The 144,179-nt window shown below is 40.8% G+C and overlaps 4 protein-coding genes and 1 pseudogene across 8 annotated transcripts in view; 3 read left to right on the forward strand and 2 right to left on the reverse strand.

Annotated features, from left to right (window-relative positions):
* The first annotated feature begins 1,482 nt into the window (after positions 1-1,482).
* CD99 (CD99 molecule (Xg blood group)) lies at positions 1,483-40,564 on the forward strand. Its single transcript, XM_057411965.1, has 5 exons — positions 1,483-1,583; positions 9,959-10,338; positions 36,365-36,475; positions 37,313-37,369; positions 38,676-40,564. The coding sequence occupies exons 1-5, from the start codon at positions 1,483-1,485 to the stop codon at positions 38,699-38,701; spliced, it is 675 nt and encodes a 224-aa protein (XP_057267948.1). The 3' UTR covers positions 38,702-40,564.
* Positions 40,565-44,174: 3,610 nt separating this feature from the next.
* On the forward strand, positions 44,175-65,517 carry XG (Xg glycoprotein (Xg blood group)). The gene is made up of 9 exons (XM_057411874.1): positions 44,175-44,852; positions 55,611-55,652; positions 55,995-56,051; positions 59,793-59,828; positions 62,284-62,349; positions 63,255-63,311; positions 63,899-63,937; positions 64,214-64,333; positions 65,260-65,517. The coding sequence occupies exons 1-9, from the start codon at positions 44,792-44,794 to the stop codon at positions 65,274-65,276; spliced, it is 495 nt and encodes a 164-aa protein (XP_057267857.1). The 5' UTR covers positions 44,175-44,791; the 3' UTR covers positions 65,277-65,517.
* Positions 65,518-69,243: 3,726 nt separating this feature from the next.
* Positions 69,244-87,822, forward strand: GYG2 (glycogenin 2). Of its 3 annotated transcripts, none has more exons than XM_057411903.1 (9): positions 69,244-69,497; positions 76,143-76,284; positions 78,005-78,179; positions 81,982-82,144; positions 82,696-82,822; positions 83,879-84,101; positions 84,787-84,927; positions 86,412-86,536; positions 87,600-87,822. In XM_057411903.1, coding segments are annotated over exons 1-9 (1,104 nt in total). In that variant the 5' UTR covers positions 69,244-69,490; the 3' UTR covers positions 87,601-87,822. The 3 variants fall into 3 exon arrangements, with proteins under 3 accessions (XP_057267886.1, XP_057267871.1, XP_057267878.1); XM_057411888.1 differs by having other exon boundaries at positions 86,426-86,536; XM_057411895.1 differs by lacking the exon at positions 86,412-86,536.
* A 15,707-nt stretch (positions 87,823-103,529) lies between these two features.
* Positions 103,530-116,204, reverse strand: LOC130600553 (arylsulfatase D-like; annotated as a pseudogene).
* Positions 116,205-130,758: 14,554 nt separating this feature from the next.
* LOC130600510 (arylsulfatase D-like) overlaps positions 130,759-144,179 on the reverse strand; it is a 15,046-nt gene continuing 1,625 nt past the window's right edge. For 2 of the 3 annotated variants that reach the window (XM_057411924.1, XM_057411914.1), the window contains exons 2-11: positions 143,104-143,207; positions 142,422-142,571; positions 141,315-141,436; positions 139,771-139,893; positions 135,512-135,935; positions 134,393-134,529; positions 133,330-133,464; positions 132,551-132,713; positions 132,137-132,258; positions 130,759-131,464 (exon numbers count right to left, since the gene is read on the reverse strand). In XM_057411924.1, the coding sequence (XP_057267907.1) occupies positions 131,094-131,464; positions 132,137-132,258; positions 132,551-132,713; positions 133,330-133,464; positions 134,393-134,529; positions 135,512-135,935; positions 139,771-139,893; positions 141,315-141,436; positions 142,422-142,571; positions 143,104-143,129 (1,773 nt within the window). In that variant the 5' untranslated portion in view covers positions 143,130-143,207 and the 3' untranslated portion in view covers positions 130,759-131,093. Of the gene's footprint in view, positions 131,465-132,136; positions 132,259-132,550; positions 132,714-133,329; positions 133,465-134,392; positions 134,530-135,511; positions 135,936-139,770; positions 139,894-141,314; positions 141,437-142,421; positions 142,572-143,103; positions 143,208-143,388; positions 143,641-144,179 lie in introns of those variants that run through there. The other variant, XM_057411933.1, reaches the window with a different exon arrangement.

Consider the following 144,179-nt stretch of genomic DNA (forward strand, 5'->3'; position numbering starts at 1 on the left):
CAAAATGCCTTCACAAATGGCTGATAAATTCTTGCACTGTTTGTCAGATCTGCCCACCTCTTCCAAAAACCCAGCTAGACCCTCACTGTGTTTATGAACCTGATCAGACACATAATCTGTGCTACGTAACAGAGCTGGAGATACAAAAGACAACAAAACATACAAGAACAATTCTCTCTCATTAAACTTTAGCTTTCTTCCCTGTGGTTTCTATCCTGAGCCTTCCACACAGCACATAACTTGGGGTCAGCTAATACGATAAACACAGAAACTCTTAAATCCTGGTAGTCTTAAAATTCATGCAGGTTTGCCGAGGTGAGCAGCTCCATAGAGGAGCCTTCAGCACCGGAGCGAGGGGAAACCCCACGTCCAGGAGCCTCCGTTCTGAGCGGCGAGAGCCACCGAGGGAGCCTCCAGGCCCCGCCAGACCTTACCCAGCAGCCAGCTGCTCCGCTGAGGCGGGCAGGGACTCACAGGGGGCGGAGCCAGGAGGGACGGCCCCGCCCTGAGCGGGGAAAGCCCGCCCCAGCCAGGGCGGGAACAGAGCGTGGCGCGGCAGTTGGCGCCGGCTGCGCGAGCGGGTAGCGGGCGAGAGGGAGCCTGCACTGGTCTGGTGAGGGGCGGGTGCACAGTGGACAGCGCTGCACTCGGTGCGCCCTTGTGAGGGTCCTCCTGCAGCAAGGGCTGAGGTGCGGGACGCTGTCAGTAGCTGAAAGGTGTCAGGGGAGCTGAGAGGGAGCTGGGATGCTTGCTCCAGGCCCAAACCGTGCAGGGGTCGCAAGCGTCCATCATAGCGCATACAGAAAAGGAGGAGGGCAGTAATCCAGGAAGCTGGGAGCTAGTAACAGAAGAAAAGAACCAACAAAAAAAGGAGTAAGAGGTGATTGTCCTGCTGTAATCTGCGCTGGTGCAGGCTCACCTTGAGTACTGGGTGCAGTTCTAGGCCCCACCATTTAAGAAGAATTTGAAGGGCCTTGAATGCATCCAGGAGGGCAACAAAGCAGGTGACAGGGCTGGAAGGCATGTCCTGTGAGGAGTGCCTGAGAGCACTGGGTTTCTTTAGTTTGGAGATAAGGAGGCTGAGGAGTGACCTCATTGCTCTCCCCAAGGACCCAAGAAGGGGAAATGGAGAGGGAGGTACTGATCTCTTCTAACTGGGATCCTATGACAGGACATGTGCGAATGGTTCAGAGCTTCACCAGGGGCAGTTTAGAGTAGCCATGAGTGTAATGAGTAAATTCCTGTTTGTTAATCAAATCTTGCTTGCTTAGGAGTTGCTTGCTTAGGAGTTACTTGCTTGCTTAAGAGTTACTGGAAAATCACGATGCTTTGACATTTTGCTTGTAGACCACGGGCATCCGTTAAAGTAAACGATGTATGGGGAAGGCGATAAGGAGCCTTCCTCCCCACACCCACCGGGAGACAGAATGAAACCCCGAAGGAGATAGGGAGCCTTTCTCCCCACACCCACCGGGAGGCAGAATGAGACCCCTTATCTACAGGTCATACAGACGCAGAGGACGCCAGGAGGTGACACGTATATCGGATGAAGAGCATAAAACCAGTGACTTTGGGGAAGTGGGGTGCGTGCTGTTGGCGGAGCGGAGACTCCCCCGCCACCCAGCGCTGTTCTGCTTGCTGTCACTCAATAAACCGATTCGATTCATTGGTCTGGCTCTCGTCAATTTATTTGAGCCACATTCTAAAACAATGAGGAAGCATTCCTTTACTTAGAGGGTGACCAAAAGCTGGAACAGGCTTCCTAGAGAGGTGACAAATGCCCTATGCCCATCAGTGTTTCAGAGGCATTTGGACAATGCCTTTAATAGCAAGCTTTAACTTTTGGATAGCCCTAAAGTGGTCGAGCAGCTGGACTTGATCATCAGTGTAGGTCTCTTCCAACTTCCATTTTTTTTCTCCCTACTCCCTTCTTTCCCTAACAGTACATGCTGAGGAAATACTGGACGACATTTCTTCCTAGCCCAGTACTAGTGGAAGGGATTGATTGGGTATCATGTCCCATCACAGGCACTGGCGCTGTCACTTTGTGGAAAGAAATCCTGTGCCTTCTGATGGGGGTGAGAGATGTCGATTGTCTTTGGATCACTTGAGCATCTGAACAGTTTTGCAAAAACCAGGTTTTTGAAACTCTTCTGTGTTCATACAGTTTATTTGGGTTTCCACAGCATAGCAAAATACAACATCTCTGATGTCAGTGAGGCTCAAAGACCAAGACTTCAGCCAGAAGCACGTTGTGCTCCTAAAATAAATGGTTGCAGATCTATTTTATGTGGGCAATACCTGCTCATTTCCTTGTGAGTTCCCCCACTCCCAACCCCACCCCTCCCCCAAATACTGATTTCTAAAAATGCCTGAGTTGTTTCTTTTGGAGAAATGTAACAGAGCACAAGAGCCTGAGAACAACAACGCTCCATCAGGAGTCCATCTGGCCGAGTGCTCTCTCTCTAGTGGTACCCCAGACGTGTCTAAAGGAGAGTATATGAGGAGTGCAGGTCTACTTCTGTCAGGGTTCAGAGGGTGTTCATAGGCTTCAGTGCCTGGGACTGGCCTCCCTTGGGACCTGCACTGCAGATGGCCCCTTAGATCTACATCAGAGCTTGTCATGCAGAACTACAGGCATAATGTATCATAGCTGTTTTGTACCATTCCATTCCCTGCATTCACAATGAGTTGCATAATGATGAGACCGTTATTTACCTGAAATGCCAAGGGGTTTTCAGCACCAAAACCACTTTCAAGGACACAGGTTTACAGGTGGAAAGAGTATTTTGTTTATTTATAAAGTTATTTTATTTAGTTCAGATCATTTTAGTTAATTCTAGTCTCATTTAGTTTAGATTATATTTTCATTTTCTAAATCTTTCAGAGAGGTGCTCTGGTGGTGGCAGAGCAGCGCAAGAACCCAGCCAGAATGGGCCGGTCAAGACCTGACAAGGGGTGGTACTCTATGCTACAGAGGACAGCAGCAGGTCCTGGGGCCACGCTCGGGCCACCCTGGGAGTGCAGAAGGCTGCCTCCCCCCGGATGTGGGGCGCGAGGGCCACCTACGTGGAGCACGAGCCACTGCCTTTGGGACACCATGACCCAAAGGAGCCCCATGAAGGGGCTGTGCTCAGCTGCAGAGGAAGGCAAAAAACTCTGGGGACACTTGCTGGTCTACCCTGGGGAGAAAAAAGCCCTTCCCACCCCCAGCTGCAGGACATGAGCGGCCACCTTCGTGGAGCATGAGCACCAGGTGACACCCAAGCCAGAATGAACTGAGGAGCCCTGACAAGTGGTCATGTTCAGTGCTCAGAGGAAGGCAGAAAAAACCCGGGGACGGGTACCAATCTGCCCCAGGGGAAAATTCCTTCCTGACCCCAGTGCTGGCGATCGGCTACTCCCTGAGCAAGTGAGCAAGACCTGCTCCTGGTCATGGCTCTAAGGGAACACTGGCACTGCCTTTTCTGCCTCCACCTGGAGCCATCTTAGCGGCTTCCAACAGCAGCAAAATGCCACTGGCCTGATGAACCCTGGCAGCAACAACCTTTCCTGTGCCTGGCAGTGGGAGCTCCAAAGCACTGGGTCATCTGTGGATCCTGTTTCTAATGGCTACCGCCCGCTATCTCCCCAGAAGATGAGGACGACGATCTCCTCAAAGACTAAGGCAGGATTTCCATTCATCCAGTGAGCTGGGAGTGTGGCTCCTCCAGGAGCTGGAGCAGCAGAGAACCTCCAGCAGCTCTGTGCAGCTTCAGGCAGTCTTCCCTCCTCAGCCCCTCCAAGTAATTTGATCAGTGCCTCAAGGAATTCCTCTTGGGTGCCTTCAGGCTGCTAGCCCTGTCCTGGTGGCAGTGCCAGGCACTCTGGCAGTGGAACAAGGGAGGATGCTGCCTTACACTGCCCCAGAGCATTGTGATGCTGCGTTGGCGGGTGCTGGCACTATGACACAGGGTTGATGGGGCTCCCGCAGCCCTGCCCACTGCAGCCCTGCTGCTGCCCCTTTGTCCTCCATCCCTTGGAGAAAGGCTTTTGGGGTGCTGGCCTTGAGGCAGTGCCTGTGCCCAGGAGGCTGGAGGGGATGTCCCTGCCTATGTCCCTGCCACACGCTGGGCACCACGGCTGGGTATCCCTGTAAATCAATCTGTGTGTTCAGACTGTATCAATAAAGGCATTTATACCATGCAGCCATTTGAGTGTGGCGATCCCAGAGGTGGAAGAAAGGGAGTTTGATTTCTTCTGCATGAACTCTGCAGAAACGTAGAGAGCATACAGGATTTCCTCACCGTTCCTTACCAATACACCTCTGAAGAGCAGAGACAAACAGAATTTAATATCATCAGGGAATATAACATACAAAATCAGCACTAAGTTATCATCTTAAAATGTAATTATTTTTTTATTAGAAGAAAAAAATAAACAGAATTGGACATCACAGGTTTTTCAAAAGGAACAAACATTTCATTACTGAAAATATCACTTTGCCAGAAACAAAGGAAAGGTATTGCAGATTTTCTTTTCAGTAAGTCAAATATTTACAGTAAAACAGACTTAAAACAGTCAAAGTTTCATGGAAAAATGTGGATATAGGAAAAACAGGTTTCAAAAAATATGTAACCATGAAACCTGAATCTCAGCAGTTAAATTACAAAGAGAGATTTATACAGTTAGTAAAATTGAAACATCACTAGAGGAATCAAGAGCTCCTATCAGCAGAAGACTTATTTTACTTTCTTTGGCTACATCTATACTATAGCATACCTTACAAGCCTTTATTGTTTAAAAAAGCACTTTTCACTGTAATTGATAAACCTATGTGGAGGTCTATAATGTATACTGCTACAACCAGACAGGCTTCAGCATTTGTACTAGACTAGCCATTTCTAGGAAATACTATTATGAAGACATACTGTTACAAACAGCTCTCTAGACAGCAAAAACCTCAACTTACTAGAATTCAGTGAAGATACTGTAGTCTTCTGAAACAGGAATTAAAATAGATTTTTAATTAAAGAAAGTGAATATAAATACTTAACAATAAATAACAGAAATGTGAACACACTGCAGTAACTGTAAAAAACAAAACAAACTTGTTCAACAGAAAAGGAACCATAAAAATACAAAATAATCATGTTTTAAAAAGCAGCACATTTGGTATGCTTTGCCTAAAAATACCACAGAATTAATTCTAACAAAGAAGACCTCTTAAAGTCTTGCTTACATTGACATTGCTATATCTTTCAGAGGAACTACTAAAACATCTTAAGAAAATCGCTGGTTATGTTTAATTAATTCAATATCTTAGATGATGGGCAGCTAGCTATTTAACACCTGATCCTAATAAAAGGATACTTGCTCCAATTCTACTGGTGTGTGCTATTCCAGAAGAAAATGAATTTGACTCCTAAGAGAAAGGGAGAATAGTAGAGAAGAGGTTGCTTAGAAAATTCCATGAAAGTTAGTTCCTCAAGATCTACGTATTAGTTAAGAGAACATATTCAGAAGAGAACTAGCAATGAGTATCTAAAATTATGTATATTAAGATTAATCCATTTAAATAGCCTGTGTGTCACTACCGCAAATCTGTTTGACAGCCTTGTATTCTACTGATGTATGCATAAAAGCATAGCTGAGTCTCCATTACTGAGGAAGAACATGTTAAGCATTGCTGCTGCGGGCTGTATTTGCTTAAAAAAGGTTACACAGGAAATAAAATATCCCTCTTTTTCTGATAAACTGCAATAATGACAAAGAACCACCAACAACTTGTAAGAGAAATAAGTTATGTCATTAATCAAGAAGTTGCGTGTTCTATTATGAAACTAAACTTTGAGTGGCATCCAAGATATACAAAATAAAGCTACTTTTTAAAGAACTGTTCACCTAATGTCTCTTCAAATGTTGATTATCACACCAAAAAAAATGATCTATAAAATCGTATTTCTCTTTATTAGCTGTTATGAAAACCATAATAGACTTTGGACATAGAAAGGTCTTTGGATAGTCTACAGGAAGTGTAGTTAAAGTATGTACAGATGTTATTGGAAGATAGAAAAGAATAAAAATATAAAACTATGTGGAGGGAATCTGAAAAGGAAACAGTATCTAGCTGATAGTTGTAATAGGAGGAATCTCTACAGTAGTAGAAATGGAATGAACTTTAAAGGAGATGGGCTCTCAGTTGCTACAGACCTTGGTGCCTTACTATCTAAGATAGTGCTTTAAGTCACATACACATACTGCAGTATTGCTGCTACTGGAAGGGAGTAAGTACCAACAGAGAAGGCATTTACTGCAGGGAAAGACGAGGATGACTAAGATCACGTAACTGGCCTTTGCAGAGGCTGTTTGGGATCTACACATCTTCTGCAGAAACTCCTTTCTGAAATGATCTTTGCTATTGAACAGGCTGGTTGTAGAGGAATGTAATTTGTTTCCCTAGGAAGAAACCCTTAGGCTACAACGTCTTAATGCGTCTTCTGTCCTGCAAATCAGAGAGCATCACAAAACAGTACACAACATGGGAGCCAGCAGACATTACCCAGCAGATTCTGCAGCATCTGTGGCTCATTTTGAACATACACTTAAAACAGGAAATAATAATGATGCTTTTAAACAAACAAAAAATCCCAAACAAATCTGATGCAGTTTGTATAATCCTTACCCAAGGATCAAATGGGGGTTAATTATGTTTATAATACAAGTTTTATATTTCACCCTTTATAAAAAAAAAATTCACAAATGCACTGACTGACTATACCATATCAGTTTGTTAGTGCCCCTAAAACTTCATTTTGCTGCTAAAATACTATGCTTATAGACAGGAAACTTTGTTGGTGGAACTAGCCCCTTCACCTTCCCACAGCTCAAGTATGAAAACACTGGGAGAACATACGGTTTCATGTGTCTGACTTTTACTTAAAAATGAAAAACATATGTGAACCTTTATGTCCCCACAGAAAGAAGAAACAAAGGTCGGAATACATGCTTCAGTAGATGCCAGAGCAGAAACCAGCACTGAAACCCTGCCCTTCAGTTTGATTTCCAGTTGATTAAAAAAAAATAAGAGATGCTTCTGGCAAAGAGCCTTCCCATACATGCTGATAGATGAGGCCACAACTAAAACACCAACACACCCAACTATGCTGCTTACACATAAGTATTCCTGGTGTCAGAAACATTTACACCTGAAATAAAAAGAGTCATTGTAGAGTATTGCCAAATTCTGGTGGATATGAAAAGCAAAAAAGTCAGTGTAATCTCTAGGGTTATTTTTGTACTTATACCAACTTTTTAACAGTAATCAAATGTGTGTGCACATCAAATAATAGCTTTTCACCACTGCCAATATTGCACACCTCCTTTTTTCCCTAGTGCTGTCTTCACCCATCTGCTTCACCATCCACTGCAGTGGCTGTGGCCGCCTTCTTTCAAAACGTGTTCTCAGGAGACAAGCAGTAGGGTTTTAACTGCCCCATGAAGACTTTGCTTTTAGCAAATAAAAATCTATTTGTCTTCCCTTTGCTTCTTTGAAGATCTGGAGATCTGTGCTGTTTCTGACAAGACTGGGAGTTCATTGGTAAAAGGGGCAAAAAATTATTTTGAGGCCAGAAAAGAGCTACAACGATTTTACTTCACAAGATGAATTGGAAGAAACTGAGAAAAAAGAGCATTTACCTTCATATGTCACAGACAGCTCCAAAGACAGCTCTTTAGCTGTTCACATCACTGAGTTTATTCAACTTTGAACACTTTAATCTGGGTTTACAACTTCCAGCCTTCATTGTGCTGCTGTAGATGTCTTATTTTTTATCTGACCAAACCACAGACTGTGCATGTCTTTTAAAGATCCTGTTCATTAGGAATAAGTCTTAAGGTAACCTTCTCTCCTTCTAAGGCATTTTCAGGTCAGCTATGATTCAGATCAGAATGCTCAAGCTGTTTGCAGAAGCTTCCTAGTAGAGGCTATGGGCAGGACACAGAGTGAAAGACCTAGCAGCGGAATCATTTCAGGCTGAGTGGGTCAAAGACAGATGCTACCAGAAGAAGTGGGCCTCGGATTACTCACACAATCAGATGACCAGCATTGTTACTAAATTATTTTTATTTTTACAGATGAGTTGGCTTTACATGTGTAAGGACAAAGCCTGGGTGTTTTTCTGATCAAAGTTTCACATGTAGAGGAGCTGGTAACCACAAATTATGAAACTCATTTTCACAAGATGTCAGTGAAACATTCAGATCAGATTAGTAAGAATGAAAAAAAAATACCCTGATATTCATAAATCTGAAAAATGTATTAGCTATGAAGTGGTTAGTGCCATCAAACTGTACCCCTGCCTCAAGGATTGAACTAAGTGGAAAAACCACTAGCTCCAGTGCAAAGCAGTCATCTCACTTCTGTTCTAACAGGAAGTTGCTTTTATCTCATCTGAAGATGGTAACTTTGACAAAGACTAATTCTGGAAACAAGAAGCTACAGGGCCCTGATCTGGAGTGGCAATTTCAGTGAGATAGCTAGGCTTTTTCTGTTACTTCTGCAATCCTGAGGAAAGCAAAGACCAAAAAAGTGTTTTGGTATGATGTACTTGTAACAGAGAAGCATGCAGTACTCTGAGGAGTACCAATTCTTGTTCTGTCAAGACAGCAACTTCTTAGATGATGACTAACAATCGCTATAAACAAACACTCTGTTAAAGGATATCCCTTGAGCAACATAAATAATGTCCTGTGTTTGTGCACCTAAATGTAATGACTGGATCTACACTGCTGGCATAACCAATGCATATGTATAGATTCAGTGTTACCTTATAGGGTTGGAGTCCAGAGAAAAGGAAGCAGCTAACAACAATGTAATGTTAACTCCAGTACTTCTTCTGCAAAATTCAGATATTTTAATGGAAAACTTTGTCCTTACTTTAAAATGCAACACAATTTTAAGATTAAGTGTGTTTAAGTCTGTTACTACAGTTAAAGTCTTCATTGCCTCCTGTTAAATTTGAAAAATACGTGATTAGGTGCTGTCAAAGAGAAGAAAGTATTACCATCAATTTATGAACTGGTGACAGTGATTCACTGCCTCCTTGACTTTCCACTTTTCCTACAAATCCTACAAACTAGAGGCATAGACCCCTCAGAGGAAAGTATAGGCTTACAACCAATGAATCCAAGTCACCCACACACCACCAGTTACATTCAGTCACACTCTGTGTGCCAGTGAACTACTTACCATCCAGTCAATCATCAGTGCATACTCACTAAGTGAAAATCAGGATTTAGGAGAGGTGTTTTTGTCATGTGCGTCCCCAGGCAGAGCACAACACAACTGTGTCAACACTCTGACCCACAGCAGCATCACTTCCAGGTGACACACCACCACCCAGGGGACAAGCTGGCCCTCAACCCAAAGTATCCAATACATGACACAAAATGGCCATTGGAAAAGGACTTCTATGAAAACAGGGTCTTTAGTATTTGCCTTCCCACACCAGCAAAATTAGTTAAACTGCTCAGAGGTTTCATCTGTACCTTTCAGTTGTGCGCACAGTGCAGCATTGCTTGCACATATTAAAGCTATTTTAGCTACTTTCTGTCCAATCAAACAAAAAAAACAAAGCTTGCTACGGGCAATATTATTAGGCATCCTGGCATGTTTAGTGTTGGGTAGCTTTTCCTTAGGAAAAGCAGGAAAAGAGAGTGCTGGGTGAAGAGAGCGCAGGGTGTAGCAGCACTCATCTACTATTAAAAGCTGTGGCCAGTGTTCAAGGCCGGAGGCTCATTTCTTCTGGCGAACAGTTCTTTTCGGGGCTCCTTGGTCCCGTGCTTCCCTCCGTCGGCAGGAGCGGCCGGTACTGAGCAGCACACACCCGCACGTCCCAAAGCCGTGCTCCTGCTCCAGCCCGCCGGAGCCGGGACGACTCGACCCGTCCCGCACGTGAAACCCGGCTCTCGGCCTCAGCCCGCTGCGGAACAGGGCTCCAGCCACCGCCCGCCCCCGAGGAGAGCTGCGGGCGCCCCACCACCCCGATGACAGGCTCACACACCGCAGCGCCGTCCCGCCACCGCGGCGGGCAGGAGCGGCTCGCACCCCCCCAACCAGGAGAAGCCCCGAAGGGAAAGGCGGCCACCGCCCTGCTCCTCCTCCCCTGACAGCGCGGCTGCCTGGGCGTGTACCGCGCGGCGCGCCCCGACCGGCTACGGTGCCGCCCTTCGGCCAAGCGGGAGCAGCTGTAGCGGTCAGGGAGCGGGCGGCGTGTGTGAGGCAGGCAGTCATGCAGCGTTGGAGGCTTTTTCCCGTGGTGGTGGTGGCGTTGCTCGGCGTCTTGGTCACTGCCCAAGGTGAGGACGGGCGGGCGCAGGGTAGCGGTCTTGCTGCGGACCCCCCTTCCTCTCCGGTCCTGGGGGGGGGGGGGCTTCTGGCCTGTCTTCTGTTCCCGCGGTATGGGTCGAGCGCTGTCGCTCGGCACAGAGGAGAGCGGCATCGCCGGAGCGGCCCCGGGGACGAGAGGAGCACGGGATGGAGCCGGGCGGGTCCCCAGGCGCTGGCTGCTCGTGTCTGTCCGGGGTAGGGAAACGGTCCGCTCTCCTTCCGGCCTTTTTTTTTTTTGTTCTGTGTGTTTGGTTTGCCTTTTTGCCACTGTTAACTTAACTGGAAAAGTATTCGTGAGTTTTCTGTTTGACTCCGGGACTGGAAACTCTGTCTTGAGTCTCTTCAGTAAATACGTGACACTCGTCCCACTGCGGTCGTTGGGTGCGGCGGGTCCGTGAAGGAGGCTTGAAGGGGGGTCTCGGGGCGGCGGGAGCTCTGCTGGAGCTCGGCTTCCATTTTAGGAAAGAAAGAGGAGTTACAGCAGTTCGAGCGCATCAGGCAGTTAGTTACTCACCACAAAGTGCCGTCACACTATAGACCTTAAAAACAAACTAAATATACTATGGCAAAACAGCAGGGTAAAACACACCAGTATATTTTCTGATAAGCTGCTTATGGCTTCAGCATGTGTCAGAGATGATTTTTCTGAACTCTGATAAAAATGGTAGGTATGTAATAAATAACACGTTAGTATTTGGTATAAGGAAACAGTTTCGGTGGGGGAGAAAAGAAGCAAAGTTCCCAGTACCTGGGGTTCGATTTTTTTTTCCAGGAGGAAGATTCCTAAACTGGAATATGCCATGCAAATTATTTCCTGTTTATATGATTTATTTCTAAGAAACCTTTTTTTTACCTTGTTAATATGAATGCTCAGTACTATGCCTAGGCATTTTCTTTCCAGTGCTTTGTAAAAGCAACACTTAAGTATCCTCTTAACTTTGACTGGAAGCTGTAGAGAATGTATGCAGGATAAGCAGCTTGGCGTCAAGCCCATTTGACTTCAGTTCTTATGCTGTGGCCTTATTGTAGTCTAAACTGGTAGGTTAGCAAAGCTGAGCTCTTGGACAACTAGTACAATTTTACAGAAACCACCTTTAAATCTGACAGATGATTCAGGCTGATGACATTTAGATATCATCTTACTGCTTAAGTGGGAAACGTGATTCTTTTCCCCTGCAAGCAGTCCTCACAATCGTGGACAGCAAGATCTTTGGTGTGATGCTCTTAAGATGTGGAAGTTATCTGGTGTGACTCAAAAGTAGTCTTCCTAAACTTTCTGCCAAGAAGTTTGGAGGTGAATAGAGTCTGTCTGGTTTCTGCTTCACTGGAGGGGAAGTGCCCAGAAACTGCCTTCAGGGCTTTTGTTTTGAATTCTGAGGAAATGATCCTACATTTTTAACAGATTGCTCTGAAAAATTGCTTAGTTTATGTGCATACTATTGACTGCTGATAACACAAGCTAAGTAGGTAGGTTATAATTAGTTTGGACACTTTATCCTTACACAAAATGCATAAGAATTCATGAACTGTTGAGAATGTCAGCCTGGGGAGGGTGGGGCTCTCCAGGGGAATTTCCCATTTCTCGTGGTGCAAGCTTACATTAAAATAAAGGCAAAACCTGCATGACATACTTTTGAGAATGTTGATGTCACTGTTGGCAGGGTGTCTGTAGTCTGAATTTGCAGAACTGCTATGGAAAGTTAAGGGTCTTGCCTTACAAGCAGCTCAGCTGTTGTGTGACAGTTTGGAGGTGACTGGTTTCACTGGGACTGCTCGCTTTCATAAATTGAGCAGATGAGTGTGTGCCTCTGGACTGAGAATTTATTATCAGATCATCCATTTTTAGGCATGTGAAAGCTGCTAGCAGGATTTGAATGTATTATTAAGCAAGGATGAACTTTGTTATTTGAGCTTGCTTAGAAAAAGAGCTTGCAGTTTTAACCTCAGAACTGGTATTAAAGTGTTGTCTCATTTGCCAAGTATGAGCTCTCCAAGTAAGACAGATCTGGAATTTAGATATTGTTGGGGCTGCATCCAGAAGAAGGTTGAATGTAAGTTTTTGTAGCATCAGTTTCTACAGGCAGTCTGACAGCTTGCCCCTGCTGAGGAGTGGGATCTTTCCATTTTTCTCCTGCTTTGGTCCAGTGCCCGCTGGGGCGGGTACTGGGATGATTCAGCTTGGTAAATCAGCAAGTGACTAATCTGATGCATTGAGTTTGATCTGCAGTCTTTGAGTGTTGAACCCAGCACAAAGGAGTGGCAGGGTCGAGCATGGGAGAGTGAAAATGAGGTGGGAGTGGGATGGGGGAAGTGGGGGGGCAGGAAGCTGCCTGCTTCTGTGAGGTTCAGCCATCCTGCATCTGCGAAATCACTGGATAGCCCAGTATCTAATTTTAGGCATCTGGTTTTCAAAATACAACAACAACAAAGAATTAGGCAACAGATCTTCTGTACAATTAATAGGAAGAGCACAGCAGAAGGAAAACTAAACAAAAGAATTCACATAGATGAACAGCAGAGAACTGCTGCATGGAGACACAAGGCTCAAAAGTCTCCCTTTCTACTGGAGAAAGATAAAGGCATAAAAAGCTGTCTTCTGACTGAGGATGTCTAGTTTGGACTGAAAAATATGTTATTTATTCTTTGCAAGGATTGAGTAGAGTTTGCTGATTGAAACACAGTTGTGGTAGTGAGCACCAGGAGGCAAGCAAAATACGTGCTAGAAGCCTAGGTATCTAGGTTGTATGATCCGTAGCCTAGGTTAAGTTACAGGTAGGTGTCTCTTCTTTGTATGACTACTATAATTATAGGGCTATGAGCAAAAGGAAGAAAACACTTGTGCCCCTGACTTATTGCTGAGGCAAGTCAGTGTTGAGAAAAATGACTAGTTGGATGAAAGATGGTGAAAAGAGCATGTGTGTAATCAGGTAGATGGAGCTTTTCAGCTGGAGGCTGATCTCTGCTTTGTGGGCTCTGGAGTTGTTTAGATCTGATTAAAAACAAACAAAAAAACAACAACAACAAAAAACCCAAGCCCACACCAACACCCCCCCCCCCCCCCCCCCCCCCCCCCCCCAACACAGCACAACTTACTTTCAGTTGAACAGTTTTAGTAGCAGTGCTAGTGTGCATACATGTCAGCATGAACTTGGAAGGTGCAACACGTTTCTGCATCTTTCTGTGTACTCTAATTTGAAACGGCTAAGAGGTTGTTTGTTGTTCTTTTTTAATGAGGTGGTATTTATATAAAATGGCCACTGTACTGCTACATCAAAATGACATCACTGCAGCAATCCCTAAACTTTCCCTAGTTACAGTGATTTAACTTGGCAGGAGGTAAGCATGACTCAGCCTACTGCTGTCCAGCCAAGACCAATTTCAGTATTTTCCTGATACTCTGGTGCATGTGGTGGGGTTGCCTGCACTTGAGAAGGGACTCTGCTTTACCTCTTGCTGTCTTGAACCTCACTGCAGTCGACTTGTATTTCATCAGGTGACAGCTGTGTTAGTGAAATGCAGTAATAATAGCAATCTTGATCAGTTAAGATCGTCTTGCCAGGGGCAAGCCTCTTTCTTTTAGCCAAACTGTTTTCCATGCTCTAGCATGGAGACCTACTCTTTGAAGTCTAATAAAATTTGAGAGAATATTATGAGCAAAACAGTCTCAACTCAGGAAACTTTTACTTAAGTTAGTTTACTGCCAGTTAACCTAAACTTCTGCTGATGCATTTGGGCATTGAGAGAAAGAAAATGATCCATCAAACCCCTAAGGTCCTCCCCGTTCCCTGCTTTTAGCTTAAGCCAAGCACACCTACCCAGCCCATCCGGGTTTTTGCTGCAGGTTATGCTCAGCCCATCCCCTGCTCCTTCAGTGATATGACAGGCAGAGCAGGAAGGCTATACACCTCATGGTTTCTTTCTGCTGCTCCTCCTTGCTTCCTCCTGATTTTCCTTTGCTGCTCTTTGCTTCTAAGTGTTCCTGCCCCAGTGAGGGTTGCTTATGGTCCCTCAGGGCTGCCACTGCTCTGGTGTGGGTGTGGCTCTAGTGTCAGTAGCCCACAGCTGCAGTCCTCAAGGGTGCCTTTTCCCTGATGTAGATGGCTCAGCTGCAGTTCCTCAGGAACATACCGTGTTGGCATGGAACCTTTCCTGCCAAGAGCACATTTCCTGCCATGGCCCTTCTGCAAGTCTTTCAGACTCGTGTTTCCTGTACCTGCTGGCTGAAGCTGTTTCTTATTCTTGCTGCTGTTCAAGCAAGAATATTCTGTGCTCCTCTGATCAGTTGAAGGTTTGGTGCACACTGTTCTTATCAGTGCCAATGTGACATGGCAGTAAGTAATACTGGGAAGTTCATGGCCTCTTCCCAGGCAGGGCATCCTGCACCCTCTGCTGCTGAAACCCTGCCTAGTTCATGTCCTGTATATTCCTGAGCAGCGTGTGCCTACAAACTGTTTGGACATATACATCTTGTGTCTCCAAAACACATAGCATAATTTCTAAGATGAAATAAGAGTATTTATCATATGTAGCAGCACATATTTAATTTCATTATCACTTTTCCAAAGGCCACCTACTAGGCATTTTCTGGTCTTCATGTGGTAAGGACTCCTTCTTTAGGAATTTAAATTTTTAGGGATTGCTGCAAGAAGACAGTAACTTTTTTCTCAATTCTGGTGTTCCCAGGGCTGGCTCATACTTTTCCACCCAACTGAACTTGTGGTGAATGGTTTTCTGCAGGGCTGCTATGACGGGTTTGTACTTCTATGTCAACTAGCCCCCCCCCCCCCCCAGCTCTGTAGAGGTGAGATTCCCTTTCCCTGGAGTGCAGTTTGAAGTAAACCATTGTACTGTTGTATCTTTCCAGGTGTCTGGGGTTTAGAGGGCATATGATACACCCACTCTGCTGCACAATTTCCCCCTCATTCTTGGACAGCTGTGGTTTTGAAATGACTGCTGCTGTCTGAGTCTAGCCAAAGCTGCATTCCATCATACCAACAAATACGTTTGTTCCATCTAGGGTGCTGCCTACATTTTCTGTACAAGTAGAAAAGTTCCTAGCAATGCATTTCTAGCTTTGCCACTGTGAGGACACAGCACGTGCTGGTGTTGCTGAAGAGAAGGACACAATTTACTTGCCACGCTTCTTCAGACACACTGGTTCATCGTTCATACTTTCCATGTATGTTATATTATTCCACAGATCACACCGTGGCATCTCATACTGCTTGGTTGGTTGCTTGCGCTATGGCTTCCTGAGGCAAGTCTAAACTGTGTTCTCCGCCTCAGTACATAAGCAGCAGTTCTGTGGACCTGCCTGACTAAAAATAACTCTTTTGTGCTCACACCCTTAATCTATTCTGGCAAGTTGAGCTAACTGGTCATCCTGATTGTTATGTTTCTCAGATTGCCTTTGAATTTCAGATACGCATTAGCACTCTGTTCAAGTAGATGTTTCTCTGAGTAGCTGTTATATTACTTTCTGTTCTTCTTCTGCTGAAAGTGGCTTTCCTCACTGCTGCTGGTTATCATGATTCCAATCTTTGAACCATTTCTGCACCGCTTTAGTGATCACTCAGGAGTCTGAGTATATGCATATGTGGGGCCAGCAGTGCTCCTGAGCATGTTCCAAGGTGACTCTGAAGGCTGTTACTTCTGTGAATTGATGGCAGCTTCTTGTCCCTTTGCAGGTGGTACCTTTCCCTGTGGAGGGCCTCCAAGCTGCTTGGAGCCACATTTGCTGCTGTGATTTTACAGGGTCCACTAGTAAACAAACTGGTTATTTTCAGCATATAACTGATCATATGATGGGGCATTTTATAGCCAGAGGAGTCTTCATATTGTTGATTTGCTGCCCATGGGCCAATCATTCAAATTGGGAAAAATAAAGATTACCTGTTTCCCATTTCTTAGTACAGCTTTGAGAGTTTTTCTGCTAATTAATAAATAAACAAACATTGCAGTGGGAAAATTCTCTAGAGAGATGCTGCTTTAAAGTTTTGTGGATGATGCCATGGCAGATGGTAGGGCTGTTTCCACCCCTTGCAATAGCCAGTTCCGGACATGGCATGCTATTCCAGGTGAACACAATTGGAGTCTTGCTTCTCCATCCAGAGGGATTGAAAAGAGTTTGCAACATCAGCTGTAGCATTTATAATGTTACTGCTGTAGCATTTATAATGTTAATCAGCTGTAACAGGTATATTTTTTTTGCTTCTGGCTCATGCAAGAGCTGCAGCACGCGTGGAACTACAGTTGCTAATGCAGCAGCTGCAGCATTCAAATCTCTGATGTCTGTTTTTAACTGCCATTCTCCAGTATGGAGAACTTCCTTCTGGATGGGCCAAACAGGACTATTGTAAGGTAAATGTGTTTGAGAGCCCCACTCCCCTTGTTTTTCTGGCAATCAGTTGCTAATTTCTTTTTAAATATCACCATCAGTTCAGTACCTTTTCAGCAAATTGTTTGTGTTGCTAATGGAAGAACTACTGGGTCTATCTATGTACATGCAACATTATTGGAGTCAGTAAGAGTCCTGTAGCTGGTTCCCTCCTGTACAAAGTACATTGCCTGTACCAAAAGCCCAGTGCTTCTCAGCCTCATATGTCTGTCTACATTACTCAAGAAAGTAAAGCCCTAGGAGGGCAGGGGTAGTAGGATTGGTGGCAACAGGTAGGGGCTACCAGTCTTGTAGCCTCAAGCTGAGGCTCCCTTCAACTAGAGGAAGACGTGTTTTCCCCAGTTACTCTGGGAATAGCTACTTATTCATCACTGCTGCACAAGGGCAGTAAGGTGCCCTGAGCACCAGTATCTGTTAGGGCATGATGTAGATGGGGCCAGCTGGTGCCTGGCCACCTTACCCAGACAACCCAACAAATTTGGTTATCTGCACCTGCTGCCAGAGTAGCAGCAGACATCCCCCCAGTGCAGTGAATTCAGATTTATGGTCAGAACAGTGGTACAGAGGCTGGGGCAGGAAAAGGCAGTGGTTGAACCGAGCTCCAGCTCTGCCCTGTGCTCAGAACACTGGCAATGCTGCATCTCTGGAGGGCCTTCCGTTTGATTCATACACTCCTTTTCCATTCAGCAGCATCCACAAGTCCCAGCGTCTATGACAGGGGCATGCAGAATTGCTATTCTTTCCAGGCATTTTTTCTCAAGATTTACCATACTGACATTACTGGTATTATTCCTGGCCTTGCTGTTAATCCCACTGCATGCTCCCTCCAGGATGGTACCATAGTAGGCCCTTCCTTGGTCAACAGGGATCCTGCCATGTTATCAGCCCCCCGCTACCTAGATGCTGTGAGTTATTCCCAATAGAGAGAACCAGTGTTAACAGCTTGTGTGTCTTGCTCTTTGCCTATTTGTCTGTATTTTATCAGCTGACGGAGGTGTCTGTGCACCTTGCAAAAATACATTGTGTCAGAAACAGCACTGAGTCAGTGTTTCTGCAGACTTGGGACCAACGCTTCAAAAGATAGTGTTTGGAAGGTTGCTTGCTATCATAAAAACTAGTTTTAGTTTGTGTTTTCATATTAAAAAAAAAAAACAACCACCAAAAGTCTTGCTTTGTTTGTATGCTTGTAAATTCTAGTCTGGGAAAGATTTCGCTACTTGCTGCAGGAAAGCACATTTTTCACTTCATGGGAATAAAAATTACTGCAGCGATATTCATCACAAACTCCTTTTAAACTGGTTTAGTCTCTGAATTTGATGTGACTGGGGAGCCCAGAAGAATAGGATCCAGAAGATTTTCTACAAAGAGCTTCAAAAAGTCGTAAGGCACATTCCTGTGACAGTCCAAGAGCTTAGTTCTTTGTGGCATCAGGCCTGTTTACAATAATTTTTCTATATATATATAACAGGTTGTTTTTTAAAAAATGTAGAACAGTTCCTCTAAAATACATGATTAAAATGTCAAATGCAGGAATCATTCTAACATATTTTGGGGAAAAGATCATTTTGGAGGAAAACATTTACATTTTAAGTCAGGTCTGCTAACACAGCATCGTTGGATGTTTAATAATTGCAGTTGGTTTCTTTCATAGGTATTTCAGTCACCTGTGATGAGTGCACATACTATAAACATGTAAGAAATGGCATCTTTAACTGTACTTCTGAAAGGAAAAGCTTTTGACTGAGACAGCTGGTAACTAACTGCAGATGTTATTTCTGCTCTATTTTCTTGATAGATTGAGTCCTGCAAAACTCCAGTTGAATCTCATTTCTTCAGAATTTTTCATGAGAAATGTTACTGATTTCTTGATGTGTGTAAAGTATCCACAAAGCACATTTCGCTTTGAGCCAAAGAATTTTAATCTTGGTAAAATCAAACTTGTTTTATTTTTTTAGGATAGCAGTTGTACTTTCATCAGATAAATGTTATGACTCAGGATACAAGTTAATCTTTACATGAAATAGAAGTTCTTTTTTGATTAAACACCCATCGATTTCATTGGTAAAAATCCTATTTTATTTATAAAACTGTCTTTATATGCTTTTTTTCCTTAACCACATAAAATATTGCTTCCATCTTTTCTGTTTGTGAAGAAGTCCAATACTCTGAAGGAAAAAGTAAGTGAAAAATTAGTTAAATTGTGATATTTCCAGGACAGCAAATTCTGCAAGTCTGGTTATACTTTGAAATATTGGTAGTATTACTTGTTTTGTTACTGCCAGAAAGAGACTACCTTCTAAATCTTCTGTCTTCCAGTATCTGAAGGAGGCTTATAAGGATGCTGGGGAGGGACTCTTCATTAGGGACTGTAGTGATAGGACAAGGGGTAACGGGTTAAAACTTAAACAGGGGAAGTTTAGATTGGATATAAGGAAGAAGTTCTTTACTGTAAGGGTGGTGAGGCACTGGGATGGGTTGCCCAAGGAACTTGTGAATGCTCTTCATCCCTGGTGGTGTTCAAGGCCAGGTTGGACAAAGCCTTGGGTGATACGGTTTAGTGTGGAGTGTCCCTGCCCATGGCAGGGGGGTTGGAACTAGATGATCTTAAGGTCCTTTCCAACCCTAACTATTCTATGATTCTTCTATCTGGAAAAAAACGGAGTTACACTTGTTTGTTCCCTGTGATTTGGAGGAAAACATGGAATTTTTGTGAAGTGATAGTAGTAGCATGATGTGGTGAATTAAAAATAAGTGGGGCAAATGTGCTGGGTAGCGTACAGTTTTTATTAGAGCTGATGCTATTGTTGGACAAAACAAACCACTCTGGAGTCACGCAAGTTGTTATTAAATTTAGAAACAAGAAGTTTCAGGGTAAGGTTCGGGGGAAGGGTTTGGGGAAGCCTGTGTGGAAAGCTTTTGCATAAGGCTATCTTCTTCTGTATTTCTATCTTTACCTCAATCTACTGTTTCTTCCCTCACCTTCAGCTGTTCATGCCTGTCTGTATTCCCTCTTTGATGCCAGGAATCTCTGCCTGCCTCTATGATTCTTAGTATATCCTGAATGCCAGGCATTTTGCAGCTGAATCCCTAATACAGTAGTTTCTTCACCATTCCCTGCCCTCTCCCTCCCTGAATGTTGCAAATGGTTATACAGGCATCATCTCTGCAGATCAGATCTGCCCCTTCTTGTCTTGGTGAGGTTTGCAATCTGATTTTCAATATCCTCCCCCTTCTCTCAAAAACTTCCAAGCTTTCCTTTTTGGTGTTTTGGGCTCTGTAAAGGCCAGCTCTTTACTTTGCTAACTACGGAGAGATGTTGACTTTTTTCCCCCAAAACCTCAGGGAAGACCTGTGATTGTGCCTGTAGCAAGCTGGTAGCTTCTCTGCATCCAGACCTATTTGACTCTGTCTCCTTCTTCCTCTTTCCCACCCACAGCTTTTTCTACTCCCTTCCCTTGTGTGTTGCCATTGCATCTTTGTCCCTGGCCTCTACTGCCAATCCTGTACCCAAGCACAGTTTCCTTCAGCTTGCAATTCTTATCTGACCTGAGGACAATTTTTCCATCCGCTCCACGCTTTCCTGTGGTGGTGTGCAAAACAAGTAAATTTATACTGCAGATTAAAGTCTGGTATGTGTAATAGCTGCCTGCAAGTGATTACCCTGGAATATAAAATCCAGTTTGTGTTAGAAGGTGATAAAGAATCAGAGTGGAGGTGGTGAAACTATTTCTTAGGGTGGACATGGAGAATTCTTGATAAAAGTTTTTGTCTAAATCTAGCAGAAGTATTTTCACAAGATGCACTTGAACTAGAAATGCTTATGATTTCACTGTGAACTCATTCCAGATGTTTTACTGAGTGCCTAAACACATTGGAACTACGAAGAACATTGCTTTGGTACTGAAGGGAAGATTTATTTACTTCCTCAAGTAACAATAATGAAGGATGGGCATCTGACAAAACCTGTGCCACATTTCTGGCTTGCCGTATGTGGCTGTCAGTTGAATTCCAGCTAATCTATTCAGGTTTTTTATCTGTCCTGTTTGGGTAACTAAAACTAGTCACATTGACTTGGGTGCATGCAGCATCTCTGGGTGCATGGCTGTCCTTCAGAAATATTTTTTTTTAGGTGCTAATTTTGTGTACATGATGCAAAGTTAATTGAAGTATCAAAAATAAGCCTTTTCTTGCAGTGTTCCACATCGCCTGGAGAAGCAGGCTGCTGTCACATCGCACATCCTGTGGCTGAAGCTAGCCTGCACATTTCCAAACCAGTACTGGTGTGGGGCAGTGGACCGTGAGCTGCAAAGTGCTGGCTCACTGAATTGTTATTTAATACCACTCTGTCTCAGTTAATCACTTAATAGTAAATATAAGTAGGAAGAAAAGTGTCACTGGTGCCACTGAAACATGTCAGTGTTTGAAATTTGAGCAGAACAATAGGTTTTGTTACACAGTGAGTTGATTACTGCCAGAACTGATTTGATCTGAGAGCAGTGGATTAAAATACGAGTTGAACCATTGCAAACCACTGTACTGGGTCTGGTTTCCTCTACCACCCCCTTCCCCACAGGAAACCGTCATTGTAAAACCCAAATTCTTCCTCTTTCTTTCAGTAAAAGCTGTAGTAGCTACTTTTAAGTATGCGGATTGAAAAGGCTGAAAAAATCATTTTGGCCATAGCTGAAGAAGCTGTGATGAAGAAGAGTCTAGAAAAGCAAAGTCAATTTTACTGTTCAGTTAATGTTTCTGACTAGATTATGGATTTTGTTTGGATTTTGCTATTAGTGTACAAACCGATAAACTGGTAAGATTTCTGTTGAGGAAGGTAAAAGAAACAGGCCATGAAGTGAGTTGTCAGCTTACAGCTATCAGCAGACATAAAACAATTCTGCTTACTAAGAACCATTGTTTTGGTGTACTGCTGTAAAAAATAAGAGTAGTCTTCACCTAGTGCATAATGCAGTTGTATATCTCAACTGAATTTTATTTTGAAGAAGGAATTTCTAAATGGAAGGCCATGTTTCATTTACTTGTTCATAATAAATTATAATTGAAATTCTTTTTCCTTGATCAAAGTGAGAATTATTTACCGCTCCTAACTGCTGAGGTTTTGGGCTTTTACTTCACTCTTTACCAGATCGCAAATCTTGGTTTCCTAAAGCTTCCTTCTTCCTTGTGCTGACATTTCTTCATCTTGTGCCGAATCTTTCATCTAGTGCAGACCTCCCTAGCCTTTCTGCAGCCGAGCCTCACTGCTGCACTTTCCTATTCGTTCGAGCCCCCTCTGAGACTGCTCTTTCTTCCGTCCCTCCTTGTCCAATCCAAGAGGCTGCCAGAGGCACAGAGTGTGAGCAAATACGGGTACAGACAAACCAAAATGCTGATGTTTCCTGACCATTTGGTGAGTAGGAAAGCCTCCAGTCTATCATCTTACACACATTATTGCTGTGTAAAGTGTTTTACTGACTTGGGATGAGTAGAAAAAACACTCAACTCTTGAAGTCGTGGCTTCAGATCACACAATTGCCCTGAAAACACTCTTTTTTTTCACACAAGCCTGGGCAGAGTGCTGAACTGTACAAATGCACATACAGGTTTTCAGGAGAAAGGGAGGTGAATGTTGTTATTTGAATAGAAGTATAGATAAACTTCTGGTGATAAAATAGTATTAAGTTATGTGTTGTCAGTTTTACTTTCAGGAGAACCAGTGGTTTTATAAAATTACACAATACTGAAGAGTTTGCAGCCTGCTTGGCTAAAACAGTTTTCTTAAATTTGAGACTAATCTCTTGATTAACCACCATTCTAGTCTTTCCAGTGTATGGTGCTGGCTGCAGTTTGGGTTGTTATCCCGCTGTGGTTTAATGGTCATGAAACTGTTCATGAAGGTGAGAACACTGAGTGTTCAATGGGGCTTGAATACATGCCCCTTCCCAACCCCACCTCTGATGTCCGTCTTAGTGCCATGAGTGTGTATATTGCTCCACAGTTCTCAAACTGTAGTTTTGCCTGCTTGTTGTTGTGCCCGCTGTTTTGAAGTACATGCTTCAGAGCAAGAGGTTTCATGGATGTCAGTCAACTGTGGAAAGGTTGGTGCCAAGAACTGCTGAAGCTGTTAGGAGACCTAAGTGCAGAAATCCTTAAGAAGTAGTAAGGTTCCTTGACTTTGGAAGAGAGAAGTGCTGACATACTGATTGACCTTATGAAAATCTGCAACTAGCCCATGCCAACTGAGACTAGCATGCAAAATGAAGAATTGTAAGGGTAAATATTCACGTGCATGAGGTGTCCTAATTAAATTAGGGAACCCTGAATGTGTTTTCACAGAGGGTTCTTGTAGCCTTCAACCTTTCAAGTACAATGTGATTTGACTAGTCACTAATACCCACACTACTGTTTACAATTGTAGTAAAACTTTGCAAAACGCCTATGTTTCTGTAGCATTCTTGCTGCTTGTCTATTGATCCAAATGTTTTTGGAGTTAGTCTTGCTACAGTTACTTATCTATGGTGCCAGTTGATGCTGGGAGGGTTTCAAAGAGGTGTTAGAGAGGCTGGGATGCTGGTATTTACTTGGTTGTACAGGTGTATCTTTTATCCTTAAAAAAGGAATCTTTCGTCCCTTACAGACAGCTGTAAGCTTCCAAGAAATAAAGTCCTTATTTACAGAACCAACCTGTCCTTTCGTTTCTTTTACTTAAGCATAAACAGCACCAAAGTCTTCAGTAAAACTCCACTACCTCATTGCATTGTAGTGTATAATGTGAACTAATCTGTTGACAAAGTTAATACACTTCCATACTGTAAAGACTGATTGATAAAATAGTTAGGGAAGAGACCTTTCATAACAAGAGTAAATGTGAACCTTGAGGTAATAGTGCACCAGGTTTTGGAAATTTAGGCTATGTGAGTAGCAGCTGCAAGGCTTGTCAGCCTTGTAGAAGCTTAAAATCTTATATGTTGAGCAGCTTAAATTTTGAAACTATAGATTGTGAGAAACATTTACATAAAGGATTTGGGTTTCTTAGGCTTATAAAAAAAAAAAACCCAACAAACTACTAACATTTCTCACCCTAAGACAGTTTCAGAAGTGGCTGAATAAAAAAGCAGGTGCACAGTGCCTGCTTGATCTGGGTGAGATCTGAGAACAGGGTTTCTTGAGGATGCCTCAGAGCTCCTGGTCCAACCCTGGCATGGGTTTCTCAAGAGGCAGTGGTGGAGAGCAGAAGTGTCTTGGCCCATTGTGCCTGCTCCAGGAGCCTCCCTGGGAGACTGGCAATTGCACTGGCACCTGAGATGTGGGAAGAGGGGCAGGGGGTCCTCCTTGCCTGTCCCAGGAGCAGAAGGACAGGGCTGCCTTCTGCAGGTGCTCTGTTGATGCAGGAGAAGGCAGTGGCAACAGTGGCCCCAGGGGTGATGTTGACATGAAATAACTTCATGTTTAACGCACACTGATGTCTTTGTGGTTTAGGGCTGCTATGAGGAAAAGTACCAACAACTTGAGACCAGTTATCTAGAGTGTAAATTTCAGCACTTGCAGATGTAAGGACCAGTATGCAGGCTTTAAATAACAAAAAGATAGGCAATAAACTAGACACCTGCAGCCTTCATCAAGGGTATGGTGCATATAAATGCAGACAAGACTCTGCTTCTGTCTGCCAGTTGTATTGTGCCTTAGTCACTGAATTTACGCAAAAGGAAACTTAGTATTTTCTTTCCAGAAAGTACTTTATTGAAACATTCACTAATTTTAGTAATGCATTTATGCTTGGTAAGGCCAAGTACTTAGGTGAAACAGCAGTAAGTATAGTATATGACATTTGCAGTCTCAAAGTGTGGTCAGGCCCTTCTGCAGTTACAGGAAGAAGAAGTGAGTGACAATAAAATGAGTATGTCCAGTATCTTTTCATTTGTTGCCATCTGGATTCAGCAACTTTATTATATTTTGCAAAACCCTTTTTCTCTCTTCCCATTTTCTATCCCAGTGCCCCCAAAACTTAATCTTGTAATTTCTTGAAACAGGTGCTGTCCTGTCACCCAAATGTTGTTCTTACAGCTTTTGTTAGTGTAGCTTATGTTTCCCCTTACAGATACCATGAGACAAAGCAGTGCATTTCAGTTCTTATCTTTAAAAAGAATTGCAGAGAGACAGAGTGATTTATTGTATTTGTAGTTATATGAATTTTGTAACACAAGGAATTTAGCCCAGTGACTAGATTCGGTCACATAACCACAGGGCACTGAGGCTGGAGGAAACCTCTGGAGACCTTTCAGTCCCAACCCCTGTGCCAGTAGGGTCAGCCACTGAAGATTGCCCCGGACAATGGTCAGTGGGGTTTTGAGTATATTGAATATATTGAATGCAATCTGCAAGAAACAACTTTCCCTTGAAGCACAGAAAATACTTCAGCTTTTCCCAAGCTGCTGTTAGTGCTTTGGAAGCTCTTTTAAGCTTAAAGAGTCGCTCTGGAACCTGTGGCTTGCCATTTGACATTGGTTTACCACTGAGGGTTGTCACCAGAAGAGAACCATCAAGCATCTGAACCACTGCTTGGAGGAAAAGTGGTCACATTGGTTATGGATGTGCAGAATTACAAACTGTATGAAAACAAACAGACTGTGGTAGACAGCTCATCACTGGGCAGGTTGAGATTAAGATGCCAAATACTTGCTTTCATCTTCACTACTTGATTTAAAGGACTCACAGGAGTTCTTAGTCCTTCTGTAATTGTTTAGTTTTCTTTTACCCCTTCTCATTTCTGGAAAAACAGCTCAGTATTTGGCAGGATTGTTGCCATCATACTAATTCTCTAGTTTCATGGTTGACTGTTCTTTATGCTTCCTGATGATTTAGAGCTATTCATTCTGTTGTTTCATTCCTATATTAAATCCTCCCAGGAAAAGTCAACTTATTGCAAATGTTCAAGCCCCATTGTTTTTTCCTACTTTCTGTAGCTCAAAAGGGCAACCAAAGTTTTCCAGTGCATGAGAAACTTTTAGACAAGTGAAATTCCCCAAACTGTACTTAAAAATGTGGTTTTTTTTTTCTTTCTGCCACAGTAAATGGCTTGTTTTACTGTTTTCTCTTAAAAAACCCTCATGTGACTGCAATTATTTATTTGGAGGAAGGAACAGTTAGTAATTCAAATATTAAAATAAATTACAGTTAGTCTAAGAACCATTTTCTAGCAGTCACATCAGAAAAAGATTAGGCTACATAAGGATTTGGGCCTATAAGGATGCTGGGGAGGGACTCTTCGTTAAGGACTGTAGTGATAGGACACGGGGTAACGGGTTAAAACTCAAACAGGAGGAAGTTCTTTAAGGGTGGTGAGGCACTGGAATGGGTTACCCAGGGAAGCTGTGAATGCTCCATCCCTGGTGGTGTTCAAGGACAGGTTGGACAAAGCCTTGGGTGATACGGTTTAGTGTGAGGTTTCAATCCCATGACAGAGGGGTTGAAACTAGATGATCTTAAGGTCCTTTCCAACCCTAACTATTCTATGATTCTGTGATTCTACGTAATTGCCTGCTTTTTCCATGCTGTATTTTCAAGATTGATGCAAATAAAGTAACTTTTCAGAGAAGGAGCTTTTGTTTGACTGTACAAAAAATAAATTATATTTATGAGGATAGTCTAATGCACCTTTTTGAAGAGGAAATAAATCTTTATTGGTTGCAGCAGAGGCTCAGCTGACTTTATTCCCATCAGATTACATTAGTGAACGCTCCAGATGTGCAGAAAGCAGACACTCTCCAGATGTAAAAAAAAATTATCATTGTTTTTTGACTGATTTAAAGTTGTATTTTTGTTTAGGGTCATACTTAGGTAGGAAGGAGCTTTGTTTTCTAAGCAGAACTTTGTGCAAAGCTTTTACTTTTCTCTTGCTCAGCAGAGAAACTACACTTGAGAAGCAGCATTGATAGGTAGGTCCTTACAGGAGGAACAGGGTTTGAAACCAAGTGTGGGTTGTCTCTTAATTTCATGAGACTCCAGGCAGGGCTAATTACAAACTGCTGCTTGGCAGTGGGAGTAAACATCCCATCTGCGTTCCCTGATGCAGAGGCAGCTTGCAAACCTCTGCCTCGGCTGAGAGGAAGAATACAGTTTTAAGTGCGTTCTTCCACTTGCAGTGAGGAGTTTTCAGGTTCCAGCTTCTCCAGTTAAGACCTTAGAAAGGCAGAGCGGTATGGCAAGCCAGGTCACCTTTCTCACAGTTTTTTGTTACTACTTGTCTCCTGTTGGTTTTGCCTGCTTAGGACATTTTGGAAAATGATTGTCAGAATGTAAGCTGATCAGTAGAAGTCTTTTATTGGAGATGACTAATGCTGATGGGGCAAAACCTGGATTGAAATAAAGTGCTGGTAAACTTAAAAAGCAATTGTAAGGGATACAATGGCTTTGCTCTGTTTAAAGTGTTTCATGAACAAGTGTGTTTGCCTTCCTGTATTTTCTGTTAGGGCTAGGTGATGATTATTTCTGTTCATGTTTCTAGTCTCCCAAGGGAAAGAAGTACAAGACACAGGAATATAAAATCCAGTTTTCGTGCTGGAAGGAGCATGTGGACAATGGTTTTAGTCATTTGGTATAGTTTTAAGAAGTCCCACAGGCAGTTGGACTCAATGATCTTTATGGGTGCTTTCTAACTCAAGATATTCTATGATTCTGTCATTCAAAGTTAGTTGGCCACTGACAGAATGGCGGGTAACATCCAGCAGCGGGCTGACCACTGTCGTCCGGTCCCTATACCTGTCGCTGGAAGACCAACTGCAGCATGCAGGCTCTATGGCACTCTGTGGTGACCAGGGCATTGGGAAGAGAGAAGAGCACCAGTATTTTTAGAAGAACAAAATCCAAGCAATCTGCTGCTCAAGTCGGAAAGTTACGTTTGTGGTGATGCATCACAAGTCTTCTCTCTTGGTGTGTTGCCATACACATGACTAATGGAGGAACTTTCCAAAGCTCATCTCTTCTTTTGCAGTGGAATGTAACTATGACTTATACATTAGCAGAAAGTATCTGAGAGTGGTAAGGGGTCTTTGCAAAGGACTCCTATTTGCACGGTTACTTGACTCTCTTGGATACTCTCTAGCTCATCAGCTTTCAAAAGCTTACGTGTTTGAAGAGCCTGATGCTGCATGCTTGTAAAACAGAATGGTGGTTTCAGAGTACTGAGTAATTCCAGTCACTACAGAATTATTATTTTTTAAAATTAACTCTCAAGTTTGCTTATTGCTGTCTCAAAGCATGTCCTGTATGAGAAGGGTAGTCAGCAGTCTTCCTAAATTACTTCTTCATGAATATCATGGAGAAGTAAAGGAAAACAATCCCTTACTGCAACATCACTGAATGCATACTTTTTTACGCTGGTTTCCCCCTTTTTAGGGAAACTTCTGCAGCTGGAACCATTCAGAGTTCTCAGACTAAGTTTCATGGTGTCTGTGGGGGACTTTTCACGTAGCCTCTTTCCTGGTCCAGGTAAAACTTCGGCTGCACCAAAGCGTAAAGTTGCATATATGTGCCTCTGTTTTGGTCTGCCACTGCTAAAAAGTAGTAGTACTCTAGAGATATACCTACCAGTGTAACTTTCATTGACTTAGTAATACATCTCTAACTTTGAAACAGGTGTTGGTGGTCCATCCTCTGGTTGCTACTCAGGTAGAGTGTATTGAGGAGCGTGCATCTTCAACAGTCTTCCTGCTGCCTTAGAGTTAGACTAGCAAAATACCTGATCAGATCCTGTCTTAAGCATTCCTCCCTGGAAGGCTGTGGCCTGAGAGATGTATGTACTTGGGAAAACAAACAAACCAGAATTCAGGTTTGAGGAGCGACTATGCAAATACCTGTTTAAATTTCTCTTGAGTGTTTTGACCTTTTTTGTCTGTTAATATGAAGATTTTATAGTGTAGTATAAAAAAAAGTGATAATTTCAGAGTTAACAGATTTGGTTCTTCACAACAGGTAGTTTTACTGAGCGTTTTAAGATTGTATTGCAAGGAGATGTAGGCTTCAGATAAACAGCCTGCAAATATTTTTGCATTCTGTGAAACAGTTTTAACTGAGCTAAGTATCCAAAAGAGCTTGTTTTTCCCCCTGGAGCACAGAACACCAAGTAAAATATCTTCTTGCATTCTGTCCAAGATCCGTACTTAATGACTTTATCTAGGAGGTTCTAAATACACTTTGCTTGTGCACTGCAATAAAGACATGAATTACCCCTCTTTCCATGAATGGGCCTGTCACAGTCCAGGTTGTGCTGCCTCCCTACTTGGCTCTGGGGCAAGGTGGTACTCAGGTCAAATGTTACAGTATGGGAATTGCTGCTTAGATTTCAGAGCTCAGTTTCTGCTGTGGCAGTTCATTTGGCCAGACTGAAGACAAGCTGGAAGGATGCTTTCAGGAAACTGCAAGCTTGCCTTTGATTATATATATTTTTTTTAATTCCAGTTGTTATTCTTTGCTTCCATATTAAAAAACAACAACAACAACAACAAAAGCCCATTAAAAAAAATGTTTCTTGCATTTCCTCTCTGGAGAAAAAAAAAGAAAAAAAAAGGCATTATTAGTGCAGTTATCTGAGAAGAAAGACAGATTTCAATTTTGACCTCAGTTGAGATGAAAGATGTCACCAAGTATATGAACATCCATCATTCTTGGTGCTAGACTTGTGATTTGTCTTTGTCTTAATTTGCCTTGTCATGTAAGCAGAAAAGGAACACTATGCTTGTGGTTTGGTTTTTGAGGTTGTTATTCCTCTCTTCAGACTTTGCAGTAGTGAGTTCTGGTTCCTCTTCTGTAGCTACATTCTTAAGGAAAAGCCAGGCGCATCAATGCTTTATGCATTTATCTTCTGAATTAAGGTAGCTCTGCCTGGAGTTAAGTTTTCCTCTGGCTGTCTTGATGCTCATTAGGTAAAAAAGTCTTGGAGCTTCTTTGGGGCTGGAGTGGTGTTTTTGTATGTCTTTTTTTCTTCAATAGCTGGCATCTACTTTCATGCCTTTTTCCATACTTCCGTGACAGCAGGAATGATAAACTATCAGAAATATCCCAAGCAGTTGTTTTAGCTGTCCATTTACCTGACAGGCCTCTGCTGCTGAGATCACACTACTATATTTATGCTGCAAAACCAGTTTGTATCATGAATATATTGAATTAATGTGTTTGCAGTTGGCTGAGTAAGCAGTAGTACCTCTAGCAACTGACCTAATACAGCAAGAGAGAATGTTCTTTTCCTGAGGGCCAAAAATGAAGCTTAATCTGCCTGCAGTGGAGAGCTCATAGCTGCATTTAGTGGCCTTTTAGGAAATTGATGATTCTGCTCAAGATCATCTGTGCTAAAAACTTCACCACCTTCATATTGTTAGCCTTTGTTAAGGGAAAAGATAAGTCTTACAAACCCATGAAAATTATTTTTAATGCCAAGGTATTAAATTCATTACCTGACCTATACTTTTCACACTGGGCTTTGTGCTCCAAGGCTGCCCTTCACACTCGAGTCTTGTAAGTTCTTGTGAATTGGAGCTGTGCCCTTACTCATTTTGTGGTTCAATGGAAAGAATATGCTGTGGATAGCATTAAAAGCATGCAGTAGCAGTGGCAAGAATAAAGGATTAAGTGCATTATATTGACTGTAGGAATATGTGTTCCGGCCCTCCAGATACTTTCTAAAGAGACAATTTTTAGTACTTTTTTTCCCTGAAGGGATGTGTGGATAGTGGTCTCTTTCTAGAGAAATTGAGAAGAATGTCTGTCTTCAGCCCTGACTCAAAATGTTCTTCTAGTCTGATGCAGGAAGCAGAAAACATTCCTCAAGATAGATCAGAAACATGTTTATGACTGTAATAAGTGTTGGTTTTGAGTGAGAAAAAACTGTTCATACTGTTGCTTTCATCTTCTACAGGCAGTTTGATGACTTCAGCTTAGAAGATGCATTTGGTAATCCCGTGAAGTCTAGTGTGGTTGTACATACTAATTTGAAAGTCTGAATATTTAGATTTAGGGGCACACAGAATTGTGGTATTTCTATTGAAAAAAAAGCAGCTCCCTAATAGTAAAGGTATTTCTGCATTTTTGAGTCTTCTCCTAGTGCTTTCACAAATTCACTTTGTGATTTCACAAGCTTAAAGGCCCTATGAGAATACCTTCTGTTGGCTTTCAATCTGTATATTTTGAGCTTGCTCTGACATGGCCCTTGACGTGTACCATGGTCACCGCAAGCAGCACCTAGTTTGAGAGATAATGTCTGGTAACTGTGTAGTGTTCCTCTGTGGGTCACTGTTGAATAAGCATGCCATTATATTCTTGGTGAAAACATTGTGAGGTGCATTTTGTGTTAAAATAGTCTAAAGTAGTCCAGTTTTTAAATTGCATTTAAAACTTTCCTTCTTTCTTTGTAGAGGATTTCAGTTTGGAACACGCTCTTGAGCCTGGTAAGTATGTTTTTCTGGATACTGCTCAGTACTTGGTACAGTGTCTGTCTGTACTTTATTACCTAAACATAATAATGGCACTAAGTTGATTGAGGCAACAGACGTCAGTACTTGGTACAGTGTCTGTCTGTACTTTATTACCTAAACATAATAATGGCACTAAGTTGATTGAGGTAACAGACCATAGATAAAAATAATTGCAATCTAGGTGTGTTTATTTACCTTAATTTTTAAGGGTCTGGATCACCATACAGAAATGTATGTACTTCTCAGCCAAGTCCTGCTTGTTTCATTGCTGTGTCTTCACTAGATGGCACTAATTGCATAAACTATTACTTATGGAAGTAGTTTTTAAATCTGAAGTAGTCTCTTCCTTTCCAGGAAGTAATTTTAGTAGCACAAGGAAACTTTACAGTATGAGGAAAATTACTCTTTCTAATGTGCTTTAACTCTACAGTGTGGGAAGCAGTAGAGACAGAAGTGTTGTCACTCAGCCAGTAAAAAGGTGTATCCAGTTAGGCAGATAATACACAGCTTTTCAAGTACCATCAGTAGACCTGTTGCAATATAGACAGCTTTCCTAACACAGGGCATATATTTGTAGGACAGTAGCACTGTTTGGTGCTGTGTTTGACTTAGCCTTTTGAAGTTTTGTCTCTTAAAGCTGTCAGTTTTCAACCATTGTCATTTTTGAAAACAGTTGGCTAACTGAGAAACAATTGGCTGAATGAATCAGATGGTTCAGATAAGTGAAGAGGGGAGAATTTTTTATAGGATGGCAGGCCTAAGTTGGGGTCTTAGAACTGTGCTGTACGGGTGCCTGCCGCTTAGAGTATGCAGAGAGCCTAAGAAGACGCAATCTGACTTGTGCCTGGAGCTGGGAGGAGGCAAGACCATGCAATGTCAAGGAGAAGTAGCACACAGAAGAAATGGGCTGCTAGATTGGTTCAGCTGTTGGTGAAAACCCAGTTCTAGAAACGCACTCTTGGTGTGTCATTTGATGTAGGCAACAGTCTGTAGCCAAACCATACAGCAATAATTACTAAGCTCTCTTATCCTATTTTGTGGCAAGCTAAATGAAATGTCATTGTGGAGACTATATTTCTACTGCTTTATGTATATCTTTCTTAAAATTATTGAATTTTTATTTTTACTTAAATGAGGTACCAAGCTCTATTATTGGTTAAAATCTGGTAGTTTTAAAAGAGGAAACAGCCAGGTAATCTGTACCTGGTAGAAAAATATAAAGACGTTTACCATTTGAAATCAGATGTGCAAACTGAAATGCTGCATAACACTTAGTGGGTTCTTCTGTATGTGTTCAGTTATAGCAAGGGTCTGACACACAGGATAATGCAGCAGAAAAATGTTAATTTCATTAAAGTGAAGTGTTTGACATAAAATAACCAAACAAATACAGCATTGGCTAATGAAAAGAAAGGAAAATTACATGGGGAAGATTTGATGCTACTTTTTAGGTCAGATAGTCTTTCAAGGTTACTATATGCTCTGCATTTTGTCTCTTCACGCTAGTAACTTTGTTCACTTTATTCTAATTCCATTTGACTACAGATGAACCCAAGCCAACTCAACCTGCAAATCCTAAGGACACTGGTAAGACTAACCTAACAGGAATTTCTGAACAGTAGAAAAGTATTTGTTAATCTTTCCTAATCCTTTTCAAGGTTACTGCATTGTAGTCTGCTTTTGATACCTTAATAGTTTGGTTTTTTTTTCTCCATTGTGCATAGGTAACCCCGAGCGAGGTCCACATGTACTTCCTAAAGACTCTGGTAAGGCTTCTAGCACAAACTCCTGAATTGTGACATGGTTTTACTATCTCAGTTTAACTTCTAATAATAACTCCTTGTTAACTGGCTGCTGTGTATGTCAGATGTTGCATTGAATAAACACTGAGGATTGAGGAAAACTTGTCGTGCAAATAAGCTTTGCAGCAGTCTTGAAATGCCATAACAAGCCTGTTGAGTCACTTTCCTTTCACTTAAAAGTGAGATGGTATGGGGAGGTGGAAGGATGGGACAGTGTGTGTGCTTGTGGCAATGCTGTTCTTGGCTGCTTGTGGTGGAGCACCTGTATACTGGGTTGAGTCCTTTCACCTTTAGTAATTGAATCTCTACTAGTCGTGCTAAAAAGTAAGTGGGAACTACCTGTGCTCTGTATTCTTAAAGCATCCAAATTAAAGGTTCAGCTCAGAGTTAAAGGGTTATTTTATTTTTTATTTTTAAGGCTCATTTAAGAAATACAGTTCTTTTGTGTTTGAAAGGGAGGCTTAAAATTCAAGTCCTTCCCTTTCTGTTGTGCTTTAGAGGTCTTCTGTCCTTACCTAACTCGGAGCAAAACATAGATAGATGCATCTGTGATGATGCCATTATCCATGAATATGGTGGTAAAGAGCCCTTTCCTGGAACACAAGTGCTGGTTCTTGTCCCCTCCACTGCTTGATTGATTTGCAGCAGCAAGTTGAATTCAAGTCTTGCGTTCTTCAGTACAGTGCTTCTACCACCCAACTAAAATGGCTGCTGATGCAATTCTTTTAGCTTTGCTGCTTGAAACACAATTGCTCTGCATACACTAACGATTCATTTGGCAATAAAGGGAAGGAGAACTCAGGCCTTATGAGGTAGGGTCTATTGGAAGTGGAGAGGGACTGGTTCAGTGTCCTGCAAAAAATCAGAGGAGGAAATTGCATTTGGATCTTACCGTTGCTGTGCAAATACTGCAGCCACTGGATGGTGGCATGTTAAATTTTTTTCTTTCCCCCTCTAACTACTGTGTTGTACACATTCAAAAGACTGGTTGTGACTTAGAAACCCAGATCTGAAGAAACGCTGACAGCTGCAGCCTTGAAAAGAAATGGTTCTTTCCTGTCCATGGTCTTCCTCTGCTCTAATAGGATAGTCAGACTTGGGCTTTTCCAGTTAAGTAGCTTACAGGGCTTCTTGCTTGCTTAGCCTGAATTGTGCAGTATTACCTGCTCTTGGACACTGATTTCTCTCAGTTGTTCAGGAAATCCAGAGGCAACAGTACTGCTATCAAACTGTATAGTGCTGAGCTGAAGGGAGTTGAGATTGAGAGGGCTTTTGACATGTGAACATACTGATGACTATGACACTGAGTCTCAGACCACCATAAATTCAGCTGAATGAACTAGAGAAAACTTCCATGTGCCTTGAGATGTCTTTTAACTGAACTTCAAACATGTAAGATGATACTATTTTTACTTTTTATAGACTTTAAAGATTCAGATCTATATGATGGCAGTTTACCAAAAGGAGGAGGTGGTGATAGCGGCCACAATGGTAAGATTGTAGGTTGTGCTTCATATTGATCCTGTAACTACTTGAGCTTTTGATAAAAGCTTGCTTGCAAGCTGGTTAACATTGTCCAATTTGTAATACCTTTGGTTCTGGTTTCTGAAAGTTAAGAGTATACCTTCCAGTTCAAAAGCAATGTGTTCTGCTTTTGCCAAAACCCCACAGATAATTAAATGGTAGAACTGGTCTAGAGGTAAAACCTTCAATGATTTTTACTGTTATGCTAAGAAATAAGGGGTTTAAAAGTGGGATGTGAATGTGGTACTTATTTCAAAATTCACTGTGAATATAGTTCTTAAAGGAATCCAGGTGTTACTTGCAGATCTTCTGTGAGATATTCTCAGTTTCTTTTAGTTCTTGTGGTTAGGAAGCCCAGGTGTGGGCCAAAAGAGGGTCTGTCTTGTGTTCTCAAGGATTTTTTCTGTCCCACAGGACGAAATGATCCTTAGACTTCCAAGTGATGTAAGGTATATTTACTCTGAGCAGTATAAAACCATTTCATATCTTACCAAACTCTTTCTTCAGTAATCTGCCATGTCTGATTGTTACCATAGAGCTCAGTATACAGATGGTCACTGGGACCAAGCTGCAGTAATGGTCATCGTTAGGATGAGGTTGCTCATCCTAACACATCCCAGTGTGCATTACTGCAACTTTAGTGTCTCCAGATCAGAGTTAGCTTAAGTATCTTGATGTGGTGTTGAGATGTGCCACTGGTTACTGACTTCTTCAGAGAGTTGTCCTAGAGATTACTGATGCTAATTTTTTTGGAAGCTTTCACCTCCCAGGGTTTCTTTGTAAAAACTGGAAGGGGCAGGAAGTGTCTGTTGAGACTTGTGTGGTGTTTTCATTTGCCAAGGTTGCACTTTCAGTGGTATGAGTTGCACGATGGCAAACAAGGGTAGTATTTACAGAAATTCTGTCTTCTTTGCTAAGAGACTTGTAAAGGTGTTTAGTAAATGAGGCTGGGATTTTAGGGGAAGATAGTTGATTCCATGGAAATACAGTTGAATGCTTCCCCAAAATTATATGCTGTTCCTGTCCACTGAGTGTTCTGTGGTGGTGGGCAAGTTGATTAAGCCACATTTCACAGATGTGCTCCGCTCATTTAGTAGAAGCACAGAGTAACCAAGCCTGAAGTTGGCTCGAGCTGTGCTTTGAAAATAGAAAGCCAGAGTTTAGCACTGTTTGGATATAATAGATGGTTTGTAATTTTGCATAATTAATTGACAAAAAGATTGTCAGTGATGCTGTGACTGTTCTTTATACATGTAAAATCTAACCCTTTTTTTTCATTTTCACAGAACGAAAGGGCCCAAGTCCAAATAATGGTGAAGAAGCTGAGGGTAAATGCAGAAATTTATGTGTATGCATGTCTGAAGCTTTTTTCCTGGGGTTTTCTATATTGCTAATATTCTGCTAGAACGATCAGTGCTGGTATTGTGTTTTATCTTAAAATCGTGTGTGACATCTAGGATTCTTACTTTCAAGCTCTTTCATAATTCTTTAAAAGTCTCTATGTTGCAAATGATTCACAGGTGTTAAGGTCTCAGAGATGCTGGTACAGTGATTGCATGCATAGTAGGCTATGAATAGGTAGCTTTTTCAATTAATGGAACTTAAAACAGGCATGCTTAAGTTGCTTAACAATAGGCATTGCTAAGTAATCTATGATTATAAAATTACGATTCACTTTTCAGTATTCACAAACTGTGATTACTATGGTTTAATGTAATAATTTCAGTTTATTGTTTTTTTGGAAGTGTTCACAGGGTTTACTTCGATTCTGAAAATATATACAATATATATGTTTTGGTTTGATTTCTTATAGGTTCTCAGGGAGCAATAGCTGGAATTGTAAGTGCTGTGGTTGCAACTGTAATTGGAGCAGTATCTAGTTTCATTGCTTACCAAAAGAAGAAACTCTGTTTCAAACAAAGCGGTAAGAATTCTAAATTAGATTTGTTTTCTACTGTCTGAAGAGGTACAGTTTTGTATTTAGATGGGAGCTAGAAATTGGTCTTATACATAAGGTAGTTTAATAGCATGGTCAGTTGGTGTTCACAGGGAGTAACCTCTCTTACCGGTCATCTAAAGCAGGGTGTCAGAAGAATGCCTTGCCCAAAATTGAGACTTCCAGAAGCAGACAGACTTTAGGCTCTGCATTTCTTAAAATGAAACTACTTCATGCTAAATAGTAAGCAGGAGAGACTGCAAGAAAACATTTCTTTAAGAAAAAATGAGTGGAGGCTGGGGATTAGAGACTATTTTAATGCTGAAAAAATACTTTGTCGTTTCTAACTCTGTAAATCTTGTCTTTGTGTTTTCACAAGGTACTTGCTTACGTATCAGTTTTCTGACAACTACCTGGGTGTTCATTTCCATATGATTCTTCCTTCTGCAGTCATCTGTTGCTTGCTGTCTGCTTCCTTTCCACCAAAATAAGATATAACTTGGATCAGGGAACTTTGGGAGTACTGTGGGGCAGAAACTTTGGTTTTGTCCATTTTAATCTGTCTGACTGGCTGGTGAAGGGTGATGATAGAGCAATCATCCAGCCAGTCACTGCAGTTTTGTAATTTGGGAAGTTTGGAAACATCTACCATGCATGTTAAAATTAACTAAAATGCAGGCGACACAGAGGCAGCTCAACTGCCATCAGTAGCTCAGTTTCTTGTGTGCTATTTCTTCTCTCAAATTATTTCTATTAATTATTTCTCTTAATCAACAACTTGAAAGATAAGAGAATTTGAATGCTAAACATCTGCTTGTTTCCCAGCAGATGAAGAGAATGTGAATATGGAAAGCCATCGGGGAGCACAATCTGAGCCACCTGGTAAGCTCCTGTAGTGTTATCCGTAACTGCAGATAACTGGCAGGTGCATTACTCATGTGTGTTGCATCTGTTGGAATCGGACACCACCATTTTTGATTGCAAGTCCATATCGAACTCTTCAAGAATGTGTATTAAAAATGTTAATAGTGTTTGGGCAGAGGTGAAACTACATTGGAGGCAAGGAGGACTGAACTTAGTAGCATCTTCTTGTAACTGGAACATTCTTCTGTGGTCTTAATCTAAATCCCATGGAACTAGTTCTGTTTTTTTATAACAAAAAAATAAATAAATGACACCTTATTTCTCTCAGGTAATTCATCAGTTTGCTAAAAAATCCTATCTGGTTCATAATCCTCTTTATGAACGTTTTTTCTTTAAGCTATTAAATATATAAAACTCATGGGGAAGATGTTTTCTTGTGACTGGTTATAGAAGTCAGGACGGGAGTTAAACGGATATCCGCAATTCAGCTAAGCATTAGTGAAGCAAGCAGTGCTGTTGAAAGACCTCTGCCACAGGCAGCTAACATATGATTTGCAGCTCAGAGATGCAAAAATTTGGCTAAGGTTCACCAGAACTCAGATGTGAAACACATCAAATGATGCATACTTTAACTGATAAAGTCAAAGTTGGGATGTTACCATGAATGATTACTCCTGCCTATATATTGATGTCATGTTACATCCCAAATTTCATACCTCTGTTATATTTTGCAAGCAAGCATGAGCATGTTTTGAACCAAGAAACTGGGCGACCATGGTCAGCATGGTGCTACTCCTGATCTGAGTTCTGGGACTTAGCAGTCATTGGCTTTGCTTTTGGTGATAGAGTGTTGATGTACCTACATGGCTTCTAGTTAGAAGCAGTCTTGCATTGAGCCACGTCAGATGGCGTGGCAGAAGAGGTTTGCATTTTTAACATTTTATGTAGGCTTGTCTTTGACTTCCTGAAAATGAAGTGACTCAGCCTAGCACCTATGTTCAGTAACCCACTTTTTCTATCAGTTACGCAGACTGTATTCCATTTAGTTTTTTGCCTCTGCAAAACACTGCATGTTAGGTTATGCTGCAAGTGTAGATAGCTGCACTCTAGCAGGATGTGGTTATTTGAGTAAGAAATCTGGGTTGTAATATCCCTTGGTATGCAGGGTACTGGCTTCACAGCATCAAGCCTCTGCTTACCTGAATTTATCCCCCAGTTTCAAATGCCTGCTCAAAAAATCTGTTGTCCACATACACTGTTACATAGTAATGCATAACTTACAATGACATAGTGTGCTAATCTTGAGTTGTTTCTCACTTTTTAGTTCAGCGCACACTTTTGGAGAACTGAAATAAAGAAAACATGATGAAGAAACATCATTGAAACTGGACAGAGAGCCTGCATTCTGCCTGGGGAAAAAAAAGGAAACAAAAAAAAAAAGCATACCATTAACAGCAGAGCCTGAAGTTGCATGAGAAAATAGTTCTTGTTTGAAACATCTCTGGGAGTTTGCCTTAGACCTGAGCACTTCTGTATGGTTAGCCCTGTGAAGCATTGTTGCACACCAATATATGGCCTTAATGACAGGAGTGTAGAAGTATGTTGTGCCTGTACATTCTTTACTCCTGTGACAAATGGGTGTGTCTAAAGTGCATTCAGTGTTTTTAACTTTTCCATACATCTCCAAAAGAAAAAGAGGCAAGTAGTGTTTTGTTAACGCCATTGCTTTCAGGCAGTGTGCAAATAGTTTTTTTAATATCCTGTACACAGTGAGTGTACCAGCCAAACAACCTGGCATATGTTGTGGGCACCTTGAAAGCAAATGGCTCACTGTGTAGGATAATGAATCTGGGTGTGGGTGCTGCTGATTCAATCCATGTAACTGCCTGGGTCACCCACTAGAGAAGGAAGAGATACTTGTTCTAGAGCATCCAAGAGACAAAGATTCAGTTTTGTTTTTGGTTTTCTGTTGTTGTTGTTGCATCTGTCTGGTACAGATTCAGAACACTCAAACTAGTGCACAGAGACCCTTCATTCTTTCTGGCTCTTCCTGCTTAGCAACTACTGAGCCGATCAGATGTGGAAAAGCCTGATCTGCAAATCAGAACCATAATTGGATTTTGTACATCTGGTGAGATTGGTGTTTGGTAGTTGTCTAAACAGTTATAGATGAAGCATTAGGGGGTGGGGATTGACATCTTCAGGCTTCCATAACCAAAAATTTAACAGAAAATGATGTTGAATTCAGAAGGCTTGTCATACACCCTAAAAAGACAGAAACAGTGCTACAGTTCAAAAGTGCTGAAACGCAAGACTGACCAGAACAACCCAGCCTCACTCCACAAGTATCCATTGAACAACATAAATAGCATATATGTGAAGGATGCTTTTGGACTTGTGAAGGATTGCCATCAGGACCTATGACTGCATCCTCACCTGAAAGCACTAGTGGCCTTTGCTCTCGAAAGCCACAGGAAGGTTTCAAAGATCTGTGGAAACATGGAAAACTGCAACTCATAACAGTTAAAGGACTGAGTCTGGACTAGTAACTAGTTCTGTCTGGAAGGTGTAGTCTGACCAGTTCTGTTGGCTTGCATTCTAATTGTTTCCAATTTTTGTGCAGTTTTACAATATGTGTCTTACTAATGTGCTTCAGCCTCCTGGCCAAAGGGTTCTACAGAAAGATGACATTTCACAGAACATCTTAGAAGTCATGAATTTGGGTATTAAACATGTAAATGTATCTGTGCATTCAAATATGAATGTATGCCAAGAATAATTCATTTAAGAATTTCTTGTACATGTTTCTTAGCTTGCAAGAAAGCTTTACACAGATCTTAGTATTTTGTTATGGAATTAATTTGTAAACCTCTTTTTCCTTACTTCTGCTTTTAGGATAAAAGAACTAAAACCTTTAAGTGTGTGTTTGAGGGTGGAAAAATGATTTTTATATAAACATTTGATCTATGTAAATACAAAGAAATGAAATGTACTGCTTACCTACATGAATAAACAGGTATCTCATATCAATGCCAAGTATAGAGAAAACAGAAATAAGCCAGTGTTCATTAGGGATAAAATGGTGGGCTCACACTAGCTTTCAGCTAACCAGACTCTTGAATCCTTCTTCAGCTTTTGCAAGCCTGAAATTACTTATTAAAACCTCCTATCAACGTTGTGATTTTTCTAAAAATAAATCTATAAAAAAGAAAATGTTTATGTATTTTCTTTTGTAGTAACTCTAGAAATAAAAACTAACCCCCCTCCTTCTGCACGCGCTTCTACACAGTCTGCAGAGCTGTTTCTCTCTTCTTTCTCTGGGTGCAGTTGCTGTTATGCAGCACCTTTTCCCCCTTCTGAAATACATTATCCAAGAGTGCTACTAGCATCACTGATGGGCTCAGTCTTGGCCAGCAGTGTGTCCCTCTTAGAGCCAGCTGATGTTCGCTGTATTGGACACACGGGAAACTTCTGGCAGCTTCTCATGGAAACCACCCGCCTAGCCTCTCCATTACCCAAACATGGCCATGCAAACCCAGTGCAAAAGAAAAGGTTAAAGAGAAAGTTCAGGCTGAAAATTTTTGAGTTTCTGTTTCTTATTTGTGGATAAAATGTTCACTTAGTTATCAGGGTAGTCTTTGGTACACTGCTATTTGCCTTACTACCCATTGAAACTGTGATCTGTGCCTTCCTAACTCAACTGCTCTTGCATAGCTTATCTAACCTTCCTAATTCATTATTTCTCACATTCATTTGGTCAAGAAAAATTATCAATTAACAATTATTCATCACTCTACTGAAGTATTTTTATGGTAACGCCCCACAGATAAGCTGTTGTCCATCACGGCCTTAATAGGCTGTCAGTAGCACTCAGGTCCCAGTTTGGGAATTAAGGTTCCAGATTCCAGTGCAGGTCTAGATCAGGCCATGCAGTGGCATGAAAAAATACTGTCCTTTCTAGGCTGAAAGTACAAGTTCACTCTTGTGAGGTACTTTCACCATTAATCTGAGTTCAAATGGATGGCAACAAAGAGCCCAGTCCTGTCCCTGTAGCACACCCTCTTCAGTTCTGTTTTTTACTCCAGTTTTCCTCCACTGAGGAGCAATTGCCTTCAGTAACAGGAGGAGGGAAAAAAAATCAAAGCAGGATCTTCTAATAGAATATCATGTCACTTTAGTATCTGCTGTGGTGGCAGTTTAGTTCATCCTGAACAGCAGTGAAAAGGACTGCTTGAAAAATGTTTTGATGGTTTTCAAATGTGATGTCCCTGTCAAATACTTATCCAAACTTACCCAAATTAATTCACTGGGCTGTGGAAATGAAAGCAGGCAATTCTTAAGCATAAGATTTTGCAGCTTTTTCCTGTAGCTCCTATTCATGCTCATTCTGATGTCTATGCCAAATTCTAAATGCTAAAGAAAACTATTTAGTGCACTCAGCATTCAGTGTACCTTGCGCTGAATTGTGCTCCCAGTTGTGCATTTTGGGGTTTTTCTTGCTAGTTATTTTAGGCCAACATCTAAACTGTACTATTCTTTGAGTATTCTCCACCTGACAAGATTATGAAACAAACCCTAACCTTTTCATAAACTGAAAAGAATTTCTCCTTGCTCTTTTCTTTTACACAGATATAAAAGACACATTTGAAAGAAGGGGAAGAGATGATTAGGAATAGGAAAAGGACTTGAATGAAGCAGAAGTACAGGGTTTTCAAACCCCTACATTTGGAGTGCTTTAAGAACCACGAGAATAAAATACTAAAAATCATGTTCCTCCACCTGCTTGTGAAAAAACGCTGAAGTTTTAGCTAGCATATAGTAGTTGTATTATTCTGTTGCCAAGAACTTCTATCACTGAGTCACTCATGTATTTGGTTTATATTTAAATTAATGTCTAATATTACTGGATGTTTCAATATTTTAATTAAAATACTTCAATTCTTATGACAGAAGATGAATACTATAGGATATTAGTGGCTTTCCCTAGCAGCTCTAGTGTATAATTTGATTCTTTCATCTCCGATAGACTCATACAGCAGGTCTCTCATGACAAAGAGAGCAATGTCTAACCTGTACCCACAGGAAGGATGGGGCTGCTACTGTGGTGAGTTGTGACTGTCCTTCTCTTTCAGCTTGTCTAATCTAAAAGAGGCCTGATGGGTGCAAAGGACAGACAGACACTCCACCCATTTGCTGTTTTTTAAATACAAGGGCTTTTTTTTTTTTTTTGAAAGAACAAGTAAAACGAATTCAGCAAGTCATCCACCTTGTCAGATAAAAATTAGGCAGAATGTTGTTTTCCCTTTAAATTGAAAAACATGGGTCAGTAGTTCCTTAAAGTGATAAAACTGTAATTTATGCTCAGGTGTAAGGCCTTATATTTGTTTTCAATATATATTGTTTACTTGCTATCTTGGCCAGGCTGTTGCACATCTTTGACAGAGGGAGCTGAGATTAAGAAAGTCCTGTAATGTCCCCAAGAACAGAAGTGGGACAGGCATTCAAGACATCCGGACTCCAATGCTAGGTCCACTTCTTTCTGTGCCACCTTCCCATTGTTTTTCTTTAGTATCTGGCTTCAGAAGAGCTAGACAAGGGGTACATCATCTTCAAACTTAAGAACGTGCCATATCCCAATGAGCTAGTATCAGCAGGCAGGTGAGATAACACATCGTTTCATTTACAAGAACAAATGCTACTGAGCATTTCTGAGTTGCTTGGACTTGCCTGGTTCTAGTACATAGCCTTGGTAACTTTCCTGCTCCCTTCAGGCAAATTCATCACTGATACGAAGATTAGCACATGTGTGCCTGCTTTTGTTATTCTGGGAAAAAACAAACAGTGGGTTTATGGGATTGCTTGTGTCATGTTATAGTTCTTGTTTTAACTGGCTGACAGTCACCTCTTAAACCTAAATGTCCTTAACTTGTCTGAGATTGAGGAATTGGCCCTGACAAGGAGAATGATGGTACGTAATTTGAGCTTTAGAGCTTCTACTGCTAGTGTAAATAGTTAAGCCATGCAATGCAGTAAACCAGGCCTTTATAAACCATTCTGCTGGTTCAGATTTGTTGGGGGGGGGGTGTGGGGGGGGGTGGTGTTCAAATCTGACCTACTTGGACTAGAAGCTTCTTGAAGATCCAGTATCACCAGGTTCTATCAGTCCAGTTTATGTTGTTGCGTCAGTTTTTTGTAGTTGGCATCAAAGCATGAATTCAGCACGTGCACTGTATGTTCTAGGTAACTGAAATGAAGTGCAATTGAGGCCAGCCTGTGCTCCACATCAGACTGAGTCACTCAGCAACATTGCAAGTGTACAGATTGGCCACTCATGGTAGCAGAGTCCTCAGTGTATTTCCAGCCCTAGTCAGAACAGTGTTTTCTGCCCCCCCCCCGCATTTTAACCCCCAGCAAAAGGGAGGACACACACCACTCTCCTCGGTGCTGGGAGCTGGTGTGACAGCGTCAATCCAGTTCAAGAGACAAGTGTCTCTTGACATAGGTATTTGCTAGAGAGAGGCTATGACAAAACTGAATTTAAATCACGTCAGTGATTTTAAACTATGTTCATGGATGGATGGATGATACTTGTTCATTTCCCAAAGCTTTGTGCTCTGACACTCGGCACTGAGATCTCTCTCCATGTAGGATATTTATGTTTAAAAATATATCTAGATCAATGGAAAAATCACGACAAACAATGTTATCTACTGGAGGCAAGCATCTGCCGAGGTGGTGAGCATACCTCGGTAGTGCAGTATCACTTTTTAAAAGTTTATAAAATATAACTTTTTTGTCTTCCTCCTGCAGACAATTCCCAGGTCTCTGCAAAGCAGGTTCTTGGCCTCCATTTCCCCAGCATGGAGACTCGAGTGAGCAGTTAGGACTCTGACAAGATTGCCTTTATGATCAGCTGTTGCTCAGCCAACACCTGAGCAGGGAAGCAGCACTTTGAGGACAGAATCTATCTGAGAGATTTTTCTTCCAACTACACTTCAGAGGAGGCCAGTCTCCTCTCACATGCTGCTTGAGCTCCCGCAGCACCACACCCTGCTTTGAAGGCGAGGATGTCAAACAGGTTGGCTTTCCCTCCGGGAAGGAGGTGGATTCAGAGCACGACGGCTCCCTCCTCATTGGGTGCTGCCGCTGGTTCTCCAGCAATCCACGCTCCCTGCCTGGGTGATAAATAGATTTCTTAGAGGGCGGGGAGCACCTACGGTGCTGCTCACAGCTTGGCCATAGCGGGGTTGTTTGCTTTTGTTGCTTGTCTTGTACTAGAAGAGGTTTTAGGGACTTCTGTGGTGTTTGGGTGTGATGGTGAGAGAACTCTTTGGACAGAGCCGCTGATTCCAAGTGTCTCCCTCAAACCTTGGCGCTGCAGTTGCAACATCTACCATCATTGCTTGGAAAAAAGACAATCAAGGCACTGCATAGAAGACAATGGGGAAACTCAAAAGTATCCTTCTTCTGTGCCTTGGCTTTCTTCTAGTCTATGTAAGAGGTAAGTGACCTTCACCTTGGCTTATTTCTAGGGCATGATTATTAAAATGAAATAAACACAACAAAAACTTAAACCCTAACCCCTAAAAAAAAGTTTGTTTATTTAGAAATGCTTGCTGACATTATTTTTGTTACTCGTTTCACGAGAAGCATTCAAGAGTGTTTAGATAAGTACTTCTGCAGTTTCTAAGGAGATACGTATCTTCTGGATGATTGCTCATAACAGCTGTGCTAGTTGGAGTCTGTTTATTTGTTATAATTTCTTATTTCCTCTGTAGTGTTGCTGCCCTAAAATTACTGACAAGCTTAGAGCTGAGTATCAACTTTTAAAATGAAAGCTGTAAAATGAGAGGTTCCAAGGGAGTTTGAAGTTCCCAAACAGATCCTTAGTCAACTATTTACTTCATGTTTATACAGCTCTTCTTAGTTATTGAAATATGTTAGTTATATTGTAAAAACAAATTCTGATTCAGTTTAAAGGATGCTCATACCTGCATACTGGTGCTCATCCTTTAGTAATTATAAATTAATAATTTATTTACCTTAGCCAACACATTCCTGAATATAGAAACTCCACACACAAGCATACTTTCTTTGTTTCATGCAGGGTTAATGAAGAATTGAATATACTTTGTATATATTTTTGATGAATGAATAGCAGCTGGGAAAATGTAGTCCTTTCACACTGAGTCATTTTTCTATATTCAAATGCAATTTTCTTTTAGCAAAACATTCTGTAAAGCTTTTTTGGCTATCAGACCAAATAGGATCATCCTTGTGTGCATGTGCTACGTAGTGTACTTGTAATCTTTTCTTTTTTGTACATTAGCATTATTTCAGAAACTTGCAGTGCAGTGTTTGACTGCAGCAAGAAGTCATTCGCTAACCGCTAGTTCCAACATAGCTGCTGCTGCTCCTCCTCCCACCACCCCCGATTTAAATGCAGTCCCTGGGAGACCTTGCAGTGATGGGCAGAGAAAAAACTTGCCTTAAATTAGTGCCCAAGTTCCATTTTCACAAATAAGGAATTATTTAGAGGTCTTCAGCAAGTAACGTGGTGGAGAAACAGCAGAGCAGTAGGACTGTGCTGGGCTGCCCTGCAATATGTTGTGAACAGCAGTGACTCACATGGTCTCTCACCACTGGTATGCAGACTTTCTTGTTCTGGAGGATTGTCTTGTGTTGAATATTTCTGTTCAAACAATCTGAGCATGGGCAACCCAATTGCCCTACACTCTAGCATTTTAATTACAAGGATAGTCAGCCTAACCGTTCTTGCCTTCTACATGTGATAATTTAGAGCCAGTTCAGGCACTGCTTTGGGGAAGGAATCATTGCTGAAAGACGTTGTGGGCTTCGGGCAGTCTTGCAACTGTGGAAACTATTTAAGCCACTTTAAAAAGCAAAATGAATTATTATAAGTCTATGGCAACAGTCACTGAATTTTATCATCAAAGAGTATACCCCTCCATGTTTCAGGGGACATTTTCAGGAATCACTTCTCAGTCCCAATTAAGACATGATATGAGGAAGGGCTGGCCGTGCTGGTAAAAAGCTGGTCTAAGTCCTTATGATGGGAATGTCTGTGACATGATTCATCTTTGTATACGCAGTCCTAATTCTTACCTAACCTTTAACTGTTCTAACTTCTAGAATCTACTGTACCACCACAGCTAGAGCACACTGCATCATTTCTCTTACCATCTAGCATTTCTTTTATGTCCTGCTATCTTCAGTTAGTTGGCTAGATGGCCTTGACAGGCACATCTCAACAGAAACGTGACATACCCAAAGACCACATTGCACAAGAAAAGTGAGACCTGATGCAGTTCAGAAACTTACATGCTCGCTGCAGTCTTCCACACTTTTACCTACATTCACTGGCTTTTATTTCCAAGCTTAGGCAGGTTACATGAGATCCCCCATGTAAGCTGAGCTCCTACAGCTAGTTTTCTGAGTGTCTTCTAGACTAATCCAAATGAAAGAAACCTCATAGAAACTTCTTCCACTGAAGTTCATGCTAACACCCCATGTTGGTTACTGCAGCTTGGCCTACATGCAGTGTGGTAAGACGCAGTTTAGGTCCTAGCCCCCCAGTAACTGAGATAATGCAGCTGTCTGACACATACTGTAGCTCCTGTTTGGGCTGTACATCTGTGTGCATACCTGCAGTGGGACAGCTGTGCAAAGGGCTCTCTGCTTCCTACACAGCTGGAAAGCAACTGAGACTCTCCCTCAGACATGACTGCTCAGAAATGCCCTTCAGGTTCCCAATAGAGATAAAACCTATACACCCATGGTCTTCAAGATCAAACAATAGATCACATGTTTAGTCAGTAACAAAGACAGTGCAAAGGTTGATGATGTTTAAGACATATTAAGTTTACTTCATGAGGTATTACATGCTACACAGGTAAAGGGAACAGCATTTATTGCTAACTAGTAAACCATGTACTACTGTCCAGCTGAGGCTTACAAAGATGTTGTAATAACTCAAAATGAATTGTATTCTTGGTTAATTAGCTGGGCACTTTATGGGAGAAAATTACAGACCTGTTTGGATGTGAGACATTATGTGACAGTTTTATGAATAAAGTAGCTTTCACTAGAGTTAAAAGACAGAATAAGATAGATGAAAAACACAGTCCTGTTTTTCTGATACTGCTCCATCAAGCTTCAGTCCTTGCTGTCACCCCATGTGAGGTCCTTTGTGTACGTGCTGAAGCACTCACGGTATCAGAAGGTATATGTCAGACAATGAGTTCTTCTGTTGCTGGGTGCCAAAACTATTTCACTCCCAATACCAGAGCTGCTATCATCTGTAGCAGCAGTAGAACTGTTGCAACACCAGGGCTTGGGAAGAGCTTATAACTGGTGCAGTTACTCACTTTCTCGAGTTCACTTTTCATACACTGCTGCCACATTGCAAGACTGGTAACAGTGCTCAGACTGCCTGTTTTCAGTGTGCATATCTCCATTGTTTGCAGCAGTGATTTGTCAATCCTTTTCCATTGGGTAGTAAGTAAACAAATAAATGCCATAATTCTTTCAATATTAAAAACTAATAAAAATATGCCTTTCTGTGGCATTTTGCCTCGTGGTTAGGAGGAGATACAGATTGTTTTGATTAGTCTTCCTTTGTTTCCACAAGGGGTTGACATGTGTGAATGTTGTGGGAAAATACTATCTAAAATCTCATCTGTAGTACAGTATCTCATAACGCCAAGTAGGCTATCCCAGTTGAAAGAAAGGGCATGCATGGGTTATGAAAATATAACACTCCCACTTCCACTGTCTGAGCTTTGCCTGAAATCAACACATTTTTTAATTCCTGGGGAATTTCTTTTAAAAGCTAAATCACACCGATATATTTTCAAAGGGCAACAATGCTCCAGATCAAATGAAAACAAAGCCCAGAGTAGGCATTGAGATTAGCAGACAAATTAAATCAAAGTCCTTCCTTATGTCCCAGGTCTTACATCTAGTGGTGGAGGAACCAGGGGTACACACTCCACACCAGGAACAGTTCGGAGTTAATGACAACACGATCTCCCAGATCACAATCTATACCACATCAAAACTGTAACTATCAACTCTAACTCTATCAGGTTACCACCAGCAAGGAGCAGAAATTGAGATACAAGATAGGTATTTTTGTTTGCAAAGATCATACAGAACATTTTGCTTCTTGAGCATAATGGTAACAAAAGAAGGCTGGCTCTTTGTTCAGAAATCCAACCCAGATCTGCAGAGCATTCTGCATGCCAAGACTCTTGATCTCTGTTTCCTCTGAAGTCTGTGCCACCAGATCCTCTTCTGAGTCTCCTGCTTTTGAAGTTCAGATACCAGCTGATGCTCAATCACCCTCTGCTCAGGGTCATTCAAAGAGGATTCTTTGTGCACACTGGTGGCATGTGCAAAGGCTTCTTCAGCTCTGTGAAGGGAGCCTGGTTGCTTCTCTCATGTAGTTCAAATGAGATGGGAGGTGGCTCCTAAGACTCCACAGGGACCTGTGGCTGAGCAGAACTGCTTGCTGATGTCCGGCAACTCCTTCCAGCATTATTGTTTTCTAGAAAACATATTCTTGATGGTATGAAAGATAGAAGATGGAGGCCTTGCTTCTTTTTTGTCTTGCGTCTTCAACATACAAGCAAAGAATGTGAAATGCCCCAAACGTCCCGTTTGACTTGGCAGATTACTAACCCCTTTGGAAGAAATGTAAATAATTATGCTGATGGCCTATGCTGACCTCAGGGGGCACAGATTAGTTATACAACAGAATCTCTGAAACAAATTCAACCCAATGTTAAGTTGCAGAATAGCCCTACTGACATCTGTCTACTCATAACCAAAGGTATTTTGCACGTATTTTACCAGTGTAGTTGGGATGATGCAGGGAAGAGGAACAATTGTGAGCAACAGAAATAGCAAAGCCTGGCATCTCCCTGACCTTCTGCATTATCTTCAGCTCCCTCTGTTGTCGCTACCCCACCATCTGGGACAGCTTGGATTAGCCAGCTGGTACTTAGGCAGTGAGTGGTCATTGTGAGAGCAGCTGCTGCTTGTGCCACACAATATAGGGCTTTAGGAGGAACACTCATCTTGGTCTCTCATTTGAACCTATCTCATGTACAGTTCTCATGGAACGTGACCATTGTTAAGCCTGACACTCTCAGACCAAGTGGCTGAAAAGGGGTAGACAGCTTCCTGAACCATGCAGGAACAGGTTGAAGCTCTGGGTGAGCAGCCCATGCCATGGCCTGATCTCTGCTTCCTTGTGACACAAAGCTGAAAACCTGAGGCGCTCAGATGAATGGTGCTGCTTTATGGGAGAGCCCTACTTTTTTGCTCTGCCTGTAGTTTTACAGCATACAACAGCTTCTTCTGCACTCATTCTGAAGCAAAACATAGAAAATTATGTATACTCTATTTTATGTATGCAGGACATATCACATCATAAAGAATGACAGCTACCTTTGAACAGCTATTGTTTGTCCACAGCAAAGCAAACACCACAGAACTAGAAGATTTTCTTTCATGTTGGATGAAACTATGCTGCACAGACCTAAAGCAGTACTGCCACTCCTGCTTTATTAGTGCATCTTATTTGCTGGTGATTATTTAAATGTGTTCTTGTATGAATAAGTGAGGGAGACCTTTTCATTTCCCTTGAATTCAAACTGTAAACAGAAGTGGCCTAACAAAAACCACGAAGCCAATTATCAGGTCCATATGCTGTGGTCTACAGACTGGAACTTGGATGCTAATTACAGATTTTAAAGCAAACTCAGTTTCCATCCTAACATCAATGGTCTGTAATGGCAGTCATTGTTTATGGGATGAAAGGGCCATGATAGAAAGGAAAACTACAGTAGCCTCATCAGGAAATATGGATCATGAGTGTATTACATCAAAGAAATAGTACCTGCTCGAGATTTTGTCCAAAATGTCCACTCTAGGGTATAAGCCTTTATGTTCTCCCACAACTTTTCTTACATGAGTAATTTCCTTTAAACAAACAGAGTTCCTGAATAAAGTTGAACCAATAAATGGGTATGTTCTGAATCACATACCTGGGAGGAAACATTCCATTTTCTCATTACAGGGAAGTATGTCTCATGACTGTATAATAATCAGAAATGATCTCTGCAAAGAATAACTTACCATTTCAGCTAAAAAAAGAACATAAACTGGGTCCCATGAGTGGCTTTGGCAACATATTCTTCCTTTTCAGAAAATTTTTGGTCTCATTTGTGAGTCACTCACTTCTTCCTCAGTCTCTGCCAGCTTCATAATGATTTAAGCTCATTGTATTCACAAAGCAATTCATATTTAATCACACTGAAGGGATATTTTTGGTCTTGTTTTAAAATAATGTAAATTCAATTTATTTTTCCTTTCTATCTAGCTCACATTTCTGAGTTAGTTGCTTCTAATTTATTTGTAACACAGGTAGTCTTAATGCCCTCAAAGCCCATAATTTAATCATGTTAATGAAAAAAGGATTTATCTAACACACATGTGCATATATACATTTAAGATGTATGTCCACACATGTATATACACATAGAAACACATTTTCTCATGGATCTTAGTTTCATTCTTAATACCAGACTATGCATATTAAATGCATCAGAAGTTAATTTCATTTGTCTCATAACCTGACTCTTATTTAGCAATATTCATGATGCCCTATTTAAATGTGGGTCATTTTAATGGCCACAAACTGTGTTCATCTTTATCCAGTGCAGGACTGAGCCTACTTACAGAGATTGTAAAATTGCAGTGTTGCCACAGTAGCCTTTCGTCAGAAAACTTTTGACTACATTTGTAATGGTGAATAGGTGACATCCACCTGCAGAATCTAGCCTTCTTCCTCATAAATACTCCTCAAAAACTGTGGGACCTCAGGCCCTTGTCATCAGTCAGCTACACGGGTAAAGGGTGATGGATCCATTTAACATTTAGGTCACAAATTAAACCATAGACAAAGATGCTGCTGTAGGCATTTTAGTGACTGGGTATGTGGGACGCGTTTTCAGAAAACTAATGTTGTAAAAAGTTTGTGGACATTAAATGCACACATGCCTGAGGACATGACTTTGTAGAGTGCTGCTTTGGTGGGGTGGGACAGCCTCACTTCCATGATGCTTCAGCAGGATGTGTCTCATATTCAAAGAAACTTATTAAAAGCTGGCTTAGGATCTCTGCAACAAAGAGCAACCATAATAGTCTCCATAGTAGAACAATTAGACTAACAAGGATTTTATGTCACTGGGCTTCCACACATGGTATTATACAGCCTTATAGAAAGTATGGGCATTAGTGAAAGCAAACATCCTACCTGGAAAAATCATGCCTGTAAAAAGAAATCTAGCAACTTTGACATTTAAACTACCATGTTTTGATGTTTGGCTTTATGGAGTCTATTTTCCCCTGACTGGCTGCTACAGAGGTCTACTGTTAGCTATGTAGGCCAGGTCTACTACACAGTTTTTTACTGGCGGTTGGGTGGGGATGAGGGAATTACATCCCAAATAAGGCTGGCAGTGCCAGCAGAAATCCTGCTGGTAGTTTAGTTCCTTGTGTTTGAGCAGCTAGTATAAGCATGATTAAAAGAGGTCCTTTTGCCATACAAACTGTGTATTCATCTGGAAGGCTTGCTTTCTTAGTTTAGTGCTTTCTTATTTGTAGATAAGGACTGCTCTGTGATGTCAGGCAGGAGCATATAAACATTATTCAGATTCTCTGCTGTGAATCATGGTGGACCACCCAAGAAAAAACACCACTGCAATAGTTCCATTTCTTTGTAAAAACAGGGATACTCCCAGAAGAAAGGCTGGAAGTGTTGTCAAGAAATAGCATACCAGCCCAAAGCAGTAATAACAGATAACTCTGAGATAATGCCTCCTGCATAGCTAAACTTCTTAATAACTTTATCCAGGTTAAAAAAAAATAAACCAAATAAAAAGAAACCCCAAACCCAAAACAACAAAAAACCCCAACCAACCAAGACTAAACACACACACACACACACACACACACACACACACACAAACCAACAAAAACTGCACACAAAAAAACCCCAAACAAATAAAACCCCCAAAGGAACAAAGCTGTTTTCTCCTCACTGAAATTCCTTTCATTCTCATTTTCATAAGTTTCCAGCTGTTTCTATTATGGAAGCTCATCCAAGGAAAGAAAGGGCCATTTTTGTTTGTGGAAAATTAATTTCTTTCAGTCTGTTTGTTCTGTGAAACAGCTTAACTGATTTATTTCCATTGTCATTCATCTTCACAGTTCCCTGAAGTATCCAGTTCCTATTGAGCTAAATATTCTCTGAGCCTCTAAATGTGTTTTTGTTTGTAGACCCACCATTTTGTGGATGAAATCTGGGCTGTTCAGCTATTTAACCATCTGTTATCCTCCCAAATTACATTCTTTAAATGTCTAGGTGCAATGGTAATGAGCATTTAAAATTCAGCTCCACAAAATCTTACTCCTTGCGGTTGTTTGACGTTATTACCAGAAGAAGCTGGGATGGAAGTCCAAGGAATCTTTTGGTTTATTGGAATATCATTTACCATGGTGCACAGATGTCAACAGACAATTTGCCCATCTGTCAAGGTTTATATTTACACAACCAAACAGATTTCAGTGTAGATTCCTGTCTTACTCCCAGTCAGTCATTCTGTGCTGGTGTCTGGGAGGTTTTATTATTTGGTTTATCATCAGATATGATTAAAAAACCTCAAACCAATCTGAATAATTCCTGCAGATTTTCAGGCTTCTTTTTTTCTATTCTTAAAAATCCTGTAGTTGTCTTCTGTTTCTCCTTTGCAGGCTTAAAACATCACCTCTTGTCTTTTCTCATCTGTTTGATAACAGAGCAGACATGACACACAATAGGAGAGGGAAATGTTGGTATCATACAGAAGGGCAGATATTAGTAACTGTTTCAGTCTGCTATTTTGCTTTGGTTCTCATATAATTGGGAGCATCTGTGTCATCTTGCTTGAATTCCATAGTATCTTTTGATGAGGTTCTTCCTATTTATTTATTTTTTCTTTTCCCTAACTTCAAAGAAATATTTTACCTGGAATTTTTCCAGAGTCTTCCTTCACAAGACAAACTTGTCACATTCTCTTTGCAGCTCTAGGACCTCTGTAGCTGCTTTCCATATCGTTACTTCCTGCATGTCAGGACCTGCCACAAAGGAGCTGGTCTGGCCAACAGCTCCTTAGTGTTACAGAATGATTTCTCATGACTCACTCTGATGAGCAATGGTTTGAGCCCTGCCAGCTGTGCCCTGCAGCAGCAGGGCTCAGGTCAGATAACCTCTGTCAGCGCTCGGGATGCCTATGAAGAATGAAGATTTATCCAGAGGACAAACCCAAAGGACAGTCAAACTTCTCATGTTGCTGGCACTGAAAAAAATGCTTCAGAGAAATATAATTTGACCAGATTAGTAGAGGCAATGCCATGACGTCATCCTGCAAGTAGGGGAATATAGATCAAACTAGCAACGCAGCTAAGGACCCAGTCCAAAGGTTACTGGACTTGGCAAGGTTGGCTGAGCAGCCAGGGCAGGGGAAGGAGAGATTGTTGGATGAGCTGGCACTCTAAGATCAGTTCAATTGTATAAGAGATGAAATGCTACACTGCTAACATTACAGGGAAAGCCTTACTCTGTTATCTGCTTTTCCCTTCCAAGCACAGGCTTGTCATAATGTTTTATAGGGACAGTTTTGCTTTTAAAGTCATTCACTATTCTGCATTCCAGCCTTGTTTTAGCCTTTCTGTAAGACATCAGCTATAATTAAGTTCACAGACTTACATGAAAATCCTCACAGGAATCAAGACATTCCCACTTTATGCTCCCACACTGATTGTTATTTGAAGCTGACACAGTGTTTTGCCACTGACGATTAATCTTCCCAGGGGCTCTCTGACACAGGTGAGAGCTATTAATCAGGAACAGTGATTAGTGCGAAGATGCCATGAAGACAGACAGCACCTGTCAGGGCTGAGCTGAACTCAGAGCGTTGCTGGAGAACCTCTGACAGCCTCTCTCTGTTCCTCAGTTTCCCTTCTTGAGCAATGATGCCTTTCTTGGGGGCTGGAACCCAATGACCTTTAAGGTCCCTTGCAACCCAAGCCATTCTATAACCCTTGCTGTGAAGTGTTCAAGCCTTACCAAGAAAAACACTTTATTGAAGAATTAGGTATTAAGCCACTTAGATGGGATAATAAACAGACCCTGATCAAGAGGCTTACTCGATAGAGCACAGTAAAACATTTCTGCTTAGGGAAGCCATGGCACACTGTGACTTTTTGTGGGTTTGTACAGGCTAATCTTGTATTTGGTGTGCAAACACGAGGATGATGAAATTTCAGCCTGGATGAAAATGAATGGGTATGTACTCTGCAAAGAGATGTTTCAGGAAGGCTGGTTATTAAAGGGAAAGTGGCAGATTGTAGAGAGTGGAAAGTAAAATTCACATGAATAGCTGTGTTTGTTTATTTCAAAATCATATATTTTAGTTTATACATTTTGAATATTTTCCAGTTTCATTTGCCTGCTAACTTCAAATGTCAGGATGCTAGTTGCCCCCCTGTGACATTTAGTGACATCATTGTCACCTAACACAGGACAGGAAGGGCTCTTTTCTCCACTTTCAGTTTTTTTATGGTACAGTAGAAAATAAATTAGGTAAATACATCTTTATAGCTTTTACTTGCTGGCACGTGTTACAGGAAGAGTTATAAGAAAGAATTGATTCATGTTACAAGTGATCACAAGGCAGACTTGCTAGTAAAGCTGAGCTAGTAAAACAATAATGAAGACATTAAAAATTCTCACCTAATGATTCTAGTTTGCAAGTACCGTGCTGAATGCTACTTTCAGCAGTCTCCCAGCAATAGACCTTGTGACCCTGTGCCCTGTAACAGGCAACCTGTGTTCTTCAAAGGCATGTTTGCACAGCCGCTGAACATGGATAACAGAAGAGAACAGCACCTCATTGCACTACCTAAACAAGTAGTTTCTTTGCATTAGATCAGCCCATTTCTCATGGTCGTTCAGGACTACACGGTGCTGGGACAACAACTGACATCTTGCTCTGTGCCTGCTCCTGTTTGGATGGGTTTTTGTTTTGTTTCTTACTGGTGTTCTGGCTTTGTCCAGAGCCCTCAGACCTGAAGGTCATGGAACCTGCCCTCTGACTTAGTCTCTTTCCTTCTGTCACTTTCCTCCTAGGTCAACGTGATTTTGATTTAGCTGATGCTCTTGATCACCCAGGTAGGTAAAACTCCTATTCTTATTTTACCATGGCATTTAGACCCAGTAATATAACTTAAGTCCTTTTCCTTGAAGACTGGAGTATGAAGTAGCTACTACTGAAGTTAAAGATACAAAGAACTGAGAAACGCTAGAGTTCAATGTTTCTTTCATAAAATTGAAAAATTCTTTAAAGCAAACAAACAAGAAAGGCTTTGAAAACATATCCCTTAATTTTTGGCTTCTGCTGTGATACATAAAGGTTTAATGAATGAAGCTGTCTAGATTTGCAGATACCTTCTTTCGTGAAATTGAAAAAGATTAGGCTGTTATTGTTTATTGGTATATCATTGTGTCCCACAGATGACATAATTACCAGGAAGCCTATAGTGATCAGAAGACCGACAAGGCCTGTGCTGAGTAAGTAATGAAGACAAAACTGGTCATAACTTATTTTAGATAGGTAGAAACTGTCTCCCATGAGATTCTTGATCATATCTGCTAAAGTGCCATAGCTGAGATCATTTGTGAATACAAACTGTCTTCTATGTGTAAAGTAAGAGGGTTATTTTGACAATTACCAATTACATCTCTTCCAGTAAGGAAGGACATGCTGCTTCCAGTAAGGCTTTAGAGTGTAACTGGCCAGTGAAGGCATTTTATTTCCTGAAAATCTTCATGCTTTTCCAGCCTGTATTTAACTCCCTGGGCAACTGTTGCCAAACATGGGTAACTGTTCTTCCACTCTTTTCTCCATTGTCTTTTAGCATAAATATTCATGTGCTTGATAATGGACTTGGAAAAGAATCAGAAGGTATCTGGGTATTCTTTCTTCTCCCCATGTATTTGCTTAATATTACCTAGTATTGATCACTACAAAGACCTATGTCGGAAAGGAAAAAAAGTTCTGAACAGTGGAGAGAACCAAAAGGTTTATAGCTGCAGTCCTGAGAATGATGATTTTCAATTAACCTCATTATTGTTAAAAAAAAAACCAACAACAAACTCCAGACAAGAAGAAAACCACACATCCAGTTGTGACGGAATTTAATGATAACAGAGTTTTCATCCAAATTATATTGAAAGAATTTCTGGCTATCAAACAAAATGCCTGAATTGGGAGATGCAGGATAACTTTAGCCCACACAACAGTGTCAGTCTTTTTCTGGATAAAAGTTGCAGTAAGTCTTTAGGTATATGAAAGCAGTTACATTCTCACATGATTCTCTGGCTCACTCTTTGAATAAATGAGCAGCTTTTTGTGAATGTGGCAGCTGCTAAATCCTGTGAAGGTTGCATTTTTCCTTCCCTCTTAGTTTTTCAAAGGAAATCTTTGTTTGGCCTAGGTTAGAAGTGTCAGTTGTAAAATACTACTAAGCCACTGAGCTTACTGTCCTGACTTCCTTCAAAGTCAGTGGAGAGAAATCAGCATGTCTAGGGATGGTCATATCACTCTAAATGCGGATTTGTTCTTATCCTACTACAGACATTTCAAGTAGGTTACTTGAATTGTGCCCTAAAACACTGTCCTCAGTTGTGTTTGCAGGTAAGCTGGAGATGCCAGTATCTACAGTGAAGCTGCCTCAGTCAGGTGAAAAGAATTTGATTTTTAGGGACTTTAAAATCTGTTAGAGGTATGACTATGAGATGATTACCTACCTGAGTCAACTTCACTGATTCTTGGGAATGAAGAACTCCATGTTTTCCAGCCCATGTCAGGATCTCTTTCAGCACTGAAGAGGATTACAGGGAGTGTAAAAACAATTAAAACTATTAAAAAAAAAAAGTGCTAAAAATCAATTATTGGATTTGAGAGTGCAGAAATATAATACAAAAGTATATCTTAGTATCTGCCTAATGCTGCTTCTTAACCTCAGGGTTTCCTCTATGTCTCATTCAGCCAGTATCATTGAGAAATGAGGCTGGCTGAGATGATGATTTTGGCTCAGCTGAAGCAATTTACTGTCGAGGCTGTGTCCTCCAGGCATCACTTCCCACACACCTCTGCCTGAGATGAAGCTCTCCTGTAGGCGCTTGCCATCTAGTGTAACAACATTCAACACAAAATTTAGTAGAAGGTGATGTTTATTTACAAAATCTAAAAAAGCTACCCACTCACATTCTTGCTGCCATTGATTTAATTCAGCCATATGCTCAAACCCACATACGCATGAGCGCCAAGATGTGTGTGCTTAGGTGGTCTGTTGAGTGTCATGTGTAGCATGCTAGCTACTGAATACTTATGCCGTCTCTTTGGTTATTCTAGATCAGAAATCACAGGCTGGTTTATGTACAGATATTTTACACCTCTTAAGAGTCACCAACTAGAGGTCATTTGCTTCATAATCTTGTTTACTTCAGCACTCTGAACCCTAGGCCAGGTTGCTGCCTGGTGTTTTTGCTTATTTGGGGTACACAGACTATATCTATATTGTGGGTGGGTGAAAAGGAGAGGTAGTGGAATAGGTGGTATGCTGCTACCTTTGGCTTTAGAGTGCCCTTCTGCTTTTCCTCTGATGACAAGTCATCTGTGCTGTCATCAGAGCACAGGCCTGGTGGTTTTGACAGACACGACACATTCCTCAATTTTACAGCTGGGAAGGGTGACCTTTATTGTCTGTTCTTTTAACCCTTTGCTCAACTGTTTTTCTGGTCCCTACAGACATGTGCATTTCCATTTGTATTTCATAGCAGCCTGACAATTTCTGAAACAAATCTCTGCATGAACCTTCCAGAGCAGAACCCTACACTTTATCTAACTTCTTCATCTTGACAATAAATTGAACCCAGTTTGCAGTTTATTGCTTCTTATTGTTAGCATTTGACAGGTAAAGGTATTTTTGAAATGCAACTTTCTGCTGGCCACATATAGACAGCAGCAATACCTGACAAGAAAAAGCCCAGTCATGTAGTATGAATTTGATTATTTTCCTGCCAGATTTCCTGGTGACATCAAAACATTTAGAAGTTGTTGCATAACTGAGACTAGATACTGTTCAAAATCAGCTTCCCACTCCCTCTGGATATAAAGAACACAAGAAGGCAGAGTTCTGCTTGGTGTTGTATTTGGATGGATTTTACTGGGTTTTGGGAGTTCCGGCACAATTATAATGGAAAAAAAAACCCCAGTTGAGTGTCTATCTAATTTTCTGAGGCAAGAAGCATCGGTATAAAAATTTACGTAGATTTTGCCATCTCTTTTCTTCTGATTCATTCTACCACTCCACATTTATAATGAGAAGGAAAGGGATTCTTGGAGTTATGACATTCATCTAACATATTTCTGCCTATCACTCAGTGACCTTTCAGAGCTCACCGTCATTCCATACACACCCTACCATGTCACCCACATAGTCGTACCCACACCAGCATGTTGAAATGGAGTTCCTCTTGTTTATGCATCTCCAGCTCATAAACAAACTGTTCACTGAATGGAAGTTCCATCCCAGGTACAGTGGAACACACGTACAGTGCTGGGGGAATAGTCATAGCCTGTTTGTTCACTGAGTAACATGCACATGCCAACATCGAAATATATGTGAAAACCTTTATAGCTCAGCCAAAGAAAAGCAGTCTCCCAGCCAAACTATCACATAAGATTGCTTGAAGCAAAACTTTTTATGTCACCACGACCCTTACAAAAATTAGTTGATTCAATCTCGCTCCCCAAGTAGGTTTATTACTTCCCAGTGTTCGTTCTGAAATGAATAGTCAGTTTTTGCAGTTCTACAAATCGGACTTAAGCCAAACATGCATACACAAATTTTAACAACAGACATCATTGTTAATACTTAAGTATATTTAAAAAAGATATTTTAATATTTTAACATGGCAAATTTCATTTATGCATTTGCAGACATATTAAAGAGTTATTGATCTTACTTCCATTATGATATTTATTCTGAGCTTATTTAAAGCAGGCAAAAATCTTTTGTATTTTGAGTAGAAAATATTGTTTCATTTTTCAGTTACTGTGTGGACAAATATTAAATTCTATAAGAGTTTTCAAGAAAAGTGTAATGCCTTATTTGCATTTGTGGGTCTGACCTGAAAAAGTTGCTTTTCATTCAGTTGTACATTTTCTACTAAAACTGACATTTCACTTCCTTCAAGAATGGTGTGTAACGCACTTCTCTACATCTTCCTCCTTTTCATTTTTAGACAACGATCTGCACTTAGGAGATGCTCTTGGTGGGGGTGAGTATTGTCTTCTTTTCTCAATATAATGAAGGCTTTTTTCTATAGTCTTTTTCAGAAGTCTGCCTGATTTGTGAAAAGAAATTTAGTGATTGGAGGCAGAACTGTGGTAGTGTGAGTCATTACAACTCCTGTACATGCAGGCCCTTTTGGCAGAGGCCATCACGCAGAGTGGGGCCAGCAGGATGGGCTGTGTTTGGTTGCTAGCAATGGGACCTTGCAGGCTGGCTACCTGTGTGTGCTGAAGTCAGCTCTGGTTTACTTTACCATGCCAGGCTGCCACAGTCATGGCTGGGGAGAGGATGTGCTGCCCATTCAGCTGTGCAGCACCGTTCAGGGTGGTGGCCTCTGACAGCAGGTAGAAGAAATCAGGTGATGGCAGTCATTCCTTCGGCTGCCAAAAATGAGTCTAAGGTCAGCAATCAGAGGTAACAGTGGATAGAGGGAGGCATGAGCTTGTTGTAGCTCTGCTGATCACAAATCAGAAATGCAGGAAGGAATGTATTAGAGATGAGCGTTGATGGCACAATACAGCTAAAGCTTGAAGCACTCAAGCTGTTGTAACACGCTGCCACTTCCAAGTGTTTCTATAACATCCAGACCTGATGTAGGAAGAATTCATGGTGCTGTGCTGAGCTGTGTAGGTATGGGAAATCCTTGACTTGGGGAATTTTTGCATTCCACTTGAATCAAGGCTACCCAAAAGAATTACTTCTCAGCACAGATCCTCTGAATTATGATTCCAGTTGCAGTGGTTTGGTTTACTCATGTTTCAGTCTTAGAGAATCATACTATTTACACTATTCTTTCCCATTTCCATGGTTTTCAAATTTCCAGGTTCTCCTGGGGCTTTTCATACCTGTGTTTGAATGACATATTAGCCTGCACTTCATAAAGCTGAATCTAATTTTCTTTCTAATTCTTATGTTTATATTGTCATTTCTTCCTGCCTGTACTAATTGTTCCATTCCTGCAAGTTTTTAATGAGTGCTGTTATAAGAGGGTGGGTGTTGATTCAATTGTTAATGAATATCTTAAGTATCTTTACTAAAACCCACCTTTTAATTCAGAGAATGGCAATTGATATTTTCCTTTATTTCTATTTATTTGCTCCATTTTCAGTTCAGCTTCTTAATTGATATTCATACAGAGTATAATAGGATTAATGACATCTACCTCACTATCAATAGTTCTGATATAAAATATCAGATATAAAATATATCTTCTTATAATTAGAGAAGACTGAATAAGTGCTGCAGCACCATAAAAATAATGAATAATGGGATCAGTAGTTTTCTGCTTTTGTGCACTGGTGAGTCTTGGTTTGTTACACAGAGACCTGGAAGAGAACAAGTCTCTTCTTCTTTTGAATATAGTTAATTGGGCATAGTCTGATTCAGCAAAGCTTTAAGACTCTACCTAAAATCTATTGACTGCAGCAGGATGAACTCACACGAAGTTAAGCATGTATCTAAATAATTTACTGAATCAGAATCTAAATAGTACTCCCAAACAGAAGCATTGCATTTAGCAGCTGGGCAAGAAGAAAACATGATAAAAGGGCATGTGGCATGTATTGAAGGAGAAAGAAAGATTCAAGGAGAGGAAGGGAAACTGGTATTTATTTCTGTGACCTAGTTTTAATTTATTCGGAGCTAAATTCACTGTCTGGCTCTGAGAACAGTTTAATATGTGACTGAACTGGCTGAGGAAAGGACAGCAAAAAGGACCCAGTATGGATACACAGAGTAACAGCCCTGGATGTTAACTTTGTCAGGTTTAGACCTGAGCCAGCTCTTGCTACACCATCACTTTTAGTCCAGTCTGGAAACTGCTATTAGTTATCAGATCTCTCTCTCTATCCGATGCATCTCTTTATAATACCTTTTGTAAAAATTAAGGCCAAATACCAGCACAAAGTCCTAAGCAACAAAGCTCAAGTCTGAGTTCATTTTGCACTGTTCAAGAGTAGAAAATTCATCGTGCGCTAGATAAATTCAGAATACGTTAGATGAAACTAATCTGCAAATCTTATTGATACCTGCTGATACAGAGATAACCTGTTGTCTCCTGCCCAGCTTGGAACACCAGCTTCTCTGTCAGCTCTGCTAACTGCACCCCTGACACCTACAATAACACACTGTGCTTCCCAGATGTCAGCATTAAACAATGCTAGCACTTACCAGAAACACAGGAAATACTCTCCTTCAATAGTTTTATGAATTCTTGTGTCATTTTAATTTTGCAAATGCTCTGTTTTCACTTTCTAACCAGTTATAGTAGCCACCTATTTGTTGATATGTTGCTTGAGACTTCTTAACTGGTTTCAAGATCCTTTTGTTAACTCACAGGAGGACAAATTAAAAATAGGCATAAAATCTCAGGTTATCATGCTCTTTATTTACAGCTTTCTGTTTTGCCTCTCCAACCATCTAACAATATTAATTATCAGTAGGTGACATCTCAAGAAAACCTTTATACCCACCTCTTCCACCACGACCAGGGAGCCATGGTATTTCTGGTAAGAATATTTTCTTCTAAGAAATCCTAGCACAATGAGCTATTCTGAGTAAATATTTTGAATAGTTTACTTTCTTATTTCTTTGTTAATAATTTTTATCACCACTTCCCTCCATCTGCCTTTTGTTGTCACTGTTCCTGACACAGTGTTTGGAAAGTTTTCCCGAGTTTTAGTGTTGGTACCATAAAGCTTTAGTGGTCTGCCCAAAATGTGGGACACTGACTCCTAAGCGGCATGAGACTAACACTCATCTTGCTTGCCTTTTTGGTTTGGATATGTCTACACTGAGCCACGCTAAGGTTCAAATTTGACATCTAGCCACAGGGCATTGGTAAGCCTACGTTCAAATCTATACTGAGATATGCATCTGAGATGGCCGTGGGACTGGGGAGGTGGATGTAAGCCTGTATTGCTTTCGAGTGTGGTCCCAGACACACACTTAATTGAAGTGGAAGTGGGAGACCTATCCCAGCTACCACCATGTATCCCATAATTACTTCTGGTATGATTGTAGTTGTGAACTATGATCAGGCCCTTCTGGAGTCCTTATGCAGGTCTTCCTGGAAAGGTTCCACTGGCTTCCTGCTCCAGGAACTGCTGAGATCTGAGATGTCCATATTGTACAAGGATTTGTGCCTCTGACAGCCCAAGCCCACACATCCCACAGGTGCCAATACAGATGCAGAAAGGCAGAGCAGCAACAGTTTTAGTACTCCAGCGTTCAGGTGAATTTGAATAGGTGACCATTCAGTGGAAGACCCTTGATCCACCCATCATGTCAAAGCTGGAATTTCAAAAGTCCCTCAGCCGTCCCCAGAACACTGCAAAAGGACCAGACAAGGGAGCAGAAGGGGTTACCAGAGTTCAGACATTTTGCAATAGAAATCCTAATCTTTATCTTGCAGGAGGTTTTGATGACTCAGATCTCCTTGATGGGAAGCCTTTACCACCACACATAACAGGTAGTATTTGCTAATTCTTCTTGCAGCTTCTCCCTAATACTTGTAACTCAGAACTGGCCACTTTCGCTTTAGCAATAGTCTGTCACTGAAGGTGTAGGACAAGACACTGCTGTTTTTATTTAGACTGATTGTCCTTCTCCACAAGCCATGACTTTGAGTCTGAACTCTAGCTTATATTCCTAAACATTTTGTAGCTTTCTGGCATATGCCAGAACCCTGCAGGATTTATCCCTTTGAATTCAGCTAGGACAGTCCACAAGCAAGGATCTTCTGCTGAGAACTGCAAGCAGATGAACGGTGCCTATGATCTTATGCTAAATCAGCCTGTGAAATCAGCTTGATGTAGGCTGTTAAGTATTATCCTGTTTTTAGAGGATAATAGTCTCCAAAAATTGTCAGGGGGATGGATGGTTATTCCTTCAGCCAGTGCAGCTGCAGTTAGGACTGGAAAGGGAGCTCCTCTCTCAAAGTCCTGATGAGCTGCCCCCTTTCACCTCCTGTATGAAATGACACTTCACTGAGTAAAGACTTTGTTGTCAAAACAAGATAAAGCACATTTCTTGATGAAATTTCACCCTCTATTCCAGGAGAAGAGGAGCACAATTTCAATCATGGAGGAAACACGGGTATAGTAAATAATGTATTCTTTAATTTTTTTATATCATCATAAAATGTTAGTCTTATAAAAGTAATACATACACTACATTAGGCTTTAAGACACTTTTTTCACACCATCTGTAATGTAACATGATTTCTAATATTCTACTTAATTCTATTTAATGAATTTCTAATGTTTCACCAAACAATTCTCATAGTTTGGCAAAAGCATACCTTAGTAGAGAATACACGTAAGTGAAACCATTTTGATGTCTCTGAAAAAGAACTCTTTACTTTTTCTACAGATTCAGGATTAATAGCTGGAGTTACATCTCCTATAATTTCTGCTTTTGTAATACTGGTTGTTGGATCCATAGCAGCCTACTCTGCTTACAAGAACAAGAAACTTTGTTTCAAACCACAGGGTAAGACCAAATCAGTTTCCCGCTTTCCATGATGATTTAGTGGTGGGGTAGATGTGAATTTTACAGACAATTTCAGTGGGAGCAGAAAAAGCTCAGGGCTGAGGGCATTTGAAAATCTCATCCTAAAAACCCTCTGTGGTAAGAGAGAGTGGTAATTTTAATGTTCTTCATCAAGGACAAGTATAGGAAGCCATAATGTGGTCAGAAATTGGATGTAAGTCTCTTTATGAAGAAAATTACATGATGTGAAGTATCTGCCACCACAGAGGTAACTGACTATTGTGGCTCTGTTTGCGCCTCACCTGGGGCACCCCATGTACCTTCTGGCTGGGGCCCCCATTTCAGCTTTGGCCTGGTGGGCATCCTGCCCTTGCCATAGAGGTCAATTCAAACCTTTAATTCACCTTATTTGTTCTATAATGGGACTAACAATTATGACATGAGTGAGACACAGGAGGTGTGTACAGCTTCACAGGCATTACTGAGAGATATGGAATCCCCATGTGATTCAGAAAGACTCAGCCTGGAGATGCCATGGTGGGCTCTGTGCAGCCACTGCTTCCTAGGTGCTGGGGTAAAGCTTGGGAAGGGGAGATCCAGCCAGAGCATGGCCTGAGATGCCCTGGGATAGATTGGTCAGTACTGTGAAGGCTATCATCACAAACAGATGTTTGTGCCATCAGGGTCCCAACAGTTTCTTATTTTCCTTTGTCTGAATGGCCGTGGTTTAAGTAAAGCGTCAGGTCAGTAATCCCATGTAACTCTGGAAATGTGAAGTTAGAAAAAATGGGGAGGGCTGTCTATACATATCTGGAGATATGAGGTTCCTGCCTGTTGTCTTACCAGAACTGAGGCAAATAAAGCCCAAAAACCTGGCAAAGAGCATCCATCATGGACACATTGAATGTTCAATCTTCATCTTTCAGGTGGGGCTACAGTCTAAATCACTGGAAGAAGAATTGCCCTCTGATCACAGTCTCCTTTGATGGGTGACATCTGACCCACAGATCTGACAGTGTTTTTCTACTTTCTCACACTGACAAAAGGAAATCTTCCTCTAATGAACATTTTGTTGAGACCCTGCAGTCCTGCTCCCTTTCATCTGACGTCCCTCTTGCACCCTGAGCTTTATGTCATCAAAGACATGATTAAAACATCCAGGGATTCTATTGAGCTCTCCAACCTGCATTGATTCAGAAGTTATTTCAAGCAACAAAGAAATCAAATTTAATATAAGCTAAAGATGGAAATATTTTGGTTTGTGAGCATTTGAGTCACTGAACAGGGTTTTTTTTTTCCTGATATTTAAAATTACCCAAAATACTTAATACTTCAGATAGAATAGGAATAAGGAAATTGACATTTCCATTAATACATGTTGGGTTTCATTAGTATATTTAGTATATAGATGCCCACTCTGCCCCCTATCTGGAAGTGTTCAAGGACAGGTTGGATGGGGCTTTGAGCAACCTGGTTTAGTGGAAGGTGTCCCTGCCCATGGCAGGGGGTTGTAACTAGATGAACTTTAAGGTCCCTTCCAATCCAAACCATTTTATCATTCATCTGATTCTAGGATATTTCTGTATTTTCTATAATGTTTAAGTAAAACTGGAAGTTGTGTAAAGGATTAAAAATTTGAGTGCCTTTCCTTTATGTTTATGTCTGAATTCTAGCAAAGTGAAAAGGGTTACAGGTGGAAAATTAAGTCTTAATTTTAAAATATTGCATGAAAAGAACATGTAAATTGATAAACCACTGTTAAAAGAATAAAAAATGAGAGGAACACTTGTTGATTTTATTTATTTATTAATTTATTTATTACTGAAATGATGTTTAGATTCTCTCAGGAGCTGGAATCTGATGTAAATTTTGTTTCTCTTCTTGAAAACTTAGGCCTTGCTCTAAGAGCCTTCAAAAGCATTAATCTGCCATGGTTTGTTTGTTTGTTTTTTTAAGAAAGAACCATATTATTCATAATATATGTAAAGGAGAAATAGGTACAAAGTTTTCTGAATCGTTTAGAATGAGTCTGTGACACTTTGTTCCATAAAATCTATGTCACACCAATTTTTAAACTTCATACATATATGCAAGTATGGTTGAGATAGTTTTGCCACAAGGCTGTTTCATCTTTTTCCCTTGTTCTTGATCAGCCTCGCCATGTTAACAAATGTCCTTATGTAGACAAATCTATCAACAAAAACTAACACTTTTCCAGTCTCTGTGCCTTAATTTCAGTAACTGATTCAAAATACTAGCAAATGAATGACATACAGATGAAAGCTGGACAAACTAGTAGTTCACCAATGTAATTCTGCAATACGGGCATTTTAGAAAACTCTTCAAAGCACAGAGGGACTCCATGTGTTTTTATCTCCATTTTATATGTGTAGGATGCTTTTTCTGACAGAAATTCCATTTAGATGGAGGTAAGCATGATTTTGTGTTTATTAAATTATTGAAAGACATCATCTGAAAAATTACTCTTCTCATAAAGTCAAATACCGTCTTATTTAAAGTATATATGAAACGGATATATAGCAGTTACTGAGGATATTACCATAATCTTAATTTGATCCTGAAGGTAAGAAATTCTAATATACAACAGTTTAAATATGGAAGCATTTTGACAACACAAAAACCAAACGAGGAACTTTGTGGCTATCACTTTCAACTTGTGAATGAGAACATCTTTTTAATGGGGTTTTCATGGACACTTGATATTCCTTTAAAAGTACTAATTTTGAATGTTGAAAGTTAAAACAGATCGACGTCTATTTTGCTGGGTGGACATAAAGTTTTGATTAATGAAAAGTTAGTGTTGCCACGTCAGTTGTTTAACAATGAAAGTATTTTCTTCTTTCTCTTGAGAATTCTCAATAAACACATACTGTGTTTTATCTAAGATTATCTGAGTTTTGTTTGTTTCATTACTTTCTGGACATATGCCAGCTGATACCTTTTACATACAAATTCACCTATGTCCTTCATAGGGGAAAGAAAAAAATGCTTCAAATTAAGGAATTGGGGGGGGGGGGGGGGGGGGGAATGGAGGGTGAGGAGAAAACAGCTGAAATTATTCTTTTTTTTAGATTATTTTTCCCTGCAGGAGCAGTGTCCAGAGAAGGATCTGGGTGCATTACCAACATTTTTGCATTTGAAATATTATAATTTATTTACATTTGTTTACAGTACTTTCAGAGGAATTTCTTACTTGTGTTAATAGTATTAACAAAAAAGCAGATTTTGTTATAGAGAATTTGAGCAAACCCCATGAACATGAGTTGGTCAATCCTGCCCACCCAAGGGTTTAAGTCTCTGAAGCTCTTTGGTTTAATTACATCAACACACAGTCAATCAGTATACAAGTGTGCAGGCACACTTTTCAGTGTTAATTCCCCTTTTAACTAGGATGATGATGATAATAATAAAAATTTTATACTAATTTTACTAATTACCATTACTATTATTTCAGCTAATTGGGGTGGGGGGGGGTATGTAGGGAAGTTCTAATGCATTTAAATTGTGAGGGGAAGGAAGGAATATAAACTGGTTGTCAGACCATCAGAAGAACTGTAGCTTGTATTATTGGTTCTGACATTCTAAAACTGTTCTATATCATAAAAGGTTGTCTGGCGTACAAGTGAAACAGAAAATCATCTAAATGTAGACATTGCTTTTATTACCAAGGAAATGCTTTTGGTGTTTATGAAGTCCCCCAACCGAAACAGATCTGACAGTAAAATTATCCACAACAGAGATCTTGACACTCATAAGTGCAGTTTAGTTGACCTGTCTATATAAACAGATGATGAACACACTTCCCAAAGTTTTTGTTTTTGTGGGATAAGTAAAGCTTGATTTCCTATGCATTTAGGTCCTTCCTTCCTCAAACACCTTGCCACTACCAAAGCAATGACATCCTCTTCTTCAGTAGACCTTTAGGATGCCTCCAGTGTGTGAGAGAATAAATATTACACCTTGGAGTGGCAACACTGATGGCAAGTTGTTGCAAGTAATGGTTTAAATAGTTGAGTAGGATGTGCATTTTCTTTGGTGGCACACTGCCTTACATCGCAGCCCTCTGCTAAGTAGTTACTGATGTCCACAGAACAGTTGGATGCAGAAATGCCCTGGCTGAACCACATTAGCCTAAACTTACCTTGCAGAGAGGTTGTGTGTCTAAATTACATGTAATAGTTACCTCAAAACCACGTTGTGCAAGTATCTATGCATTTACGTGTGTATTTCTGAAAATATATATATTGCCCTCTGAACTGAACAATGTCTCTGAAAACATGTTTACTTCTCTGGGTGACAAGTTATCGGACTGTGTATGTAGCCTCAGGCTTATGATGGCTCCGAAGAAGCTAAGGGGCAGATTCCCTTAACTCAGGGTGAACCCCATGTGTCTGGGTTACCATAGGTCAGGCTGGACTCATCCTAGTCATGCGCCGAGATTTTTTTTCTACGCTCTGCCATTCTCACCAGTGACGGCATTGGTGTTTTTTTCCTTAAAGGGCTGCACGGTAGAGTATCCCCCAGCTTCTCTCTGGGGAATGGAAGGGGAAGGGGAAAAGCAGAAGAGGAAGGGGAAAAGTAAAGAGAAAGGAAGCCCCCCTCAGCCCCCGCCGTGACGGCAGCACCCCGGGCAGCCACCGCCAGCGCAGGGCGGGAGAGGTGGGCGCTGCAGCGCAGCAGCCAATGGGGCGAGACATCTGCGCCTCACGGCTAGGAGGCGCCGCGATGCCTCATCCTCCCGTAGGGCTGTGAGGGTGCAGGGTCGGGGTCAGTCACGGAGCAGCAGCAGGTGCTGGGTGTGTGGTGGTTGCCGGGGCCTCAGAAGCGGGGCGCTGCGGGAGCGCACCACGGCGCAGCGGGCGAGGGGGGCACGGCCCTTTGCAGTAAAGTCAGTTCCTGGGGGTCGAGATGGGTCGGTGGGTCGTGCCAACCCTCCCAAGCGGTCTCTGCCGCTAATGTCGTTTGTGGGCCGCTGCGCAGGAGCCCCTGCGGATGTAGTTCACGTACCACCGTCTTCAGCAGGAAAGAGGCTAATCCCATCGCGCCACTTAGCGGGCCTGCCGCCAGCAGGTGAGGCGGTGGAGGTGGTGCCGCCGCGGGCTGCGCCCCTGTCCGGTTGCCCGCGCCGGCCGCAGGATGTCCGGTGAGTACCGCGGGCCCTGCCGCCGGGCTCTTGTCCCACGGGCTGCCCTCGCGTGTCCCCACACCGCTCCGCTGTGGTCAGCCGTGCTTGCGGCGTGGGGCTGCACAGGCCGGTTCCTCCCGTGGCCTGCGGTGAGGGCGGGAGGGGGTCTCCGCTGTTTGGTTATCGCAGACCGCTTTGCTGTAATTAGCACTCGCAGCTTAGGATTTAAACCGTCTGGCTGGTGGGATGGAAGAGCTGAACTCATTTATGTATCCTGCTTGTAGGTACAGGCTGGCCTGCCCAGGCCTCTGTGTGCTCTCCTGGGGCGTCTGCAGGGTGACAGATCAGGGTGGGCCCCCTCGGCCTGAGGCATGCTCAGAAAAGTCCTTCTCACAGCCCATTCTATGTTCCAGTGGTACTGATTTTATTCAGATGTCCTTGAAGCCATGAGGGACTGGTTTAGAGCTCTAAACCATTTGGAGGTTATCACAGACACCTACCTGGGGCATTTGGCCTTGCGGATCCCGAGTTTGAATCTGTGTACGTGGCGCCTCAACACCGTGGGAAGAGACTGGAAACATCTAACTTGAAACGTATCAAGTCCTCTGAGCTGTCCCTGGATTGCTTAGGCAATTTTAACTATTTGTTTTCAAATTGGGACGTTACTGTTTTGGGACTAGCTTTGGGTGCTGATTTGTTACACTTATTTGCATGTTATAATACTGTTGCATTTGGGTTTTCAGAAGGATCATTCACTCTCTGTTGAAACTGCAGGGTCTTGAAGGAGAATGTAACAGTTCTTATCTGAAATATACATAGCAAAAGCTCCAGAAATTGAGAAATAAGTCCTCTTTCTGTAGCCTTCCAAGATAATAGTTGTAATCCTGTCTAGTAAAATTCAGCATTGCTTTAATAAAGGATAAGAAAGAATCTGGCTTTGGATCAGGCAGAACTTTGTTAGACCAAGAGAAATATTGCATGCCATCAAATGTGAATTTCTATTCTATAAGAAAAAGGTCTGTGTAAAGTGTTGCTGTACCACCTTCATCTATAACGTAAATGTTTCTACTCTTGGACCCAGGCCAATAGGTAGAAACATTTCTACTTCTAGGGGAAGCATGGGGATTAAAATTGTCATTTGTTTACTAGGGCAAGAACTGCCTCTTTGCTGTGAACTTGTACAATGTTTTTTGATGGTGGTCTGACACAGGTTATTGTCTGGCATCGTTATTAATTTTACGTATTTATACTGCTCTTAAGGTTGTGGGTGGCAGCTGGAGTAAAGCTTTCTGTGCCAAGTGCTTCAGTTATGGTTGTGCTGGGCCAGAGGTGAGAAGGCCTGTAGCTTTCTTTATCTTTGCCGTAGTCTAACACATCTTCACTGAGATGTGCTTCTGGGCGAGGATACAGAGACCTATGTGTGGGAAGGAGAGTAACAAACTTGCTAGAGAACATGCAGTGAGTTGGGGCTGTGTTATGTCATTGTCACTCGGGATTTCAGAAAAGCACTTTGGGCTTGGCAGGCAGAGGTCCAGACTGCAGCCTGCCTGTACTGCAAGTTGTGTCTGAAGTAGAAGCAGGGAGGTGACAAAAGAGCAGCAGATAGTACCAAGGAGGAATTTAAGCAAGCAGTTGTGCAACACTTGCATGAATGGCAGTACATACTGGGGACCTAACCAGCCTCTTGGAGGATTATAGCTGTTGATTTATGTACTCTTATGCATAAGAGGGCAATGTGTTATTTAGAATATACTTGCAGGAAAGTCAAAGCATATGACTCTCTGGTCTCCTACTGCAATTTCAGAGTGGACAACTTGGTGTTTTTGAGTCATTACTCCAGGAGCCATAGCTAGAGCACATTTATACTTTCTCTATCAGAAGAAAGACCAAAATATGTTTTAAAAGCTATGTCTAGTGAATTATGGAAATAAACCCTACCCCACTGAAACATGTCTTGAAGCTGGCAGGTGCACAGGTGCATGTGGTTCATTCAGTGATTGTTACTATGAGTCAGTGCTGATTTTCAGTGGGTACCTAGTGTTTATTCATTCCCTCTCTCATTTCTTTGAACATCAAAGCGAGCACCACCCTGTCTGCTTGCTGGTGCAGATTCTAAGTAAGGCTTTTGGCTGCCCTGGAATTGTTTTTCAGGCCTGTTAAAGAATTTTGTCTCTGGCAGTGTCAGAGGTACTCTTATGAGTAAGTATCATAAGAAGTTGGTGATCCTTGGCTAAAGCATCCTGTTAAAAAGTTTGATGTAAGATCTCCCTGACTGTATTGATTTGTATTACTTTTACTGTCTTGTCTTTGTTGCTATCTGTAGCTGCAGAGTGGGTGCTAAGATAATTCACCTTACTTGCTTGAAAACCCTTGGTTTGTTCCAAGCAACTATTGCTAGGTATTAAAATTGAGGAGCCACTGCTGAGAATAATGATTTCTGAATTTGCATCTTGATGTGCTGTGTGGCATTCCAAACAAGAGAATTGAGCAGATTTATAAATTCATACAACATGGGTTTAATGTGATTCTAATCATACACTTAGTTTTCTTGTAATTCACTAAGCATTAATGGTATTAGCCATAGGATTCCACAGCTTGAAAACAATTTGCTTGAAAACTTAATATTGTTCACACTAGGTATTTTCTGTGAAAAATCCAATTGTCATTCAGCACATGGAATTGAAAGTTATGCATAATGGTGTGCTTGACACTTACAGAAAAAAAAAAACAAACAAGCAAACAACCCTCAAAATCCAGCTGCAATGAATTTTAATTTCCTACACCTTTGTCTTTCAAACTTGAAAGATCAAATATTCTTTTACAGCTTAGTCAGTGAGTGAAACCCTATATAGATTAGATTCAACACAGTATTGCCCTTGATTTCAGTTAAATTGGAATTTTCAGATTAAACAGGGTACTTTCACAACTGTATCTGAAAACCTGATCCTTAGTTGTAAGTTATAAAAATAAAACATTTACTTACAGGGTCAGTGTTCCAAAGAACATTATAGAATCATAGAATTATAGAATAGTTAGGGTTAGAAAGGACCTTAAGATTGTCAAGTTCCAACCCCCCCCCCCCCCACCATGGGCAGGAACACTTCACACTAAACCATGTCACCCAAGGCTCTCTCCAGCTGTTGAACACTGCCAGGGATGGAGTATTCACAACTTCCCTGGGCAACCCATTCCAGTGTCTCACCACCCTCACAGTAAAGAACTTCTTCCTTATACCTAACCTAAACTTCCCCTGTTGTAAATTTGAACCCATTACCCCTTGTCTTATCATTACAGTCCCTAATGAATAGTCCCTCACCAGCGTTCTTATAAGCCCCTTCAGATACTGGAAGGCTGCTATGAGGTCTCCACGCAGCCTTCTCTCTCCAGGCTGAGCAGCCCCAACTTTCTCAGCCTGTCTTCATATGGGAGGTGCTTCAGCCCCTTGATCATCCTCGTGGCCCTCCTCTGGACTTGTTCCAACAGTTCCATGTCCTTTTTATGTTGAGGACACCAGAACTGCACACAATGCTCCAAGTGAGGTCTCATGAGAGCAGAGTAGAGAGGCAGGATCACCTCCTTCAACCTGCTGGTCATGTTCCTTTTGATGTAGCCCAGGATACAGCTGGCTTTCTGAGCTGTGGGCGCACACTGAAGCTGGCTCATGTTCATTTTCTCATTGAGTAACACCCCCAAGTCCTTCTCCACAGGGCTGCTCTGAATCTCTTCTCCACCCAACCTGTAGCTATGCCTGGGATTGCTCCGACCCAGGTGTAGACCTTGCATGTGGCATGGTTAAACATCATAAATGAGGCAAGTCCAATTTTCTTCCTTGAAAATGGGGATTAGATGAAAGAACAATTAATGATAGAATCTTTTTTTCTTTTTTTTTTTTTTTAAATCTCCCTAAGGATTCTTAGCAGATCAGTGATGCCCCTGTATGTTTTTAAAATGACTAGGATGTGCCTCTGTCTTTGCACCAGGAATATTTTAATGTTGCATGGTTGCATTCCATAGTTTAATTATCTCTGTAATGATTCATTCTATTAGGAAGGCCATAATATGTATCCCACATCTGATTCTCAAACTAGACAATTGGCTTCTTTTCTGTGTGAGGTGTTAGCCAGAGTTTCTTAGGAGCTGTATTTTTCGGCAATTTGCTTCCTTGTGGTTCTGACCACAGCCTTTGCCCCAGCAGTACAGGGCATGAAAGTATATGTAGGATGTGGTAATTCACCGTACCAGCTCACTGAACTATTTAATGAGTAGCTTGTGTATTTTTATGTGTATTACTTAGGTAAAGATTTAGCTTCTCTAGCTAAAAAGAATATGCAAAAGCAATAAGAAGATTATATGTTCAGTTTTGTGGCTGTTATTTAAAACAGTATTTTAAGATTTAAACTCCCACTCATTTCACAGTTTGCTTTTTGTATTAACCCACCTCCCACATTCCTCTCAGTGGCTGTTTTATTACCTTTATTTGGCTGAAGATGCTTGTTGCCAAAAGTGCTTTGCTGACTCTTTGTGTCTTTTGAGAATAATTTTTTTTGCTAAAGTAGCTTTCAGTGGTTTTGTTTTGCATTGGCTTTTATGTATGCTTAGATTATTTGCTTAACCTTTTGGAAAACTGCAGTAGAAGTGGTTTACTTGCACAACTGTCCTTTTAAAACACTCCATGTAAGCAGCTCCTTATTCATTATTTCTGGAACACCCATAACTTGCTTGAGCCATTATGGTAACAGGAGATTTGAAAGCTCCCTTTTTCATTTGCTTCTTCTGGAAATTGTGATTAAAAATGTTGCAGGAGTTTGCTTAGCTGAGGGATCATAGAATCACAGACTGGTTTGGGTTCAAAGGGATCTCAAAGATCATCCAGTTCCAGTCCCCTGCCATGGGCAGGGACAGCTTCCACTAGACCAGGTTGCTCAAAGCCCCATCCAGCCTGGCCTTGAACATTGTCAGGGATGGGGCATCCACAGCTTCTCTGGGCAGCCTGTGCTAGGGCCTCACCACCCTCACAGTAAAGCTATTTTTTTCCTACTGTGTAATCCAAAACTCCCCTCTCTCAGTTTAAAGCCATTCCTTCTTGTCCTGTTGCTACATGACCTTCTAAAAATTTCCACTCCGGCGTCCTTATGGGCCCTTTTTAGGTACTGGAAGACTGTTACAAGGTCTCTCTTGAGCCTTCTCTTCTCCAGGCTGAACACCCCCACCTCTCTCAGCCTGCAAACTATTTTACGGGGTAAAAGGGACCTGCGAACTGGTTTAAATTTGGATGGATGATTCATTCTTTTTGGCCAACACTAGTGGAATTTTCATGAGGTGCAGGAATCTGCTACAGTGTCAGCAAATGCATGTGCCTGATTTGAATTAAGGTCTGGCTGGAGATGAATGGGAAGTAAGGCAAAAAAGGGTGAAGAAGACAGCATACCAGTGGGTCTGTGCTTTGCTCTGGATTTGGAGGACATGTTAGTACCCTAGAGCTTGTCAGCAGCACTCACCATCCTTCACTGCATACCTTGATGTTAAGTGAGAGGTTTGAACATGTTCATTTTGTCAGCATCTGGCTGAGGCAGCCATGAGGTCATTTGCTGGGTTCTCTGCAACTAGTTCTGTGAGATTCTTTCCTAGTGTCTCTCACAGAGCCTGGAAACTGTATGACAGGGTGTTTATGTTGTTGTTATTGTTTGGTTCCTTTAATTTATTTGTCCCTTAAGATGATGGTGGATTTAAACAAGTATTTATTGAAGGTCTGTAGAGCTCAGTGGAATTCCCCTCATCTGTGTGACCAGCTCATCTTGTTCTGGTTAATTTTGCAGCCTAGAATGCTGAAGTCTTCCTTCTGCTCCGAGGAGGCTGTTCACTTTGCTGAATCATAGGTTCTGGCTCTCCCCAGAACCCCAATAGCAGTGGTTCTGTCAGAGGTCAGAGCTGAAGCTGAAGCCCCTGGTGATACTGCCACATGCCTAGTATCTCTGCAATATACATTATGTCTCCTGTCGTGCCAGCTTGCAGCTTGCTTTTTTTTATATTGCAACATTTTTTCCCGTGTGTTCCTTGACAACAAGGAACACTTCTGATTTTCTTAGAGCTACTTGAGGTAGGGATTGTTAGCTTCTAGGTACATTTGAGCCAGCGCCAGTTACTCCAGTACAAAGAGGACAGAGCAAAGAATAATGCCTGTTGTGTTGATTTAGTGACATTATGGAAAGAAAGATGTTTCTGGCTATACTTAACACGCAGTTGTTTCCTTAGCTTTTGGTACTATATAAACAGGAACATTCTCCTTATCAGTTGTATTACACTGTGTTAGTTAAACGTAAAATCTAAATATTCACAGTTTGGCTTTTTTGACTGTCACTGTATTTAGGCAATAAGACTCGGGTAATTATTTGTTTAAGGTTAGTCCAAAAACTTCATAACTGTTATTATGTAAATGAGGCAAACAAAACATAATAAAATTCAGAGACATACATTCTGCACTCATATTCACTGGGCTTTCTACTCAGTTGTGTCTTCTGGGGGAGTTTAGGAGGGAAAAGAGCTTATCACAGGAACTGCAGCTTGTTATAAGCTGCAGCCTGTGGGTTAGATGGAGGAGGAAGGAGCCTGCCAAAAGAGATGATCTAAAGTTGTAAAGTGACTCTTTTGAATATTTGCTTACAGTAACGGATCAAGCCTTTGTGACCCTTGCTACCAATGATGTGTATTGTCAAGGTGCTCTGGTTCTTGGACAGTCACTGAGGAACCATAGAACATCTAGAAAATTGGCAGTACTAGTTACACCAGAGGTTTCCAGTGGGTTGAGGTAAGTATTCATGTATTTTTCGAGGTTGATGTTATGAAAGAATAAATAACAGCATAGAAGATTTTAATAGGCTTCCTGTGGATTTCACAGCATTATGCCTTGAAGTTCCCCCTTGGCTAGTGATTTCTGAGAGGAGATCCAAATAATGTCCATGGTAAGATTGTAATCCTAATAAGAATTCACTTGCAGAATGAGAGCTTGTGGCTGGAAGTTATCTTAAGCCCACAACATAACATAAGCTGAAAGTTTAGGAGCTACAGTTTTCGTGTTTTGCTTTGACACAAAATAAAGGTGCTACTATTCCCCCTGCCCCCCCCCCCCCCCCCCAGTGTTTCTCTTTTAGAAAGAGCAATACATAACCACCCATGACATCAGAACTCCAAAAACCCCATAGGATCTCAGTTTTAGATGACTAATCTTCTTAAAATATTGATGCATGGCTATCATGATGAGAAATATATATATTTTCAACTTCTTTTTAATCACTTTCCAATTTGGGATGTGATTTTATGGACACTACGGAATTGCTTATACATAAATCTCAATGGATCTGTTGAACTCAAGCTCTGTTATTTGGAGGACTGTATTGCTTGTTAAAAGAAACATGATATGCCATAGCTGCTTAAACTCAATTCTGCTGTGGCTTAAGAAGCGTGCAAGTTCCTGATTTTTATATGCCATGTGAAAGTATTTGCAATTGATCTGGCTCAAGAAAGGGATTTTCCCATTTTTGCTGTGATTAAGTGTGAAGGAATATGTTTCTGCAGGCTTTTTGAAGTATGGATTTTGTCAGAACACTGGAACATTCCTGGGGGAGTACTGTGTACATTTGACACCTGGGTGGATATCAAGACCATCAGGTTCTTTTCTCCCCATTCAGTGGAGAGAAAAACCTTTATAATATATTTTTAATCAAGAATAGCTTTTTTTTAAAAAAAGCACATCACGGAACTATGCTTCTAAAAATCTGTACCTGCTCTTTCCCAGTTAACTACTGTCCTTTGCAGATCAGTCAGACGAGCTAATGACTCTGCAACCTAGACAATCAGCACAGGCTTTTATTTTTCTGTGTTTATATGACATGCAGGAACTTTAATGTTAAAAGCATAATGTAAACAAATAAGCTGAGTTTAAAAAAGTGTCTTTTGTGTCTTGAAGGAAAATTACCTACTTTGGTGTCCCCTATAAAATTCCCATGAAAAGATATGCATAGAAAAAAGATGTGTTCCTAGAAGTCTCATTTTAAAGGATGTGTAGTAGTAAACAAGCATATACTGCCTGTTTTAAGAGATACAGTTTTGAAGCTGAGTATACTTGGGCATAACAGGTGTAAATGTCTGTGCTGGCAGTCTGTGCCACATCCTGTGCAATGTGCAGGGAACACAGTAGAGTGCTGTTACTTCAAGTCAATTGTGCAGGATTGAAGCTGCTTTAATTTTCATTGGTGTTTCTCTAGAAGATTTGGTAACTAAAATAAAGACTGGTTTCTTCTCCATATAGCACTTGTCACTTTTGAGTTGTCAGAGCTGTGCTTACAACTCAAAAGTAGAATGGTAGTAGAATGGTTTATGGCCTGATAAATTCCTATCACTTCAGCAGGCTGTTAACAAGAGCTTTTCACATCCTAACCAATCAATCTATTGTTATAATAAATGTAGTGCTGTGTATCACTGTTCTCATGCCTGAAGTCAGCTCATCTCTCTACTGCTTGCTCTGGTAGATCTGTCCTCCGCAACGTATTTGACGAAGTAATCGAGGTGAATGTGCTTGATAGTGCTGATTCAGTCCATTTGGCTCTGATGCAGAGGCCAGAACTGGGTGTAACCTTCACTAAGCTTCACTGTTGGACTCTTACTCATTATAGCAAATGTGTCTTCATGGATGCAGACACTTTGGTGAGTAGAGCGGGAGCTGTGGAAATGTTTGTGTCTGTCTCAAAGAACTGCTCTTGAGTGTGGGATACTTCCTTGTCAAGCAGCTTGCTGTCCCATGAAGTGACCAGATTTGCTGGTGGTCCCAAGGTCGCAGGAGCTCCAGCTGGCATGTTTTGGCAAAGTACACAGTTTTTCTGGCTGCATAGCAATTAATCCTGGTTTGAGAGTAGCCTCAGGACTGTCCTCAAAAGGCATCACAAAATAATTCTGTGCAAGTGGGCTTCTTACAGATGTTTATAATAGATCACTCTCATGCATATTTGCTTGAATTTTGGTTAGGAAGGGAGGCCAGTTTTAAAAAGAAAAAAAAACCAACCCAGAAATGTTGGTAACTTCCAAAATATATTTTTAAATTACTTTTCAGAAGTAGAGAGCTAAAAATGGCCATAGTTTGGGCAAGTACAGTCACGTCAGCCTTCACTTCGGAAGACTGTGATGCATTTTAATTTAATAAGCTTGTATTTAATAAGCTTGTATTTAAATTAGCAACCAAATTAAGTTATTCTTCTCATGGGCTGAGAGAGGGAGGCCTATGATTTCCTGCTTTAGGTTAAAGTTAAAGGAGGAAAGCATAGTTCCTCCATAGTCACAGGCCATGGTCATCGTGGGGGATTTTAACTTCCCTGATGTTTGCTGGAAGGACCACTCAGCAACCCAGCCACAGTCCAGGAGGTTCCTCCAGTGTATGGATGATAACTTCCTCCTGCAAATGGTGGATGAGCCGACCAGGAGAGGAGCGCTGCTGGATCTCATCCTCACTAACAAGGAGGATCTGGTCGAAGCAGTAAGGGTTGAGGGCTGCCTTGGTTGCAGCGACCACGAGATGGTGGAGTTCAGGATCTTGTGTGGTAGGACCAGTAGAATAGCAAGTAGAATTGCAACCCTGGACTTTAGCAGGGCAAACTTTGGCCTTTTCAAGCAATTGCTAGGGGAAATCCCATGGGCAAGGCTGCTTGAAGGTAAAGGGGCCCAAGATAGTTGGTTGACATTCAAGGATTGCTTTTTCCGAGCTTAAGATCGGAGCATCCCAACATGTAGGAAGTCAAAGAAGAGGGCCAGGAGACCTGCGTGGCTAAATAGGGAATTGCTGGGTATGCTCAAGTGGAAGAGGAGAGTTTACAGGTCATGGAAGGAGGGGCTGGCCACTTGGGAGGAATATAAGGCTGCTGCTAGAGGATGTAGGAAGGCAGCTAGGATGACTAAGGCCTCCTTAGAATTAAACCTGGCGAGAGGGGTCAAGGACAGCAAAAAGAGCTTTTTCAAATACATGGCAGATAAAACTAACACCAGAGGCAATGTAGGCCCACTGATGAATGGGATGGGTGCCCTGGTGACAGAAGATACAGAGATGGCAGAGTTACTGAATGCCTTCTTTGTCTCTGTCTACTCTGCTGCAGGCAGTCCTGAAGAGCCCTGTACCCCTGAGACCTTAGATGAAGTCAGGTCAACGGAGCGGTTTGCCTTAGTCGATGAGGAATGGGTTAGAGACCAGTTGAGCAATCTGGACATCCATAAATCCATGGGTCCAGATGGGATGCACCCGCGGGTGCTGAGGGAACTGGCAGAAGTCATTGCTAGACCACTCTCCCTCATCTTTACCAAGTCTTGGGAAACGGGAGAGGTGCCTGAGGACTGGAGGAAAGCAAATGTCACTCCAGTCTTCAAAAAGGGCAAGGAGGAGGACCTGGGTAACTATAGACCGGTCAGCCTCACCTCCATCCCTGGGAAAGTGATGGAACACCTTATCCTTGGTGCCATCTTAAGGCATATCAAGGATAAGAGGGTTATGAGGGGCAGTCAACATGGCTTCACCAAGGGGAAATCATGCTTGACCAATCTCATAGCCTTTTATGAGGAAATAACAGTGGATGGATGATGGCAGAGCGGTGGATGTGGTCTACCTTGACTTCAGCAAAGCATTAGACACAGTCTCCCCCAGCATCCTCACAGCTAAATTGAGGAAGTGTGGTCTGGATGATCAGGTAGTGAGGTGGACTGTGAACTGGCTGAAGGAGAGAAGCCAGAGAGTTGTAGTCTACGGGGCTGAGTCTAGTTGGAGGCCTGTAACTAGTGGAGTGCCTCAAGGGTCAGTACTGGGACCAGTATTATTTAATATATTCATCAATGATTTAGATGAGGGAATTGTGTGTACTATCAGCAAGTTTGCTGATGACACTAAGCTGGGAGGAGTGGCTGACACGCCAGAAGGCTGTGCTGCCATCCAGCGAGACCTGGACAGGCTGGAGAGTTGGGCAGGGAGTAACTTGATGAAATATAACAAGGGAAGGTGTAGAGTCCTGCATCTGGGCAGGAACAACCCCAGGTTCCAGTATAGGTTGGGAAACGACCTGTTAGCAGTGTAGGGGAGAGGGACCTGGGGGTCCTAGTGGACTACAGGGTGACCATGAGCCAACACTGTGCCCTTGTGGCCAAGAAGGCCAATGGCATCCTGGGGTGTATTAGAAGGGGGGTGGTTAGTAGGTCGAGAGAGGTCCTCCTTGCCCTCTACTCTGCCCTGGTGAGACCGCATCTGGAATATTGTGTCCAGTTCTGGGCCCCTCAGTTCAAGAAGGACAGGGACCTGCTGGAGAGAGTCCAGCACAGGGCAACGAAGATGATTAAGGGAGTGGAGCATCTCCCTTATGAGGAAAGACTGAGGGAGCTGGGTCTCTATAGTTTGGAGAAGAGGAGACTGAGGGGTGACCTTATTAGTGTATATAAATATATAAAGGGGGAGTGTCACGAGGATGGAGCCAGGCTCTACTCAGTGGCAAACAATGATAGGACAAGGGGTAATGGGTACAACCTGGAACACAAGAGGTTCCACTTAAACTTGAGAAGAAACTACTTCTCGGTGAGGGTGACGGAACACTGGAACAGGCTGCCCAGGGAGGTTGTGGAGTCTCCTTCCCTGGAGACATTCAAAACCCGCCTGGACACATTCCTGTGTAACATTATCTAGGTGTTCCTGCTCCGGCAGGGGGATTGGACTAGATGATCTTTCGAGGTCCCTTCCAATCTCTAGCATACTGTGATACTGTGATAGTTGTTTTCAAATTCAATGAAGTAATCTTTCTCTTAGAAAGCATTTCTTCCCCTGCTTTCCACAGTGGCTCAGGCTTTCAGCAGCTGACCAGCTGTCTTCCCATCAACTTTAAAAGTGATCTGGGCCTTCACCTGCTTTGATTTTTCCCACTGCCTTGTGAAGCTTAAAAAACAAATCAAAGCAAACCTCTGAGCTTAGCTTAAGTTAGAAAACTGGTAACAAGAGACAGTTTTTCTTGTACCTCTTCAGTCAGTCTGTTGCTAACTCATATTACTTGGATTCCCAGCTTTCATTTGGCTCTGCTGTAGTTACTGAGAATAATGGACTATGGGAAGATGTGCTAAGAAAGAAGAAAATTGGGTGTTTTTGTGGTACATTTTAATATTTAAAGGGACCTTCTGGAGGGTCTCTGAGGTTTAAGAAATAATTTCACAGGCTTTGTGCTTTTATCAGTGTCGTGGTTTAAGCTATCGTGACTGCTACTGCTGAACCCAGGACGCAGAAAAATCATGGAGAACCACAATTAGTGTTGCCTTATTATATTAAAAGTAGAGGTTCTGATGCCTAGCATATTTTGTGTTGTCATTGGTTTCTATGCTCTGCAAGCTATATACTTGGTCAAACTGGCAATTCACTCCATCGGTACTGGTTTAGCAACTCATGTTCCAGACAAACCTTTGCTCTAACAGTTTTTTCTCTCATCCTACTGCCTCTAAGGTGCTTTGCAATGTTGATGAATTGTTTGATCGAGAAGAGTTTTCAGCAGCTCCTGACTCTGGCTGGCCTGACTGCTTTAATAGTGGTGTATTTGTGTTCCGACCTTCTCTGAAAACTTACAACCTACTGCTCCAGTTTGCAGCTGAACACGGCAGCTTTGATGGTAAGGGGCAGGGCATAAGGTTGAAGTGCAAGACAGACTCCTCAGTAAGCTGTTTTTCCATAGCTTGTGTGCTCTCAGGCAGAATAGAGGAAGGCAGGAGTTCTTCAGGCTTTATGAATTGTGCCCCCGTAAAAGTTTAAGGTGCAGACCTTTGCCCCTTACAGTATACTTAAGACCCATTGACTTCTTGTGGACTGTGCTTCCCAGAAAAGGGCAATGAAGGAACATTGTACCTTAGTCTTGCTCAGTAAGTTTTTGCTGTCTGGTTTAGGAGAGAGGAATACAGCTGATCTTCAGTCTTCTGCTCTGAGGAAGACCAAACCCCTTTCCTACTTCTTTCTTCGTATCTTACAATAGGACTTCGTTTACCCTGAACTTGCATCGGAGTGGATCAGGTATTATTCACTTGTACCTGCTCACATGGCCATAATTTCAAGTCCAAGTTACAGTGCCATGAACACACCAGTCTCACTCCCATCCTTGGATTGAAATTTTCATGTAAATTTGAGTGTATGAATAATTGTAGTAATACTGGTTTGTATATTTTGTAGGGGGTGATCAAGGCTTGTTGAATAGCTTCTTCAGCAACTGGGCAACAGCAGATATTGGCAAACACTTACCTTTCCTCTACAACTTAAGCAGCAGTGCTGTATACACCTATGGTCCTGCTTTCAATCAGTAAGTAGTAACACTTCTGACTGACTGTAAACCTCTGCAGTCTGCTAACAAACATGCTATTATAAGAGACAATAATAAAGGCCTATTCTGTTGATTATAAATTACAGTAATCATAGAATCATAGAATGGTTAGGGTTGGAAAAGACCTCAAGATCATCATGTTCAAGCCCCCCTGCCATGGGCAGGGACACCTCGCGCTAAATCATATCACCCAAGGCCTCGTCCAGCCTGGTCTTGAGCACTGCCAGGGATGGAGCATTCACAACCTCCCTGGACAAATGCAAGAAGAGTGTCTGGCATCTGGACACAGAGTCCCACTGTCTCACATGTCTTTTTTCAGAGAAGCTTTTGTGATGTTTGAACAGATGTAGATTACTTTAGCATTAGGTTCCGACACCTTTACTTTGAAAGTTGTTCCCTTCTTTTCCCAATCAGTTCTATGGGAAAGAGTCAATGTGGCTCTTTTTTTTTTTTTTGTGTGTTTTTTTGTTCGTTTTTTTTTTTTAATTTTTTTTTTTTATAAACCATTTCTTAAGATCTTCTATGAAACAAAAATTGTGCTAGTAATTATATGATTTCTAACAGTGAAGCTGGAAGTTTTTCTGGCAGAAGGCAAGTTGGCTTTAGGGTGTCGTGAATTACTATTCCAGTTGCACAAAACACTCTTGCTGGAAGGTGAACTTAGGGTGATGCATTTAGTGATGTATTAGTATGGGTTCACTAATAACCAATTTTGTTGATTCAGTGTTTAAAGTTTTATGTATTTATTTGTGAACAGCGTGTGCAGGAGGACTGTCAGTTTCCTTTGTGATCTTTTCTGCTAGAATCAGCACCTGGAAGCAAATGGCAATGCAGTTTTTTTTCTGTATGCTAAACAAGATCCCTGAGACTAATAAAAAACTATGAATACATATACTCATATTGAATTTGTTGCTGTTGCAAAATGTCAAAATTACCTCACCAGTGAGAGTAAGCATGTTTCTTTAGCAGTTTATATAGGCTACCCCCCCAAAAAAAAAACCTTAATGTATAGATCTGTGTGTTTAATCTCTACAGTTTTGGTAGAGATGCCAAAGTTGTTCATTTCCTGGGAGCAAGAAAGCCCTGGAACCACAAATACGACCTTCAAACAAAGAAAGTTATGCAGGATGGCACCACTGATGGATCTTTACATCAACTGTCATTTCTCTCCCTCTGGTGGAATATATACAGTGCCAGTATACTGCCTTTGTTAGAAAAACTTCAAAAGATGGAAGAATCAGAATCTGAGGAATGCAAGGTAACTGATGAGACGGTAGTGGGAATATACTGAAATGACCAAAAAAAAAAAGAAATTATGTGTTTGCTGGAGGAAGGAATTACATGGTGTGGTGGGTTGACCCTGGCTGGACACCAGGTGCCCACCAAAGCTGCTCTATCACTCACCTCCTGAACTGCTCAGGGGAGAGAAAATATAACAAAAAGCTCATGGGTCAAGATAAGGACAGGGACAGATCAGTCATCAGTCACCATTATGGGCAAAACAGACTTGGCTTGGAGAAATTAATTAATTACAACTCAAATTGGAGTAAGGTAATGAGAAATAAAACCCGAATCTTAAAATACCTCCTCTCCACCTCTTCCTTTTTACTGTGCTTCACTCCCAATTTTATCTCCCTACTTTTGATCTCATCTATTAATATGCTTTATTTCTTTACTGCACAATTTCTTAAAAATTATTTCAGCTATGGTAACACGAAGGTGGGAATACCTATTAGATTTATCTCCTGGTGATGCTGGCATACTCATGAGTTCAAAAATGTAAATTGCAACATGCTTTGAATCTTGGACCGCAAATATTTTTGCATTTATTAACTTATTCCACTAATACTGCAGTTCCTCTAAGGAAGCGAAACTGTTTTAAATAAGGTATTGCTTTCTTGCAAAATTGTATTTCAGTGCTGAGATGTTCTTATTTTTGTTAGCACACTTTCAATGGAGTTGAAATTACTCTGAAAAAGGTCAGCCCTTGTGTGGCAAATTCACTGCAAATGCCTGTGCTTCCAGAGCAGATACGTGAAGTAAACCCTGTGGTGTGCTCACCTGAGGAGCTAGCTTTCAAAGCTGTAAGTATGTTGTATATTACTATGCACAGTAACAAAGTAAAAGATACACTAAAATGATATTTTTAAATTATGCGTCTGATGTGGGAGATTTTATTTTCTTTACGTTAGCTGGAGGTACTGAAGTTTTTTGCTAGCATCAGGAATAGTCTAAAGAGTATTTCTTAATCTTTAGTGACACATACATGATATGTTGGGAGGTTGAATGAGTTTTCATTGAATTTTTATGAAGAAGCTAGGTATTAAAAGTTATTAGGTAATTAACAAAATGTGATTTTTGTGATTTGGGCAACAGGGAGTCTCTTAAAATAATTCACTGATGAACACTACAGGGGTCCTAGTTCTTTTGTCACAATTCTTGTATTCGGGTGTTTCTGGTGCACTGACTCTCCTTATTTTATGCAGGAATTAAGCTGGACAAAATAGCACAATGTTTCTGCAGGTGTAAGTCATTACCTGTTGTATGACAAACCATGCTGCAGCAAAGTATAATTGGGAGAATATAAAATTAATGTTCCAATGTCATCTGCTGTTGTAACTTGTGGACTATCTTCTAGTGAGATGAAGACAGTTTGGTGCTTCAACCTTTTAGACTATAGTTACTCCATAAAGTAAAACTGTAATCTTTCCCTTCTTTTCTACCCTGAGTGCAGAGAGGCTGAAGGAAAATTGCAAACTTTCCAGCTTTATAACTTAAGAATGATTTATTTGCAAAGGGTAGGTTACCTTGTGTGCCTCACATGCTCAAACCAAATAGGGACACATTTTCAAGTTGGTTTTTTTTTGGGGGGGGTAAAACCCTCCAAAATATTTACTTCAGGTAGTTTAATTCAAGTGTAAACATCTTTTAATTACTAGGAATGGTTTATCAGAAGATAGTATTAATTAGAAATTAATATTCTGATTCTCTTACTGAGGAACACCATCATTCCACTTTTTGTTGCTTCGCTTCAGCTTTAGTCTTCTGGGCTTGTTTTGGTGGAAGAGACTGGGGTCTGTGTACTCTTTCATGTCTTGAAATCTGGCAAAGGCAAATATTTTTGGCAGTGTTTTTTGGACAATCTCTTTTGCCTCTGTTTTGGAATGCATTGTACTGTTCTTATTCTGTGCATATAAAAACCTCATGAGTTATAGAGCGATTATACTAAAATGAGATTTTTTTGGCCTTGTGAGTGGAGGCATCTATTACAAGCTAGCTTTCCAGGCTGTCGCTGGAGAATGACAGCCACTTTGAACCTATTTTAGAATGAGATGAGATGCCCTCTGGAGGTACTTATCCTAGATTGATTCTAGTAGGAGCTTGGTTTCAATGCCATTTTGATAGCTAAATCTGAGCAAGATGAATTTTGTCTTTGGTGATAACATGTTTCATTCCTTTTCTTCTCATTCACCGCTTTCCCCTACCCCAAGACTAAAATTGATTTGTATTGTATGAGTTCTTATTATAAGGAAACTATGAAAAAAATATTATCCTAATAAAACCTCAGTGGCTGTATTTTAGCAACCTGTATGTGAAGTTGAACAAAGCGGTTTTAACGTCCATCCCTCTGAGCCTGACAGACCTTCAGAACAACTTGTCTTTCGTCCTGCGTTTCAGGAAACCTCAGGACTGGTATAAGTAGCTTTCTGCACTGTACATCTGTAGATAATTGCATGCAATTAACAATAACATGCAATTGATGCTGCCAACATCGTTTTGGGAAATCTCAACTAATTGTGATGCAATCTGCAAATAAATTCTTTAAGCTTTTTTAGATATGCAATTCTTTAATTGCTTCCAATACTGGAACATGATCCCTTTCTATTTTTCTTTAAAAAACTTCTGGTTTTCTTTAAAAAACTTCTGGTTTTCTTTAAAAAACTTCTGGTTTTCTTTAAAAAACTTCTGGTTTTCTTTAAAAAACTTCTGGTTTTCTTTAAAAAACTTCTAGTTTTTAAATGTATATTTTCCTGTGCTAGCCCCCAAGTAATAAATGCATGGTGTTATGCATGTAGCTCTCCAATACTAATATAAGCAAAGCTGTTTGGGATCTTTTTGTTCTGTTTTGGTTTGGTTTTTTACCCGCTGAAGTGATCTTTCCAAGCAAATGAAAAATAAGGATACAGCGAGTCAGGCATGGGGCCTAAGCTGCTAGGCTGTCCTTTGTGATCTTGCACGACATGTATCTTTGGTCAGTGTGACACCAGTGCCAGACTTGCTAGGGGTGACAGGGTGTCAGGGACTTGTATCTAGTACAGTACATAGCGCAACCAACATCTGCTAAACAATACTTATCTCACTGGAGATCAGATAAAATACATGACTAAAAATTCTAGGAACTTATGTTCACATGAAAGACAAAATTTGCACAGATAGATGGTTAACTTCATTGTAGGAGACACTCTAAATAAGCTATATTTGTAACATTCTTATTATGTTGTTGCTGAGTATGCCAAGGTCTGACTTAAGACAAGTAAAGTAAATGCTTGGTATGTTCGAAGATGCTATGGCAAGTAGTAAAAGCATGGGAAAATGAGATCACATTATCAAACTAGGAATTAATGTTTGAATACTGTTTGTTTTATTGTTTTAACTGGGAGTGTACAAAACAGAAGTTTGACATTTTAAGGTTTAACTTCATAGAACTGAAAAGACATCAACCAATTGACTTTTTCTACTGTTCTTCTTCCCACAGAACAAAGTCGCACATTCCATTTCAGAGCTGTCTATTCACTTCAAACCACAAGAACCAATTCCAGAAGATGAACGGAAGAAATGGGAGGAAGGTCGAATAGACTATATGGGGAAAGATGCTTTTGAACATATCAAAAAGAAATTGGATTCATTTTTACATTAAGATGGAGTGTACTGTAATGGCCATCACAATCCATGTTTCTTTCTTAAATGCAATCCTTGAATACATGGCTATTTTCATAGTTCATTTGACACCAGATTTAGAGGTAGATGTGGATCCTCATATATTCTGGCGTAAGATTAACAGATACAGACTCTTTTTTTAACTCTTAAGTGTGCCTCATCTTTATTGTTACGTGTGTGTCATTGTCATTGTTCTCTTGCAGTGCCTTCTGAAGTATGATGAACAGTACCATCTGACCTTGAGCTCTCACATTTATCATTCTTCCCTGGTCCTCCCCATAGCATTCTGCAAAAGCAGTCATGAGTGTGAAATGTTGGAAGTTGAGATTATTTCCCAAATTGAGATTATTTCAAAAGTACTTTTAGAAGATACTATAAAACTATTCTAATGAAAGCTTTGTTCTTGAAACCAAGTTGACACTTTCAAGGGCAGCCATAGCGTAGCCTTCAGCATGAAAAAGTGAGGAGATGAAATCCTGACCTCATGGGGTCTGCAGCAAAACTTTTTAATTTAAGTATATTTAGGATTAGAGGAAATTCAGACTTCATCTGAGATCTCTAGTAGATGTTCTTCCTATTTACAGGAAACTGTTCAGCTTCATCATCAATGTGACCTATCTTAAGATATACTGGTAATGTGTGTTAACCTTTTATATTGTTACTATAGGATACCATTGTTTTTTTTTTTTATAAATATTGTTAGTTTTACTTGCGAATTCAGTGTTGTGTAGTCAGAGGAAGAACTGCTGACACTATGGTGTAAACCTTCTGGCATTTTATGTCAGTTAATTTACAGTACTTCAAACTGCAGCTGACAAGGGCATTCTTCTCCTTTAGCATGGTTGCCCCTTATTACAGGCAATTTGAGTGCCACTGAAAGCACAATTGACACCCATTTTAGTAAACAGGTCCTTTAATCAGATCTTTTAAACAATAGCTGTGTGTAGGAACTAATAAATCTGAGTGTAGTTCCAGAAAAATTTACTCATGAGACTCTATTGTATTAAGGACACTCACGGGAGATTGCTTGGTGGATTTGGGTATTGAATTTGACTAAGATTTGCAAGTGTGTCGTAACAAACAAGGAAAAAAAAACACTTTGAAAGAAAGGAGCTTGACAGACCTGCCAATGTAATAACAGATTTGACACAGTTATTCGTAACGCCACTCAATATTAGATTAAGAATAATGTCTTCAGTGCTGATGCAGGGCTCAAAACACATTTCAGTCTTAATATATCACCAGTTTTGGTGTACAGGTAAACCTAATGAAATAACTTTGGAAATCTGTTCAAAAAACAATGATGTAATGTTATGCATCAGAGGGATTGCCATAGATGCTAATGGAGAAATGGGAAGGGTAGGAGGGAAGGAATTTTTGTTTCTTTTTTCTCCATCAAAAAAGGGGTGGGGGAAAGAACTTGCACAAATTAGGAAAGGAAGATGTCCCTTAAAGGAAGAAAAATGATCTTTGAGTATTTTAGAATTACTTCAAAATAGTGGATTTGCTTTTACTTTTGTGGGATATTTCTGATTTTTATCTAGTTCTTTCTCATTTGTTCTAAGCACTCTTAAAGTGGGGCATCTCTTTGGTGCGTCTGCTGAATTCAAGCTTCTAGTTCAAGTGAGATGTTTAGGGTCTCTGGAGTCAAAGAGAGAGATGTCCAGAAGATGATTCTTCTCAATTTCTCCATTGATCATACAGGGACTCTCAGCATCCCACCTCTCCTAGGTAGGTAACCTTTGTGTGATAACACAAGTAGGTGTTACACCTCTTGTGTGTGGCCCAGTGCAGCACCATGTGGAGATTATAGCAGCTGCAGGTACTCCTGCTCATGTAGCATTTCATCTGCCAAGTATCCCTGTTCCTTAGTGAATTTGTGCACTTCTGAGAAAGTTCTGTTGTATAAGCATTATTGCTATTATAATCCAAACAGTTTGAAGACTGTGTAAAACTGTAGTCAACAATATGAACTCGTGCGTCATGCAGCTGTACTTTCTACAGTAACTATGAGATCTTACAGGACACATTAATTAGATTATGGGAGAAAAATAATCGTAGCTGAAATGTTTGAAAATAGGCCTATGAATGTAGTAAAAGGAGCTGTCATGGAATACATTTGAAAATGTTAATATATAAAATGGTACTGTGAGTGAATTATACAATGTTCTGTAAAGAATTGTAGTACACTAATGTCATGGAAATAAATAGAAATGGAAAGGACATATGAAGTTGTGTTTATCAAATGGTGCTGTGTTACAGGTTGTTTATTGATGCTGGGAAGTAGTATTTGTGACTAGTTACTTTAATGTTTTTTTATTTCATTTTATTAAATTGCTTCTGAGACATTATCAGTACCTGCTGAGCAGAATTAAAAGGTGTGAGTTATAATTACTTATACAGACATATAATTATAAGCTTTAGGATCTCTTGAATTAGCACAACAGTAGTTGGTTTACTGTATTTCATGGAAAAGTATAGTGTGGTTAAGAACTCTGCCTGAGCTTTTGTGTACTGTCTTCACTCAAAATCTGCTGAACTAGTTATAAATAATGTCGTGTCGGAGTGTATTCTAGCATAGTACTGTTATCACCAGGGTGTGAGAAGGGAGAATCATCATAGAGTCACAGAGTGGTTCGGGTTGAAAGGGGCCTTAAAGATCATCCAGTTCCAGTCCCCTGCCATGGGCAGGGACGCCTTTCACTAGACCAGGTTGCTCAAAGCCCTGTCCAGCCTGGCCTTGAACACTGCCAGGGATGGGGCATCCACAGTTTCTCTGGGCAACCTGGGCCAGTGCCTCACCAGCCTCATAATGAAGAATTTCTTCTTAATATCTAATCCAAATCTATCCCCTTTCAGTTTAAAACCATTCCGCTTGTTCTGTCACTACCTGCACTTGTAAAACGTTCATTTCCAGATTTCCTGTAGGCCCCCCTTAGGTACTGGGAGGCTGCTATAAGATTTCCCCAGAGCCTTCTCTTTGCCAGGTTGAACAATCTTAGCTCTTCCAATGAATACAGAATTTTCAAGTGCTGTGCTTTGGGCAGCATTCCTCACTTTTCTGGACATTCTGAAATCTTGGGTTCACAAGCATATCTGGGGGGGTGTTATGGGCTGTCTGTTGCCATGAACCACAGGTTGGCAAGCTTCACCTAGAATTTCTTCCCCGTTGAAGTGTGGTATAGCCCCAGGTATTTTTAGGGTAAAGAAAGTTAAGAAATGTAGGCTTTTTGTGGCACCATTCCTCCCTAAACAAAATGTATTTCACTTTGGCAATTTGGAAGACACTGTACGATAATAACCTGAATGAAATGTGAAAGGGGAAAAATGACATGTTAAAATGAGCACCACTGCAGATCTCTTACCAGCTGGTCTGTGCATGTGTGTGACAGTTTTGTCAGTGTTGTTTAAGCCTTAGCAACCTGAAAAGTAGCTGTAAGGATTTTGAGAGGCCCAACTCTGACCTACTGCTGTGAGGCAGACTGTATTTAAACAGGACAGCTTGTGCTTAAAACATGCTGATTCTTCTCCTGTCATGTGCTTAGAGTTATTCACAGCTAGATTTAGAGGGTAATTTTATTTGCCATACAACAGTTTTACTGGGAGCTCTTTGTGTATAAAGAGGAGATAGTGTGGGTGTGCCACAGCAAAAATTCTTGGAAAATTTTAGACGTGGGTTAATGCAATTTCCTGGCCTACAGGAAAAGGAGATTGTTCTTGAAATATCACTTTACTTACTGCCTGGTGTCCTGGGGGGACCTGTCCAACTGGGTTGTTCTGAAGAAAGAAATTGTCGTTGTCTCTCTTGTTCAGTGAGCTCATAGCAGCTGTTTTGTAAGGCTGAAGACATTCAAGGCCAGATTGGATGTGGCTCGGACAACCTGATCTAGTTGGATATGTATGTCCCTGCTCATTGCAACCCAAACTATTCTGATTCTCTGTTAGTTAATGCTGGTCATTGAAGTAATCTGTATTTTCAGTATATTCGTTGCAAGATGCTTCAGCTGAAATTCTGCTCATCTTGTTGGCTGGCTCATAAGTAATAGTTTCTTTGATGCAGACAGTTAAAAGGGATGACACTCAAACAATACATTGCATCCTGGTATAAACTTCCAACTTGTAATAACAGCATACCATCATTATAGCAAAGGTAGTTAAAACAAAAATACTCCCTACAAACAAACAAACAAACCACAACAAAACAAAACCAATGATATATAATTGACTTGAAACATTATAAAACCTAATTGTTAGAAGACTGACAGTGATATACGATGAATAAAGGGGTAAAGGGAGGGGAAAAAGCTTTGCAAGCATTCTTCCTGAATTTTACTCTGATAGTTGTCAGAACCCTTTCAACTTCAATAAACTGGAGGGGAAAAAAAACCCTAAAATTCACAAGTTGGAGACTGCGTCTCCTGGATTATTTTGACACTCTTCCCACTTCAGGATGGTGTGACATTAATTGTCTTGGAAAAGTGTTTGTTCCCTTTTATGGTACTGTACGTGGTTCTGAACCATAACAAACACAAGTTCTTTGCCTTTAGATGTGTACTATCATAAACAGGTGATTTATTTTAGAGAAATAAAACTTTCAAAGCCGCCTTATAGTATTAAGTACTTGGAACAAAACTGCTTGTAGTGTGTGTGTGTGGGGGGGTACCTCTTTTATGATTTGTTTTGTTTAAAGACTTTTTTTTTTTTTAACCTCCATAAATTCTTTTTGTTTCCAAATCTTTTACTTACAGCTTTTGGAGAAATGGCAGAACAGAAGCCAGGGCTGTTTGGAACCTATAGAAACCCCTTTATTTCAGAAACATTGGGTGGGAGGGAGTTAATATTTTTTCTTGTTTTCAAAAAAATCTTAGTAATGCAGTAATTCAAAGACAAACCATTTTTTAATAAATTTGGTTCTTACAGCTGTTCAGATGCAATGTTACAACCAAACATTCTACAAAAATTCTGCCGTATTTTATTCAGTTTAACACTACGTATATGTGTGTGTGTGTATTTTAACCTACAGACTGGTAGTGAGCAAAAGTTTTTTTGTATTTACTCCTCCTTTTTGGTCATTTCACATACATACTTCTCAAATATATGCAGGAGTCCTCGGGAATTTCAAGCTGGATAAGCTTCAAGTTCAATTGTTTTTCTCAGTTTCTGTTACACAATTATTTTGTATCCTCAAATGATCTGATGATCCATGTGCTGCCATTCTCTTTGATCCTAGCAGGCAGCAAAGTGACGTGTCTGATATTTAAACATGGTGAAGTGAGGTCTGTTAGAATTGTATTGTCACGCTACTGTGAGACTTGACTTTTTTGAGTCAGAGAAATACAGCAATTCCAAATGTCATTTAGTAATGATCACACTATTTAGGTGCAAGTCAGCTTCATACAACATGGGTGTCAAACATACATACAGTTCAGCCACAGGTCTCTCAGTAAAAACAAACTTTATTTGTTACAGAGTAGTGCTTCCCTCTCTGTAGAGGGAACCATGTTTTAACCATATATAGGCACATTCTCCTATGGTTAACACTGCTTGACGGTTGCCTCAGGTTTTCCCAAGAAGCCATTTTATGCCGTGCTTGCTCCCTTCTACAAAGGGAGAAAGGACAGAATATAATTTAGTTTTTATTCTTACATTCATGTATTTTGCAGAAAACTCACAGATGATTTTTCAAGCAACCCTAGGTACCTGACTTAAGAGTTTATTTATTTCAGTATTATTCAAATGCTAACAGTTTTTTACCTATTGATGCATTTTACGTGGAATTGTGCAGCAGGACAACTGTTCAGTGTGATGCTGGGTTCACCTGCTTTATCAGGAATATACATTTCTGGCAGATGAGTATTATAGATTGTGCCGAGCTTGCATGTTCTGATTAGACTGTACATGGAAAGAGATCTGCAATCATCCAGGGCTAGGATCTGCAGGAAATGAGTAAATTAATTTCCCTCCTTTCTGTGCTTACTGCTGCACCTTTTGCTGCATCTTCTCAAAATTTGCACCTTTTAATACACATTTAGCTTCAGACTTTGAAAGGCATTTAGAACTGAAAGTAGTCTTTCTTCCTGTCCCCTGTGTTTTTTGAAGTGATGTTGTACATCCTATTTGTTGATTTCCCATTACTTTGCTTTCCTCCCTGCAGATTCCCTCCATGTGCACTGTCTGCCCTCCTCCTCTTCCTGTCTCTGGGGAGAGCCCATTTTCCTACGCCTTGTTGAGATCTTTAACGGTTACTTGACAAAAGCCAGTCACTCCTATGCTGCCAAGCCTATTTCCTCCCCCTCCTGCCTGAAAGCCCATCTGGCTTTCCACAGATGCCAGACAAGATTAAATACTCTGTGCCTGGATATCAGGAAGGCAGCACATACATTCACCTGAGTACTTAGTGTCTGGCTCTATATGGCAGTTTAATAAATTTACCTTTCAGAAGAGTGAGATGTTGCTCAAATATTTAATGTTTATTTTTATATAGGGTAATTTTTTTCCTGTGAGGTGAAGGGCAAGCTTGCAAGATGGACATGGTATAAGCCAATCCAATTGCACTTAGCTCATGTTGCTAAATCTTACCCTAAATTTAAAATTGGGTTGAAAGCATTTTCACTGTGCTTGGAGATGTAGTGGAGGGGTTTTGCTGATGGATGGGGCTTCCTAGTCTGTCAATGAGAGCTTGGAACTGTGCTTCCATGCTGCCTAGGTGCTTGAACACCTTCCCTTTCCCTGGTAAATGCTCTGATGGTGGCCTAGTTTAGGACTGGACATGTTCTTGGGTATAAATGGGGTGGGTGTGGTGGGTAAGTGGGGTAAACTGAGGAAAAGCTTATCCTCATGCTTAACTGATAGTGTTAGATGTTACTGAACTGACTGGCTTGACTCTAGAGAACAGCTTTTGGCTTTGTTCCCCAATGAGCAATATGATTTGTTCTCCAGCTCTGAATAGGTCAAACTTTCTTTAAAATGTGTGGTCTTTTATGCTCTTTTCTTTCTGCATGAAACCAGCGAAATATGGCTGCTCTGCTTTCAGTCCATGTCAGCCACAGAAACGTCAAATCTGGCAAGTTCTTATCAATGCTGATGTGGTTTTAAATGCTGTCAAGCAGTAAGAACAAATGTATTTTTGGATGCTTCTGTCATGTCTGACACTGATCTGTCCTATCGGTTCATAATTTCCACATAACTTGCTTGGTGACCTTTCAGAGGAATGGTGAAACAGGAAACAACTTGAAGAAATGCCTAGACAGCTTTCTGGAGACTTGCATTTGATGCTGCATCATTGTCACAACCTGTGCTGTTTAGAGCAGAATAACAGGGATTTACCACACTGGTAACATACCAATCGAGGTGGTAAAAGTCAGGAGCTTTCCTGAAAACACTGCAAAAGGTGCATAGTCCAGGTATACACATCCGTTTTTCCTGAGGCTGGGGAAAAGGGCTGGGATCTGCTGTTGCAACTCAAGAGATGATAGAGCAGTGTGCTGCTCTGGGATTATGAGCTGCTATGGCTTCCTTATCCTTATCTCCTGTTTCTAAAGGAGGCAAATGAAACGTAGGCAAACTTGGTACTGAACAGAGCTGCACTAGTGTGGTTCTTCAGGGCACCTATCTTCAGGGAAACAAGTCACCTGAAGTGCTTGCTGTGCTGCTCTTACCATCCCTTGTTACTTTCAAAATCCTGGTGACCTTTAGCTGTGTGGGAGGAGTGAATACATGGTGTTCAAGAAGACATAAAAGCTTGACTTAAGAGTCTCAGGCTTGATTTAAGGTCTCTCACAACCTACTTGTTTTATTTATTTATTTAAAGCAGAAAATGTAGGAACCTCCACTTAAAAACTGGATTTGATACAAAACTTCTGCAAAAGCATGGTTAGGATTATATTATATATATTAATATGGTTAGGATTATATATATTAATATAAATTAATCCTGAAAGATTAATTTATGCAACTGAGGGCAGCAAGACAGGATTAGAGAGATGAATTCCCTCCCTTTCCCTAATGACTGTATAGAGTACTGACACTTGTTTGGCTTGGAGAAGATGACCTGTACACTGAAGTGATTAATGTGTGCAGTGATTTTTTTAACACCTCCTACTGAAAACAAAGTGCTGTCTCATGAAACAATGGGGCATAATAGCACTCTCATGAAATCAGGAGCATTGTCACTCAAGTGGGACATGTGGAGCATGAATTGGTCTCACAGATCATGGAATTTGGGACCCTTCTTGTCAGGGCAGCTGAGTGATGATTTTCAATGCTCTTCAAGTGAGATGACCTAACAACATGGAAAAGGTATGTCAGCAGGGATTGCTGTGCTTTAGCATTTCAGAATAGCTAGATACTTTGCTGCTTAGCCTGAAATGATAACTTTAGCTACCTGTGTTTTAACACATACTTGCTAGTTCAGTATTTCCTGGGAATTATTTTATGATAGATAAATCAATGTACAAATGAGTCAAAAAATTGCTGTAAATAAGCAGCCCAATGTGGTTTAGTGTATTTCCAAATTAAGCGTGCAGTTGTGCTTTTAGATACAGGACAGTTTTTTCATTAAGGTAAGGCCTGAATAGAGATCCCCTCCTGGGCTTAGTCCTGTTGCCTTAACAAGTATATTACCTGTAAAAACAGTGGCAATTAAAGTTTGCTTTCTTATAATTCATAATTTACTTGAATTGAAAATCAGTAATGCAAGACATTTTGTTTCATTTGTTTGGGTATAAGATCTAGAATTATGCACTTGAGGGATAGATTATACAGGTCACCCAGAGGTGGAATACGTTCAGAGCAGTTTTATTTTTTTTTAAACTACAGGCTTATTGAATTTTTGTGGGTAAGAGAAAAGGATGGACAATAAGCATCAATAATGTCCTTTTGGTTATTCCAGTGTAATCTGACTCATATTTCTCTATGATTGCAGTCATGTGAATGTGAAAACTATCAGCTTTTTTCAGCTGTCTGTACTTTGATTTTCAGTATTAAAGTCTTCCATCTGCGTTGGTGTTTTCTTCCTTATATCTAATCTAAATATCCCCTCTTTCAGTTTAAAGACATTCCCCCTTGTCCTATCCCTACAGGCCCTTGTAAAAGGTCCCTTTCCAGCTTATTTATTGGCCCTGTTCAAGTACTCTAATACATAGGAATTTGCGATTGATGGTCAGAAAAACTAAGGTAAGTAGTCATTCTTTTTCCATAAATATTTGGGCTGAATTCCTTATAACTTACGGCTGTAATTTGGAGCAACGAGTATAAAGTGAGGAGAATGGTTCCGATTCTGAAAAATTTCAACATTTTCTTATCACAGCTGCAAATAATTACTGGAGTTGCAGAGCACCAGGTCCTTGTTAGTTCATTCTGAAGGATGTAGTGATGTTGATTGTAATTAACCTGTGTTGGGGAGCTGAGTAGGCAGCTGGGTTACAGAAAGAGGAAAAAACCCCAACGAAGATGGCAGAAATTAGCACTGATGAAAGCCGCAGGGGTTTCACTCATGTCCAAGAGGCAAAGAGGAATATGCAATTTGCCACTGAAGTAGCTCAGACACAATTTGAAGGATGCATGTGAATTTCAGGGCAACACGTTTATAAATGTCTAAGGGAAAGGAAACCTGCTTCTTCAATCCAAACATCCCTCAAACCCATCTGGTAACAATCAATCAGTTTAACGAGCAGAAAGAAATGGACTGTCACTAATAAGCCTTACTGTTCTGTCATACAGGAAAGGACTTTAACACACAGACAAAAGATTCTTCTGGCTTCAGTAAAGGGCTTAATTGATGGGTACTGCCAGGGTGATATCAAGTGACAATGGCTTCATATCTAGCCTGTCCAATAGAAGTAAATAGACAATAAATATGCAATAGGAACATGGTATACTTGTAAATGAGCTAAAAGAGACTAAAATGTCTGGCAGCCCAATCAGAAGTAATGGCAGTGGGAGCAAAGAATCAGCTTTTCTGGCTTGGCTGACAGCTGGGCTGCATGGTAATATTTGATTATCCAGTCTTTCATATGCAGAACATGGTCTTGTTTTCAACACCCTTGTCATGAGCACTTGTGGTTCAATGGGGAAAAACTGCTGAAGGGCATACACAGGATATCTTAGCCATGCACGTGGCTTCATAGGAACACAAAATATACCTTGCACCTGCATATTGCATTGTCTGTGTTACTGGTACTGTGGCCTATTGGAAACTGATCTATAGAGTAGAATAGTTATTGATGGCTTCTATGTCATCCATGCTGTGTTTGTCTGAGGGCTAACTGGGGTTTTGCTGAGGGCTAAGTCTTGTCTGGTCCCATCTGTACAATATTTTTAGTGATTAGAGCATATTAGGTATGATACTTGAGACTATATTACAGGTTAGTCTCATCTAAAGTTATGATCTCCAAGCCCATTCCACAATGCAACCCAAAGCACAATGAGTGGATATACTTGAGGGATATGCTTCAAAAGTACAATTCTGGTCTGAGCTAAAATTGTCACCTATACATACCTTATATAGCCTAAGAAACCCAGAAATTAACAGGTGTTTTTAACCTGAAAATCATTTCTTCAGCTTCATCTCTTACTGGAGTATGCATTTAGCCTTTCACTAGGAAATCATAGAACAGTCCAGGTAGATGACATCAACTGCTCTACCCCTGCCCATCAGTTCTGTAGCCCCATCATAGAAGGCCACCAAATCTGTCAGGCAGGATTTCCCCTTAGTGAAGCCATGCTGGCTGTCACCAAGCACCTTGTTGATTTTCATGTGCCTTAGCATGCCTTCCAGGAGAATCTGCTCCAAGGTTTTGCCAGGCACAGAGGTGAGACTGACTGGTCTGTAATTCCCTGTGTCATCTATTTTCCCCTTCTTGAAAATGGGGGTTATATTTCCTCTTTTCCAGTCATCAGGAACTTCACTTGACTGCTATGATTTTCAAATATGATGGGCAGTGGCTTAGCAACTTCATTCTCCATCTCCTTCAGGATCTGTGGATGGATTTCATCAGGTCCCATGGACCTGTGCATGTTCAGGTTTTTTAAGATGGTCTTGAACCTGATCCTCTACTACAGTGGGCTGAAGGTCTTCATTCTCACAGTCCCTGCATCTGCCTTCCAAGACTTGGGTGGTGTGGTCAGAGCATTTACCAGTGAAGACCCGAGGCAAACAAGTAATTGAGAACCTCAGCCTTCTCCAAATCCAGGGTAGCCAGCTCTCCTGATAGCTTCTGGAGATCTCCTGGCACATTTCCTTCTAGTTGGGACACAACACTCCTGAGCTTGCAGCAGGTGATTCTTGAATATCACCCAGCAGGCTTGATCCTCCCTGCTCTCTAGAGCTTTATCCCATTGAACCTTACTAAGCAGGCTCCTGAAGAGGCTGGTCTGCTGACCAGCTCCACTAGCCTCCAGTAGACCTGGCCTCCCAGATTAAGTCCCATGTTCTAAATACCCAAACTCCTGACTAGGGCACTACTGTTCTATTTATTAACCTGGCCAATCCAGCTGGTCTTCATTTTCTGTATGTGCTATGGTGGACATTTGTGACCCCCACACAGCATGGGCCTGGAGCAAGCAGCCCAGCTCTCTCTCAGCTCCCCTGACACCTTTCAGCTACTGACAACGTCCCGCACCTCAGCCCTTGCTGCAGGAGGACCCTCACCAGGGCGCACCGAGTGCAGCCCTGCCCATTGCGCACCCTCCCCTCACCAGACCAGTGCAGGCACTCTCTACACCCCGAGCTCTGCACTGCAGCCTCCCCTCTCATCAGCTCTGTCTGGTGCCGACACTGATCGCCCGCATCTCTGGTGGCAGCTTCCTGTCAGTCTCAAAATCACTGCTCTGTCAAGTACTGGATACATAGGGAGAGATATTCAAGACCGTGGCTCAGGTTTCTGCTATTATGGATTCCATGGGCAACAGCACCATGCTCCCTGGGGTACAGGCCATGTCCTGCTCTGCTGCTGAGTGTTAGCTCAAACCTCTGGCCCGGTGCTCTGGCTGCGGTTCAGGCAGCCGCTAGCGGTCACAGTGCTTTGGAAATGAAACCACTGCACGCAGAGAGGGGGCCCGGCCAGAGCTCCTGGTGCTGTGAGCCCAGCTGCGTCGGGAGCTGCCCAGAGCACAGCTCTCAGCCTGCGGAAACTGGGCGCTGCACTTCAGCTGTGAGTGGCTTTTCGTGCAGTGTACGTGGAAGCGAAAGGCGAGGCAGCGACCTGCGCCGGAGAACCTGGGAGGTTTGATTCCATGTTACCTTGTACACGCTCCTCTGCCAAAGCGCTCGCTGACGGTCCGACGGGCTCCGCGGCGGCTGCTGTGGATGTTGGCGGTGCAGCGCTGCCCCGTGGCGGCGCGTTCTGTTGTCGGCTCTGCAGCGCTCGGCTCCAATGCTGGCTACTGCGGCAGCGCTCAGCAGGGAAGGACGGCGCCCGTCCCTTCTGCAGCGGCTTTTAGGGTATTTTAGTCAAGTAAAGGTGCTTCATGAAAAAAAGAGACCATGACAGATAACCCCTAACCAAAACTGATTGCTGAGAATGTCATATTATGGCTCACTCTACAGAATGGGAAGAGGAATAGGCATAGCCTGCTCCACTGGCTTCTGCATTTCTCCAGCTGTGAGAATGAAAAAAACCTGCGTACAGTATCACCATGAATTCATCAACTTACTGTCACATCATCACATACTGTCACATCATTCAGTCACAGAAGATGAAATTAATCTCAACTAACTTTAAGTTAATGTATGTTTCTAAGTAAAAAAAATGGGTGGGTTTCATGTCTGATGTGGTCAGTTTTGGCTGCCGTTTCAGTGAGTGACGAGAAACAGGGTGACTGATCTAGCCTGGATGTGCTAAGCAGAAGGAGGTGAACCACACCCTGTAAACATCTGCATCTCTTCAGTGACTCTAAAACAACAAGCTCAGACCCAGGCAGCTGCATTTGGTCACACAAATGTCATCCTCCGGTGTGAGCAGGAAGGAGGACTCAGCTAACCAGGCACCAGCCTGTTCTCTTTTACACTGTAATGAAGGGCGACATGAGCAAAGTCTGGGTGCTTGTTGAAAGCTCAGGAAAGTGTTACAGCTGCAGCCAGCTTGTCTAATGCCATGGCTGAAAAAGAATTGAAACAAATAACATAGGACTATAGAAAACAAACTACTGATCCAGATAAAGACCTTATGTGCGTAGTTTCTTTTTCTTCAAATCTTGTGCTAAAGCTGATCCTAAATGCTTCCACAGAAAAAGCAATAGAAGCACTGCAATAACAGGGAGATGCCTCAAGCTATGCTACCCAGGAAGCAAAGCCCTTCATCTCAGGTAAGGCAGGATAGCTAACAACAGAACCATTCTGCATCTTGAAGAACTGGGAGACTGAAGCAGTAAACTTACGCCAGATACATGTACACATGCTTTTACATGACATTCTATTGGAAATTAGAGGTCATTGCCTCATCTCTGATCTGCAGGAGGGGGATGTTTATACTCACTATCCTTTTGGTGCCACTGCACTGCATGCAGAAACACACCACAGCAGTGAAACATGAATTTGTGTCTGGAGCGCTGAATTGTCCCTTCAGCAAAGGCACAAGGTGTCGATTACCGTGACAGAGAGGATGGACTCTCCAAATTGCTTCAGAATCTCAGCCTGCAGCTGGAGTGTGAGAATACTCACTCTCCACATGTACTGCATTAGGATTTCAAGTCTCATTTCTAAACCAAGCTACTGTTTAGCTAATAAGCCCTAAGATTTTTAATTGTATGGATGGGTGGAGACCAGTGATTAGCAGTTACTAACAGTTTTTGCAATTACAGCTAGTTCACACATCCTGCCTGGGGAGATAAGTCACCATTACTGTAATTTTCCTGGAAGTAAGCGATAATCATACCAAAGGCATGGTTCACAGCTTTCAATTTTGCTCCCTGAAATGGAAGTCACTGAAGTCACCGATAGCTCTGGGAGCTCAAGGCTTTGGGGAAGGGAGTCAAAAAGTAAAATCCACTGGCTAACAGTTACACACCACCAGCACTTTATGCTTTTTGCTCGAATGGCTTAGCCCCCCATGCTTTCTCATTTTCTGTAGAGGAGTCTAACACAGATGCTACAAATTGTTTACTATTGAGGAAGCTACTTCTCAGGTACTGGCAGCCAAATGCAGGCCACATGCCATTTGCTCCACCTTCCGTCTCATGAAGAGCCAGGCATCTAGTCTTGGAAAGGGCTTTGAGTATGCTGCAGCAACGAAGACTTCCCACTGCAATTTCTATTGAAATTGGATTACCTCAAGACAAAGATTTATTTGTTTTAGCTTGATTTCTTTTCCATCCCTCTGGTCTTCTAAATTTGCTTCTCCATTGGCCCTCTTAAAATTCAAAATACTCATTGTTTCAAATAGTATTTCAAAGTGAGAACCATTAAATGATTACAGATATGAAACAATGTAGCTAAACCACAAGATTCCAAGGTGAGGGTCCAGTTAGAAAACAAAAAATTGTAAAATATTGCAGCCCAGGCACCTATAAGACCTTTGCTCTGTTATTCCTCCTGTCAGGGGCAGAAATGACAAGTCATTGCTGGAAAGCATTGTAGGGAGTGGCAAACAAAACTTGAAGCTGCATTATTAGCTCAGCTAATAGATCACCAGCTTAATGATAGCTTATACTAGCTTATTGCTTTGCTAAATAGCACCCGACTTTGCTATGGAAGAGGTGTGTTCATAGTTACAGCCAAGAGGCAGAGCTTGGTTTGAAAGGCTGACAAGGTGGCATGACAGATTATAAACAGGGCAAGTCCAGCTGCTTGTGCATTAATCCTCATGCTATGTAAGATAATGGTATCTCATGCTTTGTTACTCATCAGCAGCTGTTACCATTATTCATATACATGGCTTATTTAATCCTCTTGTTTTTAATATCCTGTTAGCAACTGCAGCAGTGAGTTATACAGATATTTATGAATTACACTGGAGTTTTTAATCTAGTGGGGCATCCCCTGTTCTGCTGTATGTGGACGTAAATAGGAATGCTTTTCTGTAATTAATCTCTAAACTGATATTGTATCTCCTCTTGTCTCTAAGCAGGCATGATTTCTTTGTTGTCCTCTCACTCCGAAACCTCTGTATAATCACATTCACCTTTCTTCTCCGAACTCTCCTGTTCCTGATATACTTGTGTTAGGATAGTCAGTGAATCCCCTAGGTTAGGTTCTGAGCTATTCAAGTGAGCTCATTGGCCTTTTTGCATGTGCTACTGGTAAGCAAGCTTCATATCCAGAACTGAAGGCTAATATAACATTTAGGACTGTTCCCAGATGGGATCCCAGATGTATCACACATTGCTTGTATGGCTTATTAAGTAATTTAGAACTAGACAATGTGCATTTTGATGCTGAGCAAGGTCAAGGCACCCAAATCTTCTGTAGGGAAATAACTAATGGGAGCAGTTTTCATGCTTTCTTACACAGTAAGTGCCAAGCTGCCAAAGCTGTCAGAGTGGCTTTTCAAGGTTTAGTAGTCTTAAAGGCAATGTGGAACTAAAAGGGGGTACAAGTGTACTACTGGAGTCCAAGGAAAAAAGATGAACCGGGGGGGAATATAACAGAATCTGTTCTCTGCGGATTGGTGAATAGGGCAAGATCTGTTGCTTAAACTGCAGCAAGGAAATCCAAGGTAGGATTGGATAAAAACTTCACTTGCAGAGACAATGAAAACTGGATTATCTGGGAAATCATTAAAGGTGTTTAAAGAATAGGTTAGAAAATATAGCTGTCAGGAGTAGCTTTGGTCAAAGTGATGTCTCTGGGGACTGAAAGATGAATCACTGATGTCCTGAATTTGCCTCAACCCTGCAATCCAAGATTATCATCCCAGCACATAGTTTAGTAAATATGGTCTGTCTGGATGTATCTTATTCTATCATTTTCTTAAGAGGAAGTCTTATGCATGCACACACTACCAAAATTACCTTTATAGATCCCATCCCACCCACCCAACTGAGAATTTCCTCTGTGAGCCTCCAGGAATCCTCCATGATCAGAGTCAAAATGAAGAAATGTGGTATTCTTCAAGCCTTCTTTGTCAATAACATCCAGAAGTCTGGCTATAAACAAAGCAAAACATCAAAATTATATCCAGAAATGCAGTCAGACTTTTCTTAGGTGTTGACTCAAACTTCAGGAAGACCAAGTCTTTCTATTAACCTGAATGAGTTATGTTATGAGATACCACAAGCAATGCAAAGTATAATCCTACATTAGAGAAATAATAAGAGCCCAATGGAAAACTGCTAAAAGTGTCCAAAATTTGTTCATGATGTCTAGAAACCCAGAAAAATAAAACCCCAAAACAACTGTAAAATAATATAAACGAATGATCCTTTTATTCAAAGTACTCAGAATACTGTCAGCTTTATGCTGTAAATTCCCTGAGTCAAGGATTGTATCTGTTGTGTAGCCTCAAGCATCCTGAAAGTAGTGCACACTTAAGTAGTGCTTAATAGTGGTGCCTAGATTCCTAATCATCCAAAACTGCTGTGTCACACCAGGAACTGAAAAGAGACTCTGAGATGAGGCTGCACACTACCAACCAAAATCTTCTCTTGATGCCAGTGACAAAAACTTCAGACTGCAGTTCAAACCTAACTTCATAAGGAATGCTTCAGTACTGATAACATCAAATGATATACAGAATGTGATTTATCTTTGATTGCTTGTCCTCGTCAGCTTCTGCATCAAACATATTCACCAAGAACAGCTTCCATAGCTCCCTCTTGTTGAAGCAAAAAGGAACAACAAAGTGAGGCTTAGGTTTAAAAACCTAATTGGCACTCAGAGCCTGGATTTAGACTGCAGTGAGTCTTCATGATGTACTGACTTCACGCAGTTTATCAAGTGAAACTCCATAGCTTTTTAACTTGATCTTTTGACCAAGAAAGAATTCTGGCTTATGCTTCAAAGATTATTATTTGATAAAAATGAACAAGCACACAAATCAGCCACTGTATAATGTAATATCATCAGAACCACTTTGATCTTCTGAGACTAGACAGAGCTGGATGAATGTCATACATTTTGATTAACAGCATGATCAAGCACGTTTGATTGTTTGACTGCATTCAACGCTACAGCACAGGTGTGTGTCCATTAAAGAAAAAGAACAGATCCTCTGAAGGAAATTTGAGCCTTCATCTTAAAGAAACCAAAAAAACAACCAACACCCCCCCCCCCCCCCAAAACAAAAAACAAAAAACAAAAAACAAACCCAAAGCAAAGAGGTGTGGTGGTGGTCTGGCATCCTCTGGAGCTAACTGTGTGTACAAGGCAAAAAGCGAATTCTGTGACAACCCCTTTACATTCTTTTTCACATTCAAATGAATGAAGGATTTTCTTCAAGATGGCCACTTACCCACCATCTAGTTCATCTGCTCTACATTATCTCCATTTAGGCCATGCTGGCTTCTTCCCTGAAACTTCTCTGTGGTAATGAGAGGGTTTTGAACATGTAAAAGAAAAACAACAAGAAGAAGTTTTTTTATGTTTGGTTGTGAAATGAAAGAAAATAGTAATTTCTCTGCTAACTCACTCAACTCAAAGTATAACAGTGATATTGTAGTGACTATCACAATAAAAATTATTTTTGTGGTCTAAATCAAAAATTTTTGATTTTGACATCTGTGCAGTTTTGAGGTTTTGGGAGACAAAGTGGATTAAAACACCCCTCAAAGATGTTGATTCTGTATCAAGACCAAGATAGTAATGGGCCTTTTCTCTTTCTTGTTCCAAATTAGACATGTGTAGAACATTAAATAACTGGGAAAGTTCATAGCCAAAAGTGACAGACTCTCAGAAGCAAGGAGAACAGTACTTGCCAGCATCCAGACAGGTAGCTCAGCACATGCCAGCTGCCTAACCTAGTGGTGTATGACTCAGTCATGATATTATTTCTAAAAATCCTTAAAAAGGCAATACAATTTTTTGTTACCTTTCAATGAATGAAACTGCTTCCTTCAGCATATTAAAACTATTTTTTTTTTCTCTAGGTTTATCAGTTGTTCAGTGATATCGTGGTTTCTCGTCAGGGTGCAGTTCCAGTACTTAGTGAAACCATAGCTGGAGAACTGGGAGATGAAATACAGAACACCACAGATGGCCAGACATACGATTATTTTCCATTTTACTGAGAATAAATTGGTGAGTTTTCCAATCAAAAGAGTAAGCACTGAAAGGATGATCACCTGAGTATAAAGCCAATATGTATCTTGAAAACTTGGCCAGTTCATGGTCACCTGTGTCTTGACGCTTATTCAGAAGGGTGGGAGGTATGCCATAAAAATTAATCAAAGCCGTGATTTAAAGGGTGATGGCAGTGATCACAGTGGGATTTGCAGTTCTGACCCATATGCCACTTCCCTGAAAATATAAAACAAAGATCTTCAATCCAGCATCATTATTCTTGGGTGTGTCTGCCTGTACGCCTAATGGGTTGGCTGCACTCCTTGCTTAAGGTGCAGCCAAGGGAGGACCTGGTCTGGAATGGGGACAAACTCAGGGAACAATTGTGCATTGGCAATTTGTCTGCCTAGAACAGCTGTTTTTCCTCACTTATCTGGTAAAATTCCTCACAGGGCAGTGGTCCAGCTCAGAGGCTTCCCTGAATAAGAAGTTCTAATAATTGATGCTTATTATTTTTCACATTAATGGGTCACCTGATGGGAGAAACCCTTGTGCCAAAACAAGCAGCTAAGCACAAAAATATGAAATAATTTATGCACAAATTCTATCTGACCTTCACAATCAAGGAACAGATTCCGAGAAGAAGGTGTACATATTGGCTCTGTGTGTCTATATTCATCCTGAAATAGTAACAAAAGTAGGCCATTCCAATTACCCAGTACAATTGGACATATCAGAGTATGTCATACGCTGATGATCAACCTTAATGAAGTCATATTACAGAGCAGTGTCATTATCCTGACATTGAAGGCTGGATAGGCTTAGGGACTGTTACCTAGATAAATAACTTCTGAGAACTGCTAACCAGTTCTACACTTATGTATTTGAATGTAGTTTACAGCATAAGCAATAGAAGACTGCAGTGAGCTAGGGAAAGTTCACCACTTTGCACAAGCTGTTGTGAAGTCAGCATATCACAAAGGCTGACTTCAGTTTAGGAGCTAAATAACACCTCAGTGTGCCGCAGCCAAGTAGAGGTGTGAAAATCATGGTAATTACAATTAAGCGCATGACATCATTTACATCAAAGAGTTTAAAAATGACAAGTGATTGAAAGACCCAGCCTTTAATTGCTGTTCAGACAAATTTAGCAAAGAGTGAATAGAATTGTTCTTCTTGGACTTGTATTCTGACCAGATTCCCACTGAAGTCAATGCAATTCTTTCAGCTGTTCCTTGTCAGAGTCTCATTTTCAGAAGTAAACTACTTTTAGAGCTAAACTGTGACAACAAACAGGATGTATCAATAAGCAGAAAATGTAGCCACCAGATATATTTAAGACCAATGTGGTATCTGGGTACCAGACAACATGTTTCTACCATAATGGATCAGTGAACATCTCTGTTGTTCCTAAACCAATGTGTACTGGGCAAAAAAGATTCTTTCCTTTGCATTTGTTCGTGTTTGGAGTGTACATCTACATATTCCATATATCTCCATGTTGGATTTTTCAGATATGCTGTGCTGACACTGGGGCTTGCGGATGGTGTTATGAAAACCCTGCTGATTTTGAAAGTTATGCATACAAGAAATTCCACTTCAAATGATCCTAGACATTTTGGCAAAGAAAAATATTTACAGCAGCAGCTTCATTTGAATAGCAAACAATAGAAAGGCAGCAAATTGCTATGTCTCTTTCCTACAAGTGCTGTAGAATAACCTTGCTGGTGCAGTATCCTGCTAAAAGCAATTTCATTTGTTGGGAGCCCTCCAGAACACCCCTTACCAAAAGAGAGCCCACCGGTCAGTGCAGGATGCCGTGCCTAGGGAAGAATAGCAGTCTTTAAAATAAAAGAAGCAAGATTTCAGATTTTCACTCTTCTCAGATTGTTTGTGCTAATGCATAGGCTTCAGTTACCTAAGCATAGAGCCTTTTTATAAGCCATTTAGTATGCCCCCAGATTGATTCTGATTGACCCCCAGAACGATGTTTCCTCCAAGCCCTACATAGCAGATGCCTCAGCTATGCTAGTGTGTCTACAAATGACACTAAGATGGCTGTGTTTGGACATTAGGCATTACAATTGAAGTTCTATCAAAACCTGAAGTGCTATCAAAGATCGAGACCATCTTAAGAGCCTGAATGTGCGCAAGTCCATGGGACCTGATGAAATCTATCCGCGGGTCCTGAAAGAGATGGAGAATGAAGTTGCTAAGCCACTGCCCGCCCATCATATTTGAAAAATCGTGGCAGTCAGGTGAAGTTCCAAACAACTGGAAAAAGGGAAATATAACCCCCATTTTCAAGAAGGGGAAAATGGATGACCCAGAGAATTACAGACCAGTCAGCCTCACCTCTGTGCCTGGCAAAATCTTGGAGCAGATTCTCCTGGAAGGCATGCTAAGGCACATGAAAATCAACAAGGTGCTTGGTGACAGCCAGCATGGCTTCACTAAGGGGAAATCCTGCCTGACCAAGCTGGTGGCCCCCTACGATGGGGCTACAGAGCTAATGGATAGGGCAGAGCAGTTGTCATCTACCTGGACTTGTGTAAAGCGTTCGACACTGTCCCACACGACATCCTTGTCTCTAAATTGGAGAGACATCAATTTGATGGATGGACCACTCGGTGGATAAAAAAATGGCTGGATGCCTGCACGCAAAAGGCTGTGGTCAATGGCTCAATGGCCGGCTGGAGACTTGTGTACAGTTCTGGTGTCCTCAACATAAAAAGGACATGGAACTGTTGGAACAAGTCCAGAGGAGGGCCACGAGGATGATGAGGGGACTGGAGCACCTCCCGTAGGAAGATAGGCTGAGAAAGTTTGGGCTGTTCATCCTGGAGAAGAGAAGGCTGTGTGGAGACCTCATAGCAGCGTTCTGGTATCTGAAGGGGGCCTATAGGGATGCTGGGGATGGACTATTCATTAGGGACTGTAGTGACAGGACAAGGGGTAATGGGTTAAAACTTAAACAGGGGAAGTTTAGATTGGATATAAGGAGGAAATTCTTTCGTGTTTGTTAGGGTGGTGAGGCACTGGAATGGGTTGCCCAGGGAAGTTGTGAATGCTCCATCCCTGGCGGTGTTCAAGACCAGGTTGGACGAAGCCTTGGGTGAGATGGTTTAGTGTGAGGTCTCCCTGCCCGTGGCAGGGGGGTTGGAACTAGATGATCTTAAGGTCCTTTCCCACCCTAACTATTCTATGATTCTATGATTCTGTATGGATACTGGGGAGGGACTCTTCATTAGGGACTGTAGTGACAGGACAAGAGATAATGGGTTAAAACTGAAACAGGAGAAGTTTAGATTGGATATAAGGAAGCTTCAAGTTCTTTACTGCAAGGGTGGTGAGGCACTGGAATGGGTTGCCCAAGGAAGTTGTGAATATTCCATCCCTGATGGTGTTCAAGGTCAGGTTGGACAGAGACTTGTGTGACATGGTTTACTGCGAGGTCCTGCTGCCTGTGGCAGGGGGGTTGGAACTAGATGATCTTAAGGTCCTTTCCAACCCTAACTGTTCTGTGATTCTATAAAACACAACATTAAAGGAAAAGAAAAGGGGTGAAAAATATAAGAAGCTTAAATAGAATAAAAGACTTACAGAGTCAGTGGTACCCACTTCTGAAGTGTACAGTTCATGATTACATTTCTCCTTTAGTAAGTCAAAAATCACACCAGAAGAGCTACGCTAATTATTTCTGCCATATGTGGTGGCTAAAGTTTTCTGTCAGGAATTTACACGGCTGAAGTAAAACTGTTTTAAACTGTAATTGTGGAGAACTCTTCCATGGTCTGACACACTTCGCTATGAAAATTTTGCCAGGATACTAAAGATATTACACTTAATATAATCTTAATACCACTGAACATACAGTGTTGACACAATTTTGTTTCTTTGTGCTTCTACCTCTGTGTGCTTTTCACTGTTTAGATTTTCACCCATTTTTCTGTTGTCATCTAGCCACATTGAGTGTGCTTTATGTGGGGATTTTCTCACAGAAATCTATCACTAAATCAGGTCATCTTTAGTTTTGCCCATCATTGAGATCCCAAATCCTTAGATTAACTGATTCTTAAAGTGGTTTATTCAAAGGGTTTTTTAATAGCAACAATGGCTAGACAAACTGCAGTGATCCATTAGAGAGAGGCCCAACCTGATCTGATAGGGTATCTGCCAGTCAGGAAAGCTGCTTTGCTTGGAGTACAGACAGCAGCTATAGCAATGTGCTGAGAAAGTCTCACTCTGACCTTTGTCAAGCCATCAGTATTAGGGATCTTAAAGAGAAAAATCCCATCTCTGATAAAAATGTATCACACAGAAGTTTGTAGTATCCCACTCCTAGTTTTGTCAAGGACCTCACCATCAAATTTACAAAGCTCTCTGTTTATCTGCAAAAGCTCTATTGCATATTTTTTGAGATACCTTGAGTACTTAGAAATTATTTTTCCATGGATGCATGTGTTGTTATAATAAAATGAGTGGGCGGGTTGGCAGGGGAAGGCATTTCAGGTCTATCCCATATCTAAAGCTCATGCAACATGGTGAAAAATGATCCATTAATAGATGCAGTACAACACAATTTCCAAGAGTATAATAGGTTAAATGCAGGATATACATATATATGTATATAGATGCACAATCATTCTATCAACTAATCTATATACAGATTGTTGACTGCACTGGAGATAAATATATCACATAAACTGAGCTGTCATTTCATAAACAAGCCTACTGGAATTGTTAGATGATATTAAATCCTAGTCTCAGTCCTTCATATCTCAACCCTGGAGTTGTGGAAACTATAAATTATATGCCTGACAAGTGCAGTGTACAGACATTTGCAAAGTTCTGACTGGATATGCTAAAGATTAGAAATTCAAGAATGCTGCTCAAGCATGCTGAGTAATAACAACTATTACTCCAGCAGGAATTACTGTATAACATTTATTTTGTACATGATTTGAAAAGAGATTGATCTATCTAAACTAATCCATTATTCATAGAACCATAGAATAGTTAGGTTTGGAAAGGACCTTAAGATCATCTAGTTCCAACCATTATTAATGTATTTTCTAATACTAAGTGTCATCAGATTTGTTTCACTGAAATTCACCAGGAAGGGATAATTTATTTTTTGAAACACATTCTTACCTCATTGTATCATTGCCATCACAACCGACATCTCCAATACCAAGATGATTATCCAGTATCAGTAAAAAACTGGGCTTTGAATTTGATACATAGGTTCTTGGAAACAAGTATAAAATTAACCAAGTGTTTAGGCAATTCCTGAAATCGAAATTAAAGAGACAGTTTTACAAAAACATTTGTAAGCTTTATAGTAGTCTTTAAGCTATTAAAGTCTTATGGGGACTCAGTATAGATGCAAACAGCTATGAAATACTGCCAGCAGATGGAGCTCCTGAATACTTACAGAAGATCTTGAGTCTTCTAAAACCAGCATTACCTATTTATTAGTTTATTTGAATTTGCACAGGAAGTTTGTGTGCTACACAGAGCATCTGGAAAGTGCTCCTTCAGCCATGGGACCATCTGCAAAATCAAGGTTTCAGCAACGGGATTAAACTTAGTTTTCTTCCTAGAAGACCCTGAGAATATTTCAGCACTTCTCAGTTGCTGAATGTGTTTGTAAGAGGCAGCTTACAAATGTTCACCTTAAGTAAAATACAAATGAAATATGTAATGAAATGGCTACTAGCGGCTTACTAGGTACCTCAATGTGATAAATGCATAGTAAATGTACCATACTATGTATTATAAACAGGCGCAGCTACAGGTCGGGCAAAAAAGAGATTCAGAGCAGCCCTGCGGAGAAGGACTTGGGGGTGTTGGTCAATGAAAAAACGTACATGAGCCAGCTTCAGTGTGCGCTCACAGCCCAGAAAGCCAGCCATATCCTGAGCTGCATCATAAGCAGCGTGATCAGCAGATCAAAGGAGGTGATCCTGCCCCTCTACTCTGCTCTTGTGAGACCTCACTTGGAGTCTTGTGTACAGTTCTGGTGTTCTCAACATAAAAAGGACATGAAACTGTTGGAACAAGTGGAGAGGAGGGCCACAAGGATGATGAGGGGACTGGAGCACCTCCCATAGGAAGATAGGCTGAGAAAGTTGGGGCTGTTCATCCTGGAGAAGGCTGCGTGGAGACCTCATAGCAGCGTTCTGGTATCTGAAGGGGGCCTATAGGGATGCTGGGGATGGACTATTCATTAGGGACTGTAGTGACAGGACAAGAGGTAATGGGTTAAAACTTAAACAGGGGAAGTTTAGATTGGATATAAGGAGGAAATTCTTTCGTGTTTGTTAGGGTGGTGAGGCACTGGAATGGGTTGCCCAGGGAAGTTGTGAATGCTCCATCCCTGGCGGTGTTCAAGACCAGGTTGGACGAAGCCTTGGGTGAGATGGTTTAGTGTGAGGTCTCCCTGCCCGTGGCAGGGGGGTTGGAACTAGATGATCTTAAGGTCCTTTCCCACCCTAAATGTTCTATGATTCTATATATACTCTTAAACTTCTATCATGTCCTATAGAAATAGGGTAAAAAGCCTTGAAATACCACTAGGTATGTCAAGTGCTTTCAAATTTCAATTCCTTCAAATAGGATTTGAGTTAGAAATAGCTAATCCTGTATTAGCTGCTCTTGGATTCTCGATGAGTTCATGAGGATAAGGTGATGGGGAAGAGAGATTAATTTGCATTTTCTCAAGCACAACCCTAAAAGACAACAAATGTCTTTTCTTACCATTGTTTGCCCTGGTAAACTTTCTGGTTTCCCCTTGTATGAAACAGGTACACAGATGGCCACGTACATTCTGTTGAGATAAAAATTAAAAAGTAAAAATCAGAGTCCAGTAGCTGTGGTGATCTTGTCTGTGAGGTTGCTCATTACCTGCCCTGCATTACCGTAATCATATTGCAAATGCCTGTGGCTGGCTAGAACAGAGAAGGGCATAACTGCTGGGCCTTGATTACATAGTCCTTACATTCCTAAACATGTTTGCAGAGCCTGTTGAACTGACGCTACAAGGCAGAAAGGGCTCTTGTGAGGACAAGCAGGGCCAGATAACACAACAAGCAGTTTTGCAAGTTCTGGCCTGTTCCCTGCTGCCAATGTCTCCAGGGGGACTTGTGGACATTTTTGAAAGAAGGCTAAATGTCTGTGGCTTTAAACAAGTGTTAAAGGTGCCAGTTACTCAATACGTGCACAGAACTCTTGACGTTTACCGAAAGGAAGGTTTTTACCATTTTGCAAACAAGAGAATGATAAGTAAAAATAAGATCTCATTTTTACTTAACCACAAATTATCTTTCATAGAATACCACTTTGGGAGGGACCTCACAGATCATCTGGGCCAACTTTTCTAAGCAAAAATGGCCTAGACTAGATGTCCCTATCCAGCCAAATCTTGAAAGCGTCCAAGATTGGAAACTCCATCACAACCCTGGGGAGATTATTCCAGTGGCTGATTCTTATTGTGGAATATTTTCCTCTTGGACAGATTCTGATTGGACACAAGAGTAACTTGTGCCCGTTACCCTTCATCTTTTCCATGTGAAAAGGTCCAGGAAAAGAATCTAACCCTTATTGTGAGCTTAGAAAATACCAAAGCTACCTCAGAAAAAGCCATCCTGGAAACTAATACTGGCAGTATAATTCTTTGGGAAGAGACTGTAACAACCTTAGGTTTGGATGACATCTAGTACTTTCAAATTTTATGAGTGGAAGCAATTTCTTTGCTGAAATAGAGAGCAAACCTAGTCACTTTGGACAAAGAATGGCTTGTGAAATGCACTCCTTTTCCTCATGAATGGCCACAGACTAAGAGATAACGTGGCACTGGAATCATGCAAACAATCATGCAGAAGTACATAGTAAACTGGTTCCATCAGGGACTGGCATATGCTCATCTTTGTGCTGTACACTGAAATAAATTAGAGATGACATTTATTCCTTCACTGTGAAAAGAGATAAGCACCTGAACTATCCCATCCATGTGAAATGCCCACTTTTCCACGCCTTTTCATTTCAAACCAGCACAAGAACAAAGATGCTGTTTGCTCTATTAAGGAATAGATTGAAACTAATAACAATATTTACTTGCTGTAACAACTAAAAGCACGTTTATAAACTCTTCTAAACAGAGAACTGAAAAGGTCCATCTTGACTTGTTGTTTCGTTTGTTTTTATTTCCCCTCCAAAATCAGCATGTTCTCCAGTGGAAAAATACAGCATGCTCTGAGAGAACGTCTTTCTGCCTTTTTGGTACATATAAACGTTACCGCTACCTTTCAATGTCAGAGAAATTCCAAACTGGCCAGAGTATATTCCTGCCCTATGTGTTTCAAAGGATGAGACATAGGACTAAAAAATTGCAGATGTTGTTATTCCTCACGGAAAAATAGCATTAAAAGAGTCAGAACATGGGGTCCATGGATGAGTTTTCCAAATAACATCTAGGTGCTTGTTTGCCTATGGCTGAGACAATATGGTCTAAAAAAAACAAGAATAGAAAAAATAAAAAAAATTGATTCTACTATTTTCGATAAGGTTGGTCATGCTTCCCCTTTCTGTTGGCAAGATCCTGAAGGGCACTACTGAGAGCTCCTCATTCTCCCTGCCAACTGGCTGAGTTAGAGATTAATGGGGAAGCAGCAAAATCCCTCTTAGCCAATGCATCAGCTGTTTGAAGCAAGATCTTACTGCTAATGCAGACAAGGCCAGAAGCCTAACGTCATGCTTTGAAAAGCAGGCTATATAAGTGTGAAACAAAGGACTCACTACTAGGATCTCAAATTTTGATCAGTATGGTAGCAGTACCTCAGAATCACAGCCTGACAGCAGTTCCCCTGAAGCCTCAGTGAACCATAGCTTGTGGTTCCATAAGACAGAGCTAAGGTGATGATCAGGCAAGTGAATGAAGGCATTAACCTGTGAGAAGGAAGAAGGAGAAATGGTTCTGGTCCTTACCTGTAATGGGAATGTCTTTACACTGCTTTAACAATGGAGACAGAGCTCTGCTTTCCCAGCAACCGGTAAGCAGCATTGCATTTGATGGACTTCAGGTGCATGATTAAGCCAAAACTATTGCAATGAAACTGTTCTCAGCCTACACTGAGCAGCTGAGCCATCACAGACTTTGGAAGCTGTAGTGGAGCAAAGGAGCCAGACTGATCCGGACATTTGATAAGCTTTCCAAACTGGTACAACAGCTCTGCTGCCTTCCACATTCTCTCCACACATTCATGCAGCAGACCCAGCCTGTCACAGCAGGCACTTTGATATTTAGACAGAGAATTTGTCCAACACCTCAGGAAAGCTATGAATTTCTAACCAGGAATGCATAGTGGTGGTATTAAAAGATACTTGGATTTTAATACCATTGGCTGTGCTTCCTGGTTTAATGCAAGTTATTTTAGGAGCTTTCTACTGAGGAAGTAGAAGTACAAACGGACTTGTTTAAAAAAATGCCCTCAAACATCAATATGGACATTCTTCTGTTAGAGGCCGATTCCTTTTAGAAAGAAGAGTTTGGCAAAACCTCACTAGGATGTGATGAATCCACTACTGGGCCCCTAGGGCTTGTGCAGGTTCCTTAACTGTTAAATGAATAAAACCAACTTAATTCATAAATCTAATTTGAGCTTCTAGATATCAGCAGAGTTTCTTACAGAAATCCCTTCTGTATGCTAGTAAGACAAAATAAATGACCATCAAGACTAACAGAAAAGGCCAACCCCTTTTAACAATGTGCAAAACTAACCCTCATCTCAATTATTCTTGTTCTGAAATCCCTTTTGCTCCTTGGCATGCTGAGCAGTCCTAATCCTCTAAGAAGTGCATGGGAGGAAGCAGGCTGGGACTTGCTCCTTTTCCTCTCACTCTCCCTCCTCCCTCCCATCCCTCCTCTTTCATCTGCAACACAGACTCCATCTGGGATCCTTGCCAGCAAACTGGAACTGCTGCACAGATTCTACATGAATTCCAGGCAGAGTACAAAGTGTTTATTTTTGAAATACTGGCAGAACATGGCTACTGCCTGTGCTAGCTTCCCTATCCAGTTAATTCTGGGCAGATTTGTGTCTCTATCTGCTCTATTTCAATGCCTCAGAAGAGATACTATAAATAACAATTATAACAAGAGGTGCTCTAAGTAATGACAATAATAGCCCTGTCAGTTTGTTTCTCACTCTGCTTTTCCAGCCTTCCAGAGAGGATAACAGGACTAGCTTGTCCTCCCCCTTCTGTCATGTTGGCTTTTCTTCTTTGTTACATTTTCAGGCAGAGTAGACCTACCTGTACTGAAGATATCTAGACAGCATTTTCTTTGCCCACCCCCAAGAACTGAAAGTTTAGTGCGTCCTTCCCCCCTCTTTCAGAACTTAACTCTTACAATAACTCCAAAGGTCTTGTGCAATTACTTGGGGGAGATCTCACCTATTTACTGTCATTTCAGTTCTCCAAGTTACTGGAATACAGTGAATGCTGAATTTAACATTGTGTTCTAGAAAACTCAGTAGGAGTCAGTAAGGTGGAAAGATGAAGCAGCTTAAACTATCAGACTCATTCAATACAGTGACAGGGAAAAGCAGGGTTGTTGGAAGTTCTTTATTCATTGACCTCCTTGAACTTACACCTATATTAACTTATTTTTACAAGATAAAATTTGTCATATTGGGCTACTTCTACCTATACCTATTTTACCGCAGTACTTGTTTTGTATGTCTGCTTACCAACTTGTTATGCTTTGTGGGGCAAAGATATTGGTCTTGAAAAGAAAAATAAAAAAATTCTCAAATCACAGCATGCTTGACCCAGTACAGAGGTAACAGCTGTGATTACTTTGTTGTCTTCAGCAGAACTAAGTTTTAAACAGGACTTTTCTGTTGTTTCCCTCCTCCGCCTTTTCTTAATTTATTTTTCTTTCCGTTTCACTGTTACAAAGAGAGCTTTGTAACAGAGTGGCAGAAATGAGGTCATTTTTATCTGTGCATTTTAAGCCCTGCAGTATTTCCTCCTCTGCAGCTAACCAGTTTTTCACTGTGCCTGAGCATAGGAAGCTTCTGTTTACTCCCTGCTGCATACAAACAAATTCTCTGCCAGCGAAAACTTACTTTTTGAGTAATTGTGTGTTATATAGTACCACTTTTTATCTGTTTTTTTTTTTTTTTCACAGATATGAGAGTACTAAAAGCACTACTGGCATCTATGTAGTCCCTTCTACCTTTGGCAAGCTTTCTGAGTGAACTTACAGTAGTGAAGAATGTATATTGAAAGAAACAGAAATTTGTGAAATTGCTTCTATGTCACCCTTATGAAAAAGCACTAAGAGTTAAGAAGAAAAGCATTAATCAACAAAGCTGGCTGACCGAGCAAGAAGATATTTCCAGGGGTATTTGGCAGGGGGAGGGAAATAACACAAAACAAACTAAAACAGCCTTTTTCCATTTACTAAAATCAAACCTCTAAAGTTCTATGAGCATGCTTATAATAAACTTTGGCTTCATCTACTCCTACACAAATACAGCTGTTAATACTGTTCAAAGCCCTAAAATCTTTGCTATTTCACTGCAAACCTCAGTGCAAAGTAACATCTCCTTAGAAAGCCTGGCTAGGATGACATTGCTGCAGGATTTTTGGTTTGCCTTTTTTGTTTGTTTGGTTTTTTTTTTTTTAACTAGTATGAGCAACATCCCTTTTTACAAGTGACTTTTTCCAATATGACTCTCAAATGAACCTTGTTTTTCCAGAACTGGCATTGAAATAGTGCCAATTATTAATCCAAACCATTTTTATTGGCATCTCACATGCAATAAAATTGCTTTCACCAAATTAGCATGCACCAGGACCACCTTCCGAGAAGAAAAGCCTTTCTAACTGTTGCAGAGGTATTCTGCACATCAACATGTTGTACTTCACGCTGTCTGTGATACTTATTAGTACTCAGCTAAAGCTAAAGGTGCAGGTCTGTTCAAAAAGCTGTTCACAACTTGAAGATGATCCCTTACTAGATCAGATGTGCTCTGTGTTGCTCAGCATCTCCACAATATTTCTGCAGAGATAACAGAGCAGTACAGGAAGCAGTAATGACTGAAACTACTATACTGAGATAGTCTATAGGGGCACAATTACAAACATCTATAGTTCTATGTAGAAGTCTTGTATTTCTTACTGCTGCCTGCTCAGCGGAAGGCTAAATCTGCCTTTGGAGGTTTTTTCCTTGATAGCTGTTTAGAAGCGTAAAATGCATCCCATAAAAGTAGTCAAAACCATGACTGAGAGGATGGTGACAGTGATCATTGAAGATTCACTGTTTATACCTTGAAGCCATTTTTCTTAAGGTTTTAAAGCATAAAAAAAAAAAAAGAGAACATTAAGGTGGACAACTCAAATAGAGCCTAAGCTAGTGTTGTTCATACCTGTTTGGTAATTAGGTAAGTCAATCCATTTTTCAAGATTATCCACACATTTCCATACACACAAAGATGCTGGGTGAAACCAGTGTTTGGTCAGGTGAATGTCATACCATAATGGGCGATCCCTGAATGATTCTGGAATGAACAGAGAAATATTCAAGATGCTTAGCTACTGAGGTGGAAAGGGTCACATAAGGATGGGTTTTCATTTGCTTTCACTGAGGATCAGGGAATTAAAGTGCCATAACTCATTGGCTTCTTTAACAGATTCCTTTCCAAACTTTCAATTCACAACTTCATTTTAACATAGAGAAGATAACTGTAAGAGCCCCTAAATTTTTAGCCAATGTTAACAAACATCTTGATCGCCAGACTCAGCAAGATGATTTCTCAAGCATGCCTCTACTCCATATAAAATGGAGAAAAGGATATAAACCAACATTTCACTTTATCCCTGGCCAAAACAGAGCAAGTAGACAGAAGATGTTGTCTGCTTAGAAAATATGCTGAATCAAAGCATGCTGAGGTTTGCTGGGTTATGTGATTGCTGAGTAATTACAGACTAGGCCAAGAAGACTACAGTTCATTAGCTCATGATTCAATGAAGCCACATCTATTTCCAGCACTTGGAGATGACAATGCATTTGGTACAGCCAGCCCGAAACCCTCTGGCTTTAAGGGACACAGTGCTTACCCTACCTACCAATTTACTTGAAGAGATCCATCGCGGAGTGTCTGATACTTAACAGTAATAAAAGCAAATGGAAGGGAAGAGATTTTCCATGTTGATTTTTTAAGTATTTGGCAAAAGAATGATGAATCTTGAAACTGCTGAGGTCTGATCAAAGCCACAGCAGGAAAGTGCTCTGGGACAGTGTTTCCCTGACACCTTTGCATTTTGGCTTCATCTGAAGAAATAACCACCATATATCCTTGGGACCTAACAGCCTCATCTATGAGATGCTTGTGCTTTGTGGGTACAAACTTTGTTCTTTTCCTTCTCCATTCTCTTTCGTTCCTCTGCCTTTTGCTACCTAAAGAGAAATGGAATACTGAAGACGTTTTTTTTTGGAATAATTCCTACATTAGAAAACTCTCACAGTGGACCAACATTTGAAAAATCTTAGGCCAAGCAAAATAAATACCCATTATAAACATGAGACAGTTTTTAATTCTTCCTGTTCTCGGTGCTCTTTACTAATATTACCATTGCCTTAAAACTCTTTAGACTGCAGTATTTTTACTCATCTTAAAAGGGATTTTTCCTTTTCATCCCGCGTTTCCGCCTCCTGCTGCCCCCCACCTTTTGAGAGGATTTGTATCAGTGACGAACGGACCATTTTGAGTGATCACATGAGCTGGTTACATGAATTCCCTTCAAGGTCACACTAAAACATTTTCCCTTACCTATGAGCCCAGTCGTATAGACTTGTTGCAGCAGCCTGGCAAATGTTGTCTTATTAGGAGGGAGCCTTCTTGACCCAGTATTCCACTGCAGTGCTTGGTACCTATTGCTGGACACCATCCCTGAGAAACAGCTCTGGTCATTCCTCGGGGCCTTTCACTCTCTGCTGGCAGAGACTGGGCTGCTCCTGCCAAACTCTACATCAGTAGCCCAACCTGAAGCCAGCAGAGTTCCACACAAGACGTAAAGCCAAACATATCTTGCAGGCACTCCACATTATCCAACAGCGTACATTAAGTACTTCAGGTAGTCAAGAGTCAAAACAACTACTACTTGGCACCAGTTTTACCATCAAACTGGGAGAAAAAAATAAAAATAATCAGTGGTGACAGCATATAGTAGGTTTTATTTTCTGCCTTTCTGAGTAACTGTGATAATTAAGTCTCTCTGTTCTCTATCCAACACAAACAAAACCAGTTGCATCTCCCTGCCTCAGGGATGTTGCATGAAGTTAGGTGAGAGACAGTCCACCCAACATGCAGACTGATTTTGCATTTAGAATTCAAATTAGACATCTAATTTTCCTTTATAGATATTCATCTTTCACTAGGTGCTATAAAGTCCTCCCTAAGGCATTCTGGACAAGTGAGGAATGGATCTAGTGGAGTTTTGTGACTTTCTGAAGTGTGTCAGCAATAAACTTACCCGTTTCTCTTGGGAGCCCTGTTTCAACCCTTTACCTCTAACCATCACCATCAAGAGGGATTCCACCAGTTTGCCCCAGGCTGTGTTGCAGTGAGGAACTGACAGGCATTACTGCTGCTGGCATTTCTCCATACCTATTTATTTTCATCATTTAGATCTCCCACATCCAATCAAGTAAGCCCAAAGTTCTGTCAGCTGGCACAGAGCTTTGTGGTGGAACCTTGAGTTAGAAGCACTGTGGGTAATTTTCGTCTCTGTACTTGGATAATTTTTATCTGTATACTTGGATTACTCATTTTAAGGAAAGAAGAATATTCTGTTGCCAGTGTTCCACCTCTCAAGAGTTACAGGGCATTATACTGGTCCTTCCAGAGGAATACATTCAGTTAGAGATGCATCAGGAAGGCCTCTAAAGGACCCTGGAAATAAGCAGACCCTGACAACCTGCGTCATTCACTTGGGCATTCTTTCCAAGTTGGGGACAAGAGTAGTGCTTTCCACCCCTGTCACATCAAAAAGAAAAAAAAAAAAAAACAAACAACCAACAAACAACCAAACCAAAAAGAAAACAAGAGAATGATGAAATCTACTTTTACTCATGTCTGCAGCCCCATCCTAGCACTTTGTTTTCCCATAGTGCTAAACGCTGGATATTTGCTGATCCCTGTGGTAATCCTGCTTGTGGATTAAGATAGGGTCAAGGACAAATTTCTCCTCAGGTAATGTACTGCTTACAGTTTCAAGTCTATATCCTAAGCTGCTATCTAACAATACTTTATATTATAAAATAACCATTTTTAAAGCTCAAAGTGATCATCTTTCAGGAATACATGAAGGAAGAATGCATGAGTTTAGCTACTAAACACTGATAATTCTTGAAAGCAATAGGGCTGAAAGAAGTAGGACATAAAACATGCAGATACATAGATATAAAAATTTTCAGGATTACTTAGAAAGCTATTCTATTTCTGGAAATTGTAATGTTGAAGGCATAGAAAGAGACTTCTACCTGAGAGACAGATCTTATTGTTTAAATACATGAAGACATTAAATAAGTATGTAGTTGAGATAGTCCTAAAAATCATTTGGCAGCTATTATCACTAAGTGATTTTTGCAACATCTGCTTAATGCATCATGTAAGTGCAAAACATTAGGAAATTATAGGTCACTGTATACAATATATGTCACTTTTATTTACAAGACTTTTTGTTTCGTAAATAAATAGCTTTGACAAGCTATTTACAAGGTCTTGTAGCTTTATTGACAATGACATTCAGAGGACAGGTTAGAAACCACTGGCACAAGCATTCAACTGTTGAAAAAAGTCTTACTAAACTATAAAATTTGGTGCCTGTACTTGCCTTAGAATTATTCAAGGTGATATTATTGTACTCAGTGCACATCTAGGGAAAAGCAACATTATGAGATTATAGCATACTTCTGTTCAAGAAATCTGCTCTTTCTAGATTTCACTGGTAAGTTACACCTGTGTAAGAGCCTGGTGCCTTAGACTACTTTTCTAAGAGTTTGTACAAAGGGAGCAACAACTTTAGAATGGTGTGGGGCTCACAGTCAGGGAGGGATAAAAAAAAAAAGCAGGGGGAAAAGAGCAATGATGACATGATTTTTAATGGAGTCATATAAATGATTCAAGAATGAGAAAAGTTGCTTTGAGAGAACAAGAGCTTAATCAAAAGACAGTAAAAGATTAATTATCTCATAAATTCATCTGGAGAAAATACAAGTCTTGGGAAAGGTCATTGATTTTGCTGAGATAGAGCCACTATTTAGAAAATGAAGTCAGACAAACAGAGCATGTATTTTCTGCAAGGTGATATATTGTTCAATTATCATTCTAAGCAGAGCATAATACAATCATGACTGCATACCTTAAGTGAAAGAAAGAAAAGTATTGTAAAGAAACACAAGTTGTGGGACTCCACAGAGTAATAGCCGAAATTTAACAGTTCACAGTAAACACGATCAGAGCAACAGTCTGTTATAAACTATGTAGTACCTTGTCCAGGACACACTTCATAAGACACCTTTTTCTAATCTACCTAAAGGAGCTCAATTAAAGCTAATTTTACGATTCTCACCTAAGGAGTTGAAATAACTTGAAAAGCCCTTGACTTGAAGAAGATGCTTCTCAGCAAAACATTTCTATTTCAAGATTGCTTTTCATTCTCACACTAATAACCTTTCTCACTATATAAATTCTGGTTCATATAATCCCAAAGTTACCTTAAAATACTACTACTATGGATTGATTAGTCTTTGCACAGACGAAGGGGGCTCTGAATACATGTCACAGTACGAAGTTACTCTCAACAGGACTCTTCCCCAGGCAAAGAATCACTGCAAGCAACTGTAGATTCCCTAGCATCTACTAGAGCTGATGATTTTCAAGACAAAAAGGAAGTACAGTCTTGCACTTTATCACCACTGAAGAGTTCTCAAGTTTTATTATTAGCTAAAAATATTACTTCATTTACAACCAGAAGTACACATCATCAGTTATTCAACCTAGTACCTCCACATAAAACATCATAGGACTGTTATAATAGTTCAGTCAAACTATTTCTACAAAATGAGTCCAAACCCTCAAGACCCATACAGAGTAAAAACAGACCAGCACAATACTGTGTGGACTATTCACCTTAGTTAAACAATTTTGGTTGCCAGTAGATCTTATTCTCTCTTGGAGCTGATACTACACAAGTGCCCTACCACTTCTTTCACCAACTTCACCAAACATTAACTAAGGCTTAATTGACTTACAATACAATTCATTCAGCCTGCCAAGAATGCCACAAAGCCTTCAGCTGCCTCAGCAGTTACTTGAAGAGATTTAGCAAAATAAGCTTTTGCTTGGTTTATTGAGTGACTGAATTAGGCAGGCCTAGCTCAAATGGATTTGTAACAAATCCAGGCAGCGCTATATAGCTTTATCTAGCCAGTTGCCTTATGCAGACCCTGGTTTGGGTTTGTTTGTTGTTTTGTTTTTTTTTTTCCAGTTTTGCTTCACAGAAAGCAAGCTGCAAGCCTGAAACTGCTAGATAATTAGCCACTTTTCCTACTGCAGCTTGGCTCCAGGCAGTTCCCCATCCCCCAGATATTTCACTTGTTGAATATATTCCCAGATTTGAGTCTATTCTTCTTAAAGTCCTGCAAAGAAAAATAGAAGGCAAACCTCCACTTCAAAAACACCTGCCCATGACCAAAACACTTGTTGATGCCAGACATATTCCATGTTTTATCCTTATTGCTGGAAGATTGGCAACATCACTCCTTACAGTGGGAATCCTTCAGAGTTGGAAGGAACTTCTCATTCTTAAAAATGCTAAGAAAGGTACCACTCTAACAAAAAAGATTTGGAATAAGCTCTTGTCAGTTAAGCTAAAAGTCAGTAACCAGACACAAGAAAAGAATTTACTTTCATGCTTTCTTTGCTCAGCTTCAGGTACCAAAAAAAAAATTATTTGCACACTGATACAAAAACAACCCCCAAACCATTTACCACTTGCATTTAAATAGTGAATTATAAGTATTAGGACAAGCGTTTTCAAGCAGAGATACAGAGGACTGTTGCTGTTTACCTGTGATCCAAGAATAAACACTCAATTTCAACCTTCTATAAAAATATACTATATAACAGGCTAATCATATCAAGCATTATATTAAAATGCAATTAAACCCACAAACTTTGGCTTCCATTATGGTTCTTTAAAAAGCACACACAACACATGACATGCAACAGACAATTCCACCTTGTTGTCTTTTTTCTCCCTCTCTCCCATAGCTTCTAGGCATTAACACGTTCAGGAGAGGAGAAACAAGTAGGGAATACAAGGAAGAAAAAGCTTCCAGCTGGCTTGAACACAGTCATTTCCTCAATGCTTGCAGCTGGTGAGCAAAAAACAGGTGCTGTTCATCAACCAGAAAACAAGGGATGTCCTTGCAAGAAAGGTAGAAGCCAAAAATCAGGAGATGCTCTGTGGTTTGTCTTTTTTCCTTTCTGTTCTGCACTCTCAGGCAATCAGCTGCAACAGTGGTCACTGGGAGAGCATAGTCCTTACTGTCCTGGATAGTATCAGTACTTGTTATCTGCTACTATGATTACAGCATTGTATTACTACTTCTTGCTGAGCAATGTCAGTAATCAAAACTTTAACGAAAAGCAACCAAAATTTTGTAATTTATTATGGCGATCCTGTTCTGGCCTTGCTGCTGTGCAGCACAGCACCCTGCCTTCAGAGCAACAGCAGAATGGTGTGGTCTGGCCCTAGGCTTTAAATTGTCTCATGCATTTTGACATCATGATTAGCAGTCCCTGATCTAAATGATCTAATTGTGCCTTCTGGCTTCAAACTACACCTCCTGGAACACACTGCTTTCCTTACAGCCAGGGCAAGAGGAATGCACAATTTGGAGACAGAAACAGGGCTGACAAATGAGATTAAAAGGATAGCAACTAGGAGCACTGTTGCTAAAGAAACAGAAGATCAGATGGAAGTAATCTGGAGGTAAATCATGCTTAGTGCACAGATTGTAAAACTGCAGTATCTCCAGCAATAATAATGATGAAAGCGAAACACCTGCCATTCACTACCGACACTCAAAAACCTGGAGTTTTGTTTGAAATACTAAAGAGGGAAAGAATACACAGATTGTTGATTACTGCACCCACCCCTTCCCCCATACACACACTGTAACCCTGCTCACACGTTGTTTCTGCTATTTATGATCTGGTGGATCCACTCACTGGAAGGCAGAGGCTGGGTGCCTCTCAGCCAGGGGTGAGCAAAAGCAGGTGCCAGCAAGAGCAGAGGCAGAGGCAGAGGCTGCCCAAGGAAAGCACAGCTCTGTGGGACAAAGTTCAGTGTTTCTGTCCAGCTTCCTGGGAAGGGTGCTGGATGCTGCCAGGATAGGCACTACCCCCACCAGCAGTACAGCCCTGGGTACTGGTGTTTAGTGCAAGGAATGAGGCATTAAACCCCTGCTCCAGAGATGTGTCAGCTTTGTCTACAGGAAGAAAGAAAAAGTCCTCTCTGAAGGAAAAATAGAGGCCACCTTTACAGATAAAAAACCCAAACCAACCCAATCTTTTACTTAGTCCATGCTCACCCACTGCAGCAGCTTTGTTCTCACTTTGCTCCTCATCCCAGGCTTCTTGATATTTGCTTGTAAAGAGAGGTGTTCAAAACCCTGTCTCGTACATTTGTATCAGAGTAATTGGCAGGTGTCACTCCCTTTTAAAAATCTGCTTTTTCGGTTTGTTTCTTTATAAGCAATTGCATTTTCCCTATATATTTTGACCTATGTACTAGTTAGCTGAAGATACGCTTATTTGACAGTTTAATCATCATCATCCAGTCCATGTAGTGTGTGCTATCTCTCTGCTTCTCAAGAAATTTCTCAGTGATAAAGAGAGGTTTGTGGACATACAGACAGAGTTAAAAGGTAAAGAATGCCTGCACTGTTTTCCAAAAAAAAAATAAAAAATCAGATGAAACCATAACTTTGTTTACATACCTATAATTTCATTTGACTTTTTCAAGGAGAGGCTTATCAATCATACAGACACTAGACTAACAAATCAGTCTCTGCTCTTCCACAGATCTGTGTTGGATCAGCTACTATTACAGATGTGGTGATAGCATTTCTTGATGTGTGACTGGGAAACAAACGGGAAAAGCTTAAAACTTCATAGCCAAATGTGAGTTGCACAGCAGGTAAGATCCCCTGGCTTCTGATGCCTCAGTGAAGTTGTTAGTGACATTTGTCATTGTGGAACCTGCCCTAAGCAATACTGCCAGAAGTGGGAAGACTAGAAATTATGATGAGGCACTCCTGCTGGGTAGTGCAGGGTAGAGCAGGGTAGAGAGTAGAAAAAGCCTTTCTGTAGTTCATACATGGGTCAATAGCTCACATAAAGTACAATCAGATGTGACTAATTTGTTAGGCCCATGACTGAAGTGAATATGAAATACTTGCCATAGGTTGTGCTGTTCTGGAAGGCCAGCCTGCTCCTGTCTTTGGCTTCAATCATTTAAAAAGTTTAGGTCTTCTGAGCAAAAAGAATAATTATTTAAGAATAGTCTAGACAATTTTTTTTTACAAAATGTGACAACTTTAAAAAAATTTCAGTGCTTGAAAAGAGCTAGTGAACATAGAAAATTCAGGCCTACCTTAGCTTTTGGAATGAAGGCATAATATTATCACTAATATAGAGTCAGACTTACTTTTGAAATCTTGGCTTAAAACATAGCGTTTATTTCTCAGACATGCAAACATCTGGGGCAAATGCCCCAGAAACAAAAGTACATTTGCAGGGAAATATACTTTTAACTTTCAGTAGGTGATGTTACCTTCCTCAGAATGAGAAATGAAGTCCTTTCCATCACCACTGGTTCTACGGTAACTCCTGTTCCTGTGTCTTACAAATGGATAATGAGAAGTAAAGAACAAGCAGACCAAACCTATCAAGGCATATGGCAGTTTTCCAGCTGACTGAAATCAAGCCAGAAATGACATTTGAAGAAAAGAGTGTAATTAGGCCAGTCATCTGATTATAAAGCCAGAGTTTCACACTGAAGGTTCTTAGCAATGCTGGAGACTAAGTTGTCTGACACCTATTTACTAAGCTAAAAGGTAGTCCATAAATATAACCAGGCAATAAACCCCACATTTATTTTCATTTCAGTCTTTTTGTTTGTTTGTATTCTTAGAGGCTGCACACCAGCAGAGACTACTGCCATCTTCAACATATAAGCTATCTGTCCTTCACTTGCTGTGACTAACTGCGCCACCAAGACAGCAATTAATTCACTCTCTATTCATGACTTATCACTGGGTCTCCTGCAGAGAGAGAGCAGAAGCCTGTCACAAGGGACATGGGGATTTTCCTAGAGCTGGAACAAGAGCAAGAGCTTCAGACACTTATCGGCAATTCCTTGAAATCTAGCCAGATGCAGGGCCTGGCCCCAGTTTCATGAAGAGTTTCAGAAGGAAATAAATGAGGAAAGGAGAGGCAACACTGACCAGACTGGGGGCACACAGTCTCTCAGTTAGTTCTCAGATACGGCGGTGGAATGCACATTTGTTGCAATGAGGAAAAGATTTCCATCTGGATAAATGTGAGGCTCTCAGGGCAGTGTTCCCATCACTGCAGTAACATGCAGCACCCTGCAGAGCTTTCAATGAACTATTTTTGTTTGGCTGAAGAAAGCTTCTCAAAAGCTGTTTATCCAAACTATCATAAGTAGAGTAAAGCTGGGAGTTATGCAGTCTAAAAGGCCATTGTAGCACTTATAACACAGGGCAAAATCTCACAGGCATTCTCTGTCTTTCAAGGCTACTTAGTCAACATTTTACAGTCCCAATGTAAGTGGTTCACCTAGAGTATAAATTAATGTTTTTTTTTCATCCTTCTTTTCATGTGGCTATTTAATTCTGGCACCATTTTTGTTGATGTGTTTTGCAAAGCTTCAAAGGCTCTTTGCTCCAAGGACTCGCAATACTGGATTATTAATATCAGAACTAGTGCTCCTGAAAATGAAGGTAACCCTGAGTAGCATAGAGCTTGGGAGCAGTAGTATTCACTGATAGTATTTCTATCTAATGAAAATGCGTTTGTTTATATAAGACATAAGATGCCCATTGTGTCAAGATGGATGGTTTGGCTCAGTGAAACTAAGTGTTGCGTATGTGATGACCTAATTTGTAAATTCCTGAGGCTAGCAGAAATCATATGACCTATTTCACATATATGAAGAGTCTGTTAAGCTTAATTTACTGTGGAGTGAACAGAGCACTTAACTTGTTATCTCCCTTTTTTCTTTTTAATATTAACTGTATTACTTATGACCTGGATTACTTTCTACTACCTGATTAGCTCACAGTCAAGAGCTCAAATGCTCCACCTGAAGTTAAGCATTGTAAATATTAACTGATAGATCTTTCCATTTGCAAAATAAATTTGGATGCTCCCTTGACATGGCAAAAAACTGGTAGACCAGCAGTGAGAAGCCAGAACTCTCAGTGCCATAACACCACCACGATAAATGGAAAGGGGGATAGCCTGAAGGTGAGCAATTACTCCGAAAAAAAAAGGCTTTCAAATAAATTGATGGCAAGAAGAGGTTAAAAACTGCAAAAAGAGAAACCAGTCCCACGGTATTAATAGAATGTACAGGAAACTGTACATTCTTTGTAAGTGAATATGACTACGCCAAATACCTACCTTAATCATACACTTCCTGTTCAACTGGAAAACAGTCTAACAGACTCCTAACAGTGGCAAATGTTATAGATGTTAATTATACTTACTGTCGAGGAGACTATTCTGATGGACTATTTGTTTTTTACCTAAAAAAAATGCCATTTTGAGTCTATTAAAACTGCTTGTATACCTACATCACATTCCTCAGACTACACAATACATGTGAATACTGATACATGATACAGGGAGACAATAACTGGCTGGGCCAGTGTCCTCTGTGTGTGTCTGTGTCTTTGGGATACATGTTCAGCTTCACCACTGGTTGAACCAGCAAAGGGAAAAGCAGCAGCAGTGTCCCCAGCCTGAACAGAGAGCCCAGGTTTCCACACACCCAGCTGGGCTCCAGCAGCTGGGCAGGAGGGTGCTGGGCTGGGGTGACTGGAGGAAGTGGCTATGCTCCTAACGTCACTTAGTATAGACAAATGTAAGGTTATATTTCCCAATATTTCCCAAAGGAAAAGGAAATTAAACATATTTAAAAAGGTTGATTTTCTGCTGCAGCTGCACAGGAAAGCAGGATACTATCATCTGCTGACTACCCAAAAGAAAGACAGTATGGTTTTGTCAAGGCAACCTTTATTATTGTCCACGATGGTTCCACACGTAATGTCCTGAATGTTTGTTGGTTCCATGGCACTTTGCATGTCAGCAGGGCCTGATGGCTGGGCTTTCATGGGCAAACACCTCTGCCCATGACAAATTCTGGCTCAGATGTCTTCCTCTATTCTCAAGCTCCAAATGAATATCCAGTGCTATGAAGTATTTCAGTGCAAGAAGACTGGTTCAATCATATGAACAGGTATTTCCACATATTTTTAAAGGTGTTAAAAAATTGATGGGATGTAAAATCAAAGATACTAAACTGGCTTGAGAACGGCAGTGAGATTTTGGAAAATGACTGAGAAAATTGGAAAATTCCAGTCTGATTACAGTAATTTCTGGTAAAGAAAACACTGCACATTGAATATGAAAAACCTTTAAATCTAGCTAAAGAAAGTATCAGTGAAATCGAATACATTCAAATGAGAAATAAAGTACACACTGCTAACAATGGAGGAAATAAAACAGCAATCCAGTGCATATGAATTGATGGATTCAGTTAATCTCTTGAAGTTTTCACAGTAAGACTCAGTCCTTTTCTCATCAATAGCACTGATGGAGCATTTTGGTGAAGCAGTCTGTGAAATGCATGAAGTCACAGCATAAAAGAAAACCTTGCTTTTAAGCTGTAGGGCTTTGTTTACCTGCAGATTTCCTGGTGGCTGAATTGTGGAAAATGGGAGGAAAGAAAAGCAAGATAAAACAAATACATATCAAAGGAGATTAACAAGATAAAAGGGTACTAGCAGAATAGAAAAATAGTAAAAAATGTGAAACGAAGTGAATAGGCAAATTATATTGCCAGATGCCTTTTTCATAGTAAATTAGAGTTTGTTTTCATAACTAATATTGGGCATCTTTCTAAGAGTTTTTCTGAATCTGCTACTTGTTAGCAGGAATCAATTATAACAGATACTGGCAGCAATGTGCTCAAGTGGCTCAACTTGTCAGCGTGGCAATTCTGTGGCTCTCAATGACACTATGCCCTTGCCAGTGCTGCTGTGGGAGCTGGGTGCAATGGGACCTTTGGAAAGGGTCGTTTCCCTTTTGTGTTGTCCATTGAAAGAGGCTGACTCCAATCAGAGGAGTCCCATCCTTCCCAGAAATTGCAGACAGATGTTATCAAGCTTGTCATGTTTCCATGCTTTATTCCTCACTCAGGTAATTTCTTCTGACTCAGAAGCCTCACACTAAGCAGCTGCCATTATAACTGCTGCTGGAGGGACTAGATACAAAGAAAGAAGAAAGCTACTTTTGAAGCAGATTCTGTGAGGAACTGTGGGCAAAATTATATTTTAATTGTTTTGGAAGCCCTAGTCTGCAAATATTTATTATAGGGGCATCTTGTGCATGGCAGTAAGAAAATTAAGGGAGACCTTAGTCCAGGAACAATAAAACAAAGCAAAGCTTCTAAGTATATATTAATGAATAATAAAACCAAAGTTATATCATTACTTGTACAGCTCTAATCTTGGTCTGCTTCAGTCCATTTGAACTATTCAGTTAGTTGTCAGCAGATGCAAGTTAAAACACCTCTTCAGATAATTCTTTCTTTATCCCACTCTGAGAGTGTTCAGACTAAAACCAACTTTGACAAATACTGTGCCATTCGATGGAACAATTCTCATATAAAGGCTTTGTTAAAACAAACAACTAACCCACCAATCAACACCCGTAAAGAAAACACTCTGGATTTAAAACACTTTTGAGGAAGTAACTGCTCTTTCTTTTATAGGTTGGTGGGTTTATTGTCACCTTCCTTATCACACCAGCAGAATGGGAATGTCCCACAGCATGGCTGAAGCCACGGCTTCCACACGACATTGTACACGGAGAGCTGCTCTGGGACAGGAGTCAGTGTCCTGCGATGCTCTTCTATGGCTCTTCCAATCTTCTTTATTACAGTGTCAAAGAGGGGCTCAGTGTCAGCTGACAGAGGTTTGGCTTCAGAAGGGTCTTGTGAGAGATCAAACAGCAACGGAGGGTCATGATGGGTCACACCTTCCCCAAAACACGGACAAAATCCCCTATCATAACAAGCCCCAGCCCCGAGAGGATGAAAGATGGGAGTCACATAGTGAGCCTTCCAGATGGCTCCACCTGTCAAGAAAAAAAGAAGACTTGCAATGATACTGGTGGTTATCACAAGGTATTAGAAGAGTGAATGTTTTTCTAGAGCTCATTTCTGGTTGTACTTCAGCTCTATACTTATTAATTGATATAATATTGCAATAGAGTTCATTTCTGGTTGCACTTTGGCTCTACACTTATTAGTTGATATAATATTGCAATTTCAGTTACAGTTAAGTGCAGCAAAAATAAAGCAATATTGTAAAATGATTTTTGACATTTTGAAATTTCTCCAAAATTTTGAGCAAGTATCAGTTAAAAAGCTTTGTTTTTTATGAAGACATGTAAAAAAAGCTTTGGAGTTTTCATGGCTTGCTTCCTTGTTAAGTGAGCAGAAGGACAAAGGGCTGAGTCAAGGACTTCTCCATAAGACAAATAGGGCATGGGCTCCCCAGGCCTTGCATTCATATGGGGGGGTGGATGAGACCCACCTGAGCTCCAATAGCCTGCCTAGCATGTCCTGTGCCTTGAAGCCATGATCAAACTCTTTGTGCCATACAATGCAGACAATGCTTAGTAAGTTCTTTACAACTTTACACCTGGAACTACTCAGAAAGCTGTGATCCCAGAAAAAAACATGTTAGACAAATGTGCCCTCCCATAAACAGAACCTAATTCTTGGAAAAGAAGTTCTGTACTCACTGTCCTTCTGATGCCACCTTGCAGCATGTAAGTGAATGCCACAGTAATGAAACAGGAACTCATGCTCTGAGTGCTCAACCATTCCTCGCAGTAAAGGCATCAGATCCCGGCCGTCAATTACCCTAACAGAAAAAATGGAGACCATCAGACTGATGTAAGCTGTACAGGACTGTGTTCTTTCAGCATATCTCTTGCTGGAACTGGGAACTCTGAATGAGGAAAATGCTTGTAGAAGATTGCAGGTAGATGGTGAATCTCAAATGCAGAGAAGAGGTGACTGGGCTCTGGTGACATTTATGAGTCTAGAAAAGGAGCAGCAGTGGAAAACAAAAATGTCAGACTCTTAGAATGTGTTTCCAAACTCAATTTTCCATTGTTATGGAGTGAAGGAAGAATAAAGCCATGGGTTTATACCTGTCTTGTGGTAGTACTCCTCCAGCCAGATTAACTACTGTAGGATAAATATCCATAAGGCTTGTAGGTTCATCGATAACTTTGCCTGCAGGTAAAACTCCTGGCCACCTAAATATCCCTGGGACACGGATTCCTCCTTCCCAGCCTCCCATAGCTTTTCCACCTTTTATTAGAAAAAGAAAAAAGTTAAAACCATTTATTTTAAAATAAAGAGAAATGTTACTGTGTTATCATAAGTTAATGTTACCTTTATGAGCTTTCCTTTTCTTCTTACCACTAAGCTACTTTTCTTCAGCATCAGTGGAAGTGTGTTCACTATATGAGACCCCTTCAGTGACCTCACACACTCTTTTCTATTGTTTTACATAGTGCCCCTTCAGAGCTCATTGTGAACAAATTTTTCAGGCACAAAGTCATTTCCAAGCCTAGTTCTCGTCTTTCTTTTACAATCCTATAACACACCTGTTGTAGCTAAAGCAAAGGTTCAGATGTAAGATACAACTAATATTTAGTGAGAAGTTACACAGCCTTAATAAAAATTAACTTGTGATCAGTTGCCTCCGGAGGAAATGACAGTTTGAGAATTCATGCTTATAAAGAACACCTGCACAGGCTAGAATTGCCCACATTTTTAAATGCCTAATTAGAATGAGACAGATTTGCTTCACAATGATAAAACACTATTACTCCTTGAGCGTACAGTCTTACCTAAGCTTTAGGGGTGTCCTGAATACTTTACTAGTTGTCGCAGGGTTGTCAGCAAACCTGACAGCTCTTACCTCTGTATATTCCATTCCAGCCACCCAGTTGTCTTTGGCCTTCTTGTCTTTCCAGCCACCCACCATGATCAGAGGCAAAGTAAACTAGTGTAGTATTTTTCAAGCCTTCCTTGTCAATAACATCTAGAACCTGGCCTGTAAACACAGGAACATGTAAGTATTAAAATGTAAAAATATCACTTACACTGAATAAATTTTAGCCTCTGAATTGTAAACATTCATCAATGTAATTTTTCATCTATGTAGGGATGGTCACTGTTTAAAAGAAGAGCAATGAGAAATGAGGAAAAAATGTCATGTAAATTATGATGTCTAGGCCACAGTCAGTATTTGTATGAAATTACTGGATGGATGTAATCCAGTTCTTTCCATATGTGTACCTGATTCTTATACCTTTTGCAAATGTGGCTACTTTTCCTCTGCCATGACTGGGTGATAAATAATTCTCCTTCCCCTTCATTAACCAGGCTGAAAAATAACATGAATCTAATTTCTGGGGGCATGCCAATTAATATTTGGGAACATTTCTGGATTTATGAATGGGGCTAAAAAATATTCACTGTGCTCCTGAATGCAGCAGTCACAGAGAAATAGCAAGGTGGTTTGCACATAGATTTAATTCACTTGACAGTTTCATCACGTTATGATGTGTCCTACTTAGAAACAGGTAAGACATAAGAGGCTGAAATTCCCTGATCTTTAATAATCACAGAAAACTAAATAATTCTTATTTATCTAGTAAGAAAAGCAAGAATGCTTTTTGACAGGAGCCAAGGGGACATGGCTGTAAATATGGGGATATGGTTAAAACTGGTAAACACTAGACTGAAAAAACTGAATGAACAGAAAGACTCATTTGGTCCAAAACTGGAGAAAATAAAAAGCCAACTCTGTGAGCCAACAGCGCTCATACAAGATTGACAGATGTTCATGAAAACTTTAGGACTTTTTTCCTATTTGTTTTTAATCTCTTCCTCATTCTTTTAATAACAATATTTTTATTATATATTCAGACCAAGGTATTAGGTAGTTGAAGACATCATTATTTGGTATGGTGACTTACCCACCATCCAGTCCATTTCCTCTACATTGTCTCCATATAAACCATGGCTGCTCCTCCCAAGAAACTTCTCTGTGGTGATGAGCGGGGTGTGCGAATGTAAAAAGGAAAGAAAAAGGAGGAATGGCTTGTGCTTATTTCTAAAAAACAGAAATCAATTCAATCAACACTTTGTTATTTGTGTAATCAAGTAACTGGCAGCTCATCAGTGGGTTTGCCAGGCAAACCACCACTTCCAGAAGAACATGAGCTAAGGAGATTAGAATTTCTAATGAAACTGTACATATATACATAACTTTGCTGATAATAATATCTCCATATACTGGGTGAGAATAAAAGATTTTGTTTCATAAATAATTTTGACATTTACTTGTATTTCATCAAATTTTTAAAAATTAAAGCCCTTTGTTATTAGGGAGGAAGGTTCGCAATACATACAGAGGTCAATCGTAATGGAAAATGGTATTATGATTTGCATATATACACATTTCAAAAATCACTTCGGAAACATTTGACTTTGTAAGAAATTAAACCACAATGATTAAGATCTGGCTGTTAAAATAATGTTTAGCTGATATAAAATGACCGTTTTTTTTCCCTGAATCATAGCCAAAAAATTCCAGATTGAAGCTCCACTTTCTGCCATTGCAAACCTCAACTGTGCTACTGAAACAAAGGGAGTAAGTTCATCTCCTGCCAGCTGGTCCCTACAAAGCAGTCCATATGATAAGGCTACTTCACAGCTCTAATTCTCCTTCCCCAACCCACACATGTATTTCTGCCATCAGCTCTTATCACTTCAAGCTGCAATGTTGGTCTCATTGACAGAAATACATATTTACTCAATATAGCCTAGAAATATTCAATCCAACCCCTGGAAATTTGGAAATGTTATCAGCTTTAGTGAAGCTGTGAATAACAGACATCCTTAAAGCATAGTTTTTTTTTTTGTTTGTTTGTTTAATAGCATTATATCATTATAACATTACTAATAATTAATAGGCACAATAGTACTTATTATATAATATTACAAAATTATAAAAGACTTCACATGGGAAAGTGCCATTTAACAGCTGACATGCAAGAACCAGAAAAATTGTGATCAGTGGAAACATACTTTACCTTTCAATGAATGAAATGGACTCTTTCAAGATATGGGATGTTGTCCTGTCTGTCACCATTGGCTGCTCAGTAACTTCATGGTTTCTCATCATAATGCAGTTCCAGTATCGTACAAATCCATAACTGGAGAACCAGCATATGAAGAACAGGAGACTAAACCCAGCAAGGCAGGTGAGCATTTTCCAGCTGACTGAAATCAAGCCCGTCAGTCTTCCCAGAGCAGCGGTGAGTATAGCTAGGCCAATCATCTCAGTGGAAAACCAGAGCTTCCTTCTAAAGGCTCTGTCCATCTCTGGTGTTTCTGTTGGTTGGCAGTCACTTATTAGTGTAAAAGGCATACCATAAAAGTAGTCAAACCCGTGTTTTAAAGGATGATGACAATGGTCAGTGCGGGATTCACAGTTAACGCCTTGATGCCACTTCCCTGAAAATATAGGTTATTGAAATGTAAAGAGATAATATTAAAAAATGTGCTTTTCCTCATACAATACATTTCTGAAAAAAAAAATAAAATTCCCTACCTGTGATAACTTCTTCATCCTACACATATACACTCTGTAGTAATATAATGGGATACATGTTATGACTGATGAAAGTGAACTCCTACAGATTGTAAATTGGTGCTCTATATACATATTCATGCCCTCTAGCTAGCATAAAAGCCTGGACTATAAAGGGAATCATAAACTGGGGAAAATCCAGGTATTCAGAACCGAGCACAAATGTATGGCCTTCCTGGAGATTTGTCAGGTATGTAATAGGAGGAAGAAGTCCTTTGGTAAGCACAGGACAAAATAACATTGCTCTATTATTAATGTACTATGCAGGCTTGTTTCTGGAAAGTTTTGAATAACTTAATGTCAGGACTATGGCAACAATCAGCAATGTGTTGGTGGCAGACTAATAAGGGAAGCTAGGGATAGTATATTCAAGCAACTGGCAGGTCAGCAGTGGGATTGCCAGGCAAATCACCAGTTTCAGAAGACCATGAGCTCAGGAGATAAGGATTTCTTATGAAACTGTACTTATGTACATAGACTTTGTTTATAATAGTATCTCCATACATTAGGTAAGAATAAAATATTTGTTTTGTGAATATTTCTGTCATTTACTTGTATTTCCTTACATTTTTAAAAGTTAAAGCCACCTTCTTTTAAATCCTGAAGTCTTCATATATCAAAAGGAGCATCTCCTGACCTTTTGAGATACAGTTTGTTCTTTATTATGAACATATGTCTGCTATTATGATGAATGGCATATAAAAACCATGCTTTTGCTTCACCTCCTGTCTATTCTAATAGACTGGTTAAGCACTTATATGGAGACGTAACAAATTGGCTCATCTGACTTAAACACTGAGGCTTGTGAATATCTGAATCAGGTGACCAAATCTACCTCTTATCAGAGAGATGAGTTTAATTGCATTTTATGATCTCTGATGTAAAGTGGGTCTTGAATACCAGATCTATAGACAAAAATGAACATTTGGAATTTTACTTGAAAACTGATTTGCAACTAATTAATATTGTGGACTAAGGAACTGTGCACTTACAGAAGGATATTAACCTAAACAAACCATTCACACACACACAGTATGCTAGAGATTGGAAGGGACCTCGAAAGATCATCTAGTCCAATCCCCTTGCCAGAGCAGGAACACCTACATAATGTTATACAGGAATGTGTCCAGATGGATTTTGAATGTCTCCAGGGAAGGAGACTCCACAACCTCCCTGGGCAGCCTGTTCCAGTGTTCTGTCACCCTCACTGAGAAGAAGTTTCTTCTCAAGTTTAAGTGGAACCTCCTGTGTTCCAGTTTGTACCCATTACCCCTTGTCCTATCATTGTTTGCCACTGAGTAGAGCCTGGCTCCATCCTCGTGACACTCCCCCTTTATATATTTATAGACACTAATAAGGTCACCCCTCAGTCTCCTCTTCTCCAAACTATAGAGACGCAGCTCCCTCAGTCTTTCCTCATAAGGGAGATGCTCCACTCCCTTAATCATCTTCGTTGCCCTGCGCTGGACTCTCTCCAGCAGGTCCCTGTCCTTCTTGAACTGAGGGGCCCAGAACTGGACACAATATTCCAGATACGGTCTCACCAGGGCAGAGTAGAGGGGAAGGAGGACCTCTCTCGACATACTAACCACCGCCCTTCTAATACACCCCAGGATGCCATTGGCCTTCTTGGCCACAAGGGCACAGTGTTGGCTCATGGTCATCCTATCGTCCACTAGGACCCCCAGGTCCCTCTCCCCTACACTGCTCTCTAACAGGTCGTTTCCCAACCTATACTGGAACCTGGAACCATTCACGATGTTACCAGTACATATACTAGCAGCCAACCCTGAGTAGGTTTCAATAGAATCTCAATGCATTACAGTAGGAGCAGAAAAAGCTACTTTAGAGGAAAAAAAATGCTGCTTTTTGGATATAAATAAAAAGGAAGAGTGAAAATTCCACTCTAGGTAAATGAATTGCTTTCAGCTAAAATTTCTGCTCAGATTACCCCTTCAAACATTTAAAGCCAGCTTTAGAATGAAACAGGTTTATAATCAACGCACAGATGCATTGGTCATAAATACAGGTGCAGCTAAAGTGTCGTTGGACTTCAGATGTACTCCAACACCTAAATCGCCAGCTGAGGTCGATAGAGGCTTCTGACATGCTACGAAAGTTGAACTCTCCAGAAGATGAACTAAATGTATAATTAAGATAAATTAATCTCTGAGGGCATATGCTACACAACATTGGTTTTCTGACCACAAAGACTGCAAAAAGTTTCCCTACAAAAAATTCTTATTATCACATCAAGCTGCAGGTTATTAATAGGGTTTAACTTTTAAACTGTTTGTGCTCAGAGCAAAACAATCACAAACTGTTCAGGTGAGACTATTTAGTACTCATTCAACTGTGGTGACGTAGGTAGATGTTGCATAAGATCTCTTGCTTCATGAATTGAATGTAAAGTTCTTATGCTTGGGTTTGTTGTTTTTTTTGCCACTTATCACTAGTGCTTTCCATCATCCCTTAGAGTGCAATTAAACAGAATCTGTCAATTGGGTTAAACTAAGTGATGTTTATATTATATTAGTGGTGTCTATAGTGTGGTTTTAGCTGAGATGCCTACAGGGAAAATGTCAGCCCATTTTGCTAGCTATCTTCCAGGAAGCATGCAGCACAACCTCCCTGCAGTGCAATTCCTTTGACAAAGTGGAGACAAATCTGATTGTTTTGCTAGTGTTAACATCTGAAACCAAGCTGAAGCACGTGGCTAATAGACATGGTCTTTTTTATAAGCTGATTAAAGCAACTAAAATTGTATCGGAACAAAACTAACATGGGAAGATTCCGTAATATAGAACCAAAAATTGTGGAGGCCTTCATTTAGTGTTGTCCTTATGGTTTTAATTTATTCTGCTGAATGAATAAAAATCCATTTCTGCAGAGACTTCTATTAGCAAATTCAGTTTATTTGTGTAGCCAATATTTTTATGTGTCAGACATAGATTTTGGATATTGATATTTAGATGCTCAGAGAGGTAGGGCAAATAGCTGAAAATTCATCTCAGGAATACTTGTGTTTTATCAGTTTGTGGAACTATGTGACGTGTAAGATGAACAATTTTTTAAAATTGGAACATGACCAAAAGTTACAACTGTATAAGAAAAAAAGAAGTCCTATAAAATCTAAAGTAAAATGGCATTTGTATTAATGGTGAAGGAGGCAGTGTTTTACGGGCTGTGCTGAAATCTTGGTGAACTGTAGTGGCATGCTGTAAGTAAAAAAAAAAACAAAACTGTTTCTGTGTTTGAAAGGACAAATGCTGTGACATTATGAACTGTCTGTTGGTTTAAGTAGCAGCTGTTCTGTTTTGTTGTGAATCTGCTCTGAGCTGTGTAAAGCATCACCATGCATATTTAAATGGCACTAATGTGTTTTTTTTAATCACATTGTATTGGAATAGTTACCATATTCCTGATAGAAAAATACGGAAGAAATATTAACATATTTTCTATTATTTATTTTAACAACCACAGCTGTGCCTGAAGGCAGGTCAGCAGTAAAAATTGTTTTTATCAGATGCCTGTTCTTTCAAGAGAAATTGTTTTTGTTCAGGGTTTCATCTTACAGGATATTCTTAAATCAGGAAATAATAATATTACAACTGAGGTATGAACAGTTGCTTACTATAACAAATAGTTTGTGTGAGATGTGCAGGACATTTTAGGCTGTCTTCAGGAGTGTTCCCATACCTATCAGTCCTGTGCTGTAGCCTTGCTGCTGCAGTATTCTGGCAAAAGTGGTTTCATTTGGAGGAAGCCCTCCTGAGCCACCATTCCAAAAGATAACACGGTAATTGTTTACAGCATCCATCCCTAAAAATACAGTAATAAAAATCTTAGTAAGAGTAGCTGGTAGAGTATTTTTATGAAATACAATTTCTTGTTTCCTGGTTTTAGTGATATTATAGTGTTAAATATTTATCCTAATGCTGTTTGTTTGGAGAAATGAATCTAGGACTCTAGTCAAGATTAAGGAATTAAGACTCCCCATTATGTAACACCTGTTCTTCTTTGTGTCTCATACTGAGACATTATATTTCATTGTATTTAGAATGGCCCAGTAGCATCCAGGCTGTGTGACCTGCACTTAATTATCATGACTGTCTGCACAGGGAGGAGGGTAGGGAGACTTCAGCCCTCCATCAGCCTCAAACTCCAGCTTGCAGAAGGCTGCATGGGAATTCAGGTTTTCCCTGTTCAGTGGCATGGCTGTTAAGTGACTTCTGAAACCCACAGGGTAGCTAGGTAGCACTGCAATCTTCTCCTCCCCTGCAGGTTTACGCCCTGCCATTGAGCATTATATAGTGGCATGACCCCATCGTATAAGACTATGTGAAGTACAATCTGTCATGGAAGTGTTGAATATCTCTGGCCCCATTGTTATAGTGGGAGGGAGTCTGTACAAGCTCATGTGCATTTTCAAGCTATCTATCTCAGTGGGAGCTGTCATGACAAAAGCAGGATGACATGTCAGCTTTAAAATGCCTTGTGAAGGAATGGATTGAAGATCATTTGCAACAGAACAAATGTTAGAGAGTTGCTGTTAGAAACATGCAGAGTTTTTTATTTTTCATACCTCTTCATCTCAGGGATGTGGTTTGACAGGATAGTATTTTTCCTCAGAAACAGAACTGGGAAAAATAATATAGCTGTCAAACTGTTATTTCATAGGACGGATGAATTCTGACACATAGGTAACAAAACTTTCTTGTAAATTACTCGTTCTGCACCTTGACTGGAGGGAATGGACACACATCTACATACATCTAAGCTGCTCCCTGCAGGGCCAAGCCATTTCTGATATATGATGAGAAGTCATCCATGACAAATTAATGTAGCTAGTGCTTTAGAAATGTATTATTATTGTTCATATTCTCTGCCATGACTGTTTTTGAATGTAACAATTTGTGTTAACTCCATTCTGCTTGCAATCTGTGCAATAGAGCACCAACAGGCAACTGAAGTTGTGAGCTGAGGGGACCAAGCTGCTCTGCAGGGCTGGTTATTCTGGGCTCTGCTTCCTCCAGGTCGATTCATTGTACCCCATAAATATAGTTGTCACCTCAAAGGTACTAATCCTAACTGGCGTGTTTTTGTGTGCCTCAGGGAGGGATGACATATCTGTGGCACCCCTTCTATTTGCATACCCTCATTTCTTTTGTTCCCAATGTATGACATTGTTTCTTTCAGCAATAAAGCAATGCTTAAAGGCTGCTTGGTTTTGCAAGGCAAACCTGATCGGAGGGGATATCTGCCAGTGAGGAAAGCTGCTCTGCTGGGGGTGCAAAGTGGAGCTGCAGCAATATGTTGTGTCAGTTTCACTCCTTCCTTTGCCAGGCGATCAATGTTTGGGGTCCTAAAAATGAAACCAACACTGTCAGAGAGTCCTTGAGGGAATAAAGATGAGGAATAATATACTTATCCTCATTTTGCGAAGCTTATTCTGTTTCTAGATGGCTAGGAAATATTTTTCTTATTTCATTTTAAATTCTTCAAGTGATGGGAAAATATTTCTTTTCTTTCTTCATTAACAATTTCTACCTGGATACATTTCAAGCCAATCAATCATTCCTTCATGTTTCCTGAGCCCTGTGAAGGGCCTTGCAGAAATATACCTCACTGCTCCTGAAAAGAAAACTCATGTCTTGAGCATGTTGCTGTGCTGAAGTGGAGGCCCGGCCATGCAGAGCCCCATCAGCTACCTGTGATTATCAGCTATCTGTCAGAAATTTTCCAGCTGGTACCAACTAGGGTGAGATTCTGAGTACTTTGCTGGCTGAGGGTAGTGATTGTACCAAAGAAGAGACAAGTTGGTAGGAAGCCAGGAGGCAATACCACGACATGATTTTCAAAACCAAGGCAAACTCTATGTCCTTGGGTCTGAAAAGAGAAATATTTGCTAGTAACATAGCTTGTTAAAGTGGTTTATACTGTATTTTGATTGGAGACTGGGAAAGAATGGCAGAATAAAGTTAAATGAGGTACTGAGGCCTGATATGTTGAAGGAGGGATAACATTTCTGTCTTTGGGCACGTGCAAGAGCACAGCTATTTCTCAATGTCAGGCAATTAAAAAATACACAAGAACAGTTGACATACGCCCACAGTAAAGCAGCTCTGGAGAGAAAAGCTGGCCCTGGGAATACTCTCTAGGCTGTGAGATAATCCTGGTAGTGCTCTAAATTTACCATTAATAGCACCCATGGGAAACCCTCTGATTCCTCCAGGAAATGAACTTGAAGACAGCTTGAATAGCTGATGATGTCAACCAGAGGCAAAGAATTGCAGCCCTATGTTAAATAACACACCAGCTCTGTTCCCTGTTATGCTTAGTTTCCTTACCTGATGGTATCATTCCCATAGCAACCTACATCCCCTATGCCAAGATCATCAGCCATGAGCAGGACAATATTTGGCTGTGTGATGATGGAAAGCTGTGCAACTTGAGTCTGCAGAAGTAGACTGAATATCAGGGATCTGATCAGGGATGTCCTGAAACAGGAGAAAGAAACAAGCCGATGACCTGGCCACTCCCCAGTACTACTGCATGCGGCTGAACACCTTCCTGCATGAGCTTGGCTGCAGACCAGATCACTCTCTGTCCAGGTGCAGAAGTGTTAAGTTTTAATCATTGACCCAAACAGTTTTCATGAAAAGAAAAATGTCAGGACTATAACTTTAAAAACCTGCTTTTCTGATTCTCACACTCTGTCTTGGGAATTTACATGTGACACAAGATGTATACATGTTGTTGCTTTAGTGGCTTGGGGTGTTTTTTAGGAGTTGGTCTGGGAAGCTGAGAATGGAATCAGCTTCCTCTGACATCCTTCTTTCCCAGACTGGAACCTTTGTGTTATGAAAAAGTTATGAATAAGAAAATAACACAACCAAACAAACAAAAATAAAATTGTGAGTATACTTTATAGATAACACTACTTTTTTATAATACAATATTATGTCATTATTAAACTTTGCTCACTTTAGATCTAAGTACATAGCAATAAATCATGAACTTTTTTCTTACCAGCAAAATGTTAGTTGCCAAATCATTTCTGCATTTGGAGTGTTCAGATCCCGGAAAGCCAAAAGAGAGAGCACCTTATCATGTTTGTATCTGACTAGTAGTCGCTGCAATAAAAATGGATAAAAATCTTAATCAAAGCCTATCAACATTCTCTGTTTTATTTATTTCAGTGCATCGTAGATCATACCCTAAAAGAAGAAGGGTAAAGGCAGTAGAGAAGTTTATCTTAAAATAGTAAAATAATTCTCTTTTCTTACACGACTCAGCCATATGAAAAATGCTTACTGTTCAGAAAGGGAGAGAAGAGCTTTATAAATCCAGTCCTCAATATAATTCATTTTTCTGTAATCACAGAGAGAGTAGCAGACTGCTGCTTATTCACGTGCCAAGTTTCCTTTCAGGCTTTTAAGAGTTATCTTTAGTTGCAGGAATTCTAGTCATCCTCTTCCAACAATGACATTTTCTTGGAACACATTGAATCTGTGACCTCTTGTTGTTTGAGCTGAGCCTTTTCCTTCTTTGTATGTGTCAGATTTTGGAGTGTGATTCTCCTTTCCCCCTCTCTGCACAGCTTTCTGCAAGGGTTTCTCTGGGGATTTCTCTTACTGGCAGGGTGAGACAACTGTTTAAAGGCTCTCAAGAGTGGGCCAAATGCCCTTAGTTCAAAGGCTTTAAAATAGACTGCTTTCAAATTTATCCCTTATCTGATTAAACTGCCCCAAGAGTCCCAATTTCATAAATTATGTTGGGTTTACATTTTTGAAATGATAGTATTTTGCAGCTTAGTTAATATCCATAGTTATCACATTTTTTTTCATCAATACTGCAAGCCTCAATGGGAAAATTTAAATTTCTATGCTTAGGAAATTGGCATCCAAACAGCTCTAAACACTTAATTATGAACACCAATGCTGATGCAGCATCACTGTTTACAGAGACATTCAGTTTCCTGCATTTAGATTTGTGCTTTTGCTGCATCCTAAGTAGGTATAGGAAAGATACTGGAGGACACCTGAGCTGTTGTTTACATCCTATGTACTTCAAAAAAGCTGAAATAAATGGGAGTTGGAAATATT

The sequence above is a fragment of the Pezoporus wallicus genome, unplaced genomic scaffold, assembly GCF_028554395.1.
Source record: "Pezoporus wallicus isolate ANWC-B61680 ecotype Strahan unplaced genomic scaffold, APGP_CSIRO_Pwel_v1 contig_2372, whole genome shotgun sequence".
Classification (NCBI taxonomy): domain Eukaryota; kingdom Metazoa; phylum Chordata; class Aves; order Psittaciformes; family Psittacidae; genus Pezoporus; species Pezoporus wallicus.

Coding starts and splice junctions, on each gene's coding strand:
- CD99 (XM_057411965.1), top strand. CDS start 1,483: ATGAGACCCCTTATCTACAGGTCATACAGACGCAGAGGACGCCAGGAG. Junction 10,339..36,364: donor CGTCTTGGTCACTGCCCAAG/GTGAGGACGGGC, acceptor GATTTCTTATAG/GTTCTCAGGGAGCAATAGCT. Junction 37,370..38,675: donor AGCACAATCTGAGCCACCTG/GTAAGCTCCTGT, acceptor CTCACTTTTTAG/TTCAGCGCACACTTTTGGAG.
- GYG2 (XM_057411888.1), top strand. Junction 76,285..78,004: donor GAGGTTTCCAGTGGGTTGAG/GTAAGTATTCAT, acceptor TTGCTCTGGTAG/ATCTGTCCTCCGCAACGTAT. Junction 84,928..86,425: donor AGGAGCTAGCTTTCAAAGCT/GTAAGTATGTTG, acceptor GCTGTATTTTAG/CAACCTGTATGTGAAGTTGA.
- XG (XM_057411874.1), top strand. CDS start 44,792: ATGGGGAAACTCAAAAGTATCCTTCTTCTGTGCCTTGGCTTTCTTCTA. Junction 44,853..55,610: donor TCTTCTAGTCTATGTAAGAG/GTAAGTGACCTT, acceptor CTTTCCTCCTAG/GTCAACGTGATTTTGATTTA. Junction 59,829..62,283: donor AGGAGATGCTCTTGGTGGGG/GTGAGTATTGTC, acceptor AATTATCAGTAG/GTGACATCTCAAGAAAACCT.